This window comes from Pelmatolapia mariae, linkage group LG5 (genome assembly GCF_036321145.2).
Source record: "Pelmatolapia mariae isolate MD_Pm_ZW linkage group LG5, Pm_UMD_F_2, whole genome shotgun sequence".
NCBI lineage: Eukaryota > Metazoa > Chordata > Actinopteri > Cichliformes > Cichlidae > Pelmatolapia > Pelmatolapia mariae.
Window position 1 is genome coordinate 10678951 of NC_086231.1, and position 111520 is coordinate 10790470.

General features: G+C 38.8%; 8 protein-coding genes and 2 pseudogenes across 9 annotated transcripts; 1 reads left to right on the plus strand and 9 right to left on the minus strand.

Moving 5' to 3' along the window:
* Window positions 1–5333: 5333 nt before the first annotated feature.
* LOC134626981 (transcription factor HES-5-like) lies at window positions 5334–5982 on the minus strand. Its single transcript, XM_063472889.1, has 2 exons — window positions 5860–5982; window positions 5334–5753 (listed from the first exon to the last, which is right to left on the minus strand). The coding sequence occupies exons 1-2, from the start codon at window positions 5980–5982 to the stop codon at window positions 5334–5336; spliced, it is 543 nt and encodes a 180-aa protein (XP_063328959.1).
* A 3349-nt stretch (window positions 5983–9331) lies between these two features.
* LOC134626983 (transcription factor HES-5-like) lies at window positions 9332–9987 on the minus strand. The gene is made up of 2 exons (XM_063472890.1): window positions 9865–9987; window positions 9332–9751 (listed from the first exon to the last, which is right to left on the minus strand). The coding sequence occupies exons 1-2, from the start codon at window positions 9985–9987 to the stop codon at window positions 9332–9334; spliced, it is 543 nt and encodes a 180-aa protein (XP_063328960.1).
* Window positions 9988–14674: 4687 nt separating this feature from the next.
* Window positions 14675–15330, minus strand: LOC134626984 (transcription factor HES-5-like). The gene is made up of 2 exons (XM_063472891.1): window positions 15208–15330; window positions 14675–15094 (listed from the first exon to the last, which is right to left on the minus strand). The coding sequence occupies exons 1-2, from the start codon at window positions 15328–15330 to the stop codon at window positions 14675–14677; spliced, it is 543 nt and encodes a 180-aa protein (XP_063328961.1).
* A 3015-nt stretch (window positions 15331–18345) lies between these two features.
* On the minus strand, window positions 18346–19001 carry LOC134626985 (transcription factor HES-5-like). Its single transcript, XM_063472892.1, has 2 exons — window positions 18879–19001; window positions 18346–18765 (listed from the first exon to the last, which is right to left on the minus strand). Exons 1-2 carry the CDS (start codon window positions 18999–19001, stop codon window positions 18346–18348), a joined length of 543 nt encoding a protein of 180 aa, XP_063328962.1.
* A 3970-nt stretch (window positions 19002–22971) lies between these two features.
* Window positions 22972–23621, minus strand: LOC134626986 (transcription factor HES-5-like). The gene is made up of 2 exons (XM_063472894.1): window positions 23499–23621; window positions 22972–23391 (listed from the first exon to the last, which is right to left on the minus strand). Exons 1-2 carry the CDS (start codon window positions 23619–23621, stop codon window positions 22972–22974), a joined length of 543 nt encoding a protein of 180 aa, XP_063328964.1.
* Window positions 23622–28621: 5000 nt separating this feature from the next.
* On the minus strand, window positions 28622–29466 carry LOC134626987 (transcription factor HES-5-like; annotated as a pseudogene).
* A 7654-nt stretch (window positions 29467–37120) lies between these two features.
* Window positions 37121–37761, minus strand: LOC134626988 (transcription factor HES-5-like; annotated as a pseudogene).
* Window positions 37762–46042: 8281 nt separating this feature from the next.
* On the minus strand, window positions 46043–61225 carry LOC134627495 (uncharacterized). The gene is made up of 6 exons (XM_063473631.1): window positions 60866–61225; window positions 58335–58558; window positions 56424–56526; window positions 55852–55947; window positions 52894–53408; window positions 46043–52550 (listed from the first exon to the last, which is right to left on the minus strand). The coding sequence occupies exons 1-6, from the start codon at window positions 60905–60907 to the stop codon at window positions 51089–51091; spliced, it is 2442 nt and encodes an 813-aa protein (XP_063329701.1). The 5' UTR covers window positions 60908–61225; the 3' UTR covers window positions 46043–51088.
* Window positions 61226–66451: 5226 nt separating this feature from the next.
* atrip (ATR interacting protein) lies at window positions 66452–81637 on the plus strand. 2 transcript variants are annotated; one of them, XM_063473633.1, is made up of 18 exons: window positions 66452–66742; window positions 67128–67465; window positions 69853–69935; window positions 70348–70518; window positions 70607–70719; window positions 71769–71905; window positions 72038–72124; window positions 72916–73021; window positions 73504–73665; window positions 74777–75044; window positions 75852–75905; window positions 76031–76197; window positions 77386–77522; window positions 77841–77932; window positions 78978–79064; window positions 79148–79226; window positions 79814–80035; window positions 81242–81637. In XM_063473633.1, the coding sequence occupies exons 2-18, from the start codon at window positions 67129–67131 to the stop codon at window positions 81313–81315; spliced, it is 2376 nt and encodes a 791-aa protein (XP_063329703.1). In that variant the 5' UTR covers window positions 66452–66742; window position 67128; the 3' UTR covers window positions 81316–81637. The 2 variants fall into 2 exon arrangements, with proteins under 2 accessions (XP_063329703.1, XP_063329702.1); XM_063473632.1 differs by having other exon boundaries at window positions 72035–72124; window positions 81242–81635.
* Window positions 81638–82240: 603 nt separating this feature from the next.
* trib3 (tribbles pseudokinase 3) lies at window positions 82241–88509 on the minus strand. The gene is made up of 4 exons (XM_063473634.1): window positions 87958–88509; window positions 85200–85478; window positions 84714–85006; window positions 82241–84273 (listed from the first exon to the last, which is right to left on the minus strand). Exons 2-4 carry the CDS (start codon window positions 85476–85478, stop codon window positions 83784–83786), a joined length of 1062 nt encoding a protein of 353 aa, XP_063329704.1. The 5' UTR covers window positions 87958–88509; the 3' UTR covers window positions 82241–83783.
* Window positions 88510–111520: the final 23011 nt, after the last annotated feature.

Sequence of the window (111520 nt, forward strand, 5' to 3'; positions counted from 1 at the left end):
AAGGTCTGTATCTGATGGTCCAGAAGGGCTCTGCAGACAAGTTTATTCTGGTTGTTGACTATTCGCTGCTTTTTTTTATTGACCGCCAGAGGGCGCTGTTGTTTGAACATTAGTTTTTGGTGATGCTGGTCTGGACGGTGGAGCTCAGAGGAGAGAGTCAGCCTCTCTCAGGTTCTTGTCAGAGCACCAGAGCAGCTTGTTGAAGTGGGTCAGCAGGCTTCTCTGCTATCAGCTCTGCTATTTGCTCCACTGCTGTAGCTTTGTCAGGAAGCAAACAGTCATCTCCAGGATTTCTGCTTTCTCCAGTTTGGAGTCCAGCTGCTGTTTGAAGAACTCTGGACCCAGGATAAACTTCAGCTGCTCAACGCAGGACTTAATTCTGTCTTTGCACAACTTCTCCACAAGAGGCTTTCCCAGCTGCAGAAAGTAGAAAATAAATTTTAAAAAAAATTCAAGACTTTTGTTTTAGTAAAAAAGTATCTAATTTATTACAAGTTTTTGACAATTGTGTCAATTTTTGATTTACCTTATGAGTTGGAGTCACTTTCTCCTGATAACTGATCATTGCAGCAGGGACTGTAGGTGGATTTCTGTGCTGTAAAGGTCTCAGTGGACAGAACCTGATATCTGGTGTCATCCCTCCCATTTATACTTCACCATCTCTATATGAATGTTTGGGTCTTTCCCTGCTTGAGTTTTCCCAGTCTGAGCCAATCAGTGGCATCATGCTCCCGTTATTGCCCAGGAAACAGTGGATAGAGATCAGGGGAACAGGCGATGGACTCTGGGAGAGAGGTACTCTCAGAGCTCTAATTGAATCTCAGAAAATGGTAACTCTGTAAAGAACGTTAATGAGTACACACTCATCATCCCATCTTAATGATCTATTAACGATCTAATTAATGAACCACATATAAAGTAAAACTTATTCAGATTTTTTGGTCTCAATTTGTTTGATAATTTCTAAACCCAAACCTTTAATGCATCTTTTTTAAAATAGTCAACTGAACATCATTCAGTTTTAATGAAATGCTTAATTTTTATGCAGGATAACAATTTGTTTACTAACATGTTGACAGTTTATCAGATTGGTATTGTGGGCTGTTTTAGTTTGCTGATTGGTTTGCTGTAGTTTATTGCTTTACTCAAGTACTCAAGGCAATAATTGTGCTGTTGCTCTCGTGTCAGTGACATGTGCCTTTTAGTCAATGGGAGTAACACGTTGATCTGGGTTTCCCACACTGACTCCCTGTGCTGTTGTCAGTGAGCCACAAAGAGACTTTAGTGGCAGATGCTGCCCGTGTGTTGCTGTAGAAAGAAAGCATTGCATCACCAACCATCTGGAGGGAAAGGATCCCATTGGCTGGCTCTGAGTGGTAGTAAAATTTGAAATTGTGGTGAAAATTTGCCATAATCAGAGTAGTTTCACATCATGTTTTCAGGTTGCAACCACTGTCACACATTAATCATGACTGATTAATGACCATCAACCACATCAGAATTTTAATATTCAAGATTCCTGGTGGATAGCAGCAATATCATAGAACTGCAATGACATAAAAACCAATTCATTTGCAGCTGTTTGAGTGATTTGTATTTCCACAATTATTTAACTAATAGAAATAAGCACAAACTAATATGTAAGTTGTACATCCACAGCCTGTCCGTTATTGGCTCCACTCTGTAGGTGTCTACCACGGCCTCCAGAGGCCACTGTTGAAGACATTCTTGTCTTTGGTGATGCTGGTTTGGACTCTGAACCTCACAGGAGCCACTTTTTCCAGTTTGGAGTCTGGATGCTGTTTAAGGACTTAAGCTGCTCAGTGGAAGTGTTGATTCCCTCTCTATGTAACTTCTCCACGAAAGGATTTCTGATCTGCATAAAGAATACCAAGATCATCAAATATCCAGTTGGTGACTGTCATTTCATCAAACAAAACAAATCATGTTCTGATTGTTCTACTGAATCCTAAATTTACCTTGTGGGTAAGAGGGTTTCTTAGCATAGATCATTGCTGCAGTGATTACAGGTGCCACCTGTGGTTCTTTATGCTGTACTCTGTACTCAGAATCTGACCTGGGTCAGCAGCATTCACAGGGGACAGTAGTTTAGTATCAGGGAAACAGCTGGAGGATTTTGTGCTGTGCAGCCAGTGGGAGTTGCAAGCTAAACTTAGTTTTCCACACTGGTTTTCTGTGCCAGATGCAGGCTGTGTGCTATAGAACAGACCCTTGGAGGGAAAGAGTCTGGTTGGGTCATTCTGACATACCATGAAAAGACGTGGACGTGATGCTTTCTGCTTTTAATTATGTTTATTCTTTTTCACCTCAAAAAGTTTCAATGTTGTACATTAATCACTGAAAGGGGTGTGTGGGTGGGTGGGTGATGGGGTGTTCATGGGGATTGCTGAAGTGTGCCAAATCCCTTTGCAGCAATAAAAAGCTGCTGGTGCTTTTGCCACAGTCCTCCAAAATTAGCAGGTGCCTGCCTACAAACAGACTTTCATTAATGGACTGCACACGTGCAGGTGCTACACAGTGGATGGGCTTCTCAGCAAATAATTGCCCATTAAGCCTTGAATGCATTTCTTGAACCCCAGGATATACATCTATAACACATTTTGATCAAGCATTGTTTTTTTTAAACTATTGTTTGTAATGATAAAGGAATTGTTTCCTTTTGGAAAGCCAACAGATATCATAAGCAATATACTGTAAATTGGACTTCAGCTGTTATTCTCTTAGTTAGAAAAAGAAAAAGTATGATGGACCATGTGATTGTGTAATTTGAGGGGGTTTAGACTCCTGATTCCTTGTTAATCTGTCAGGGCAAAGGTCTGGATCTATTGTCCCACAGCAGCTATGTGAGTGAGTTTTGCCTGGTTTCCCACACACTTCCCTTTCACTGCTTTCACTGGAAGAACAACAATAGAAGTGTGCCTCATTATACAACACATTAGATACATTGTCTGACGTCCTTAAAAGGGACATGTTTAAAGTTACATTTTTTTAAAAAATGAAAACATGCACGAATGCACAAAAACATGAATTGTTTTGATGGCTTAATGTTGTTTAATTAAATACAATGACACAAAACGAATAATTCAGCTTCATTAAATGAGTTTCGATTATATTGCTCCAGACTTTGATAATTTAGTTAAATAAAACACGTGTAGTTTGATTGTCTGTTAAATTTCTTGAAAATTGATAGCTTGGTTTAAAGATCAATTTATATAAATTTATACATTTATACAAATTGGCATGCTTTTTTTTTTATATTTATGTTAAACGTCAAAAAAAAGTCTACTCACTGTACTGAACAGAGAAACAGCTGTCTTTATAAAAGACACAAAGAGATTGTTTCACATAAAGCAACGTAGATGTTTACAAAGTTATGAGCACCAATTCACGACTTTGTATCTACAAGTTCACATCGTATATATTCTGCCAAACTATGATAATACTATGTGATCATGAAATGTTTCTTGTAATTGGACTTCTCTGTATGTTATTTTTAAACTTTTTCTCTCTTTGAATTGACTGTAAGTGCTGAAAATTGCTAGTAGGAAAAATACACAGTTTTTGTGCTGGACAAAGTCATCTTGTCCATGTCACATGTGTGTCCTCTGTCTCTGGTTTGTAGCTGCTCTGTTTCCCACACTCAGTATTGAATAATGTGGTCAGTGCACGACAAAAGGACCCTGAAAAGAGCTTATGTAAGGTTTGGCTGTGCATTGACTGAAACAGTGTGACGTCACTAACCATCTGGAGGGAAAGTACATGATTGGTTGGCATGACCAGGTCTGATAAAAATCCCAAACTACTGTCAAAACCAAATCAGTTGTTTATAACTAAAATAATCTGCCCCTAACTATTACACTTAATGGAGAAAATTTGGATTGCACATAACCAACTAGTGATCGATAGTTAAGGACTCACAGCCTAATTTGGTTCTAAAGTGTGCCAACAATCCACCGCTGAAAGGATGTTAGTGACATATTTTATGTACATTCATTTTGGACACTGATTAATAAGAATAAATATTTGCCATGTTAAGTATCTTAACACCTGTATGTTTAACATGATCAGTTTTCAGCATTATGCCACCATATTCCATTTCACTCTGTCTACCGAGGACAAAGATCAACATTCATTGTCCCCACTGGGGCTCTGTGAGTGAGTTTCTTCTGGTTTCCCACACTGCATCCTTTCACTGCTTTCACAGGAAGAACAATGGAAGCGTGTCTCCTTACCCATAACATTAAAAGACAATAGTTATCGTTGAAGTTTTGGCCCTCCCATGGCCTGGGGACTGCTCCAAAGTGGTGGCCAATAATTTGTTGATATTTGAAGATCAAGGAAAAAAACACAAAAAATATTTATATTTGAATTTTTATATTTAAATGAAGTCCTCTTCAAGTTGTGAATTTCCACTTTTTGATTGAATTATGGATTGACAAATGAACAAAACCTTGTATGATCACAATATTTCTTTATTGAGACACACTCAGTATTAACTTTTTATAAAGTCTCCAACTGGAGGTAGATAGAGGTGATGATACATCACAACAGCCTGGCAACAACAGACACTGTACTCAAAATGAGTGGAGGATCAGTCATCTTTACAAAAGACACCAACAGTATGACATGAATCTTCATATCAGACTTACATAAAACATGCTCCAAAAGGCATTATCTTAAAACAATCACAAAGTGATCCAAATGAGTCAATCCACTGTCTAAACAGTGTATTTATCAACTTAATTGCATTTAATTGATACACCAATGATTCTAAAAATGAAAAATAATCTGACATTGTGTCATTCCAATAGGAATTATTTTTTGTTTTTTTGTTTTTTGTTTTTTTACATGAAAAAGCAGAATAATAGGTTAAGAAAACATCTGTACATACAGAAGAAAGTTTTCTGAAGCAGAATTCTGTAATCTTTAACCAACACGGTCTTTCATGTTGACATGATGCTTTGTCTTTAGTTAAAAGTTATTGTTTCGGTCAATAACAAACTAAAGATAACAAATGTTAATATAACATCATCAGTACCTGAAGAGTAGGTAATATTAATAATTGCAGATGCAATCAGATTTCATTCATGCAATGTGCATGACAAAATATGTTGTTTCAAAAAACAAAATATATTGTTTCTTTGATTTCCTGAGGAAAAAAAATCTTCCACTAAAACAAAACAAAGTAAACTGTTCTGTATGAACAAGAGGAAAAATCTTAAAAATCTCTGAATTACAGAAGAATTCGGCTCTGAATTATTTGACCAATATGATCATTGAAGTTAGTAAGGCTGACTGAAGTCTGTAGGTTTCTACCACGGCCTCCAGAGGGAGCTGGTGACTGTCTTGTCTTTGGCGATGCTGGTCCGGACTGTGTAGCTCAGAGGAGAGAAGTCAGCCTCACTCAGGGTTTTATCAGAGGAAGTGTGCAGCTGGTTGATGTGGTTCAGCAGGTTTCTCTGGGACTGAGTCTTCAGCTCCACCTTTGACAGGAAGTTCACCATCTCTTGGGCACACCTGGAATAGCCCTGTTCAAGAACTCCTGATTCTGTGGTTTGACGCTGCTGCTGCAGTCTTCTCAGGAAGCAAACGGTCATCTCCAGGATGTCTGCCTTCTCCAGTTTGGAGTCTGGCTGCTGTTTGAGGAACTCAGGAGCCAGGAGAGACTTGAGCTGTTCAATACTGCTGTTGATTCTCTCTCTGTGGATCTTCTCCACCAGAGGCTTTCTGAGCTGCAAGAAGAAGAACAAAGTCATTAATGAAACAGTTCTGGTGCATAGTTTTAGTGTTATCAACAAAATCTTTCATGAATAATGAATGATCTGATCTCCAATTTACCTTATGATTCAGAGTCACATGGTCCTGAGAATTAGTCATTACTGGAGTGAGTGTAGGTGCCATGGCTGGATCTCTGTGCTGCAGAGGTCTCTGTAGAGAGACTCTGATCTCTTCTGCCTTCATCCCTCCTATTTATACTCCCACATCTCCATATGAATGTGTGGGTCTTGGTCTAACTGGAGTTTCTCACAGTTTTGGCCAATCAGAGAGCTGTCCATTAGAGAAAAGAAATCTTGCCCGCCACATGCTCAGTGGTCATATTAGTAGGGGACAATTGATACATCCCAAGGGAACAGATGGAGCACTTTTGGATGGGTGTGTCAGCGTAAAAGACTCAGAAAGCTATGTGTGAATCTAAGAAATTGGTGACCCTGTAGAGCAGCGGTCCCCAACCCCTGGGCCTCGGACCGGTACCGGTCCGTGAGTCGTTTGGTACCGGGCCGCGAGAGTTGAAGCTCAGGTGTGAAATGTATGGTTTTCAGGGTTTTTAATCGGTTTTCAGCGTTATTTTGTTATCGTTTTTATCGTTAACTCAGTTTTCCTGGGTCTTTTCACGTGTGTTATGAATAAATCTTTTTTTCGGTACGGGTACTAGTTTTATTTTGTTGTATTTATCCGCGACACCTTAAAGGCCGGTCCGTGAAAATATTGTCGGACATAAACGGGTCCGTGGCGCAGAAAAGGGTGGGGACCGCTGCTGTAGAGGATACATCTGCTGCCTGATGCTGAGATCAGTTACTTTGACTCGGCACACGCTTTTCAAATCAAACTGTTTCTCTGATTAAGATACGTTTCATTTCTCACCTGACACCCACTTAGTGTCATTGATTATCCTGAAAGTAACATTATTGGTTCTCACATAAACCCAATCAGACATCAGATGGTCTGTGGGTTTTTCTATAGAAAAATCATTTAATGTCAGATCTGATCTCTTCCTTCTGACATAAAGTTCAACTCATGTGGCAAAGTGACCAAATTCATTTCCCAAGTGCTGAAGTAAATGTTTAAAGGTTAAATTTAAAAATAATTACTGAGATAGATCTGCAAGGAAACTAGTAAAACAATATTACTGACAATAATAAAAAATGTGGTTCATTATAACATGAAATTGATTTCTTTTTTTTTTTTCTGATGTCCAGATGTAGCAGGTGTGTTCTTTGCTTTTCAGTTTGTGGCTGGTGTGAGCAGATAGTTGTCCTCACTTTCCCACACTCAGTGCTGAATGATGTGGTCAGTGCACTACAAAGGACTTTGAAAGGAGCTTTTGTGATGGTCGGTGGTCGTGTGCTCCAACAGAGACAGAGCCTGACGTCAACAACCATCTGGAGGGAAACGACATGATTGGTTGAATCAAAATTTACTCAAATTTCAAAAGTTGAATATTTTTGCTTTCTGTAATAATATTCAATCCATGATCCACTATTTCAGTTTACAGTTGGACAAAGTTTGAAAATTGCCCATCATGAAACTTTCATGTTTTCACATGCTCCAAATCTCATGTTCTGAAATGCAGGAGAAGGTCAAGGCAGCTGTTTCCTGAAGTGTGCCAAATCCCTCTGGACAATAGTGAGAAACCCGTGTGGTGAAGAATGCAAATCAACTTGAACTGTGACCCTCCTTCTCTTTGGTCCTGGAGAAGAAAAAGGCTCCTCAAGATGTAATTTTATTCTACATGTACAATATGTATGGATCTGTGTGAATTCTGGTAAATATATGTATTATAGATTAAAACAGCAGGTCACAGTTACCATCATGAAAATGCTTATAGATATTGTAATTTCATATGTGCTTCCACTAAATTATAAATAAGATGTTTCTTAAGTGAAGCAGACCATTGGAAATCAGCAAATATTTTTCATGTTATTTTAATTCTTGGTATGCTTAAAAGTAAGTCATCTCATGCAAATGTGTTGTTGTTCTCCATCATCAGTTTTCATTCCATCATATTACCTTTCAACATGTTTCTCCTCAGGACAGAGGTCAGCATCTGTTGTCCCACTGGGGCTCTGTGAGTGAGTTTCTTCTGGTTTCCCACACTCTGTCCTTTCACTGTTTCACTGGAACAACAATAGGAGTGTGTCCCCTTACCCATCATGTGAAGAGACAATAGTTATCATGAAAGTTTTAGCCTACAAGTAAGGACTGCTCCAAAATGATGACTGCTTAAGCAGAACATAACAGAAATATTTTTACTTCATTGGATCACTTCAGTCAAGCTGTTGCATATAGAAAAACTTACATAAAATGATAACTCATCAGATGTCATAAAAAGATTGGAATATTATTGTATTTTAATTTCTATGACGTTTGGATTAGAATAAAGCTCCAGATATGATCATGAAACCCTCAGCTGTCATCCTACCACACCATAGTCCTGGTGTGAGCTTTGCTATTTTTAAAATATATAGTGATATTACCCAAAAATGTATAGGATGCCTAGATGAGTGATCCACTATAACTACAAGACATATATGCGTAACATAGAATGAAACGATAACAGAAACACTTTGATGTAATTTCAGTGGTTGTTTATTAAGATAAACAGAGTGTCAAGTTTATATATGAGAGTAAGATAAATGATGATGCATCACAACAATAACTTGGTAACATCACCAAGACACTGCACTCAAAATGAGTGGGGGACCAATCATCTTTACAAAAGACACAAACATTATGACATGAATCTTCATGTCACATTTTCATAAAATACACTTTGGAATAAGCACAAACTGCACTTTATCACAAAGGCAAAGAACAAAGGGATTCTACAACGAATCACATTAAAACAATCACAAAGTGATAAGAATAGCAGAACCAAATCCACTGACTTTACAGTGTCAGGTATATAATCCTCTTAAAGAAAGGACAAAAATAAATCTGGCTCTGATAACAGAACAATGCAGAATAATCACAAAGATTAAAATTAACTTAGAAGACACATCTCAGCAAAATTTGAGCAATCCTGTATTATCAACATGATAAAATTCAAGAAGTAATAAACTTAATTTCAACATAAATCACCACAATGTGATGCACATTTTTAAAAACACTGATAATATTTACTAGCAGTGCATGTAAAAATACAAATTGGAACAAGAATGTCAAATGTTCTTTCTTAATATGAAAGAGGAGCTTGTTTCACTCTTTCCATAGGAAATATTTGTTACATGAACATATGAATTATGCCTGGTTTTACAAACACCTTCTGTACATACAGAAGAAAAAGTTCCTTTAATCTTTGACCAACGTGGTCTCTAAACATCTCTGTGGTATGACAAGAGGTTTTCTCTCTTGACATGAAAGATGTTGTTGGTGTCATTTCCTCAGGAAATATCATCTTGCATGAAGAACAAAACAAAGAAAAACCTTCTGTACATACAGAAGAACAAGTTCTGGGAATTTTCTTTTCCTGCAATCGTTGACCAATATGATCAGTGTAGATGATTTAGTAGTGATTCCAGTCTGTAGGTTTCTACCACGGCCTCCAGAGGGAGCTGGTGACTGTCTTGTCTTTGGTGATGCTGGTCTGGACTGTGTAGCTCAGAGGAGAGAAGTCAGCCTCACTCAGGGTTTTATCAGAGGAAGTGTGCAGCTGGTTGATGTGGTTCAGCAGGTTTCTCTGGGACTGAGTCTTCACCTCCACCTTTGACAGGAAGTTCACCATCTCTTGGGCACACCTGGAATAGCCCTGTTCAAGAACTCCTGATTCTGCGGTTTGACGCTGCTGCTGCAGTCTTCTCAGGAAGCAAACGGTCATCTCCAGGATGTCTGCCTTCTCCAGTTTGGAGTCTGGCTGCTGGTTGAGGAGCTCAGGACCCAGGAGAGACTTGAGCTGTTCAGTACTGCTGTTGATTCCCTCTCTGCGGATCTTCTCCACCAGAGGCTTTCTGAGCTGCAAGAAGAAGAACAAAGTCATTAATAAAATAATTCAGGTGCACGGAATTAGCATGATCAAACACAATCTTTAAAGAATAATGAATGACATTCTGATAATATCCAATTTACCTTATGATTCAGAGTCACATGATCCTGAGAATTAGTCATTACTGGAGAGACTGTAGGTGCCATGGCTGGATCTCTGTGCTGCAGAGGTCTCTGTAGAGAGACTCTGATCTCTTCTGCCTTCATCCCTCCTATTTATACTCCCACATCTCCATATGAATGTGTGGGTCTTGGTCTGACTGGAGTTGCTCACAGTTTTGACCAGTCAGAGAGCTGTCCATTAGAGAAAAGAAATCTTGCCCGCCACATGCTCAGTGGTCATATTAGTAGGGGACAATTGATACATCCCAAGGGAATGGGTGGAGTACTTTTGGGTGGGTGGGTGTGTCAGCGTAAAAGACTCAGAAAGCTCTGTGTGAATCTGGGAAAGTGGTGACCCTGTAGAGGATACATCTGCTGCCTGATGCTGAGATCAGTTACTTTGACTCGGCACACACTTTTCAAATCAAACTGTTTCTCTGATTAAGATACGTTTCATTTCTCACCTGACACCCACTTAGTGTCATTGATTATCCTGAAAGTAACATTTTTGGTTCTCACACAAAGTCAATCAGACATCAGCTGGTCTGTGGGTGTTTCTATGGAAAAAAATCATTTAATGTCAGATCTGATCTCTTCCTTCTGACATAAAGTTCAACTCATGTGGCAAAGTGACCAAATTCATTTCCCAAGTGCTGAAGGACACTAGAAAACAATATCAGTGATAATAATGAACAGTACTGTTTCATTATAGTATATAGAATTGATTTATCTTTTTTTTTCTGATGTCCAGATGTAGCAGGTGTGTTTTTTGCTTTTCAGTTTGTGGCTGGTGTGAGCAGATAGTTGTCCTCACTTTCCCACACTCAGTGCTGAATGATGTGGTCAGTGCACTACAAAGGACTTTGAAAGGAGCTTTTGTGATGGTCGGTGGTCGTGTGCTCCAACAGAGACAGAGCCTGACGTCAACAACCATCTGGAGGGAAACGACATGATTAGTTGACTCAAAATTTACTCAAATTTCAAAAGTTGAATATTTTTGCTTTCTGTAATAATATACAATCCATGATCCACTATTTCAGTTTACATTTGGACAAAGTTTGAAAATTGCCCATCATGAAACTTTCATGTTTTTACATGCTCCAAATCTCATGTTCTGAAATGCAGGAGAAGGTCAAGGCAGCTGTTTCCTGAAGTGTGCCAAATCCCTCTGGACAATAGTGAGAAACCCGTGTGGTGAAGAATGCAAATCAGTTTGAACTGTGACCCTCCTTCTCTTTGGTCCTGGAGAAGAAAAAGGCTCCTCAAGATGTAATTTTATTCTACACGTACAATATGTATGGATCTGTGTGAATTCTGGTAAATATATGTATTATAGATTAAAACAGCAGGTCACAGTTTGGGGGTGAAAAAAATCCACAAATATTCAAATTTACCATCATGAAAATGCTTATAGATATTGTAATTTCATAAATTCTTCCATTAAATTACAACTACATTATTTCTTAAGCGCAATAAAACTTTGGAGATCAGCAAATATTTTTCATGTTATTTTAACTCTTGGTGTGCTTAAAAGTAACTAATCCCATGCAAATGTGTTGTTGTTCTCCATCATCAGTTTTCATTCCATCATATTACCTTTCAACATGTTTCTCCTCAGGACAGAGGTCAGCATCTGTTGTCCCACTGGGGCTCTGTGAGTGAGTTTCTTCTGGTTTCCCACACTCTGTCCTTTCACTGTTTCACTGGAACAACAATAGGAGTGTGTCCCCTTACCCATCATGTGAAGAGACAATAGTTATCATGAAAGTGTTAGCCTACAAGTAAGGACTGCTCCAAAATGATGACTGCTTAAGCAGAACATAACAGAAATATTTTTACTTCATTGGATCACTTCAGTCAAGCTGTTGCATATAGAAAAACTTACATAAAATGATAACTCATCAGATGTCATAAAAAGATTGGAATATTATTGTATTTTAATTTCTATGACGTTTGGATTAGAATAAAGCTCCAGATATGATCATGAAACCCTCAGCTGTCATCCTACCACACCATAGTCCTGGTGTGAGCTTTGCTATTTTTAGAAATATATAGTGATATTGCACAAAAACAAAATGTACTGAATGCCCGGATGAGTGATCCAAAATATCTGCAAGACATATATACTGAACATGGAATATGACTTTAACAGAAACACTTTGATGTAATTTCAGTGGTTGTTTATTAAGATAAACAGAGTGTCAAGTTTATATATGAGAGTAAGATAAATGATGATGCATCACAACAATAACTTGGTAACATCACCAAGACACTGCACTCAAAATGAGTGGGGGACCAATCATTCAAATTCATTTCCCAAGTGCTGAAGTAAATGTTTAAAGGTTAAATTTAAAAAAAAATCACTGAGATAGATCTGCAAGGAAACTAGTAAAACAATATTACTGACAATAATAAAAAATGTGGTTCATTATAACATGAAATTGATTTATCTTTTTTTTTCTGATGTCCAGATGTAGCAGGTGTGTTCTTTGCTTTTCAGTTTGTGGCTGGTGTGAGCAGATAGTTGTCCTCACTTTCCCACACTCAGTGCTGAATGATGTGGTCAGTGCACTACAAAGGACTTTGAAAGGAGCTTTTGTGATGGTCGGTGGTCGTGTGCTCCAACAGAGACAGAGCCTGACGTCAACAACCATCTGGAGGGAAACAACATGATTGGTTGAATCAAAATTTACTCAAATTTCAAAAGTTGAATATTTTTGCTTTCTGTAATAATATACAATCCATGATCCACTATTTCAGTTTACAGTTGGACAAAGTTTGAAAATTGCCCATCATGAAACTTTCATGTTTTCACATGCTCCAAATCTCATGTTCTGAAATGCAGGAGAAGGTCAAGGCAGCTGTTTCCTGAAGTGTGCCAAATCCCTCTGGACAATAGTGAGAAACCCGTGTGGTGAAGAATGCAAATCAACTTGAACTGTGACCCTCCTTCTCTTTGGTCCTGGAGAAGAAAAAGGCTCCTCAAGATGTAATTTTATTCTACATGTACAATATGTATGGATCTGTGTGAATTCTGGTAAATATATGTATTACAGATTAAAACAGCAGGTCACAGTTACCATCATGAAAATGCTTATAGATATTGTAATTTCATATGTGCTTCCACTAAATTATAAATAAGATGTTTCTTAAGTGAAGCAGACCATTGGAAATCAGCAAATATTTTTCATGTTATTTTAATTCTTGGTATGCTTAAAAGTAAGTCATCTCATGCAAATGTGTTGTTGTTCTCCATCATCAGTTTTCATTCCATCATATTACCTTTCAACATGTTTCTCCTCAGGACAGAGGTCAGCATCTGTTGTCCCACTGGGGCTCTGTGAGTGAGTTTCTTCTGGTTTCCCACACTCTGTCCTTTCACTGTTTCACTGGAACAACAATAGGAGTGTGTCCCCTTACCCATCATGTGAAGAGACAATAGTTATCATGAAAGTGTTAGCCTACAAGTAAGGACTGCTCCAAAATGATGACTGCTTAAGCAGAACATAACAGAAATATTTTTACTTCATTGGATCACTTCAGTCAAGCTGTTGCATATAGAAAAACTTACATAAAATGATAACTCATCAGATGTCATAAAAAGATTGGAATATTATTGTATTTTAATTTCTATGACGTTTGGATTAGAATAAAGCTCCAGATATGATCATGAAACCCTCAGCTGTCATCCTACCACACCATAGTCCTGGTGTGAGCTTTGCTATTTTTAGAAATATATAGTGATATTGCACAAAAATGTATAGGATGCCTAGATGAGTGATCCACTATAACCACAAGACATATATGCATAACATAGAATGAAACGATAACAGAAACACTTTGATGTAATTTCAGTGGTTGTTTATTAAGATAAACAGAGTGTCAAGTTTATATATGAGAGTAAGATAAATGATGATGCATCACAACAATAACTTGGTAACATCACCAAGACACTGCACTCAAAATGAGTGGGGGACCAATCATCTTTACAAAAGACACAAACATTATGACATGAATCTTCATATCACATTTTCATAAAATACACTTTGGAATAAGCACAAACTGCACTTTATCACAAAGGCAAAGAACAAAGGGATTCTACAACGAATTACATTAAAACAATCACAAAGTGATAAGAATAGCAGAACCAAATCCACTGACTTTACAGTGTCAGGTATATAATCCTCTTAAAGAAAGGACAAAAATAAATCTGGCTCTGATAACAGAACAATGCAGAATAATCACAAAGATTAAAATTAGTTTAGAAGAAACATCTCAGCAAAATTTGAGTAATTGTGTGTTATCAACATGATAAAATTCAAGAAGTAATAAACTTCATTTCAACATAAATCACCACAATGTGATGCACAGTTTTACATACACTGCTAGTAAATATTAGCAGTAAATGCAAATTGGAACAAGAATGTCAAATGTTCTTTCTTAATATGAAAGAGGAGCTTGTTTCACTCTTTCCATAGGAAATATTTGTTACATGAACATATGAATTATGCCTGGTTTTACAAACACCTTCTGTACATACAGAAGAAAAAGTTCCTTTAATCTTTGACCAACGTGGTCTCTAAACATCTCTGTGGTATGACAAGAGGTTTTCTCTCTTGACTTGAAAGATGTTGTTGGTGTCATTTCCTCAGGAAATATCATCTTGCATGAAGAACAAAGAAAAACCTTCTGTACATACAGAAGAACAAGTTCTGTGAATTTTCTTTTCCTGCAATCGTTGACCAATATGATCAGTGTAGATGATTTAGTAGTGATTCCAGTCTGTAGGTTTCTACCACGGCCTCCAGAGGGAGCTGGTGACTGTCTTGTCTTTGGTGATGCTGGTCTGGACTGTGTAGCTCAGAGGAGAGAAGTCAGCCTCACTCAGGCTTTTATCAGAGGAAGTGTGCAGCTGGTTGATGTGGTTCAGCAGGTTTCTCTGGGACTGAGTCTTCACCTCCACCTTTGACAGGAAGTTCACCATCTCTTGGGCACACCTGGAATAGCCCTGTTCAAGAACTCCTGATTCTGCGGTTTGACGCTGCTGCTGCAGTCTTCTCAGGAAGCAAATGGTCATCTCCAGGATGTCTGCCTTCTCCAGTTTGGAGTCTGGCTGCTGTTTGAGGAGCTCAGGACCCAGGAGAGACTTGAGCTGTTCAGTACTGCTGTTGATTCCCTCTCTGCGGATCTTCTCCACCAGAGGCTTTCTGAGCTGCAAGAAGAAGAACAAAGTCATTAATAAAATAATTCAGGTGCACGGAATTAGCATGATCAAACACAATCTTTAAAGAATAATGAATGACATTCTGATAATATCCAATTTACCTTATGATTCAGAGTCACATGATCCTGAGAATTAGTCTTTACTGGAGTGAGTGTAGGTGCCATGGCTGGATCTCTGTGCTGCAGAGGTCTCTGTAGAGAGACTCTGATCTCTTCTGCCTTCATCCCTCCTATTTATACTCCCACATCTCCATATGAATGTGTGGGTCTTGGTCTGACTGGAGTTTCTCACAGTTTTGACCAGTCAGAGAGCTGTCCATTAGAGAAAAGAAATCTTGCCCGCCACATGCTCAGTGGTCATATTAGTAGGGGACAATTGATACATCCCAAGGGAACAGGTGGAGTACTTTTGGGTGGGTGGGTGTGTCAGCGTAAAAGACTCAGAAAGCTCTGTGTGAATCTGGGAAAGTGGTGACCCTGTAGAGGATACATCTGCTGCCTGATGCTGAGATCAGTGACTTTGACTCGGCACACGCTTTTCAAATCAAACTGTTTCTCTGATTAAGATACGTTTCATTTCTCACCTGACACCCACTTAGTGTCATTGATTATCCTGAAAGTAACATTTTTGGTTCTCACACAAAGTCAATCAGACATCAGCTGGTCTGTGGGTGTTTCTATGGAAAAAAATCATTTAATGTCAGATCTGATCTCTTCCTTCTGACATAAAGTTCAACTCATGTGGCAAAGTGACCAAATTCATTTCCCAAGTGCTGAAGGACACTAGAAAACAATATCAGTGATAATAATGAACAGTACTGTTTCATTATAGTATATAGAATTGATTTATCTTTTTTTTTTCTGATGTCCAGATGTAGCAGGTGTGTTTTTTGCTTTTCAGTTTGTGGCTGGTGTGAGCAGATAGTTGTCCTCACTTTCCCACACTCAGTGCTGAATGATGTGGTCAGTGCACTACAAAGGACTTTGAAAGGAGCTTTTGTGATGGTCGGTGGTCGTGTGCTCCAACAGAGACAGAGCCTGACGTCAACAACCATCTGGAGGGAAACAACATGATTGGTTGACTCAAAATTTACTCAAATTTCAAAAGTTGAATATTTTTGCTTTCTGTAATAATATACAATCCATGATCCACTATTTCAGTTTACAGTTGGACAAAGTTTGAAAATTGCCCATCATGAAACTTTCATGTTTTCACATGCTCCAAATCTCATGTTCTGAAATGCAGGAGAAGGTCAAGGCAGCTGTTTCCTGAAGTGTGCCAAATCCCTCTGGACAACAGTGAGAAACCCGTGTGGTGAAGAATGCAAATCAACTTGAACTGTGACCCTCCTTCTCTTTGGTCCTGGAGAAGAAAAAGGCTCCTCAAGATGTAATTTTATTCTACATGTACAATATGTATGGATCTGTGTGAATTCTGGTAAATATATGTATTATAGATTAAAACAGCAGGTCACAGTTTGGGGGTGAAAAAAATCCACAAATATTCAACAGTTACCATCATGAAAATGCTTATAGATATTGTAATTTCATATGTTCTTCCACTAAATTATAAATAAGTTGTTTCTTAAGTGAAGCAGACCATTGGAAATCAGCAAATATTTTTCATGTTATTTTAATTCTTGGTGTGCTTAAAAGTAACTAATCGCATACAAATGTGTTGTTGTTCTCCATCATCAGTTTTCATTCCATCATATTACCTTTCAACATGTTTCTCCTCAGGACAGAGGTCAGCATCTGTTGTCCCACTGGGGCTCTGTGAGTGAGTTTCTTCTGGTTTCCCACACTCTGTCCTTTCACTGTTTCACTGGAACAACAATAGGAGTGTGTCCCCTTACCCATCATGTGAAGAGACAATAGTTATCATGAAAGTGTTAGCCTACAAGTAAGGACTGCTCCAAAATGATGACTGCTTAAGCAGAACATAACAGAAATATTTTTACTTCATTGGATCATTTCAGTCAAGCTGTTGCATATAGAAAAACTTACATAAAATGATAACTCATCAGATGTCATAAAAAGATTTGAATATTATTGTATTTTAATTTCTATGACGTTTGGATTAGAATAAAGCTCCAGATATGATCATGAAACCCTCAGCTGTCATCCTACCACACCATAGTCCTGGTGTGAGCTTTGCTATTTTTAAAATATATAGTGATATTACCCAAAAATGTATAGGATGCCTAGATGAGTGATCCACTATAACCACAAGACATATATGCGTAACATAGAATGAAACGATAACAGAAACACTTTGATGTAATTTCAGTGGTTGTTTATTAAGATAAACAGAGTGTCAAGTTTATATATGAGAGTAAGATAAATGATGATGCATCACAACAATAACTTGGTAACATCACCAAGACACTGCACTCAAAATGAGTGGGGGACCAATCATCTTTACAAAAGACACAAACATTATGACATGAATCTTCATGTCACATTTTCATAAAATACACTTTGGAATAAGCACAAACTGCACTTTATCACAAAGGCAAAGAACAAAGGGATTCTACAACGAATCACATTAAAACAATCACAAAGTGATAAGAATAGCAGAACCAAATCCACTGACTTTACAGTGTCAGGTATATAATCCTCTGAAAGAAAGGACAAAAATAAATCTGGCTCTGATAACAGAACAATGCAGAATAATCACAAAGATTAAAATTAACTTAGAAGACACATCTCAGCAATATTTGAGCAATCGTGTGTTATCAACATGATAAAATTCAAGAAGTAATAAACTTAATTTCAACATATATCACCACAATGTGATGCACATTTTTAAAAACACTGATAATATTTACTAGCAGTGCATGTAAAAATGCAAATTGGAACAAGAATGTCAAATGTTCTTTCTTAATATGAAAGAGGAGCTTGTTTCACTCTTTCCATAGGAAATATTTGTTACATGAACATATGAATTATGCCTGGTTTTACAAACACCTTCTGTACATACAGAAGAAAAAGTTCCTTTAATCTTTGACCAACGTGGTCTCTAAACATCTCTGTGGTATGACAAGAGGTTTTCTCTCTTGACTTGAAAGATGTTGTTGGTGTCATTTCCTCAGGAAATATCATCTTGCATGAAGAACAAAACAAAGAAAAACCTTCTGTACATACAGAAGAACAAGTTCTGGGAATTTTCTTTTCCTGCAATCGTTGACCAATATGATCAGTGTAGATGATTTAGTAGTGATTCCAGTCTGTAGGTTTCTACCACGGCCTCCAGAGGGAGCTGGTAACTGTCTTGTCTTTGGTGATGCTGGTCTGGACTGTGTAGCTCAGAGGAGAGAAGTCAGCCTCACTCAGGCTTTTATCAGAGGAAGTGTGCAGCTGGTTGATGTGGTTCAGCAGGTTTCTCTGGGACTGAGTCTTCACCTCCACCTTTGACAGGAAGTTCACCATCTCTTGGGCACACCTGGAATAGCCCTGTTCAAGAACTCCTGATTCTGCGGTTTGACGCTGCTGCTGCAGTCTTCTCAGGAAGCAAATGGTCATCTCCAGGATGTCTGCCTTCTCCAGTTTGGAGTCTGGCTGCTGGTTGAGGAGCTCAGGACCCAGGAGAGACTTGAGCTGTTCAATACTGCTGTTGATTCCCTCTCTGCGGATCTTCTCCACCAGAGGCTTTCTGAGCTGCAAGAAGAAGAACAAAGTCATTAATAAAATAATTCAGGTGCACGGAATTAGCATGATCAAACACAATCTTTAAAGAATAATGAATGACATTCTGATAATATCCAATTTACCTTATGATTCAGAGTCACATGATCCTGAGAATTAGTCTTTACTGGAGTGAGTGTAGGTGCCATGGCTGGATCTCTGTGCTGCAGAGGTCTCTGTAGAGAGACTCTGATCTCTTCTGCCTTCATCCCTCCTATTTATACTCCCACATCTCCATATGAATGTGTGGGTCTTGGTCTGACTGGAGTTTCTCACAGTTTTGACCAGTCAGAGAGCTGTCCATTAGAGAAAAGAAATCTTGCCCGCCACATGCTCAGTGGTCATATTAGTAGGGGACAATCAGTGTTGGGGAGTAACGGAATACATGTACCGCCGTTACGTATTCAGAATACAAAATATGAGTAACTGTATTCCGTTACAGTTACCGTTTAAAAAGGTGGTATTCAGAATACAGTTACTTTGGTGAAATAAATGGATTACACGGCGGTACTTTCCTGTTTCATATTGTCGCGGGTCAGGACTGTTTGGGTTTGTTTGACAGCTACGCTCTGTTGTTCCAGGCGGCAGCGTTACGGTTGCCATGGTTACAGGGTGACGCTCTCTCTCTGCCTGTTTCCTGGGTGAGAGAGCGCTTTTTTGTTGTTGTTGTTGTGCTAAGCTAAAAGGCAGAATGCTACAGGCATAGCTCTAAAGAATGTAGCCTGATGGGCAGTGTAGTCCGTGCTGCAGGGAGAATGGACTGCCATACACGTTATGTGTCTGTGAGCGAGGGAGGGAGAGAAAGGAAAAGTCCGAGCTGTCACGGAGCAAAAACGGGAGCTGGAAGCATGTAAATATAATAATAACCACTGCAGCCAAGAAGAGTGCCTGACGAGCCCATTTGTAAGTAAGCTATTAAGACTCGACTGTACACTGTGTTCGTGTTTTCCTCCGGAAACAATAAGTTCCGTTGGAGCAGCCTTTCAACGCCTCTCTCTGTCTCCCGCAAGCAAAGTTGACCCAGACAACAAAGTAAAGCTAGTTTTCGGCTACCAGCCCGACACTAACCCGACGTATTAGCCAGAGGTCCCTTTACTACGTTTCGGACCTTCAGTAACAGTAATAAATCACAGCAATAGTACATTCACGTAGTTGTAAACAGCATGATAATATATTAAGTATTCCATAGTATTCAGAATACGTTACTCTCATTGAGTAACGTAACGGAATACGTTACAGAATACATTTTGGGGCATGTATTCAGTATTCTGTAGTGGAATACATTTTAAAAGTAACCTTCCCAACACTGGGGACAATTGATACATCCCAAGGGAACAGGTGGAGTACTTTTGGGTGGGTGGGTGTGTCAGCGTAAAAGACTCAGAAAGCTATGTGTGAATCTGGGAAAGTGGTGACCCTGTAGAGGATACATCTGCTGCCTGATGCTGAGATCAGTGACTTTGATTCGGCACACGCTTTTCAAATCAAACTGTTTCTCTGATTAAGATACGTTTCATTTCTCACCTGACACCCACTTAGTGTCATTGATTATCCTGAAAGTAACATTTTTGGTTCTCACACAAAGTCAATCAGACATCAGCTGGTCTGTGGGTGTTTCTATGGAAAAAAATCATTTAATGTCAGATCTGATCTCTTCCTTCTGACATAAAGTTCAACTCATGTGGCAAAGTGACCAAATTCATTTCCCAAGTGCTGAAGGACACTAGAAAACAATATCAGTGATAATAATGAACAGTACTGTTTCATTATAGTATATAGAATTGATTTATCTTTTTTTTTTCTGATGTCCAGATGTAGCAGGTGTGTTTTTTGCTTTTCAGTTTGTGGCTGGTGTGAGCAGATAGTTGTCCTCACTTTCCCACACTCAGTGCTGAATGATGTGGTCAGTGCACTACAAAGGACTTTGAAAGGAGCTTTTGTGATGGTCGGTGGTCGTGTGCTCCAACAGAGACAGAGCCTGACGTCAACAACCATCTGGAGGGAAACGACATGATTGGTTGACTCAAAATTTACTCAAATTTCAAAAGTTGAATATTTTTGCTTTCTGTAATAATATTCAATCCATGATCCACTATTTCAGTTTACAGTTGGACAAAGTTTGAAAATTGCCCATCATGAAACTTTCATGTTTTCACATGCTCCAAATCTCATGTTCTGAAATGCAGGAGAAGGTCAAGGCAGCTGTTTCCTGAAGTGTGCCAAATCCCTCTGGACAATAGTGAGAAACCCGTGTGGTGAAGAATGCAAATCAGTTTGAACTGTGACCCTCCTTCTCTTTGGTCCTGGAGAAGAAAAAGGCTCCTCAAGATGTAATTTTATTCTACATGTACAATATGTATGGATCTGTGTGAATTCTGGTAAATATATGTATTATAGATTAAAACAGCAGGTCACAGTTTGGGGGTGAAAAAATTCCACAAATATTCAACAGTTACCATCATGAAAATGCTTATAGATATTGTAATTTCATATGTTCTTCCACTAAATTATAAATAAGTTGTTTCTTAAGTGAAGCAGACCATTGGAAATCAGCAAATATTTTTCATGTTATTTTAATTCTTGGTGTGCTTAAAAGTAACTAATCCCATGCAAATGTGTTGTTGTTCTCCATCATCAGTTTTCATTCCATCATATTACCTTTCAACATGTTTCTCCTCAGGACAGAGGTCAGCATCTGTTGTCCCACTGGGGCTCTGTGAGTGAGTTTCTTCTGGTTTCCCACACTCTGTCCTTTCTCTGTTTCACTGGAACAACAATAGGAGTGTGTCCCCTTACCCATCATGTGAAGAGACAATAGTTATCATGAAAGTTTTAGCCTACAAGTAAGGACTGCTCCAAAATGATGACTGCTTAAGCAGAACATAACAGAAATATTTTTACTTCATTGGATCATTTCAGTCAAGCTGTTGCATATAGAAAAACTTACATAAAATGATAACTCATCAGATGTCATAAAAAGATTTGAATATTATTGTATTTTAATTTCTATGACGTTTGGATTAGAATAAAGCTCCAGATATGATCATGAAACCCTCAGCTGTCATCCTACCACACCATAGTCCTGGTGTGAGCTTTGCTATTTTTAAAATATATAGTGATATTACCCAAAAATGTATAGGATGCCTAGATGAGTGATCCACTATAACCACAAGACATATATGCGTAACATAGAATGAAACGATAACAGAAACACTTTGATGTAATTTCAGTGGTTGTTTATTAAGATAAACAGAGTGTCAAGTTTATATATGAGAGTAAGATAAATGATGATGCATCACAACAATAACTTGGTAACATCACCAAGACACTGCACTCAAAATGAGTGGGGGACCAATCATCTTTACAAAAGACACAAACATTATGACATGAATCTTCATGTCACATTTTCATAAAATACACTTTGGAATAAGCACAAACTGCACTTTATCACAAAGGCAAAGAACAAAGGGATTCTACAACGAATCACATTAAAACAATCACAAAGTGATAAGAATAGCAGAACCAAATCCACTGACTTTACAGTGTCAGGTATATAATCCTCTGAAAGAAAGGACAAAAATAAATCTGGCTCTGATAACAGAACAATGCAGAATAATCACAAAGATTAAAATTAACTTAGAAGACACATCTCAGCAAAATTTGAGCAATCGTGTGTTATCAACATGATAAAATTCAAGAAGTAATAAACTTAATTTCAACATATATCACCACAATGTGATGCACATTTTTAAAAACACTGATAATATTTACTAGCAGTGCATGTAAAAGTGCAAATTGGAACCAGAATGTCAAATGTTCTTTCTTAATATGAAAGAGGAGCTTGTTTCACTCTTTCCATAGGAAATATTTGTTACATGAACATGTGAATTATGCCTGGTTTTACAAACACCTTCTGTACATACAGAAGAAAAAGTTCCTTTAATCTTTGACCAACGTGGTCTCTAAACATCTCTGTGGTATGACAAGAGGTTTTCTCTCTTGACTTGAAAGATGTTGTTGGTGTCATTTCCTCAGGAAATATCATCTTGCATGAAGAACAAAACAAAGAAAAACCTTCTGTACATACAGAAGAACAAGTCTTTAAACTTTATTTTCCCGCAATCGTTGACCAATATGATCAGTGTAGATGATTTAGTAGTGATTCCAGTCTGTAGGTTTCTACCACGGCCTCCAGAGGGAGCTGGTGACTGTCTTGTCTTTGGTGATGCTGGTCTGGACTGTGTAGCTCAGAGGAGAGAAGTCAGCCTCACTCAGGGTTTTATCAGAGGAAGTGTGCAGCTGGTTGATGTGGTTCAGCAGGTTTCTCTGGGACTGAGTCTTCACCTCCACCTTTGACAGGAAGTTCACCATCTCTTGGGCACACCTGGAATAGCCCTGTTCAAGAACTCCTGATTCTGCGGTTTGACGCTGCTGCTGCAGTCGTCTCAGGAAGCAAACGGTCATCTCCAGGATGTCTGCCTTCTCCAGTTTGGAGTCTGGCTGCTGGTTGAGGAGCTCAGGACCCAGGAGAGACTTGAGCTGTTCAATACTGCTGTTGATTCTCTCTCTGTGGATCTTCTCCACCAGAGGCTTTCTGAGCTGCAAGAAGAAGAACAAAGTCATTAATAAAACAGTTCAGGTGCATAGTTTTAGTGTTATCAAACACAATCTTTCATGAATAATGAATGATCTGATCTCCAATTTACCTTATGATTCAGAGTCACATGGTCCTGAGAATTAGTCATTACTGGAGAGACTGTAGGTGCCATGGCTGGATCTCTGTGCTGTAGAGGTCTCTGTAGAGAGACTCTGATCTCTGCTGCCTTCATCCCTCCTATTTATACTCCCACATCTCCATATGAATGTGTGGGTCTTGGTCTAACTGGAGTTTCTCACAGTTTTGACCAATCAGAGAGCTGTCCATTAGAGAAAAGAAATCTTGCCCGCCACATGCTCAGTGGTCATATTAGTAGAGGACAATTGATACATCCCAAGGGAATGGGTGGAGTACTTTTGGGTGGGTGTGTCAGCGTAAAAGAAAAGCTCTGTGTGAATCTGGGAAAGTGGTGACCCTGTAGAGGATACATCTGCTGCCTGATGCTGAGATCAGTGACTTTGACTCGGCACACGCTTTTCAAATCAAACTGTCAAGTCTGTCAAAGAACTAAATATCAATTATTTGTGTTGAAGGTTGTACAAATATACATATTACTGAACAAGAACATAGTTGAAGATTGTGTCTCGCTCTAAACAGCACCAATCTAAAATTTTATTGGTCTAAGTTTAAATGCCTTCTCAACAGAGTATGCTCACATATGAACTCCAGACAGTGTGGATATAATCAGATCCTCATATGCAAATTTTCCTTTTGTCGGATGTACCACACAACTGGAGTTTCTCTGATTAAGATACTTTTCATTTCTCACCTGACACCCACTTAGTGTTATTGATTATCCTGAAAGTAACATTTTTGGTTCTCACACAAACCCAATGAGACATCAGCTGGTCTGTGGGTATTTCTATGGAAAAAAATAATTTAATGTCAGATCTGATCTCTTCCTTCTCACAAGTTCAACTCATGTGACAGAGTGACCAAATTCATTTCCCAAGTGCTGAAGGACGCTAGAAAACAATATTCAGTGATATTAATGAACAGTACTGTTTCATTATAACATATAGTATGCATTTTTCCTCTTTTTTTCTGATGTCCAGATGTAGCAGGTGTGTATTTTGCTTTTCAGTTTGTGGTTGGTGTGAGCAGATAGCTGCGCTCACTTTCCCACACTCAGCACTGAATGATGTGGTCAGTGCACTACAAAGGAGTTTTGTGATGGTCGGTGGTCGTGTGCTCAACCAGAGACAGAGCCTGACATCAACAACCATCTGGAGGGACACAACATGATCGGTTTCCTCCAGATATGCTAAAATTTGAATATATGATGCAAATACATTTAGATTCTCTGATAATGCAAAACTTGGTTTTCTTTTTTTCAGTTTGAAGTTTGGTTAAATTCACTTAACTCAAATTTTATCACAAACAGATGCTTCAGATTATAAACGAGGCGGTCGACACAGCTGTTTCCTGAAGTGTGCCAAATTCCTCTGGCAATAGTCCGGCACTTGTGCATGGTTAGGATGCAAATCAACTTGAACTGTGACCATCTCTGTCTGAGGTTTCCCACCCTTTCTTCATTAGTTAAAGTTTTTCCCACTGGGTCTCTGAGAGTGAGTCTTGTCTATTTTACCTCTGTTTTCTATCTTTTTACTGCTTTTTCTCGTGGATCAATACAGTTTTGTCTGAATGCTTCCTTTAGAAGGCATGTCGCTTAAAGTTTTCAAATTCCAACAGATCAAACTGGCCACATTTTCCCACCTAAATAACTACACAAAGGAAACTTCCTCGTGGAGTTTAACTTAACTTATGACCCATTGCATTTAAACAAAAAAAAGTGACAACTCAGTCTGCCATAAATGTTTTTAATCAGGAATATTCTCATTGTTCCACCAGACGTGTTAAACCATAGGCAACACAGTAAATCAAAACACTCATTCAAGGTGTATATGGTGAAAACTATATGGAAACTGAGATCATATACAAAGTTTGTATCATTTCGAAAACTTGCAACATTGCATTTAACAATCAAATTAGTTAAAAGGAAAATGCTAATGTTTTTTTTATGAAGTCATCCTATCCAGCTGTAACAGATGTACCATCTGTCTTGTGGATTGTAGTTGGTGTGAGCAGACAGTTGCTCCACATTCCCACACTCAGTGTTGAATGAGGTGGTAAGTGCACCACAAAGGTCTTTGAAAACAGCTTTTGTCATGGTTTGTGGTTGTGTGCTCAGACAGAGAAAGAGTCTGATGTCACCAACCTTTCTGGAGGGAAACAACATGATTGGTGTTTTCAACCATGTGATAAAATCCCAAACTAAAGTCGAAACCACATCAGCTGTTTCTCATAATAATATGCACTTGCCTATTTAAGTTATATCTGTTGAAAAATGATACGTTTTTACACAAATTCATCTTGGTGTTAATGGTACAGAAACTGAATAAATGTTATTTAAAGTGTGTGTGTGTGTGTGTGTGTGTGTGTGTGTGTGTGTGTGTGTGTGTGTGTGTGTGTGTGTGTGTGTGTGTGTGTGTGTGTGGAGAGATAAACTATATACATCTCTTTAAAAATATTAATATAAATACACACAATAGGAAAATATACTAGCTACCTACAGATATTAGAATACAAATTAAGAAATAAGTTCTGGTTTTTGGGGGTAGGGATGCAAAATATTGGTAGAAAATGATGTGCAAAGTCCTCAAGCTGTTAAACATTACAGTTTCAGAAACAGGGCTGAGAGACTGAGAAGCTGTTTCTGATGTGTGCCAAATAGACAACAGTTCACAAATGCTGAAATGGTTTAGAATACTATTTTAAAAAAGATTACTTTGGAAACACAGAGATCAGTATTTTCATTTCATTTTTTGTGTGTATGTGTTTATGCCCTTTAAATATTTTAATTTGCATCCACCCTCACTCACCGTGATTTTAAAACGCGCAGTTTTATAACACTATAGTTCTAAGACCTTTGCAGTTTTTGTTTTATTGGTGTTGTCATGTACTATGACTAGCTATTCAGTATTTTAAACCTGTCTGTTATGTATGATCAGGTTCCACTTTTCATTCAACCATATCACCTTTCCTGCTTTGTCTCCTCAGAACAAAGGTTAGCATGCATTGCCCCTCTGAGACACAGTGAGTGAGTTTTCTCTGAGTTCCCATACTCTGTCTTTTCACTGCAAGTTTTATCATCTGGAACTGAGGACTGCTCCAAAGTGGTCACTTGATAATTTACCTTGATCACATACACAGAGCTCCTGCGAGACATGTATTATATAACTTTGATATTTTGAAAGCTCTAAAACATTTACAATTGTAATACATTAATGTAATACAGAACTTCTTCAAATATCATACTTTATACTCAGTGTTGGGAAGGTTACTTTTAAAATGTATTCCACTACAGAATACTGAATACATGCCCCAAAATGTATTCTGTAACGTATTCCGTTACGTTACTCAATGAGAGTAACGTATTCTGAATACTATGGAATACTTAATATATTATCATGCTGTTTACAACTACGTGAATGTACTATTGCTGTGATTTATTACTGTTACTGAAGGTCCGAAACGTAGTAAAGGGACCTCTGGCTAATACGTCGGGTTAGTGTCGGGCTGGTAGCCGAAAACTAGCTTTACTTTGTTGTCTGGGTCAACTTTGCTTGCGGGAGACAGAGAGAGGCGTTGAAAGGCTGCTCCAACGGAACTTATTGTTTCCGGAGGAAAACACGAACACAGTGTACAGTCGAGTCTTAATAGCTTACTTACAGCTGGGCTCGTCAGGCACTCTTCTTGGCTGCAGTGGTTATTATTATATTTACATGCTTCCAGCTCCCGTTTTTGCTCCGTGACAGCTCGGACTTTTCCTTTCTCTCCCTCCCTCGCTCACAGACACATAACGTGTATGGTAGTCCATTCTCCCTGCAGCACGGACTACACTGCCCATCAGGCTACATTCTTTAGAGCCATGCCTGTAGCATTCTGCCTTTTAGCTTAGCACAACAACAACAACAACAAAAAAGCGCTCTCTCACCCAGGAAACAGGCAGAGAGAGAGCGCGTCACCCTGTAACCATGGCAACCGTAACACTGCCGCCTGGAACAACAAAACGTAGCTGTCAAACAAACCCAAACAATCCTGACCCGCGACAATATGAAACAAGGAAGTACCGCCGTGTATTCCATTTATTTCACCAAAGTAACTGTATTCTGAATACCACCTTTTTAAACGGTAACTGTAACGGAATACAGTTACTCATATTTTGTATTCTGAATACGTAACGGCGGTACATGTATTCCGTTACTCCCCAACACTGTTTATACTACTGTATAACATTACCATATTACAATATTATATTACAATATTATCCTATATAAAATACTGTATGGGATTTTTAAAGGAATGATGCATACTCACTGCAAAGTAAGTATATATATAACATAATGACACAGGAACAGAAAAAATATTTTGATTTCAGTGTTTATTAAGATAAACTCAGTATTATCTGTTTTATATATAAAAGCTCCTATTGGAGGACGATAGAGGTGATGATACATCACAAGAACAGCTTTATCAGCAGGACACTGAACCCAAAATGAGTTTAGGATCAGTCGTCTTTACAAAAGACATAAACATCATGACACAAATTTTCATATAATGTGCTCCAAAATGAGCATAAACCACACTTTATAACAAGGGTGAAGAGAAAAATGACACTAAAGCGCATCATATTACAATGATCACACTTTGACATTAGTACTTAATACAAAATAAAGTCGATATACATACATATATATAAAGTTCACTGGCTTTACAGTCCAGACACACTTCTATCTACCCTTTTATACAAAAGGATAAAAATAATTTCACAAGTCCATCCCGAGTAATTAAAACATATATACTTACATACAATGCATTTAGTTAGAAGAAAAAGACTGAATGCAATCTTGCAATCATTGACCAACATGGTCTTTAAGCTTGTCTATTGCATGACAAAATGTTTTCTCTCTCTATTAGAAAGATGGTTGGTGTCATTTCCTCAGGAAATGTCATCTGTGACCAAGAACAAACACAAACAAAGTAAAACCTTCTGAGCATACAGAAGAACAAGTCTTTTTTTAAAAGAAAGAAAGAAAGAAAGAAAAATCCTGTAATTTTTGACCAATATGATCATTGCACTTAGTGAGAGTGATTCCAGTCTGTAGGTTTCTACCACGGCCTCCAGAGGGAGCTGGTGACTGTCTTGTCCTTGGTGATGCTGGTCTGGACTGTGTAGCTCAGAGGAGAGAAGTCAGCCTCACTCAGGCTTTTATCAGAGGAAGTGTGCAGCTGGTTGATGTGGTTCAGCAGGTTTCTCTGGGACTGAGTCTTCACCTCCACCTTTGACAGGAAGTTCACCATCTCTTGGGCACACCTGGAATAGCTCTTATCAACAGCTGCTGAGTCCACAGAATGACACTATTGCTGCGGTCTTGTCAAGTAGCAAACGGTCATCTCCAGGACGTCTGCCTTCTCCAGTTTGGAGTCTGGCTGCTATTTGAGGAACTCAGGACCCAGGAGAGACTTGAGCTGTTCAGTACTGCTGTTGATTCTCACTCTGTGGATCTTCTCCACCAGAGGTTTTCTGAGCTGCAAGAAGAAGAACAAAGTCATTAATAAAATAATTCAGGTGCACGGAATTAGCATGATCAAACACAATCTTTAAAGAATAATGAATGACATTCTGATAATATCCAATTTACCTTATGATTCAGAGTCACATGATCCTGAGAATTAGTCATTACTGGAGTGAGTGTAGGTGCCATGGCTGGATCTCTGCAAGAAGAAGAAGAAGAAAGTCATTACTAAAACAGTTCAGGTGCATTGGTTTAGCCTTATCAAATGCAATCTTTCATGAAAAATGAATGACATTCTAATAATCTTTAATTTACCTTATGATTCAGAGTCACATGATCCTGAGAATTAGTCATTACTGGAGAGACTGTAGGTGCCATGGCTGGATCTCTGTGCTGTAGAGGTCTCTGTAGAGAGACTCTGATCTCTGCTGCCTTCATCCCTCCTATTTATACTCCTACATCTCCATATGAATGTGTGGGTCTTGGTCTAACTGGAGTTTCTCACGGTGTTGACCAATCAGAGGGCCTGACATAAGAGAAAAGAAATCTGGCCTGCCAGATGCTCTGTGGTCATATTAGTAGGGCACAATTGTTACATCCCAGGGGAACAGGTGGTGGACTGAAGTGGAGATGGAGTAAAAGACTGAGAAAGCTCTGTGTGGATCTGGGAAAGTGGTGACCCTATAGAGAATATTGATCTGATGCCTGATGCCAGTGACTTTGGCTGGGCACACGCTTATCAACCAGTTACAGCTGTACAAGTGCATATACAGAGCATATATCAATGAAAAATTCAATTTCACTCCAACTGTTCCTCTGCTTCTGATGTCTTCACTCTTATCACACAGTTGCCCCCATTTGCTGTGAGCTAAACTGTGCTCGGGACACTGTGTAATGGGTCAGTCAGAAATCGCATGTTCTTTGTACTAAGAAGCTGATCCAACTGATGAAGACTTTTCCATTATCACCTACAACTCTACCAGGAAAGGTCTAGATAAGTATGCAGTTTTTCTCTGACTCAGGTGTCAGATATCCATATCTAGTAAGTGTGTCCCCTGTCTTGTGGTCTGTAGTTAGTGTGAGCAGGAAGATTTCTCACTTTCCCACACTCAGTATTGAATGATGTGGTCGGTGCACTACAAAGGTCTTTGAAAGGAGCTTTTGTGACGGTTGCTGGCCGTGTGTTCTAACGGAGACAGAGGCCGACGTCACCAACCATCTGGAGGGAAACAACACGATTGGTTGCCTCAAATATTTAATTACATTTGAAAATATACTCTACAGTAACTGAAGTTATTTTCAACAAAAATACAGAATGTTAGTTCCACTTTTTAATTTTTGAGTTACATTACCATTTACCATTTTACCATTTACATTAATTTTTAACATCTAGTGAACTCGATGGTCAGACTTTGCATGAAAAGGGTTTTTCCGGCAGCTTTTTCCCGAAGTGTGCCAATTCCCTCTGGACAATAGGCGCATGCTGGTGCGGTTTAGGATGCAAATTATCTCGAAGTGTGACTCTTTGCCTCAGAGGTTTCCCACACTCTCTCCATTCATCAAAGTTTGCCATTTCATCTAAGAAGCTGGCACACATAGTCATCTTACTTTAACTAATTTCTTTTCCATTCTTTTTTAGATATAGATAAAAGATATAGATATGTAATGTTGCACTCCCAAAGAGCAATAACACATTTTTGGAATGCTTTTCACAGCAAAATCCTTTTTATTTTTATAGCTGTACAGAAAATTATTACAAATGTTCACTCATTTTAATGTTTTAGTTTTCATAACCTTAATTTTAAACCTTTTAGTTCATATATCTATAAGTTAGAATTTAACCCATCTACTAATTCCTCATCATCACCATTTGCTATATTGTTACAGTACTGATCACTCACTGTAAATTCTTTCAGGTAACCATTAAATTTAAAAGATATGACACAGGTAGTTTTTAAATTCTAACATGTCAACCTGAGCACACTGGCAGCAGAGGTATTATGATTGTATATTTTTTAATTACTTTTAAGTTTGTTTCTTTAATCTCTTTTTTCAGCTTGGTTGAGTTTCAGTTACTTTACAGAGCTGAGTTGCTTGTTTCGCTTCAGTTTTAATTACCATGTTAACCTTGTCAATCAGACACTAAAAGATAATGTCCCTAGTTGTGACAATACCTGCTAGCTCTTCGTTAAGCCGTATAGAAATCAACTCATTGTAAGTTACGCTGTAACTTATCATGTAAATGTTCATGGATGATATATAATTATTCCACTGATTTGAATCACAGAGTGATGATAAAACATTATATCAAATCAGTAAAAGACATGAATTCACACTTAAGGAGTCAGCAGTACATTAAACTTCCCGTTTAAACAATAAATGCACGTAGCTGATTAGTTTTTTCTTTTATTTCAACGTGTCTATATTTGTAGGTACATGTGAAGACACATCTCAATGCTAACTTGGTTATATCTACAACACTTTACTCATATATGGAAGTTAAGATAATCACAGAGTCAAGATTAGATTAATAATCAGTTAAGCTGAATTTCATAAACTAAGAAGTTAAAACAGTTGAGCTATCCATTGCTTTTCCACAGTAACAGATTAACAGCTAAAACTTTCAGGTTAAAGAATCTGAAAATTTTGGTGATCCTCTAACAGATAAATGTTGAGTAATAAGAGAGATTATAAATATATATAAATATATATTCTATCTCTTCAGGGCAAAGGTCTGGCTGTAGTGTCCCACTGGAGCTCGTCAGTGAGTTTCCCTGGTTTCCCACACTCTGTCCTTTCACTGCTATGACTGTAACAACAATAGGAGTGTCCCTCATTATACATCGCATTAAATGCATTGTGTGACATCACTAATGGGTAAACTGTTAACGCTTCTTGATTGATAACACCCACAACTGACAGCTGCATCATTTTAAATGTTTTTTCCAATGGGTTTGGTGGCTTTATCTATTCAGGTATGAACTGAAACAGTTCATCAAACAACCTTGCTAAATGGCTTCAAAGTTTTATGGTAATTATAGATAATGATGTCATTTGTAAGGAAGTCATTTGTATGTAGTAAAAATACACAGACTCATGTGAGAACGCAAAATTGTCAGTTGGCAGTGTTTGTTTATTTAACAAGGCACACGGTGCCACATGAAGTATAACAGCTACAAGAGGAGGTGATGAGACATCACATCTGGAGCTTGTGTCTGCGAGTTACACTGTACTCAGATAGTGTAAAGGAACAGATGTCTTTATGAACCAAAAACAGTGCACAGTACAGGGTTCTGTAACATTATTTAGCAAATGGACAAAAGGTTTCATGAACAAAACAAATAGAGTAAGTCTGACCTTTAAACAGATCAAATGATATTAAACCTTATTAATGGTTAGCAATCACATTGTCACTAGAACAGTGATATTGTTACACAAAAAAAGCTTTTACAGTTAAAGGATATATGTACTGATCCTAAAGCGGATCATTTTTCTATAATCACACAAAATAATATTTTTTTTTAAAAAAGCATTAATATAAAGGTGATTTGTTGGATCTTACAACAAATCTGTTTGAGTAAACACAGTTTCAGTATCAGAATTTGTCCATAAAAAAGGACACTGAAGGTTTTGACCAAAGTGATCAAAAAATAATGTTACTATAACATTATCAGATTTTTAAGTACAATATAGTACAATATAAAAGCAATAATTGCCAATGCAATCAGACTTCATTCATGCAACATGCATGACATTTCTTTTTCTTCTTAACCAGAAAGATATTGTTGCTTGCATTTCTTCAGGAAATGTCTTTTTAAAAATACAAAACACACACAGTGTATGGAGATATAAACACTTCTGTTAATCCAGAATAACAAGGTATTCAAATTTCAGGAATTCAGTCAAGTGATCTTTGACCAGTATGGTCAACTCATGAAGTTGCAACTCCAGTCTGTAGGAGTCTACCATGACCTCCAGAGGGCAGTGTTGACCCAGCTCATGTCCTTAGTCCTCCTTAGTGGAGGTAGTGAGGATTGTGCAGCTCAGAGGAGAGAAGTCAGCCTCTCTCATTTAAAGAACGTCTGTCTGCAAGGTGTTTGTATAGTTCTGCAAATTTTTCTGGGACTGAATCTTCAAGTCCTCCTTCAACAGGAGGTACAGATGGACACATCCGAAGTAGCTCTAATCAATAGCTGCTGAGTCCACAACTTGGTGCTGCTGCTGAAGTCTTCTCAAGTTCCAGCCATAATGTCGTCGCTAGGATGTCTGCTGTCTCCAGTTTGGAGTCTGGCTGCTGTTTAATGATCTCTGGATCCAGGAGAGACATGAGTTGCTCAGGTCACCGGTCGATCTGCTGTCTGCATTATTTCTCCACCAGAGGCTTTCTGATCTGCAAGAAGAGGAACAAAATCATTAAGAAACTAGTTCATGTGCATAGGTCTATCAGTATGAAGCAGTAATTCATAAATTGGCATTCTAAGAATCTCCAATTTACCTTATGATTTCTGAGATCTGATCCTGAGAATATCAAATCATTGCTGGAGTGACTGTAGGTGCCATGGGCCTCTGCAGCATGGCACATTGCAAGGGTCTCTGTAGAGAGACTGATCTCTGGTGGCTTCATCCCACCTATTTATAGTCTTGCATTTCCATATGAATGTGTGGGTCTCGGTCTTACTCAAATTTCTCACAGTCTTGACCAGTCAGAGTGCCTGACATAAGAGAAAGGAAATGCCAGATGCTCAGTGGTTGGGAACAATAGTTACATCTCAAGAGAACAGGTGGTGGACTGACGTGGAGATGGCGTAAGAGAGTCAGAAAGCTCTGTGTGAATCTGGGAAAGTTGTTGTTAGAGAAAGTAGATCTGCTGCCTGATGCTGAGATCAATTGACCACTACATCCAATTACAGCCTACAAACCGATAGTATATATCTGCCAGTGATTCTGTTTGTTATGGGTATTGTTCAGGAAATCAATATGGATAAAGCACTAATTCAATGCGCTGTGGGTGCAAAAGTAGAACTTTAAATTTTCATAGCTTGTTTAAAACTTTTTTGAAGCTATTTAGAAAAAAGGCATGTCCAGATGGGGCAGGTGTGACCTCTGTCTTGTGGTTTGTAGATGGTGTGAGCAGAAAGTTTCTCTCAGTTTCCCACACTCAGTATTGAGGGATGTGGTCAGTTCACTACAAAAGACTTTCAAAGGAGCTTTTGTGATCCTTGGTGGTCGTGTGCTCAAACAGAGACCGAGCCTGACGTCACCAACCATCTGGAGGGAAATGATCTGATTGGTTCTGTCTATGAGCTGGATCATTATTTTTTGTCATTTGTTAAAATGTAGAAAAGTGAACATCATCATCTGTTCAAGCCTTAACATTTTGCAAATGAGGGTGAGGGATTGAGACAGCTACTTCTGAAGTGTCTCAAATCCCACTGGACAATAGTCTATGTTGGTTTCGAACTCAATTTAAACAAAGTTTTCACACATTCTGCCTACTGAAAGAATAAAACTGAAAAAAGATTATCTTTGGGAAATTTATCAGTAGCAAATATAGTGTCTGTTAAGAAATACGGTTTCTTCCCAAAGAAATCCACAATGCCACTGTACACTCAGGTGCGTTACCAGTTCTTGAAGTATAAGGCATTCGTGCAACATCGATGAAATATCAACATCAACATACACTGAGATTAACAATATATACATTGCTTAACAAATTTATTAGACCACCTGTCGTAAAAAACAAGAAAACACAAGTATTTTAGAAATCCATCAAAACTAAAAATTCAATTATTTATTGTTCTAACAGTAACAAATCCACCAATTGCCTTTTTACACCCAAATTTTAGTCATCTCACTTCTCCAAGACAGCACGTTCATTCTCACTCCAACACGCAACATACCGTGTTGGTATGTTGCGTCTCATAAGGAAGCAGAAGGGTACCTTTAGCGTAGCTATGAGACACCTCAGGACGTGACAAATCTTCAGTATGTTACATGTTGGCAATGAGAATACACCGTCTAAGAAGTCAGAAATTAATCAAGCACAACATTCAACCACTAAAACTTTTTTTTTGTTCAATAATGCAAGTAAATGAAAAATAATGTTGTGCTTTACTATTTATTTTCAGCTTTTGTTTTCAAAAGTAAATTTATAATTTAATGGATAACAAAAAAATTACATGTTAGTATTGAAAATTTTCAAATAAAACACTTCTGCATAATAATGGGTTAACCATTAACAAAACAAAAAAAAGATTTTGGTAATTAACAATGCTGTTCATTAAGGGCAGCTGTAACATAAACCTTGGTGGTGTCCTAATAAATTTGTTAAGAACTGTATGTTTACTCTTTAGAATCACCTTCTGATATTTACAGTAAACTAATCTCCTTTGGTATTTGGTATTGATATTTTATGGAGTTTCAGCATCATACTGTAGTTGTCTGTAAAACCTGCACCTTTTTGTCCTGTTGATAACGATACATAACACTGAAATCTTTATCTTTATTAAGTACCTGGACACCTCTCTGTTATACATGGTTAATTTTTTCATAGCTTTGTAACTTGGTTGATATTTGCCAATAATATATACATATATATATATATATATATATAATTAAAAGAGTTCTAACTTGAAAGAGTAGGCTTTCATGTATACCCTCTTAACCTTAGGGTTAGGTCAGCATCTGTTGGGGGTCTGTGAGCGAGGTTCGTCTTTTTTTCCCACACTGTGTCCTTTTGGTGCTTTCACAAGAAGAAAAATAGAAGTGTGACTCATAACCAACACATCAGGAGACACTAGTTATCTTTAAAGTTTTACCATTTTTCCACCTGGGAAGGAGAACGGCACCAAAGTGATGAATCACTCATTCGTTTTTTCACTTAAGTAGAGACATTATGAAAATATTTGTCATTTTTTGATCACTTACGTTTGGCATGAATCACTTACCTTCATTTATAAACTGCAACACAGATAAAAGATTTTGTCAGATTAAAGATTTTGTCAGATTAATTTGAAAATGCCCTTTTCCTTGATTTGATCTTGAATAACTGTGCAGGCGATTGCCTTCCACATGTGAATGCTAATGTTATTGCATTTTTGAGAAAACTTGGAGCAAAACTCTTTATTTCAGCATAGATGTTCTTTAGGTTTGTATGGACAACTCATGACATGTTGTCCATACAAAAGAAGAACACAAAAAATATGGGATGATTTGTAAAATAAAAATAACATGTCACACAAAATCATTTGATTTCAATTATACATTTATTAGCATAAACTCAGGCTGCAGTTGAAGACAGATAATGGTGATGATGCATCGCAGCTGTAACTTGGTAACATCAGCAGGACATGAAGAGTGAAAGATAAACTGTCTTTACAAAAGACAAAAACATTATGACATAAATCCTCATATCAGTGTCAGAACATATGCCGTAAAACATGTATGAACTGCACTTTAAAACAAGAGCAAAGAAAAATTTGACACTAAATGACAAAGTTATGTAAATAGGTTAATCCGCTGTCTTTGCAGTCTAGATGGTGTCATTTATGTAATCCTTTTCTTTAAAAAGGAACCATGCTTTTAGATCTGATAACACATCAATGCTTAGTAATCAAAATGATTAAAATTATGTCAATTTAGAAAAAAAATGTCAATGACAAGCAATAGTTTCAACAGATATCGCCACAATGTAATGTACAGTGTTACTTTAAATACTATTGAGCAGTAGCTGGATATGCTTGTTTGGTCAGGTTATGATTTGATTGGAACACCAAGAATGTCAAACAAAAGGTATGCTTGATTTAATTACTTCCATGGGAAATATTTTGGACAAGGAAGTGTGAAGTACACTTAGTTTAAAATTTAAACATCAAACTACCTAAAAAGAATTCTATTTTTCAAATATTTAACCAACCAGCTGACCAAGCCTTAGTCCTTCAGCTTATCTGTGTTTTCTCTCTTTACTTGAAAGATAGCGAAATCACTGTTTCTTCAGGAAATGTTAAGTACAAAACAAAAAAATTAAAGCCTTCCGTACATACAGAAGAAGGAGTCTTTGAAATTCCATAGAATTCAGTCAATATCATCAGATCTAGTAGTGACTCCAGTCTGTGAGCTTCTACCACGGCCAGCAGAGGGAGCTGTAGACTGGACTCTTGTCTTTGGCTGTGACGCTCAGAGGAGAGAAGTCTTCCTCACTCAGGTTTCCTTCAGAGGAAATGTGCAGTTGCTTGATGTGGTTCAGAGTGAGTCTTCACCTCCTGTTTTAACAGGACATGCACCAGCTCTTGAATACACCTTGAGTAGCCCTTAACAGCTGCTGAGTCCACAGGCTGACACTGCTGCTGCAGTCTTTGCAGGAAGCCAGGATGTCTGCCTTCTCCAGTTTGGAGTCTGGCTGCTATTTGAGGAGCTCAGGACCCAGGAGAGACTTGAGCTGTTCAATACTGCTGTTGATTCTCTCTCTGTGGATCTTCTCCACCAGAGGCTTTCTGAGCTGCAAGAAGAAGAACAAAGTCATTAATAAACTAGTTCAGGTGCATAGGTTTAGTGTTATCAAACATAATCTTTAATGAATAATGAATGACATTCATAGAATCTCCAATTTACCTTATAAGTCAGAGTCACATGGCCCTGAGAATTAATCATTACTGGAGTGAGTGTAGGTGCCATGGCTGGATCTCTCTGCTGCAGAATTCTCTGTAGAGAGAATCTGATCCCTGCTGCCTTCATCCCTCCTATTTATACTCCCACATCACCATATGAATGTGTGGGTCTTGGTCTGACTGGAGTTTCCCACAGTCTTGACCAAGTAGAGTGCCGGACATAAGAGGAAAGAAATCTGGTCTCCCACATGTGCACTGCACTGTAAAATCTAATTAGTTCCCAGAACTCAAAAAAATTATGGAAACTCGTTGCCTCAAAAAAATTGAGTAAAGCTTAGCTAAAAATGACTAAGTTAGGACAACGTATTTATTTTGAGTATTCTGTACAAGCTCATTTGTTCCCAGAACTCAAAAAAATTGGATCAAGTTTACGTAAGATGACCAAGTTAGGGCAACTTACTCATTTTGAGTACACCCTACTCAAAATGTACACAGCCGTGTTAGTTCCCAGAACTCAAAAAAATTATGGAAACTCGTTGCCTCAAAAAAACTAAGTAAAGCTTACTTAGGATGACTGTTAGGACAACTTATACATTGCAAGTCTGCAGTATTAAGAATAACTTGATATTTCTGACTTTCTGACAATACTAATTGTTTACCTACTGACAAACATTTCAAGTTCAACTAAATGAAAAAACAATTTGTGGTACCATGAATATCATTAAAAATAATTAACAACACTTTTGTAATGATGTTAAAATGAGCACAACTTTTATTTTCAAACACAACAAAGTACAACAGCCAACATACTGGACACTGTTCTGCTGAATAAAAATGATATTGCCATCACTGTTATAATCTTACAACGAAACAAAGTCTTAGATGTAATTATTCTGAAAATAAGTTTAGGCCTACCACAAGTTTGTTTTGTACTTACATTATTTATATAATCAACATAAAATATTTATTGTTCTGTCACAAGTGCAGTCTCTAATTTAAACAACACATTCGTTTTTCATTCCAACACAGGAGCTGGAATGTTGTAATATTTTAAGGATGGCTTGTTTCCAGTCCAGGCATTACTGCCTGAATGACTATCATGGATCGAGGTGATCCAAATGTAAGTGCAGAAGAAAGTCTTTAACTTCCCTTAAGTACAGTCGCAGTGGATGTGGGTTGGAGATGCAATGAGCTTGAACCTGCAGGCGACCATCTTCACTGACCACACCATCTGTGACGGGGGACTCATCTCTCCTGGTGTCCTGCAAGCAAACAATCATATTTTTTGGAACATGAACTTAATTGCTTTCTTAAAACATTTTTTCTGCATTTGGTATAAAACAGACTCCAATTTAGACAATCTCAGGCTCCCTCCCCGCCGGAGAGGTGACATTCAATGTCCCAAATTGTCAGTCTGGATAGCCGTGACCACCACGCAACACACAATATTGTCATGAAAGAATAATTTTAAAAAGGGCTATGCAAACATGGGCAATAACTTTCATTCTAATGATGTGCAAAATGATTTTGGGCACAAAACAAATTTTGCTGTTAGAAAACTTGCAGACTTCACTATATACAGTGTAGACCCTCTAAACTAAGTTTGGGGGATGTGATCTTTCAAGAAATGCAGACCAAACTGTTGTTGTTTGTTTACTTACACAGCATGTCTTGTACAATTAACTGGAGTCACAGCAACAGCATAGTGCAGTCATATCTCAAGTCTAATAACAGAAGACAGGAAAAGATCAGTAAAGAAACAACTTCCCCAAACCAAAGCACAAATAAAACAATAAGTAAGACAGGCTGATCTAAAGTATGATTAAAGTTCAGCCTGATTAATATAAATGTCACTGACAGTTGCTAATATATTGGAAAACCAAAAATACTTACCACTGAGTTGATGTCTTTCTGTCCAACAACAGGAGTGCTGGTCCCGAGCCTCAAAGACAGTAAGAAGCAAGCAGAGGGAGAAAAAAACAGAACATTGATTTGATCCTTAATGGCTGTGCAATCACTGTAACATAGAGTTCGCTTATGTTGTTAAATAAAGGCTAGATTTGACATTAATAGATGCCACAGATGTTCTAAAGCTGCCACAAAGCATGAAAAAATAGACGTCTCCGAAAACGTCGGAGCATTTTTGCAAATATGTGATGTCTTGATAAATCGAGCAGATATTTGAAATTTACACAGCTACATTCTTGCCTGAAAATATCTTAAAAGTTTATTTTGTGACCCAGAAAAAGTAATACGTTTTTCAGCAGTGCTCCTCCGCCATTGCCGCGCTTACAAGTGCGCACAGGCTCCGACAACCGTGGCCGACAAATGCGATCCTCTTTTTCACCAGACTACCCTTTCTGGATCACAAAATAACCTTTTAAGATATTTTCAGGCGAGAATGTAGCTGAGTAATGCTCAAATATCTACTTAATTTATCAAAATATCACATATTTGCAAAAGTGCTTCCACGTTTTCGGAGAGCTCCGTTATCCACCCCCCACACCACACCCACCCCACCCCTAACGGCTGCACCTCCCAAAGAATTTTGTCTGGGCTCTTATCTCACTTATTTATTTCAAACAATCAACAAAAAAATTCACCGACGTAGTTTTATGTAAGGTTTTTAAGGCTGTGGTGTTAATTTTTAAGTAACATGAGCACAGCGGCAGCAGCAACGCTAGGCTAACACTAACTAGCTAGCAAGATTAGAAACCTGGTGCTAAACTAAGAGAAGCCACAAAATCAGTTTGAATAAGAGTAAACATTTACTCACCAAGTCAGTAAAGATCCACAGCAATGACAACAATAATATCTCCAGGTTTGCTCAATATATTCCATAACAAATGCTGGTGCCATGAACATGCGGACTGATCCGGGAGGGAGGAGAACGGCAGTCACGTGGCATTTTCAAAACACATCTTTCATCCTTCCGCCCTGAGAAGCAAAACTTCCAGCTTACTTAGTTTTTCTAAGTTAGGACAACTCAAATTAATCGAGTTTATCAGCATTTTTGCATAAAAAGTACTGGTAACTTATTTAAATTGAGTTCTAATAACAAATTGATAAAAATTGAGTTCAGCCTATTTAATATTTTTAATTAAACACAATATTACATTTTACAGTGTGGTCATATTAGTAGGGGACGATAGTTAGATTTCAGGTGACAGGTGGTGGACTGAAGTGGAGATGGAGTAAAAGACTCAGAAAGCTGTGTGCGGATAATAGAAAACTGTGACCTTGTAGAGAATACTGATACACTGCCTTGATGCTGAGATCAATGACTTTGACTGGGCACACACTCGTCATCTTGATACACTTTCTGTATGAATTTGTGAGCAGGAAGTTGCTGTCAGATTCCCACAGTATTGAATGATGATGTCAGTGCACTACAAAGGTCTTTAAAATGAGCTTTTGCGATGGTTACTGGCTGTGAGCTCTAACAGAGGCAGAAACTGACATCACCACCATTCTGGGATCCATCGTTTCAATTTGCATTTTGCAACTGGGTGAAGTTAGAACATCTAATTATCATGAAACCTTTATGCTGTCTGATGCTGATGAACGTCATATGTTTTCATGAAGGGGGAGGTTGAGGCAGCTGTTTTCGAAAGTGTGCCAAATCCCCTAGGACAATAGTCAGGCACTGGAGCGGTTAAGAATGCAAATCAACTTGAATTTTGTCCTTAGAGCTTTCTATGCTCACTACATTGAGTTTAGCATGTTACATTGTTACATAACTGACATATTATGACTCAACTCATCTTAAATTTGCAAATAAATATTTTTCTTGTTTAGCAGTGTTGATTTACACCAGATTTTCTACTGAGCTCACTGATTTGACAAATATAGCTTTCCTTCAGTGTGATCATATTCATTTTAATCTTTCTATTTAGGTCAAAGGTCTCATGTACTGTCCCTCTGGGGATCTGACCGGGACTCTTCTGTGCTTTCTCACAGTCTGTCCCTTTACCACTTTTACTGGTGGATCAATACCTTGTGTCTCATTATGTGTCACATTAATCTGGGAACGCCTTTTGTTTCCTTAAAACTTCCATAACTTTCTACCCAATACTTTAACAATAGAGCAAGAAGAACTGTGTCATTTCATCAGATCTCTTTATGTGCACACAACAGTCAATCTTCATCCTCTAATAAGTCTTTTCTAAAAAAACAAAAACAAATTAAAAGAGGACATGTGAGCCTGAATGCAAAGGATTAGATGTGTTTTTGTGTATTCAAAGCAAATGCACAAACAGGAAAGGTAGTATGTGTTGGTACATCACATCAGTACGTTTTCTCACTTCACTCAAAAATATCAGAGGAACTGTCATCTCTATACAAAGATTACGAGCGTCATCATCAGCGTTACTTAAACCGTTAAAACTGACATTATCTGCACTTTCTACCAAAGCTGCCTAATCATCGGCATAACTTTGTGCTGAACATTTTTGGGGGGGGGGGGGGGGGGGGTTCAAGATCTCTGTCTAAATAAATAAATAAACCTGGGTAAATTCCCAGATGATTAAACATGCAACTATTTTGCTGGTAATACCTGAAATGAGTAAAGAAAATCAACAGCCTATTTATGCAAGATAATTCATAATTTTATTGGGGGGGAGTTATATTGGTCGGTTCTGATTATTTGGGGGGGGGGGGTCGTGGGGGGGATATCTTGGCTAGCATTTGTTCTCCATTCCTGGATGAATGACTGCCTGTGAGAAACTTATTGCCTGACACAACCTCAAACCTCTACACCAGGGGTCTCAAACTAGGGGCCCGGGGATCACTTGTGGCCCACGGCCCCCACTACTTCTTCACGTATATTGACGTGAAGAAATATAATGCAATTTGGCCCTTTAAGTTACTTTTTTTGTTAGGGAGGCTTTGTTTGCTGTTGAGTGCAATGTTAAAATAAGTTCTTTAAAAAGCAAAAAATTATTTAATATGAAGGCAATATGAGCAGAGAGTACAAACGTGAGGGACTGGCTGTTGTAGCTCAGTGAGAGAGTTATTTGTAAAGAAAACAGTTTTCACTAATGTGTACACTTATGTCTGCTTTTCTTTTTGTTAAATACAAACAAAATTGCAATGTCACGTGTCTGGCCAGAAAGGGAGTACCAGTTTATCTATTTGGTAGTTCAGTTAAAAGCTTCAGTTAGTTAAAAGTGAGAAAAAAAAAGTGTTCACGTTTGCAGTTTCAGAAATATTTGTGGGTAGTTTTCTTGTTTGTTTGTAGTACTTGAAGACTAAAGTGGCTCTCGCATGAGATGACATTGCCGGCAGTGGCCCACAGCTCATTTGAGTTTGAGACCCCTGCTCTACACCAGTGTCTCCCACCCACTGTGCCGCGCCGCATAGGTGTGCCGTGAGAAATGATCAGGTGTGCCGTGGAAGATTATCTGGTTCCACCTGATTAGTACTAAGTGACCGTGTACAACTACCTGCTCTAATTAAATGGGTTGCCAACTGCCAGTAAAACAGAAGAAGATGAAGAAGAAATTACATAATCATGCTTTAAGTGAGACAACACAGCAAATAATAGCAATAGATAAATATTTGAAAAGAAAAAGTAATCAATATGACCTGGGTCCTGGAGAAAGTTCCGACCCAGATGAAAAGAAAGCAAAAACAGCAAACGGAAAAATTATCAACATTCATTTTGTAACATTTTTGTTTGGTGGTGCGCCATGTGATTTTCTAATGTAAAATATGTGCTGTGGCTCCAAAAGGTTGGGGAACACTGCTCTACACTATGTGCCAATTTGGGTGATGTTGTTTCTTAAGAAACTATTTTGAACACTAATTCCAAAAAAACATCCAAAAACAATGCTTATCTATACATACAGAAGAAGAAAAAGTCAAAGGATTTGATTTTAGTGATATCCAAAAACAACTTCTCATTTTGTCCGATATTAAAATCAGCCTGTAGCAGTTGCCCACGGCCTCCAGAGGGAGCTGTTGATTGGATTCTTGTCTTTGGAGATGCTGGCCTGAACTGTGGAGCATACAGGAGAGAGAAGTCAGCCTAAGCACTGGTCCCAAAGAGACTATTTCATTTTATCTGGTTATGATATTTTACATGTTTCATTTAGCAAAGTACATGATGGTAAAAACTGAATTAATGTACATCACAAAAAAGAAACTCATTTACATGATGTTATAGTAAGTGTAGCAATACAGTAATAAATTACTACATGCCTATAGTCTTTTTTTAAAGTGGACAGTTATCAACAATAGCGAGCATCATCAGTTTTTAACATCAAGTTTAAGTCAGTGTCGTTATAATATAAACAAGCACCAATGCAAGAATATTCTAAAAAAGATGGGCAGGATTTCCTTTTTACACCCAATTCTAACTTAACCTCGGTTAAGAAATTTTAGATGTCTTAATCTTTTGTCTCAGCTGGACTCTTACTTTTTATTGTTTTTACTTAAGGATTAATACAGCATGAACTAATGGTGATCTGACTGGCTGCAGTGTGGGACCTCTTGAGTTATCCTTTAGAACAGTGGTTCCCAAACCCTTTGTTTTACAAGAAAAATGTTCGCGACCCCCCTCCTCCCGCGCGCGCACGCACGCACGCACACGCATAAACACATCCTCCAACCACACACACCCATATTTTGCTCCATTGTGGTTTGTTTCACACCTCAAACATTTAGTAAACAATTAAGCAAATACAAGTAATCTGCAATAAATTACAGGTAGTAATAAAATAAACTACCAACTCTTTTACGCTACGTCCACACCTACACAGGTATTTTTGAAAACGCAGCTGTTTCGTCAACACGTAAACGGTGTTTCGAATCACCGAAAACGGAAATTTTTTAAAACTCCTTTTTTGCGTTTACGTGTGGACGAGGAATACAGAGTTCCTCACGCAAGGTCAAAGGTATGTGCCTTTTTTCACGTCACGCTGTGCGCCACGTTATTGTTTACATGAGATGAATTACAGAATGGCAGATAGAGACAAAATACTGTTACTGTTAATCTGACTATCTTCAGTTTTTAAAGGCTTACATATATACATGCAGTTACTGTCCCTCCATTTAGAAAGGCAGAGGCGTCACGGTGTGATTATTTTACGTGCAGTTGTTTTTTTCCTGTGTAATAATATTCAACATTGCTATCAATACATTTTTCAAAAAAATGCCTCTCTGTGCAAAATGGGTTTAAAAACATAAACAACTATGAGATACTGTTTGTCCGTGATTTGAACCGGGGAACAAATCGTGGCAGGATCAGCCTGATATTATTTGTATCCCACTGTAACTTTACTGTATAAAGAGCTAACATCTCCAAAATGTCAGGAGTAGTTAGTTATTACAACAAGTGTTTGTGAACTAAGAATCAAGAATGTGGGACAGTTTGTCCGTGATTTGAACAGCCCAGCCCGTGCTCCCGACAAAGGGAAAACCAATTATGCAGGGGAGACCTACCTCGGCACTTGTGCAGGTGAAACCAAAGGGAAGAGATGCGTCACCATATTTTCTAGTCTTTGGCTTGGAATGAAGTTGGTTTGGAAACATATTCCAGCTATGCTTCATCTCCTGCTTTGTGTTTGTGTGGGAGCCCTGTGCTAGCAGTGTCCAAGCATTTTTTTCCCTTTTCATACCGACCCCCCCCCCCCCCCCCCCCCCCCCGCAATGGCTCTGCACCCCCCCCCCCCCCCCCAGGGGGCGGGCCCCACACTTTGGGAAGCTCTGACTTAGAACACCTGAAGCTGAAAATTGTGATAAAATGGTTTTATTTATTTTAATTCAAATATTGTCGAAGACACATTGAAAGCCGAGTTTTCTAGAGTAGCAGTGATAAAGGTGATATAGGACTGAATTGCAGCAATCTGTTGAAAATGGCTAGGCTCTAATGAATAACTGTATTTGAATTCAAGCTTTTTTGATTAAACAAATGCTGTTATTATCAACATTACTTTTTTATATATATATTTTTTTCATTTTTACATAAGCTCTGCTTGACTGTCTTATTCAATAACATATTCTGGTCTTTCTCAGTGGATTTTTAAACGCTATCTCCATTAAGTAAGGCCTTAAATACTTCCATTATTTAAAGTTTGCTCTGGTTTTTGGAAAGGAGGTTATATTGTGGATTATTAAAACAACTGATACTTTTCCTACCAAGCCATGATCACAGTTGGTTAACTACGGCCACTGACTTATTTATGTAATGTGTTTACTAATGAAAGACTATTCATAAATTAATGTGCATGTTAATGTGTGATGCATGATCATCTCATATGGGTCCAGGCAACCAACTGTAGAAGAAAAAAACCTCACCTGTTCAAAGCAGCTGTGAAACAGACAGAAGTTTACTGCTTGTATCTGACCGCCAACATAAGTTAAGTCTTGAATAAAAGCACAAAACAACAATTTCATAGCTAATTAAAATCTCTTTATTACAATCACATGTACATCATTATATTCCAAAAAGCTTGCCGTAGTGAAAAGTACCCTTGCACAGACAGATGGATGCGGTGTTGCAAGCTGGATGGAAGGATTGTCAGATGGAGTAAAACAAGTATTGAGATCCCCCAGCAGCAAGTATCTCCGCTCCAGTGTGCTTTTAATTTCACATCACATGAGGACAGCAGCGCTATTTTCAGCCCTCTGTGTCCTTGTGTAACGTAAGCAAAGAGAATGAGGGGGGTGGGTGAGAAGGAAAATTTCTCTCTTCGTCATCCATTATTCAGAGTGTTTGAGTCACAGCTGAAAGAGGTAAAACGGGGAAATAAACAGGGTGCAAGGTTGATTTCATGTCCTTCCACACTGAATGCTTAACAGGTTTCAAACTGTTTGCATTTTCTGTAAAAAAAAAAAAAAAAATTGTCTGTCTTCTTGAGTGAGATTAATTAATTAAAAAGCAGCTATTTCTGTGAAGTGTAGGATCCTCTTAGCTTAGCACAAAAACTGGAACCTTCAGCTGACATCTTTTAATACAACTTATAGCTATTACAGTGTCTTAGCATAAGGTTGAATGCTATTTTTAATATTTTAAATGCCAAAAAATCATTTAATTTTAAAATTCTTTTTTACAGCACTTTGATAATGAATTAAGATAATCTTGTTGTGGGTTTTCTTTGTGTTAGTTTCTGGAAATGTGAAAAAAAAATAATAATAATTTAATGAAGCAGATTTTACAGCAAAAGAAACAAAGTACAATGATTTAAACCTATACACTGAAACTCTGCAAAACATGGGGGATTTAGCAGAAGTTTACACTGTACTCACATTATGCAGATTTCTATTAAATTTGGGATAAATGAAATTAAGCAGACCCAAATAATACAGAGTAAACCTGGTTGTTGTGGACCCTGGCTATCTGAATTCCCTGGGCATTTGCTAGACTTGCCCAATTGCTAATCCAGCCATGACTGAACTGTGTGCAAATGCACCACAGTACATCACATCACGAAAGAGGAGAAGCTTGTTTCAAAATTCACAAGATAAAGGATATCAATCAGCTGTTATGTCTCCATTTTACTTTTTCACAGGGCTATTTTTTCCGTGTTACCGTCTATCTAGTTTTGCTTCATGAGGAATTTAATAACAAATTCTAAAATAAGTAGTCTATGAGTTTCCTGCCTTTAAGTCTTTTGCTTTTAAAACACAGCAAAACTGTGATTTCTCCTTTTTTCATTTCATATTCACAGATTGATAACATTGAGATTTAAGTCTTACAACTTTTGTTTCAAGCTTCATGGAGCTTCACAGTAAAAGGGTCTGGAGTTGACTATCAAATAAAACTGATATATATCTGAAACATCTCACTCTGAAGAAGACAGAAAACATTTGTCTGTATTGTCTGTGTCACTTTTAAGCATTACAGTGCTCGTTATCTTACTTGTAATTCATGGAAGTCACATTTAACATTCAGACCAAAATGAGCCACTATCCATGAATGCTGATAATGTGGATGTGAGTTTTAAGCATACTAATACTACAGTGTTCATCTCTGTGCTGTATATACAGCCTCCGTAACACAGCTATAAACCTACAGAATCACATCATAAACCACTGGAGGCATCTGATGGCATTTTCATGTCCTGTTACCGACTCCGTCCTCAAACGCACCATCTGACAAAATCAATATCTACATGTCATAATGACACAAAACAACAGTAAAATTCAGTTGATCCATTTAAAGAGACAATAATATTCACATTTTGTGTTCACTTCTTGAAAACAGTAAATCAAGGTTTAACCAGCTTTTTAACTAAAGTAGCTCGGAAAGATTTTAAAGATCATAAAAACTGTTCACATTGGTTTTGAAACCATCACAAGAAAATATTGAAATATGTCCAACACAATCACAATAAACGATTTTTTCCTCCATAAATCACTATGTTAGTTTATAAAGAAAACATTAACACACACTGTCATTCTATCTACAGTCGTTCCACTGGCCTCGGTCCCTGGTACAGAAAAGTAGGGAAAACTTTTTGTATAAAAACGATGTGCAAAAAGTTGTTTTCTTAGGTCCCTCTCATGGAAAACTATGTAAAGAAATAACGTAAATATATACATAACCTTTGCTGTTGCTGTTGTAAATTCTACGACTGCTGTACACTTGTGGTGACTTGTCACTTTGTGCATCTGTTGAATCGAAAACAAGTTACTGCATTCGATGGAACCCTGACAGGTAGCGTACACAACACCGTCATTGTCATATTAAAACTAGCTTGAGGTATTATTGCACATTTTCCTGAACCGCGGACCTGGAATCAGTAAGTTTTCAGATTTACTCACGCTTCATACCAGCTTTTAGTGGAATGTCGACGCTGACTTTAGCTCTGTCTGTTCTGGGCAGACATACAGTTGTGTTCACAAATTTACATACAGTCATCATGGGCCTTAATGTCATGGTAATTCTGGGGATTGCAATGGTTTCCGTGAACTGTACCTCTTCCAGAGGGAAAGATTGTACAGTATAGATCATTAAAAAGCAAGAATTGGGTGCACAAGTTTAAATTAAACTTCTGACCTTTAAATTTGTTGGCCCTGATCTAAACGCTAATTAAGATCTGTGAACTATGCTTAAAAGCAGGGTCCGTGCCAGGACACCAACCAATTTTAATGAACTCTACCAATTCTTTCAAGGAGAGTGGTTAAATAATCAGCCAGAATTTTGCCTGAAGCTTGTTGATGGCTACCAAAAGGGTCTGGTGGAGATGTAACTTGCTAAGGAACATTTAACCAAACATTAGTGTGGGAGCATGTACACTTCTGACTAAGTATGTTTATTTTTGATCCTGTGTGGATTTAAGAAATCCTAAATAAATTTAAACTTGTGCACCGAGTTCTTGTTTCTAGAGGTCAATAAAGATATATGCTTTACAATCATGCCAGTCTGGAAAAAATAGCAGTTCAAGGCAATCATTACAAGCCCAAAATTGCTATAACATTTATGATGAGTGTAAGCAACCTTCTGACTGCAACCGTATGCAGCAGCAGTCTGCAAACCTAATCTAAAGCTGTCTTGAGATGTAACTTTTTTCTTGAAAATTCTCTCACCAAAGTCAACGCATGACTGTAGATTTCAGTAAACATGCATAAACATTTAGTGCACAGATAGATTTGTAAACATCCAGCCAACAGTAAAGACACCAAGAACAGAGACCCATGAGCCAGGAAGGGCCAGAAATCTAATGCTGCATTCACATCACGTCAGTGAGAAAGGAATAAAATGTTGTTATAACATCTTTGCAATATGAATGTGCCACTCAGCAGTAGTGGTGTATTTTAGCTAAACACTAGCTACAGGACACGGCTTTTCCAACTAGTAATGTCCATTGCCATCATTTGGTCTCATCACAGAAGTGACCTATAGTTAAACAATCAAAAATAAAATACAAGGTTTGGCTTACCAGAAGGTAACAAATATGTAGGAACGTGCAGCTCCTTCTTGGCTCCTTTTTAATTATCTGAATCAATTGTATCCATCTTATTAAATTACATTAAGATGTAACTGCCAGTGGCAATGGCTTTTATTTTTATTTTATGGCTTTCCATTAGTTTTATCGTTTTTTTATATTGGCACTTTCTTGGTTCTCTTTTCACCAAGTGGGACAAATTTTCCAATCAGCTGCATGTAATTCATGGCATTAAAATGTGACGTGAATGTAGCATAAAACTGACTCTCAAAGACTATTACAACTGATTTCACAGACTAAAGCTGTGGTCACCTGTGAAAAACCTCCATGGCAAACTCTTTACTCCCTTGATCAGCATGTTTTTACTCATGTTGCCCAAGCCAGTCATTCAGGTCACACTATTTAGCATTTCAGTTAGAAAAGCTCCCACTGACCTTTGAATTGTAAACAGTTTCTGTTAAAAAACAAAAAAGAAACATTTAGGATTTGGCATTAAATCTCAGTTGTCATTGTCTGAATTGCTACAGTTGGTGGTTTCTGTAGTGCTGATAAAAAAGCATGTAATTCATCATTAGTGCGCAGCCAGGTGCATCACGTAGAACAGTATTGCTCCCCGAACGTCTTGGTCTGAGGATCTAAGTGAGAACCTAAATGTCTGTAAATCTATCAGAGCTTCGGTGAAATAAATGGGGCATAAGATGGAGCATGAAAGACATGATGCAAACAAACACACTCATCTGACCTTGTTCATTTGTGTGTTACAACAAGCGTCATGCACTGACACAGACGTTTTGTCCAGAGTGCTATACAGTGGTCAAACACCCACACATAAAGCTATCAGTTGAGGTGATGTACAGCAATGACAGTGAGGTTCCCTCCCATTCACACATTCTTTAAAGGAACAATTCAACTTTCTGTCAGTCTTCTTGTTCTGTCTTCCCCAGAGACTTGAGAAAATGAGTATTAGGTTCATCATTATGCTTCAAATACAGAGATGGTGAGGACCTTGTTCATCCAAAGTCACTACACATTACTGCTGCAACAAAGGTGTGAACAGCAGAGTGTGGTAAACATTGTACGCTCCATTGTATGTGCACAGGGGACAAATGCCAGTCATATGGACCCTTAAAATTCACAGCTCATAATTTGGGTTTGGTTTGACATGAAATTTATGACCATCCGTTTATCAATCATAAATTAACTCAAATATCAAAATCCTGGACTGATCAAAAACCAGCTGAACTGGGTGAGACACAAAAACATTATTTAGGTGTAAATACCTCATGTTGCCCTGGATTATTTTTAAAAAATACATGAATGGCTTTGCAATGTTTAACCTGGCTTAACGCAAGGACTGGAAGCAAGCTGCAGCTAGTCTGTGCTTAGCAAGGCTAAATATGTCCTGGACCTCTCTGTAAGTGACACATGTAGTTAAAACTAATATCATCGTCTCATCTGGCCTCGGAGAGACAGCACAAGAACAATTGCTAAAATGTTGTATTGTTAGCTTAATGTCACACACATTCACACACAGAGTTACAGTTAGACACTGTGTCCATGCAGTTAGACAGTGGTGACCGTCAGCAGGGAGCTGGGACACAGCATGTCATCCTGGTTGTCCAGCCTGGTCCCATGAGTCAGGAGCTCCTCTACTGTCGTCCAGTCATCCAACAGCTTTCTGTTCCTCATACGACTCAGCTTCCTCTGACTCAACTCCAGGACCGTGTTGCACCTGCCTTCTGCAAAAGCTCTGACTCCATTGCTGTCCAGAAGACCTCCATCATCAGCGGAGGCTCCTCCTCCTCCTCCTCCTCCTACCACGTGTCCTCCCCTGCTAACGACATCTCGTATAGTCCCTCTACTGGCCTGCAGCTGTTGTAGCTGCTGTTGCTGCCTCTGCTCACGGGCCAAAAGAAATTGTTCCCTCCTCTCCGTTCGACTCCAGTATCGACCCAGCAGCATGTCAGTGCTGGTCTCCTCGTCGGTGCTCATCCCGCTGCGCTCATCCGCTAGCTGAGAGGCTCGATCTCTAAGCAGCTGGCTCCTAGAGACTCGTGTGGTTGTGTTGGGTTTACAGTTTGGATTAAATTTTGACTGCAGACCAGAGCTGTGGTTAGAACTTGAACCTGCATTAATTGGTCCTTTGTTTACATCCTGTCCAATTGTAGCACAAGCTCCTGTGTGACCTTCCAGAGTGCTGTAGAGGCCTCTGCCACCTCCACTTCCATGAGACTGACGGCTGGCGGGTTTTGGCCATGTGTCATTGACGTCACCGGCCTGAGGAGGCAAGACAAGACTCTGGAGGTGCTGCTGCTCTCTGACTCGGCTCCTCTCAATCTCCTTCTGCCTTTCCCTTTCCATCTCCTCCTGAATCTGTGTCTCCCTCTCCCTTTCAAGCTCTTTCTCTTTTTGAATTTGCCTTTTTTGCTCCAGTTCCCTCTCTATCTCTCTGTTCCTTTCTACCAACATTGGCTCAGGCATCAAACTTCTTTCTTGTGAGTGCCACCAGTCATGGTGCGCGAGCTGGCTGTTGGAGTTGTTGTCATAGCAACGCTCATGGTTGTTGGCACCTCTGATGTGCCCCAGAGTGGTGGCATGTTGTTGGGGTGAGAGGGCCATGCCTCCAGGGTGGGAAGCCATCACACCTGTCACTAGCTCGCCTTCCTCTGGCAAGCCTGGTGGCAAGACGTTACGTGGTGCGACGCCTCCACAGTGGTGCAGAGTTGCAGCGCAGTAGGATGGGGAAGCTGGGTGGCTGGCTCGTCGACGGTACTCTTGTGGAGGTGGCCGATGGTGCAATGTTCTGCTTCTCCTCAGCATCCCAACTGAGCTTGACCCCTGGTGGTGCTGCACTGGAACTAGTGGTCTCCGGTGGCTAGACGGAGTGCTGCAGGTTGAGAGGACTGGGCCTGTCATTCGTGACACTGCAGTGTGTGTATGGGAGGGATTGAAGAGGGCGCCACTGCTGGAGCTGTGACGGTTCAGACAGGGCCGATCAGCTTTGTGGAACTGGACTGATGAAACCCTGGAAATACAAAGAGTTTAATGAAAAAAAGGCACCAGAAGAAAAGGTTTTAGGTCATGTGTAGTCCCTGTAATCCATGGGTTGTATTTTACAAAGATATGGTTTTTGCTCCTAGCTCTGTTTATTCTGAAAAAAAAGTGTTTTAAATTAGTTTTAACAAGTTTCAAATCACATTGCAATCAATGGTTGTTTTGTGTTTTGGCTTTTGGTTAGATTGGTATCATTTGTAACTGGTATTATATAAGTGAGTAATATTAAAAATAAGACTGGTTTAACTATGTACACCAATCTGACAGACCTTAGAGAAACCAGCACCACGATAAAAATTTGATATTCTAATTACCTGACTAGGCCACGTGATGGCAGGTCCAAGACAGGCCCAGCACCATCCTCCATCCCAATCTGCAGATGCTGACATTGAGGCTGCATTGTCAGCGCCTCAGGTATGGCCTCCAGCAGCTCACGGTGGCTCTTGGGGCAGCTGTCACGCCTTTCCTGCCTTTCACATGGTTCACCCTGATGTTGCAGCCTGGCATTGTAGAGACGCATTCGCTTCTCCAGCAGCCTCTGGAAGTGCCTGAACTCCCCAGTGCTTACACTATAGAAGCCTGAGTCGCTGAGCTCTGAGGAAATGAAGGACTCTGAGGAAGGAGAGCCACCACCTCCGAAACCCCCACACCCTCCTGGGGCGAGGGCCCCATGTGAATGACAGTCCTCCAGACCTCCCTCCTCGGTCTCCAGACCTGAGAGGTCACCCTGGTGAAGGGAGCCATCTGTCCAGCCCAGACCACTGTCCAACTCATGGTGCAGGGGCAGGAAACCCATTGGCTTCTCTAGCATAAAATCCTCATCATCTGTCTATAAAAACAGGCAGGGTCAGTCCAGTGGATCATGACACCAAACACTAAAAATGATCACATGTTTTATGTTTTAAATGTGTGAAGAATCTCAGTAAAAAGTGAAACCTGGCTGATTGTGTCTGTAGAGTGAAAAACTGTTAAATACTAAAGGTAAGCATTGAGATCTGGTCAAATTCTCAGTTTATTCACTTGCCTTTTGTTCAGTTGTTTCCTGCTTTTAAAAGTTCCTGAGTGACTGTTAAATCAACATCAATGGCTAAAGAGTAAGGGTGCCAGTATTCTTTTTTGATTTTAACAAATCTAAACAAATTTAATCATGTATGCCTGTAAATAGCGTTGCCAGTCTGTCTAACATTGAAACACAAGCTCATATTGCCTAATATGAAAGATGTGGATCTTTCAAGTTTCATTAAAAAAATAAAAATAGAAATTAAAAAATTATTAAAAAACTAGCTAGTCACTGAAAATGAACACTACTAAAACAGAAAATATTTCTAGATAGTAGAAGTTGAACTGAGAATAAATAATAGTGTGTGCATTTATGTTAATGAAGGAACGTGTCAGCCGGTGCAGCTGTGAGGCTCAATGAAGCTCCATGACTGAAATGAGTAAGCTTTATTACTACTTGCACAGAGAGTACTAGCAAGTATAAGCAATTCATAATTGATTTAATGAACAGGGTTTGCGTACTTGCCAGATATATGTTTAAAACAACAACAGGGCTCTAGAGTGCGACCAATTTTTTCAGTGGTGCGACTAAAAAAAAATATTTGGTCGCACTGGTACGACCAACTGTTCGGGTAACAAAAAAAAAAATCTCTGCAACTCTCCGTGTGGTCAACAACAGACACACATTATGCCCCTATCGTGGACTAAACCAATGAGAGATAGTCAGGGGCGGGACCTCTCTGATTGGCCGTGGTCCAGTTGAAAGTGCAGGTGGAAGAGGGAGGTGAGTAGCTTGAATCAAGCGATATCGATTCATTAAATCCTGAATCGACTTTTAAATATAACTGTGTTTTGCCAGAAACGCCAGATTCTCAGATTAAAGCTCACAAAACTATTTCAACAACCACCAAACAGCAAATGAGAGCAGGTACACGGACTCCACACAAAGACGTAAACACAGACCCGACGCATCAGAATCAGCTTTGTCTTTCTCGACTTTCTCACCCGACAGCCCGTACACGGACACGCTGTCGGAGCTCAACGATTCTGATGCGTCGGGTCCACGCTGTGTTTACGTCTTTTTGCGCTGATTCTGACCTGCAGGTTTTGTCTCTCTCCAACCAAAATTCGACGAGCCAGCAGCAAAAGAAGCAGCGAACTACGCTTCACATTTGATCAATGTCGTCATGAATTCGCTCTGAGTTTTGCTGTTTTTTCTTCCATCACGATAAAAATCACACTTCATGCACAGCTCTCTCTCTCTCTCTGTACTTCAAGAACAGTTTCCCGTCTCAAATCTGTTTTCTGCATTATTCATTCTCTTATTACCCACCAGTCTACCGTGGTTTACAGCGCTGTCTTTTTCTTTTTTCACTTAAATGACCTCGGACAAGAAAGCCTATTTTCTGCTGTTCAATACTGAAGAAATTTAAACTTTGTAAAATTGTGCAAAATTACAGAATATTACAGAATATTTTTAAGGTTATCTGCTATAAAAAGCCAGGCCAGGAAAATCTCCTTCATGTTTTTCTGTGTTTTATTCTCAGTTACTTTGACACAAAGGCATCTGCTGTGATGTTCACAATTCTGATGAAGTCTCACATGTATCAGTACTGATAAATGATCAGAATTATAATATTTCTGACTGTCTGAGGCTAAATTGAATCGAATGGATTATAGAAATCAGTGATGATACCCAGCCCTAGTGAGCAGCCTAGGCCCGACAGAAGTGGATGTAGCTGTGGGTAATAAGAAAAGATGAAAGAACTATTGATAACTTTTTTGTTAAGTTAAGGCCTGATCCGTCTGAAATTCATAGCCAGTGCTCTGACACAGTGCCATCAATCTTTGAATGCTGAAAAAGCACAGTGTATCCAGAAAACACATTATATGCTGCAATAAATGCACTGCCCAAGTGTCCCCTCTCCCCACTGCCTTTCAGCAGCATCCAACAGCAAACAGGTCGTCAGGCCAAGATGATGATTAAGTTTAACATTTTCTACAATATTGACAAAGCACTTTAAGCACAAGATTGTTAGTTAATAATTTAGAAATGAATATTGTCTGTATGGACTGCAACTTCCCCCCAAAGAAAGCGCACATGTAAAACTGCGGTGTTAAGCGATGCGGTTGAAAAGTTTGAGTGCGCCTAACTTTTGTGCCGGTGCGCCTAAATTTTTAAAGTTAGGCGTACCGGTGCGCCCATGTCAAAAAGTTAGTCTAGAGCCCTGAACAACGTTAACAATTTTATGGAAAAGCAGATTTTTACATACCTGACTGTGGCAGGCGTTTTGCTCTTCTAAGTTAGTACTGCAGCATCCCATCAGGCAGTTCTGTCCCTTTGATCGACGGCCAGCTAGTTCTAGATCCTGAGTAATGTAGGAAGTGACAAAAGAACATGAGAATGTGTAATACAATTTGTTACTGATTAAACTCATTCTTGGACAAATCAGAAACTATAGTGTGAAGGTATCCATTTATTGCAAATGAACTTTTACAAATTCATCCGCAGTGCAACTCTAGAATCACAGATGAGTGTGTATGAGGGGTTTTTGGGGTTGTTTTGGAAACCAAACTGTGATTAGAAATTAGGGGTGTAATTGGTAGACCATCTAATATTCCTTTCATGAGCTTTGTCAGCCATGTCAGCCAGAACAAAACAAAAAACCATGTGAGAGGAGCTACTGAGCTGTGTTTTATGAAATTATGAAAATAGTAATTGGCTGTGCTATATGGCCTCATCGACAGTCTGGATGTAAGTGCACTTCTGTGTGTGTGTGTGTGTGTGTGTGTGTGTGTGTGTGTGTGTGTGTTGTCCGTCTGTCTGTCTGTCTCTTAATATCACCTGGCGACCAATGTCCACAGTGTCCCGTGGGGAACTAGACAGGTAGCTATACCGTCCGCCATCACAGCGATCTTGAGGCAGAGACAGATGGTTGTAATAATGTCTGAAAGAGATGGCAAGGACACAGAATTCAGACATTTTTAAGGCAAAAATCTTGGAATTATACAAGTCCGAAGACACTAACGTTCTTCAAAACAAACATGGATAACGTTTCATTGGACAAGTGGGTATCCCCTTGGAAGAAGTAAGTAACATTCCTTAACATCGTTATACATTTGTGTCTGTTTCACTGTATAGTCTGTTAAGTTGAACTTTGTCACAATTACTTTAATTTTTATTTTATTTATTTTTATTTCACACATTTAAAAAAATTAACAACTGACTCTTACAATCAACAATTCACAGACAAACTAAAGATTAGAGCAAAAAATGCCGACTGTATGAAAGACGAGTGTAGTCAACATCAACTGGTCATGAAGTCTATTGTGACACCTCATCCTGAGTGTGTTTACATCACTATCTTGGTGTTTTGGAACCACATGTGATGGCATCTCAGGAACACCGCACGCTCATAGGATAGCGGCTTTGAAAATCCTTTGACTGTACTGTTGTCGATTAACAGCCAAAGACACAACAGCTAAGTAGTCATTCATGTTATACTTGATTCTGATAGGCTTCTAGTTGAAGCCTGCCACCTGGGGCGCATGCATAAACATTGTAATCATTACATTGTACTCAACATGTGATGATGAAATTTATGTCACTCAGACACATGCGCACACACACAAACACACGTATATGTATACATTACAATGTAATCCCATTACATTTTTCAGTAATGCAGTAATTTAACACACATAGTTACTTGCATTACAAAGGTTCCTCAGTTATCTGCAAGCCGTCAGACATCAAACAAACACACTTAGCTGATTTCAGTTTCTGTGCAGGAGGAGTGAAATACACAGTTTCAGATACACTTTTATTTTATTGCAAAAAAGGACAAGAATTTGATGGTAAAGTGCAAACTGCTTTCAGTACAGAAACAGCTGCATTATACTGCTGTGTTATTTGCATGCTAGCCAAGAATCTAGAGTAATGAACTGATAAAGCTGAGTGTATGCTGACCCCAACCCAGCAGCCAGAGCCTGAGCTTCAACAGGTAAATGATGGGAAGTCATGTTTACAGCCTCAGTTTCTACCTATTCATGTTTTTACAAGAGAATCACACTGACGATCGCTTTTAAGTCTCTTTGGGCTGGTTTTAAACTGCTTTGTGTTGTCAGCTTTGTGTTTATGTTTAAATACTAAAGAAAGATCCCATGTGTATCCTCTTTAGGATAGGAGTTTGTGTTGGTGTGTGAAGCTGCAGCCTCAGGTTTATATTGTTAATGGATAATTATGAGACAGTGTATTTTAGATCATTTTACAGAGTAATGAGAAAGTAATGAAATGAGTAGTGAAACAAATTACTTTCTCTAGCATAATTAAGTAATGTACTGCATTACTTTTAAGGAAAGTCATTTTCTGTGGTCTTTAAAAGTGGAATGATTGAATATTTACTGCTTTCGCTTTTAAAAAAAACCTAAGAAGCATCCTCTTACTAAAACTGTTTTTACATTTTTACAAATATCAGTAAAGCATTTAGTTTTCTCGTTCAATTAAACAGTTTCCAATCATCACTCCACAGGGATGCAGCAAACACTATAATTTATTTATGATACTGGCTCCTTTTAACTTTTCAGGGCATACAAGGATGTTTGCACAGTATAATGACATTGTTATTTAGTTGTTTAGTACAGTGTGGTCATAAGAAATCTGATGTAACTGCATACCGGCATTTCTTAAAATCACTGTGAGACAAAGTGGTTTTACAGCTCTTAACATTACATAACAAATCATATGTTTTATTACCTGTGTTGGTAAGAGGGACTAGAAGTGTTAAGGCCCGCCCCCATCAGAGGGAGGGGCAGATTGAGGTGCTTCAGGTCAAGGGGAAGGGGCTCCCAGGATCCCCTATCTGCCTCTGTGCCACGCCTCCTCTGGCCCTTGATCTGCATGGTGATTGGACGCTGATTGGCTGCCAGGATTCGCAGAGCATCCCTTTGGCTCAGGTGTGCTAGACTCCGCCCATTCATCTGAGGCAAACAGAAAGGTTGTGATGTTAGCAAAGTTGCCTGCTGCTGAATTCATGTGACACAAAGCTCATTGAAGGACACATTAATCGCCACCAATGGACACATTAACATTAGCTCGATACTCACCCTAATAATCCTGCCTTCATTAACTAATATAACCTTTGTATATGCTTAAGACTTAACAGAGTAAGTGTCTCATTTTTATCACGTCAAACTGTCTGATTGTAAATGTGAAATCTTGTGATAACAAAGGGTCTCCATCTCAATTATATATTTTCTAAACTTTAGAGCTCACAGGTGGGCTTGAGCCTATTTCAGGTGACACTTTGAGAGTGGAGGAATACACCCTGGGTCATCAGAGGGCTGACTCGGGAAAAGAAAAACAACCATTTCCACTCACATTCACAGGAACAACATGCAAACTGCATAGTGAAGTCCTGCCATCCAGTGGGTTAGAACAGCGGTCCCCAACCCCCGGGCCTCGGACCGGTACCGGTCCGTGAGTCGTTTGGTACCAGGCCGCGAGAGTTGAGGCTCAGGTGTGAAATGTATGGTTTTCAGGGTTTTTATCGGTTTTCAGCGTTATTTTGTTATCGTTTTTATCGTTAACTTGGTTTTCCTGGGTCTTTTCACGTGTGTTATGAATAAATCTTCTTTTTTTCGGTACCGGTACTAGTTTTATTTTGTTGTATTTATCCGCGACACCTTAAAGGCCGGTCCGTGAAAATATTGTCAGGCATAAACCAGTCCGTGGCGCAAAAACGGTTGGGGACCGCTGGGTTAGAACAAAGCACTCCAAAAGAACTATAGTGCTCAGCTACAGGTAAAAAATAATAACCAGAGTACTGGCTGGTTTTGATTATAAATACCAGCCTCGAGGAAAAAAAAGTGCCTACAGCTTGAAGGATAACTAGCATTACTCTTAGCTAGGGGTTGGTCAAAATAAAATATTTGTGTAATTCATGCGTCATCTTTTTGGATTGGTTCTGACTCCTAGATTTTCTCCAGCAACAGAATTTTTTTAGTCCCTATGGCAGTGAGGTAGAACAAAACAGAACTCCACACTGCAGACAGTTGGTACTGTTAGTACGTGTCTTAATGTGGATTTATTTTTTCCTGATTAAATATAATACATGTAACAGCTGCTACATAGAACAGTAGCTATGGTTAATCCTTCACAGCCTGTGAAAACGGCAGGCCTTATGTGGCTCTGGAAGAACTTTGTCAAGTCTGAAAAATAAACCCTTGTGATTTTATTGCAGATACATGGCCTTAAGCATAGAAACCACTAATGTGTAAATTGGACACCTGAGTTACAAACTGAGTGGGTGGTGTGGACTAAAGATGTGGCTTCTTGCCCTAATGACATGATAGAATTAATTAAATAATGAGGTTCTGCAAACAAACATAATCTGGTAATGTGTTGTGGGAAAACTGCATTCATCAACACCACAATCAAATTTATGCTTGCCTGCTGCCATTTTAATGGCACTTCATGTAGGGGTTTTTTTGGTTTTGGGGGGGTTTTTTTGCAGTGTGAACACACTACAGACCACAAACTGACTCAATTTTTCAATATTACGCAACTAGGTCAGAAGACCCTCCGCCTGCAGAAAGATGGTAGTTTTTTTCCGGTATGCAACACCCAAACAGCTGAATTATGGCAGTTTAAAGGAAATATGAAAAATAGTGACATGATATCCATGGCTGCTTTAAAGGGTTAATACCTTCAAGCAACATCCTGCTTCATGCACACACACATACACTGTCACACACATGCAGCTCAGTGGCTATCGAATTAGACGCATGGACAGTATTGTTAACTCCAGCACATCACAACCATGAGTCACCCTCCTCTACATTCAACTGCACACACACACACACACACACACACACACACACACTAGCAAACAGGCGCACGCACACACACCATGAGCTGAGAAGCACAAAATGGCACCTGTGTGTGTAGCCAGAGGACGGCAGTCTTCAGGAGATAATGAAGATGAACCACATTCTTATACACACAACATTAAAAATTCGACATGCCTACAAAAAGTATTTAGATTTAATGCTGAAGAATTAGGTTTATCATCCATTTATAAACATGCGCACTCACACAAAAATGTAGTCTTGCAGAAATGATGATGCCTTTTTGCATCTGCATATACAGACACTCAGACATGCACACGTACGCACGCACTCAAACCTGGATGTGAATGAAGCTTAATTCCATCTACTTTAATGAGACATCATAAAACACTGTTACAGCATTATCTGTAACAGTGAGGCAGGTATTTGGCGGCTCACCGTTTGGTCGCCCATCCATGGTCCAGAAAGCCAGCAGCCCATCGTCACGGTGACAGAGGACAGCTGCCTTGACTCCTATGAAAATCAACGACACTGCTGTTTCCTTCAGCAGATCGTCTCCTCCTCCTCCTCCTCCTCACGCTTTCTGTCTCTCCTCAGTGTGCCTTTCACTCTTGGTCTCTCGGCATCTGTCCCCTCTCCACTGTCCTCTTTTCTCTTCTGTGTATCCCTCTATCTATTTCTTCAGCGTTTCTATCCTTGCCCCTCCCCTTCCTTTACGGCTCCTGATTTTGGCATCCTGCACACACACAGACACGTTTGCATGCAACGCTGCAAACATAAAAATATGCGCAGGCTGACACAGTACATTTAGAGACGGAGAGGGAAACACGCAGTCACACTATGAGGATGGTGTCTGATTGGTAGTCTTTAAAGGATCATCAGCCAATCGGAGGCAGCATTTTCCCTGTGGACGTCTTCCTCTGTGACTGAAACTCCTCAGCAAAGCCTCATGCAGAAGGCAGCCTCTACTGCAGCAATATACACACAGTGGCAGAGGAGACACACCATCCAGACATCCATCTTCTTGCTGTTCATCCAGGATCCCCCAGTTGATGCATGCTGGGAGATGTAGTGAATACAGAGTATACCGAGGTGGTATACGCTGTACAAGAGAGTTTACTTGATTGCTTACAACAAGGGAGTATAGTTTACAGTACCCTGCGGTACTATAAATCGCATCCTACTCTATAGGATACATTAGCTTTATGAGTTTATACATCTTACAATTAAAAAAGCACACCAGAGTCATAGATGGCAAAAAAAGTCATAGTTAGTGGTAGTTTGTAAATGTCTCAGCTAAAAAGAAATGGGTGAAGCTGAAATTAAATGTAAACTGTTAAAAAATAATAGCAGTTCATTGTATCAATATAAATGGCTAGATTTATTAGAATTATAACATTAAAAAGAACCAGCTTTAATAGCAGTAGGTGATAAATTTGAAAAGTTGGCAGAAAAAAAATGTTGAATAAGTTATCTAATAAATGAAAAATGGTTAAATATTGAGGCTGAAATATGGCTGAAACGTCTAGATTCTGCATTTAAAGGGAATAAATAAAAGGTTTGCCAAATAGCTCTATTGACTGATTTCATTGTGAAATGAATTGGAAAATGATTCAAAGCAATAAAAAAATAGTATCAAATTAATACATTTGGAATAGGACAGCAGGTGTGATGAAGTGGCGCTGGAGCTCATTTGCAGATTTTCATTTTAAAATGAATAAATAATTTATTTTTAATAATTATTTTTAAAAGAGAGGGACCTGAGCACAATCAGAACCAGTCTGTGAGGCCTGGCATCTATCCTGTACCAAATGTCTGCAATTTTAAGTTATTGTGTAAGTGCAGCTAATAATACAGTGCATTTTCTCTGATTAAAAACACCCATAGTGCTACACTCAGTTGTACTCACGAAAAGCACGACAAGTTGTTGCGTAACGAATTGAAAAAAATAGCGAGAGATTCACACCCAGCGTACAGTCACCACCTCCACACAATAGCCAATCATGTCGTGAAGTGGGTGTGAGTGTTAATTGTAATTTTTAGGAAGTTACAGAAATGGTCAGACAGAGTGTTGGAAGTGTCTCGAACAGATCCTGATCCAAGTGTATTCTAACAAAGGAAGATATTTTCTAAAACAAAACTGACAAAAAGTTCTAGGCCTTTTTTGTTATGTCCTTTGCCTCAGCCTTCTTGTTATGCATTGCCCTGCTATTATTTGCTACAATTTATCTGTTCAATCCAAGCATCTTTCTACAAGTGAAAATCAGTGTGTAGGCAGCACATTGGTGTGGTGGTTAGCACTGTTGCCTCACAGCAAGGCACTCCTGGGGTCTAATCTACCCAAGGCCAGTCTGTGTGGAGTTTGCATGTTCTCCCTGCGTCTGTGTGGGTTTTCTGCAGGTACTCAGGCTTCCTTCCACACTTAAAAGATATCTAGTCAGTGTGGTTAAATTCGTTGGTGAGTGTGAATGGTCTCTGTGTGTTAGCCCTGCAACAGGCTGGCGATCTTGGTGTCAAACAAAATTCCATTGCGGATACAAATTGTGGTGACTGTGAAATTACGAGCAATGTACATTGAATGTGACACATGAAACAAACTTTATTCATTCAATTTAATCAATTTTATTTATAAAACACCAAATATCGACAACAGTTGCCTCAAGGCGCTCCATATTTTAAGGTAAAGACCCTATGATAATACAAAGAAAACAGAGAAACAACAGCAATGATATGACCTCATATGAGCAACCACTTTGGTGACAGTGGGAAGGAAAAACTCCCTTTTAATAGGAAGACACCTCCAGCAGAACCAGGCTCAGAGAGGGGCGGCCATCTGCCATGACCGGTTCCAATGCATCATTGGAATACCCCAGTAGTCTAGACCTATTGCAGTGTAATTAACTATAGGCTTTATGCTTTATATGGAAAAACGAAAGTTTAAACCTAATCTTAAAAATAGCGAGGGTGTCTGTCTCCTGAATCCAAACTGGAAGCTGGTTCCACAGAAGAGGGGCCTAAAAGCTGAAGGCTCTGCGTCCCATTCTACTTTTAAATACGCTAGGAACCATAAGTAAGCCTGAAATCTGAGAGCGAAGTGCTCTGATGCAGTACCATAAGGTCATTAAGATAAGATGGGACCTAATTATTCAAGACCTTATACGTGAGGAGCAGGATTTTGAATTTGATCCTGGATTTCACAGGGAGCCATTGAAGAGAAGTCAATATAGGAGAAATATGCTCTTTATTTCTAGTCCCTGTTAGAACTCTTGCTGCAATGTTTTGGATTCTGAAGGTTGAAGGCCTGAGGTACATGGCCAATTATTAGATATAGGTTGATCATAATTAACATTGAAGCAATAACTAGTGGCAGCACTTCTTTGTTTGTGTACTTGTGTACTTCTCTTACTTGTAAAGATCAATGAACAAAATATTCAACAGATCTATAACCATCTGAATTTACAGACCACAGAAAGAATTTACATTCACAAATTGAATATATCTGAAAATGCTCTTTATAAAAAAATGTGGTGAGTTGACTTTAAAAAATATAAAACAAGAGTACAGTGCACTGTTGCTTTGCTTTTAGGCATGCATCTTTGCTTAAACATGAACTGTAAATATTAGTATGCCATCCAAAATATTCAGGAATTGATTTATTATGGTGCCATTACTGTATGATCATACTGGAACAAGCTATCTCTGCATTGCAGCACGGAAACAGTCCAGTGCTTTTTTTTCTGTCTTCTAACTGGATCATTAGGTGGTGAGGTTGCTGACTTCTAAAAAAGTCAGCAACCTCACCACCTAATGATCCATGCACCTCAGACATCTGTCTTTTACCTTAATATGATCTCGGCAGCCATTAGAAAACCCTTTTCAGCTCTTGTTTTAACACAAATTATCAAAACATGGTTACACAGTGACAACTGAGAAATAGATTTTCTCTGTGTTTACTGTCTTTTGTGTAATAGTGCCTTTCACACATGAACCCCTTTAATCTGATAGCAACTTAACATGTCAGTCTTCAGTCACTTTTACTGCAATCACAGCAGCAGCTTTATTACAGTAAATGTACACACCTTAAAAATCTTAATTAAAATAAATATCAGAATAATGTGTTGCTTATGTGTTGTTCTCCTTTCTACAGAGTATTAGTTTATTATCTCAGGCTTCATCTCTGATGTACAATGAAAATAAAATAATTTTAACAAACCGTGAAACTGGTGAGAACAACCTAAAGGAACTAGTCATACAGTTGCATACAGACAAATGAATATTTAGCAAAGCACATTGTATGCAGAAAGTGACAAGAAGGAATAAAACAGAACCCAAATTGACTGTCATGTCACTCAAAGTGTGTGCTATAATAAAGTTAAATGATGCAGTGAGAAGTCAACAGAGTGTCCCTCACACTCACGAGGATCGTCATCAATTATGTCTTAAGTGGCAAAGTTGTAAAATCCATTAGTGATGCAGATGAGTGAGAACGAAAACATGCACTGTTGGTCTCTCCTTCTATGTTCTCTACCTTCCCTTTCATCAGAGTGCCCAATTTTACACGCACCTTCAGCTCTTTCTTTAAATGTCACCCACGTCTGAATGTCACAAAGCAAACAGTGAATCGCACGTGTGCAGTGCAGAACAGAAAACCTGACGGGCATGACAGTGAATAAGGTGGGTTTACCTTACTTAATGCTTAATTAAATGTATTGCATTGTCTCACTCTTGGAAGATGGTACTCATACCTTAGATGTGGTGGGTGCATTACAAGGAATGTACAGACACACCACCATAAGGTGAGCAGAACAAACACCTGGATTTTGAGAGGGTGTTGTAAAAGAGGAAAGAAAACACACAGGGTTACTCTTCTGCTCTGCAGTCACATGTACATGTACTGTATGTGGGCTTCATTTCATCTGATTCACTCTCAGCTTTGACTGTTTGGTTGTTATGGTAACCAGCTTCCCTGCCAAATATATGTGTTTGTGTGTGAGAGAGTGTATTTATGTTGCTTTCTTAATTTACTCAATTGTCTTTTTAAAACGTGAAGAGAATAATCTGTGCAGATGAGACCTGCAGTGGTGCTGAATGCTGGTGTTACTGGCATCACTGTGCTAGTGCAGATGTTGGTGATGATTGCGCGTGTGTGCGCGCGTGTGTGTGTGCGTGTCATGGTGCTGCTGCTCATAAGGCTGAAGGGTGCATCTTGATGCCTGTCGTTGAGCTCTGCCATTTCTGTACTGAAGTACGGAGGCGGAAAAAGAAAGAGAGGAAGCGGTAGAGTGAGCATGTGTCAGTGTTAGACATACACGCACACACAGTAGAGCCTCAGCTGCGACACGCAGACCTGTCTGTGTCTAAAAATGGAAAGCACACTTGCTGTTGCTGAGAAGCCACAAGAAGCTTCTATATGAAGAGAGCGTACATGTAGGGATTCATAGGATGTGGATACAAAACTGGCAGGTGATGTCAGATTATACACGCCAACGTGGTGGGTGTTACAAGGGCACCGTTTAATGAATTAAATTTCATTTTTCTTACTACACCCATGTTAATTTCAACTGGGGATGAAGAATATTGGTTTAATGTTATGTAGAGAAGGGTGAATAAGGCAGTGATATTGGACACAGGATTTTTTTTAATCACTATGTGGTTGCCATGCAACCACCAGACACTTCAAGAAGGTACTACACGTAAGAAATAGCCCAAATAGTCTCTGCCCCCGCCCCAATTCAGACGCGCGCGTGCACACACACACACACACGTGGGCGAAGAAAAAACATTCTGGGCTATATAATAAAGGTATTCCCCTTATTTCCAACCAGTGTTCTAAGGAAAGCTTCAGTCATGAGTTCACCCTTAACAAGATCAGTAACTATTATGCGTAGCTACTCCTTTAAGGATACCAATTTGCGCGTTTAGTATAGTTTGTCTCAAACGGGTACCTGTAAAAGACCCAGTTTAGGAATTCGGTGTCAATGATTGGCCGAACAGCGAAAGCAGTACTATGATTGGTCACGTTATCAGGCACACCGGAGCGGGATGAACGATATACTTCTGTCTTGTCAACTTTAGTTTGGTGTTGTTTATGTGCTGTTGTACCATATTATGCAGCATTTCACAGTTTAATTCATGGGCGTCGTGTAAAGGAGTTCTATTTAAGACACTCTCTATGTCTTTTTAATCAATAAATTCAAATATTGTTTTGACTGAATGAGGTTTTGTAGCTTAGCAGGCTAACTTCCCATTGGAAATCACGGCTAGTTTTTGCTAGCTTAGCTGACAGCAGCGACAGCCAGAGAAGCCAGAGGCAAGGTAACGCAGTAAAGTCAGAAGAAACTTGTACGTGTTCATGCATGTAGTTAAGCTAGGTTTGTTAAAATACGAAACATGCGTTTTTGGGTTGTTTTTATTTTTTTGCTTCAGTCATATTAGCCTGGGTTTTTTTTCAATTCCTGAACGTGACTTTGCTTAATAAGTTATTAGCTGATGCTGTACCTAACTAAGTTATTTCAGGGGTAGTCTTGAAGCGATTAAATGAATCAGTTTTTATTGCAAAGTACGGCTTTGATTAAAATAGTTATCTTCAGTTATACTAGTTATTCCTAAGAGACCCACACAGTCGCCTAGTCTTAGTGTTTGTGAATATGCATACATGAGAATTACTCACAAATGCTAATGATATGTTCCCCCCATGCAGCATGAACTGTCCCCCAACAAAGCGTCTCCGTGGCCTGAACAAGGATGTAGTGACAGCAGTGGCTTTTGATGACCCTTTTGGAGATGATGAATTCACCCAGGAAGTCTTAGATGAAATCGATGATATCGCCTCGCAAGCCATCACGTCGGCTTCGGAAGGTGTGGAGCCAGGGACAGGATCCAAAACGACTGAGCCAGCCCGCGGGTCATCCTGGTCATCCTCCTTTGGGCAGAACAAACCTGTGAACAAAACCACATCTAATCATAGCAGAGAAAATGCATTTTCTTTGAACAGTAGCCACAGAGAGAATGCGGGGATATCAAGTAGAGAACCATTGGGTGAGTATTTATTTTGTATTTTTTTTTAATCTACACTATTATTAACATTATTTATGTAAAAATATGCCCTTAATTAAACATCAGAGCATTATGTGTGTAAATTAAAGGAAGACAGGTGGAAAGGTGAAGGTGGGTGATTTTAAATAACTCGTGTCAGTCATTCAAAACAATGAAGGTGCACAAGAGAGGTGAAGTAGAGAGTGCAGGAAGGGTGGAGTGAGCGGACATGAGTTTCAGATGTGATATGTAACAGAAGGATCAGAACGGGAGTGAAATAGAAAGTTTACAAGATGGCAGGGTTTGGAAACTGATAAATAGACAGGAGATGCTAGAGGTGTCAGTGAAAGATGTTGAGGTTTTCATTGGGAGTGACAAAAATAGACAAGGTTGGAAATGAGTAAATCAGAGGTGCAGCTCAGGTGGAGTTGTTTGGAGACAAAGTTAGAGAGGCAAGGTTAACTAGGTTTGGATGTGTGCAGAGGAGGAAGTGTGGATATATTGGACAAAGAATGTTGAAGATGGGTCTTCCAGGCAGGGGAAATGAGAGAGACCACAGAGAAGTTTTGTGGATATAGTGAAGGAGGACGGGCATAGGGCTGGTGTAAAAGACGAGGATGCTAAGGATTGTTTGAGATGGAAGCAAATTATCTGTTAGGGTAAACTCTAAAGGAAGCAGCAAAGAGGACAAGAAGAATTATTAAACATTTAAATATGCTGTGGAATGTTAATTCCACCGGCAATTACATTCCAGTATGCTTAATTCCTTTTCATTATGTGCATTAATCATTGAATAGATTGGTTTTCGTCTTTCTAGTCTACCATTGATTTAAATGAATATTGCAAGCAAGAAAAACTATTTATGTAGCTCTCTGAAAAAAAAAATATGTAGCACTTTCATTGTAGAAGCAAAATGTGCTGCATAAAAAAAAGTCCATATTACAGTTTTGCAGCCACAAAACTATATGGAAAATGTAATTTGATACAATTTTGGTTAGTTCATAGATGGGCTTGAGCAAGTGAATAAATAAAATCTTTACAAATTGCACTCACCAACAAGGCAATAAAAACAGCAATAGATGAAAAAATAATAAGTTAAGCCTTTAAAACAAGTAGAAATAATAAATATGAATCATGGTAGCCTTGGGAATCTGATAAAACTCCCAAAGTAAAAGTAGAGCAAAAAGAAATTAATTGATAAGTAACTGGATTTCTGAAAGGCACTGCTAAACACATACTGATAATGGTGGCACACCATTATTAGGATTTTGTAGGTTATTGCAGTAGCATAAAGGTTATTATGTCTTCAGTAGTAGTAGTAGAAGACACCTGGAAAATAACCCAAGTGGTGGAGCTGGTTCATAGTTCATGAAGATGAAGATGTGCAGGATCTTTAAGAGCAAGCATTCAGATTTTAAAATCTGTTCTAAAATTACGTGGAAACCAGTGTAATAACTGTCCTACATGTGTTAAATGTCATATTTCATTCTTTTATCTAAAACTCAGGGAGCTGCCTTCAGGAGTAGCTGAAGCAAATTCAATTATTTTTTGATATTCATGCAAGCAGCACATTAAAGTACCTTTTCAGTGTCTTCCTTCTATAAAAAAAAAACCCTAACCTGTTGTAGTATTTCTTGAAATATCATAAAAACTAATTTCATATACGAGATGGAGAATGAATATATCACTGTCAGTGTTCAGAAAGCATTATGCTTATGTCTACACAGTTCCTGTGAGGGTAGTATTCTTTTTAAAGACAGTTATTTAACACGGTAAACCACATGCAATTTTATCTTCCCAGTCCAGAATTGAAAAGGTGTGAATTCCATCTCATCTGTTCCTGTTATTTTTTCTTTATCACGTTAAGAAAAGTGTTTTGGACCTTCATCTGGCACAGAATCTGCTCCTCTATGTAACCAAAAGCCAGTGGGCATTTGAAACGTGGGCACAGTTTATGGTGTTTTGTCCTTTCAGAGACAGCATTCACAAGTACAGTCGTGTGTATAGATAGACAAGATGATATAACAATAGATGACAAAATGTAATGTTTGCGAAGGAGTCAGGAGAACCATCAAAAACAGATGAATGGCTAAAAGTTGTAAATAAAACATTTGATATGGAGCTGCTAATTAATCCAATCAAGAGCTCAAATTGAGTAAAATCATCGATCTTTGCTTGTAAACAGGAAGATAAGAAAACAAAATATCTTCTCATGTGTTTCCTTACATTTTGAAAAAGACCTTTGAAAAAATTAGTGTAGCTAATCGGTTTGTATTTGAACGTTTTTGTAAAGTCCTTTAACATGCAAATGCAAAAATCATTATCAAAGTGTTAATACAGTTGATTTTTGTACTGAACACATTGATAAAGCTGTTGCTGTTGCTGTTCAGGTAACAGGCAGCAGCAGTTTGGGTCAGACAGAGAGGACTCCTATGGTCTCCTGGAGGCTCAGCATGCAGAGCTGAAGAGGAAGGTGAGGCTCTTTTAAAATGGAGACGTCCAAAAGTACAACATCCAAAAGTTCCTAATTTTTTTAAGAAAGTGGAGGCTGCAAATTTTCCTTCCTTCTTTTTTTTCCTCTCACGTAGCTTTAATATTTTGTGAAAATTATTATAGTATTTTGGCTTTATAATGTCTATACTCCTTAACAAACCTGAGACTCTATGTCATTTCTAGTTTCTCTCCATAACATGGAAGTATACAATAAAGCCTTGGTTCAAATTTGGATATCTGTACTAGAACGTTAGATGTATGTATCTATTTTCATCAGTACCTGAGCAAAGGAATAAATAAGAATTAAAGGTCTTTGTGACCAAATGTCTTACAAAGCAGGATTTCTACGTTTTTTGTTTATTTAGATAAGTGTGTTTTGTGTATGTTATTAGCTGAAGGAGGTGGAAGAGGAGATTGTGTTGAAGAGCGGGGAGATCCGGGTCCTGAGGGACTCTCTAAAAGCAGCTCAACAGGAGAAGGAGGCTCAGAGACAGAATCAGATCCTACTGGATACCCAGAGACAGAAAGAGTATAGTGAAAGGGAAAAGGAGCTTAACAGGAAGGTGAGGCTCTAAAAACACATAAGCATAGAGCATATGGTGCTTATGATCCTTTGGAATAATGTGACACTGGCATGTTTTCTGTGCGCAGGTTCAGTCTCTGCAGTCTGAACTGCAGTTTAAAGAAGCAGAGATCAATGAGATGAAGACCAAACTGCACACTTCAGACAAAAACAAAACAGCCTCTCCGCTGCCTAGGAACAGGTCAGCCATCCTCAACATTATCAGCAGAGCTGATAATCAAATACTTTGTTACTTAGGGGTTTAGATTGTCTTAACATTTTTAATCTTTTACTGTTTTATTTTTGTAAACATTTTGCAAAATTCTGTTTATTGCTGTCAGCTTTCTGCTTTTACTATTTTACTTTAAAGGGAGAGTTTAACATGAATAAATATGCCTTAGAATAATCCTTTACTTGTCCCACAAGGGGAAATCTGGTTGTAACAGCGGCAGAATAAAAGCACATATACAAACAGAACAGGACAGAACAGAAACATACACACACACACACACATATATATATATATATATATATGTATATATATATATATATATGTAGTATATATACACAGTAGTAGTTCTGTTGATTAGTGCAAATTACAGCGCTGATGTAAACATCTATGTTTGTTGGGAGCAGTTTTGGTTGTACAGTCTGACAGCTGCAGGGAGAAAGGACCTGCGGAAACGCTCCTTCATGCATCTAGGATGCAGCAGTCTGTCACTGAAGGAGCTCTACAGTTCAGCAACATTTACATGCATGGGGTGGGAGACTCTGTCCATCAGAGATGTTATTTTGGCCAGAGTCGTTCTGTCTACCACCACCTGCACTGGGTCCAGGGTGCTTCCTAGAACAGATTTAAGCCTTGCTGAACCAGGAATGTCAGCCTCAGCTTTTAACTCATAGGGATTACTTATACATACTCAGACTTCATTATTTACAACTTTGACTACAAAAAATGGGAAGCTGCCATTGTAAGAATGTATACCGTATATGACAGGAAAATGTGATAGGTAATAGCTTTGAATGTTTTAATGCCACATTTTATCATGTAGAGTCCAGATAACTGAGTCAATTCCACTTCAGTCAAGTTCTAATACAGCCAACAGAGTTAGAGGTCACAATTATTACTGTTTTAGATGGAAAAGTTTGCTGCGTTGACCCCTCAATTAACATGAATGACTCTAAATGTGGAAATGCCTATTATTTGCTCACCTCTAACTTGTTTTTTTCTCTTTTTCTTTCTCCCCACAGTCCTAAAATCCTGAATCATGGAAGCAGCAGCTCATCCTCTCCAATAGGAAATGGTTTCATCACCAAGGAGATGTTTGGAGCCCAGGTATCATCCAGAGTGACACCAGTGAAAACCCCGGTGAAGGCACGGAGAGATGGTGGGTTGTATGACAACGCTGATGTCATGAAAAATATAGGGGCAGTAGTAGGAGTAATATATTTACAAAGACAAAAATGATCTGCTCGTGGTTAAACTCTGCCTGTCTATATCTATGTATATGTTGCAGCAGAGAGAGGAGCATCCAGCAGCAAATCTAGTGATGTGTCTCGACCAGACCCCTTCCTGTCTGTCAGACCGTCTCATCTGCAGCACAGAGGTCAGTCCCCCTGCAGTGTGCCTTCAAAGGGTTCCTGAAAGATTTCATATTTTAAAGCTACCAGGAAATTTTAGGATTTTTAGAGATTTTACTGAACAGCTGAAAGAAATCTTAAACCTTCCTGACCTTACACAGTTGAGTTGTTTGTAGCTAGTTCTGTTTCCCACACACAGTCTGTCAGAAAATAGCCTGTACACCCTTATGCTACAGTCAGACTACACAATGTCTGCCTGATTGTGATCCAGCTCAGACAATGTATGTATCAGAATTTGAAATAGGTTACATGTAGGTTGTTTTATTTCATAAAGCATGACATAATACACAAAAGTGACCCTGCATCTGGGACATCTCATTACCATGTGATTTTTCTTGTACTGTGGAAGGTATAAATTTCTGTACCCTCCTAACAGTTCCTTCATTTCTGTGAGGTTCACCACCATCTATGCAGCATTCTGCCAGCTATTTGTTTTCTGATGCTCACTTGATGTAGGGTCATCAGAATATACACAGAATGGGTCAGAAACAGTAACAGCACACAGCTTCAATAAATGTTCCACCACATATGCAGACTGTTATCAGCTGCCGTCAACTATCAGAATCTGTAAAGGAACTGATGTAAACGTTTATTGGAATATGTTCAATTCTATTTTCTTTTATCTATATAGCGCCAAATCACAACAAGGGTTGCCTCAAGGCGCTTTACCTTACAATAATACAAAGATAAGAGAAAACCCCAACAATCACATGAGTGAGTATTAATCTGATTAAAATCTGTGTCATCCTCCAACCAGGTGGCATCCTTCTGGGGTTATTGCTGCAGCAGCCTCTTTCCCCCAGCAGCCTCGGGCTCTCTCATTTGCTGTCTATGAGTCTGACTGACATTCACCTGACATCCAGGTAAACACCTTGCACTTTAACCTTGACAGCCTGAGCAGTAACATGTAGTGTAATATGTATAAAGCAGTGCTGCAATAGTTGCTGGCAAAGTAGAAAGAAAGGTTTAACATTTGTGATGATAGAATAAATTTTAGGTAATAACAGCTTAAATGAAGTATCAATAAATTAATTTATCCAACTTTAGGAATAAACATATTGTGGGTTTCTTTTGTTGTTGATGTTGTTGTTTGTTGAAACTGAAACTGACTTCAACAAGCTACCAGACTTCAAATTTGGATGATCAGTCACCACATGCTGTTGCCAAGTCCTCAAAAACAGAACTTTTTCATACAATATACAAAACTTTATAGCATTGACTTTACTCTAATAGTGTTTCAAAAACAGCCGTAGCATTGGTTGTATCACTAGTCATACTTCTCAAAACTTAATGAAGTTGTAAGACTAACTGATGTGCTGATGTTGTGTGTTGTTTATGTGTTCAGTCGGCTGTCAGCAGGTTTTCTGCTCAACTCTGATGCTGCAGCTGGTGTCAGTGGAGGTGGAGCTCCCAGAGCTGCTCTTAATCCTGTCCAAAGTCTGGCTGTAACTGGACTCAACATGCTGAGTCAGAGCCAACCGGCATCTGCAGCCAGCAGCAAAAACAGGTAGGATGACTGACCCCGATGCCGTTCAGTTGAAACAATAAAAAGTCTCTCTTTGCAAAGTGCAGAAGAACAGCATACACTTTCTGATCTATAGACAGCAGAGTCCTCTTGTGGATAAACGGTGTAAAAGCAGATTAAATGGTCTAATGTAATATGCTGAATATTCTCCCAATACCATACATGAATTCTGTCCTTGGATCTGAAGGATCTCTGTATACAGATTACTTTGATATTTTTTGAGCACATCAAGACAGTGTTTCATTTTTTGAATTAAATTTGATCGGTGTTTTTCAAGATATGTGGTGAAATACCTGATACTTTTATTCATTATTGCTTTAAAATATTTTATGGAATCTATATAAAAATGCAGACAAAGATATAAACAGGAAATGGCAGTTTCCAAAGTCGGTGAGTTGAGGCAGATCACTTCTGCAGTGTAATTGTCCATTTACATTGCTAACATTTTAACTTCTCGGTGTAAAAATGCATTTTTATTAACTACTAACAATTTTTTAAAAAGCAATAAAAGCTACATATAGTTATAGGCCAGCTAAATATTTAGCATTTTAGTCCTGGTGGTTATGTTAACTTATTTTGTCATTGGTGAGAAACTTTGTGGGCATTGCTACAAGGGCCATACATGAGTGTTATATTGTTTTTATAATTGGTTTTAAAGCACCAGTATAATTAAAAAAAAATTATTTTCACAGAAGTGGAGTTTGCATGTTTTCCCCGTGTTTGCGTGGTTTCTCCCTGGGTACTCCGGCTTCCTTCCACAGTCCGAAGACTTGCAGTTAGTGTGGTTGGGTTAATTGGTGATTCTAAATTGCCCATAGGTGTAAATGTGGGTGTGAATGGTTGTCTGTCTCTATGTGTTAGCCCTGCAATAGACAGGTGACCTGTCCAGGGTGTACCCCGCCACTCGCCCTGTGACAGCTGAGATAGACTCCAGCCCCCCGCTTCCCTCATAAAGGGCAGATTCATTTTTGAGGATGAATGGTTTAAGTCAGAACGAGAAAAATATCTTCATGGAAAATAATCCACTGGTTGTAGGTTAAAAGATTTGGATAGAAAAATCTAAAAAAAAAAAAAAAATTGTGTCTGTAAATAGGTCGTGTCCTGGAGGTGTCCTCCTCCTCTCTCTGTTGGACCTTCACCTGTCTCAGCTATGCCAGTCTTTGGACTCGCTCCGCTCCTCCTCCGCTAGCAGCAGTGGTTTAGACTCTTCAGCTGCCAATACACTTCCAGCAGGCCGCACTGCTGCAGATTCTGCTGGGCAGGGAAAACTGGAGGAGGCTCGTTTATGTGGGTTTAATGTGGAGGACGTTGGCCTAGCTGCTCTGAGGCTCCTTTGTCTCCTGCTGGTCCACAGTGATGAGGTGATGACACAAGAACAACACTATAGTAACAATGTGTAATGGTGGCTCAAATATACAAATTGCAAACCGCATGGTGAAGCTCGGGAGTTTTTTCCTGATCTTCTTCACAGCTCCATATTGTTTTTCACAGCAGTAGCTTTGCATAATTCAGATTTCTAAATACTATTTATTAGTCTAAAACAGCATCATGCCTTGGCTTCATTGGATATTTTTTTGGTTGAAAGATTAATCAGATTTTAGCACTCACTAATTAACGGCTTATTAATTAATTACCATTAGGTACCCTGCCTTTTGCCCTATGGCAATGGCATGGATAATTAGTGATCTTGTTATTGACCTTATTGACATCATACTCAAATCAGTTCAGTTTTATTTATATAGCGCCAAATCGCAACAACAGCACCTCAAGGCACTTTATATATTGTAAGGTAAATACCCTACAATAATATAAAGAAAACATCTGCATTATTTTACATGAATCCAACAATATGAGAAAACAGAAGAGTGGAAAAAACCTCCAGAACCTGAGTATTTAGAGCTGTCTGAAGCCTGAACTTTGGGGTCACAGGAGTTACATCTACATATGTTGACATTTTAATTTGAAACTTTGTCCTTGTTTAATATGAGCATGAACTATATGCATTACTGTGACATTATGTGCATAACAGAACAATACCAGAAAAATACTTAAGTTTCAGACGACTGCTGCAAAAAAAAAACATAGCACACCTTTATCAGTAAAGTGTTATCCAAATGAATTGTAATGCTGTTCAGTTGTGCAGTACTGACATTTTGCGTGGTCCTCAGGTGGTGGAGGCTGTGTTGTCAAAGGAGAGTCAGAGCAGAGCCATCGACCATAAGGTACTGAGGGAATTACTATTCACTTTGTTGTGCTATATTAAACATTATTAACTTTCCCTCGTTGTCTTAACCAGAACAGAGAATAAGATTTATATGATGTAATTTCATCCTCGCTCTTGTTTTAGGCGGATGGAGTGGACCTCTGCTCTCAGAACACTTTGTTACAGTCACTGCTGCGGTTGTGTGATCCGTGGCCCGGTGGAAGCAGCCCACAGAGGGAGGCGATTTCCCTCAATGCCATGAAGACTCTGTGTGTCTTAATTGAGAGAACACCAGACAAACATGTTGACAGGTACACAAAATGTTAAATGAAATCTGATGGAGATCTTATTCTGTGGCAACACATTTGTTTAGTATAGTTTAGCAATATGGAAACCAAAAGACTTGGCGAATAAGAATGTAAGCAATTCATTAAATAATATAATATTAAAAAGTAATGTGGAAGTGGAACTTCGCCTGTTACTTACTTGGTATAGACATGCGCAGATCCCACGGCGGGTGCTTTTGTCTTTTGGAGGACCTCTTCGTGATTTTGAGGAAAACATAAAGAGAAAAAGAAACAAAGAAAAAATTATGTTTGCTTATGTTTCTCAAGTTTGTCAGTACTGCAAAGAAGAGAGAAAGTGACCAGAAACTCAATTTTAATGCTTGATATTAATGGGTTCTTCTAATTATTGTGCAAAATCTGCAGGATCATACATACACATGAATATAATACAACTGCAGTTGCGTGGAATACTGCTGCAGGCAGAGGAGTGATGAGCGATAGGGTTGTTTGAATTTCCACTAACTCACAGTACTTGCGTAACATCTTAGTGTAAACTACCTGCAGTGATTCATGGTCAGTGTGGTCATCTTACTAAAAGTAGAAATGTGATGAAATGTAAATATAAACTTCATTACCATCAGTTGTAGACGTTTCTGGAAAATGGTGAAACTCATACCACAGTTATTCTGCACAGGGGCCAGCTTTTAAACTGGAAAACTCCAGATGGTGTCAGGAATTTCATTTTCCTTTTATCATTTCATACCAAGTCGGAAATCACAACAACTCATTCAAGACCTGGATGAAGGTGCTGGAAAGTAATGATGATAATTATTCAGCATAAAAAAATCATTAAATGCGTTTCTTGACAACATGACTCCTGACAGTTTCAACAATGTGAATTTTACTGGTAATATCAGTTTTTCATTGTGATATTAACCTAAAAAATCCTGTCTGTGAAACATCCTAACGAACAGGGGTCCAAGAGTCCAAAATTATAGTTTAATCAAAAAGAGATTCAGAGCTGCAATTTTTAGATTATGTTTGTTTTCTATAGTTTATTAATTTTATGTGAAAGATGCTTATGATGAATTTCTTCATTTTTAGATGTGCGTAACCATGTTCAAGATTTTTATATAGGCCTCAATATATGTGTAAACCTAGATATGTATGAATCTCTGTTAGTCATGTGTGCATCATTCCTCCCTGTCACAGGTTAGAGTGTGTGATGCCGGTGGTGTGTACGTGTGTGTCAGTGGACAGCAGGTTCCAGACAGTTTCACAGTGTGTGTCCATCCTCACATCGATGTCTGACCACGAAGCACTGGCGAAGCAGCTATGCTCTCAGCATGGTGAGGCTCCACCCTCTGCAATACTTTACCTTGTCTGAAGTTTAATATAATTTATATGCTCGACCAAAGTCCTACAAGAAGCAAGTCTCAGAACTATTTATTTATATCTACAAATGCAGGCCATTTACCATATCTAAGTGAATCCTTCCATAGATTTCAGTGCCATGTTTCCACCTCTTATGTTTCTGATGATGACATTTTATTGTGTGCTGTTATGCTTTTATGTATCTTTATTTCAGCTCAAAAAATCACAAAGTTATTGAAGTTTCTGTATGAAGCAGAATTAATCAATTGCAGTTTTTATTCTTTTTCTTTTAGATCCCTGTGTTTTCTTGAAGTTGTTTCATTTCATCAGGACAAGACCAGACAACCACACAGCACACACAAACTGGATTCAGCTAGACCTTCAGGTAGTGCACACACACTGTAAAGGTGTACTGACTTGTACAGTATTCTGTTTAATGTGTGTCAGCTGCATCTGAAGCCAGGATTTCTGTGTGCTCTGAATATCCAAACTGGGAAGAAGAAAAATCCTTTTTGTCTTAGTCTGGGCTCCTCTATCTCTCTCCAACAAGTCTGTGTCTTTGTAGTCTAAACTCTCTGAATCAGATATAATATACATATATATATATATATATATATATATATTTAAACTATAAGTGGTAGCCATGCTTTGATCCACATGTTCAGACAGGCTCTTGTCTAAGAATGCTAATGTTATGAAAGGTTACACAAGTAGTTGTGTTAAGGATCTTAACCTTCACATGTTTTCTTTACTTTTTTATAACAGTCCTAGAAAATGTAACAAATGTGAGTCTCCTGTTCAGAGAAATGTGGAAAATATTTTAGATATTCAGTTGCTTCCTTCAGCTAAGAACAAACTGTAAGATGTCTGTAGTTGTTGGCAGCTGAAATGATGATCAGGCCAGATGAAGTTAGAATGGGAGGATGAGAATATACAGGCCACGCAAAGCCCCGGAGTTTAAAATACACCCTGAATCATACTTCTTAAAAAAGTCATCAAAATGTATATGACAAAATATTGGTCACTAATTATTTCATGGTTTATTTGAAATTTAGTGTTTAAACCCTAAAGATGCATTCATTTTAAACCCCCACCCCCAAAAAAAAAACGCCAATGTGCTCATCCTCTTTGTTCTCTGTAAGTGTTTATCCTCTTTGCATCGTGTTTCTTTCTTTTGCACTTTACATTTGCACAATACATTTCTCCCAAAGTGCTTCGTTGATTTTTTTATTTAATTGATATTACTAATTATCAATTGCATTGATTTAAACAATCGTTTCCATCTACTAGTTTTTAACTCTAAGCACTGCATTTAATAAACTGTTTAATCGTTCTGGAAATGCTGTTATTGTGAACAGATGAACTGCTTTTATTTGAAAATTTACGATATGTCTGCGTTAATAATCAGTGGGGTTTTTTGTGTGTGTCAGGTGGTTCGTTTGTTGAGCAGACTGATGACTCAGAGATCAGAGAGCTGGGCTACCAACCAGCGGAGCAGCTGTCAGTGCTATACTGAGGTAACTGTCTGAAACGATGTTATGTCCCCGTGCAGAGTGACAAGTGTTGCATCTTTATGCATTTGTGTTTGATTCCTTCACAGCTGGTTCAGACAGCAGTGATTGTTTTCCATCGTCAGTGGTTAGATCTGCGTGGTTCTCAGGAGCAAACAGACCCAACAGGTTGGTCATATTTCAGGTTGAAAGCATGAAATGTCAGTAACACAATGGTCTGCAAGGTTATTATAGTTAAAAAATATTATAAAATAATATGTAAAAAAATATATATTTTAATTAACTGAAGTAAACGAGACCTTGGAAAAATTTAAAGCTAAGGATAGCAGGTTTGGAACTTGGAAAACTAAATGAAATAAAATAAAAATATAAAGGAAATATCCTTAGTTTTAGTATTTGTTTGATAAAATTTGAAACTCTGGATGTCTATAAGAATCGAGTCAACTGCTTTGGAAAGGTTTTTATTGTAATACTTGCATTTATTTTGAAATCTTGCCTCTGATCTATGCCCTACTTACCAAATTAATAAAAAAGACTAAAACGAACACTGAAACTAATAAAAAACTAAGCATTTCAAACAATAAAAATAAAACTGAAATAAGAAAATCCACTCTTTAAATGAACTAAAACTAAACTGAATCAACTGAAAATCAAAATGACAATAAAAATAATACCCAATAATAAATACAAAACTATAATAATTCTGACAGTCTGTCTCTAAAAACACGGTTTCTTTGCATTGCTTCTTGTTCCAGGGCTTGCCTCAGCTCTGCAGCCATGCTGTAGCTCCTCTTTGCCATGGTGGCACAGCTCAGCGGCATCTCTGCTCAGAGAGTGTGTGCTGCTGTTGCATTGGTTGCTTCTGCATCATGGCAGCTTCTCCGAGAGCTGCAGGCCGCTGCTGCACATGTACGACCAGGTGATCCCTGCTGTACGAGACACACTGAGGAAGATCCCAGATCTGACCGAGAGCGAGGGTACGGACCCACAGAAACACGCACACTGAATCTAAGCCTTGAATTAATCTTTTAAACTATTTAGGAAGGTTTAATGTGATGTTAAAGTTCCACTATAACTGTTTACACCTGAATACACCAACTCAAACATAGCTGAATTTTGTATGAAGAGCTTTGGCTCTCCTTTCTCTTAACCTCTAAGAGCATGATGAGTTTTTCCTCACACACCCCCTCCTGGGTATGACTAATTACCACCTCGGCTGAATCTTACATGTATCACACAGATAATTTTAGCTGTTAGATAACAAGATGTCTGTCTTCAGTTGTGTGATGAGGCATCTCTGGTAGTACGTGTTGTCAAACCATTTTTATACTAGAATTCCACCTGATGATCTGTGATTATTCTGGTATTAAACTTGAGGTTTGGGGTGCTTCTGGATTTCACCTGGTAGAGCATGTGCTCCATAAATTTAACTCTGAAATCCTTAGTGCAGCACTCCTATATTCAACTGCCCCCACGCTATTCACTGCATGTCATTCCGCCTCTCTCTCCCACCTTCCGTTATTCCTGTATTATATCAAAAAAGCCAGAAATAAAACTTAAGGAAAGAAACAGTACCTTCTGTCCAGCAACATTTTTCACCTCCTGTTGATGCAGCTGCTGGGTGCTCACAGGTCACATCATATATTTAATATCTCCCGCAAGTTGTGGGTCTTCCCTGGGGTCTCCTCATAGCTAAACATGCCCAGATAACATCCAAAGGCAGGTTCTGGGGGGGCATCCTGATGAGATCTCCGAACCTAAACGGCTTTTTATTTCTTCAACAGTATTTAAATCCAGCTGTATGTACCAGGATCACTGGATATTTAAATGTAACATTAGTATTGCTGTAGTGCAAAACGAAAAGAAAGAAAAGAAAAGAAAAGAAATACTCATCAGCCCAACATGACAGGATGGCTTTCTGTTTTTTTTTTTCTCCATATTTAATGCATGATGCAGCTTTATGGGTCTGCTTCTCTTTGTTGTCTGACTTCCACGTCAGAGCTACTTAATGTGCATTGCTCATAATAAAACATAATCATGTCTGAATGTCATTAATATTATCAATTTGACCATTTTAGTATGACTGCTAGCTACATCATCCAGTATTTACACCTTACCCGATTGCTCTTGTGTTCTCATACGTTAAAACTGTCACATTTTTTGCCATCTTTCACATCTTGTAGAGTTGGCATTGGACGAGATCTGCCGCTCAGAGGGGGATGAAGCTGATGACATGGACACTGACACCGGCTCCTAATTGGCTGCTCCCACTGACCTCTTGATTTAGTGACGCATGCCGACATGAGGGACAGTTTACTGACTGCTGATGCAATATGTTTTAGACTGGAACAAGAAGAGAGCTGTCTGTGTTTCTTATCAGACTTCTAAGTGAAGTGAAGGTTTCACAGAAATGGAATAGAGGTGAGTCAGAGGTCTGACTGAAGTAATGAACACAGAGTGATTACTCTGCTTTCAGATGGGATTTCATAATAAAACATGAAGGTGAGGGGGGAAAAATCTCCTGTCAGTATTTATGTTTACTTGTAATCTTTCTTTTCTTTCTCTTCTCCTACTTTCTTTGTTAAAGTCAAGGCTACTCTTTTATTTGTCTGTGCTTTCAACTTTTGTTTTTTGTGAGGTACACTGACTAATATGTAGTTGGGTATTGCCCCACAACTATCAAATATCAGTACAACTACTGATATTTTTTAAAAAGGGTGGAATTTCTTAACTGCTTTATAATTTATAATACTATGAAACCGTTCCAGTTATACTCAGACTACTCTTACTGCAACTCTCCAGTTCTTTATTACTCTGCACCACTTTTGGAAATTTCATCAGTTTTTCCCAAGACCATCTCTGAATATGGAGCTACCCTAAACTTTGCACTTGCACAGACAGATCAACAGACCTTGTCTCTCTTTCTAGCACCTCTAAGGGCCATTCACTTGTTTGCACAGTTATATACAAACATGTATTATTTTTATTATTATGTTTAAAAATTAAGGGTGTAAAACTGAAAGCCAGTGATACCAAAATGCTGGTACAGGTACACTGCAGCTCAAACTTGAAAAAATGTTGTCTTAAGATAATACTGGGATTGCATGTACGTGTAAAAGAGACCATATGCATGCAGGCTCAGAAGTTTATTTAATTAAAATTCAACAAAAAAACCTTTGACACCAAAACATTTTTCAAAACCTTTATTTTTTTTTCTTTTCATCTGTAATTTGGACCAGAATCATACAGCATACCAGGAAGCAGCTTATTGTCTGAATTGAGGTTTGTTTGTAATTATTATCCTCCTCAATGGACACACAAGACCAGTAAGTGAGGATTAATCGTATTCCATTATCTCAAGATCATCACTTCATTATTTTCTTAATAAGTTAACAAATGTTGCTTCTCCTTTATCCTCAGTTATTCCCAAATTAAACTGCTCAGTGACATTGTGAGAGGATAAGATGTGTCCCAGAATAAACACAGTTGTTATTCATTCACAAATAAATGTCAAGGATGAGAAAACAGTTTATAAGTTTGTATCAAAATATAAATAATTTGTGGAGATTATTATGAGATAGGTTTTTTTTATAAGTCCACAAAAAACAGATTATATTAAATTACCCAATGAAGTTTTGATCTTAAGGTCTGCTAAGGTCTGAAAAATATTTTATCAACCATGGCTGCTCTCTGCTTATGTAAAAATGGATGAGAACACTGATAGCTGAAGCTGTATTCCTTTTCAATGCCATTTTTATATTTAAAAAAATTATAATCTGGTTCCTAATGTTTTTCAGAAAGATGTGTTTGATCTTTCTCACAATCACAGAAGGAAATCAGCATTGTAAACACTGAAAGAAAAAAGCTATGTCCCATTTTAAGCTCCACCTCCTTTTGAGTCCAGTTTTAAATATAAAGGTGCGTTCAGGGCAATTCTCAACACACTCAAGTACATTTTTTTTTGCCCTTAAAGGGGACCTATTATGCCTTATTGTTATATATATAAATATAATGCTAAACCTTTAACATTTTTAAATAACAAGGTTAACATATGTATACGTAACCTTCCTTTAAACACTATTTTAACAATTTATTGCAGTACTTGGCTCTATGTGATGTCAGTGAGGCCAAGTATGCCTAATATACAGCTTTGATAGCACTGAGCACAGAAGCCACACCCATCTGCTGTTCAAACCTTCAGTTTATGAGGGGCAGTCTAGTAGATGAAAGTTGCTTAATCATATTGCTCAAGTACATGTTAGTTGGGCAGACTGGGATGTAGGATATTCTCCACTGCACTTGTTGAGGATGTGCACCTGAACACACCATTAGTTCTCATTTGTGTCCGTTATTGCTGGAACAAGTGACTGCTGGGAGTCCACTGTAAGGAAAATTTGAGAAAGAAAACCACCTTTGGAGGCCCTGCCACCTAAAAGAAGCGGGGCTTGAACTGAGACACAGGTAGAGAAAGAAGGCACATAAGGGTCAAGTAATCCAGGATTAGACTGTCTCTGTAGTGCGGCTGTGCTTTTAATGTGTCTATATCTGTGAAGACCTCTTTGGAGTTTTGACTGTGAGGTGTGATGACGGAGCCACACATCTCGAAGACGCTGTTTTTAGAGTCCAGATTAGGTTTTACACCTGAAGTGTGAATCAGGTTTAGGCTGCAGGCTGCAGGGATTCATTATAGCAGTGCAGGTCCTCACAAGGAGATAGAGATGTCTTTTAATTGGTCTCAGTCCATATTGGCACCACTTGGTCACTGTCCTCTTGTTTATTCTGTAGTGTTGTGTGGGAGCTGTGATGCATCTTGTGCATGTTGCTGTGTGGCATGCGAGGTTTGGTAAGCCACGGGTGCATCGGCAGCTCAGATGCCGTCAGTCTCTCAGTGGGAGATTTCCTTAGCATGCAGCCAATCAGACACTTGGCCTCTGGCGACATCCAATCGGGCAGGCTAAATGCTCCACGGCGTATCTTAGCAAACAGCGCAGCAGGCTGCGTGTCCTGAAAAGGGTATCGGCCAATCAGCATTGTGTACAGAGACACGCCCAGGCTCCAGATGTCTGCGGCACGGCCTGAGTACGACCCATTCCCATTGGTCAGGAGCTCAGGGCCAACGTAGGCAGGACAGCCATGTCTGTCTGTTAGAGAGTCATCGTCGTTGTTACCATGCAGGAGCACGCAGTCATCGAGTCCGAGTAGTGCCAGACGAGTCCTGGGAAAAGAAAAAGAAAATACTAGTCAGACAGAAGTTTATCAGCAGCAGTATTTGTAGTATTTATACAGTCTTGGCCAAGACTGTAAGATACAGTAAAAGTACTAATAGAGGTACTTTTTTTCTCCCCATATGCCTCCTTCATGCTAGTAAGATCAATATAGCGATATTTATACTTGTCCATTTGTTGGGAGTAGTATGCATTCTTTTAGACTCCCTCAAAATGGACCTTTGTGACTACAAATGTAAGCGTGAATGGACTGCATCCATTTATGATATGCCTCGTGAATGTATTTCGTAACCACAAGAGTCTCCCCCTGCAGGCCATTAAAGTTAATATTTCACAGCACTTCCACCTGGGCCCTACATCTGTCTTTTACAGTCTCAGGTATTACTGCTGTAATAGTGCTATTACCAAAGCACCAGTCTCGGAGTCTCACCTGTATTTGTCGATGAAGACGAATCTGCGGAGCTTCAGGTCTCTCAGAACGACTCCGTGGTTATGACAGTGCATGACAGCATTCAGCATCTGGGCAAACAAAAGCCCCGCCTCCTCCTCGTTCAGGCGTTTCCTGTTGCGCACATACGCATGCATGTCACCGTGGTGACCAGGCAGGAAGACATACACCTTCTGTTGGCCAATTACAACGTCCTGCAGAGCGCAGATGTTTTCATGTTTACCAATCCGGTCATAGGCCGCCAGCCGCTCCTGGTATCCACGCAGTGGGAGCACCTGTGGGAAAAAAGGAGTGACTGTCATGGGTAACGTAGTATGATGTACAATACAGTCACTACTTTCACAAGTGTTTTACAGTAATCTCTTCCTAATATTATCATTAGCACTATTTCTGAAGTATCGACAGTACAGTTTTTAACATGTATTCAATTCTTATTAAAAGTAACAGTGACATTTTTCTGAGTGTTACCTGACAGGTGTACTGCTGCTGTGTGTGCACATGCACAGCCCTGTAGGTCTCTTCCCTCTCACACCGTTCAAAGAGGAAATATGACCCAACTCTTGATGAGGACTGGCTCGAGTTGGATGTGGGGGCGGGGCTTGTGGGTCTCAGGCAGGGTGATATCCCAGTAGAGGTAGGGGGTGGAGCAAGACGGGCTCGTTTACATTTCAGTGAATCGCCTTGAGGCTCATCCAGAAGCCTCTTAAGACACAGCTGAGATCTGGTTGTAGACATGCTGGCGCTCATCTGTGATTGGAGACATCATCAGGTTAATGTACACTTCCATGTAATATGCTGCAGCAAGTACAGTCCCAAACTATCCCAATTGAACACAGCCAATATTTCAATGAATAAAGCCGACACATCTAGAAGTAATACCTGTGAGCCAGAAAGCCAGGATTCAGAGTGCTCCAAACCCTCGCTTTCTGACAGTGGGATTTTCTGAGATTCTAGTAATTTATTAGTCTCTTACTTAGCACTAATAGCGGGCGTGTGTATCTGTGCATTGCACCTTTATAAATGCATTTTGTGATTATATGGTCAGTATGATTGTTTAAAAGGTAAAGGTAAAAAGGAGTCTCAATTTATGCAGCATTAAAAAGATCTTAAAAAATGCAGAAATCCTTAATCCTAAACAGTTAGTACAAAGAGGATCACCCTATCGTTAATGATTAATGTTTCATTCAATGTTTGGTAATTTGCTGGCTGTTTAATTTTAGAGGCCGTGACCGCACTGCAGCGCCCTCTGCAGGTGACACTCTGACTTGGCCCCTTCTGTCCGCTGAACACTTGTCAGTAACACTTTCACATACAGTAAGAGAAGTTATATTTGTATCATATCTCTCCGTGTTCTGCGTCTCCGCTGCTCACATGTTACACAGTCGGTGTGTCTATAGGCTTCATGATGCAACTTCCTGTAAGCTGATGGGTGCTTCAGCTTTCAGATAGTTGCATCAGAGCACAACAGTTTATAGTTTAAACAGGCTTTAAATACAGTCAACAATTACACACACACATGCAAGAGAGAGTGTGTGTGTGTGAGTGAGACTTATGTAAAGTTTTTTTAGAGCCTGTGGTCGCTGTGGTAACGCTATGTTGCCTGCTGTGGGGCAATGCTGCTTTCACTCTGCTGAAACACCCTGAGTCACAGCAGCAACGTCATCCACCCCCAAATACACAAACACTGAATCTATGATGAATGATTTCTCCATGACGTTCTGTTCAGCTCATAATCAGAAATCCGGTTCTTAAAAATAATCTAAAAGAAAACGTTTGTGGGGTGTGTAACAGTGTGTGCTGAAATGTAGTGGCACTCGGCATTTTGTTAATGATGCCCGTTTCTTTTGTTTATTCTTCATATTCAAATACAAGTGAACATTTGCTGGAAGAGTTTAGATATCTCAGCAAAATTACAGCAGTTATTAAATAGACTAACAGAATAAACTTTTGACTTTTATTTTAATTTTCAAACTGAGAGGGGCTAGAGCTCGTAGGAAACTGGAGTTTACACAACATTTATTTTATTTTTTTAATCTTAATTACAATCCAACTTTATCATCTAAAAATGTAAGGCAGATCTGTGGCAAGGCTGAGTTTAAGTAAATGCAGTTATCAAAAATCCCACTGGTATTTGTTACAGGTTCCTTACTTCTGTAGTTTAATCTCGGCTTTTCATGTGTATTCCTGTTTCTGAGTTTGTTTAAGTCTTTAACGTAGCCTCACTTATGATTTTTACTCTTATCTCTATCTGAATGATGAGTCAGAACTGCTGTTTTGACCATCCACAAATGTACTTTAAAGGTAAAAGGGGATGAAGCAGTTTTCACCACTGAACCTTTTGAACCGCACGGGAACAGTGTGGCACTGTAGTGTTTGTTTGGTTTTTTAACTTGGTCAGAAACTCAGCTATGCAGCAGATATACTCAACAGTCACTCCAATAAAATCCCAATTTTGGGGCATTTTTGCTTAAATAACTTGATCAAATGAAAATCTGATTTGTAGAATTTACTTTTACTTTTTACAGAGCTTTTCAGCTATTCTCTTCTTCCTATTCTCATAATTTATTTGATGCCGTATTTTGCTGTTGAGTCTACTGTGTCATTCTGGGAGGTTTTTAATGCATCTGTCTGTTTATGATTGATGTTCACACTGCACACTCAGACTGCTACAATCCAGTCAGTTTGTAACATGCATTTAAACGTAAATCATTCAAGGTCCTAACTTTTCATAAAACGTACAGCTTCAGTTTTCATCAGCTCAGATCTGCAGGCCTGAAAATATGGGTGAAGCTGTCTAAAAGTTCAATTTCAGGTTTTACTCCGTCGTGGAAACGAGAGCGCAAAACCCAAATGATGATGAGCACGTCATACCTGGAAACAAAGCGAAACTCCAGCTCGATTTTCTCAAGCAACTACTTTAAAGTTTAGGAATGATCTTTGCTGTTTTTATTGTTCATATTTCATAGGAAAGCGCTTTTTCTCTGCCTCATACACCTGCATTATCGTTTTATAAACTGACAATGCACGAAGCTTAGTGAAATACACGTGAATATGACGTAATATATATGTTTAAGCCATTCTGCATAATGAGTACTTCAAGTGCACTTCACAGATAATACTTTTGCATTTTATAAGTAACAGTTTGAATGTTATTTACATGTGTCTGTACAGGTGCATTCATTTATGGTTTGATTAGTTTTATTAAGTAGCCAGGTTGGTTTTTTACCTTGAGGCAGACTGGTCCGGACTGCAGGTCAACAGGAAGCCAGTAGATTTAGTAGAAATCCAGTAGAGTCGGTGTTGAGGTGCTGGCTTCTGTCTGTCTGTGCAGCAGAAATCGGTGTAGACATAAAAACAACTGGGACCAGCAGCCGCGACACTGGGAGAACTGGTGGTGACGTCTTTGTTTGCTTCTTATTGTCTCGGTTGCGCAACCTGTCGTCCGTCAGCTGGCGGTTTCTGAGCGACTTCTTTGGTTTCAATGAAAAAGCAGCAGAAAGAAAGAAAATCGGCAAAACTTATGCGTGAAAAAGAAATAGAGAAGAGAAACTTCTGAGTTCTCCTCTGTGTGAATATCCGGAGATAAAGTGAACAAAGCGAGATCAGAGCGAGTCCTCGGGTCCTCCTGTCTGTCCGTTTATCCGTCTATCTGCGGGTCTCATTAAAATGGCCCCGGTCCGGATAAGAGTCCCTGCGGTCTCCACGGATCCTGCTGCCGTTCAGAACTTTCAGCCGGACTGCTGAGCGGACTCAGAGTGACTTCGGCTCTGTTTGGTTTCGATATTTCCTCCCCCAGTGTCGTCATCTAGCGGGGGCGGGGTTTCGATGTTGCAATCCTGTGTCGAGCAGTCGTCAGAAAATAGAGGGTTGGAATAGCAGAGCGGTGACTAATTAAAGGAAAGACCTCGACAAAGTTTGACCCATTAGAGCAGCTAAATCAGATCCCAACAAACTAAAGGTGGGGAAATGTTTTTGAGTAGTACAATATGGAAGGCGCAGTGTGAAATTTGGGTATACGTAACTTTAATAAACCGGTTTGAAAGGGATCGTATGAAGAGCAAATAGTTTATTTTATTTATAATAAGTGTGCACTCGTGCATTCAGTTCTTCTGTTGCATGAAATGTTTAATCTGCTTCATATCAGCAGCTGGTAAGCATTTTGGGGTTCAGTGATGCCTCTTTATGAACCACACATTCCTTGTGAGGCTCACATGAGTTCACTAAAGTAAGTCAACATGTGGGGCACCGTCTCCATACGAGATTATATGGAACAGGACAAACGCAGTGAGGGGATAATCTAAACTGCTGCTTGATAAAATTATAAAAATCTGAAACTAAAGAGGAGTTTTCAGCTTAAAGAGTCCAAAAAATCCCCCAAATGCTTCTAACAAATCTTCATTTTCAACCAATTGTTGTATTTGTTTGACTTTTTGGGGTAAGGTGGTTAACACCTCTGTCACACCACTCATTGTGAGGTTTGTATGTTCACCCTGTGTGGGTTTCTTCAGAATGATTCGGCTTCCTCCCACTGCCTGAATGATTGTCTGTCTCTCTGTGTTTGCCCTGTGATGAACTGGTACTCTGCTTCACACCCTATAGCAGCTGGGATAGGCTCCAGCACTCCCTGGAAACCCTTAAGTTGGATAACTATTGCTTATAAATGGCCAACTGATCAATAATTAAAACTTTATTAGTTTACATAAAACAATGTTTAAAAATCTTCATACAAATCAAATAATTACTTTATGAGTAAGATATTAGTGTGTGTAGTATTTTACAGCAGATAAAGCATACTATAGTGAGGGTTATTAGTGATCAGTGAACCTGTTCTTATCCCAAGGGCATCAGATACTGCCATTTACTTAACCCTGCTGTCATTTCAGAGACACCCACGGGGTTTCCTTTAGCATTTTTCCTGTGACTCATTTGTGGTGGCAATAGTGATACAGGTTTCACTACTAACTCATCAGGTTTTAACCCACGCCATAGTCTTTCCCTAAACCTATTCAGACAGGGAGAGAAACTTGAGGTCACCAAAAAAGTGAAACCAAAACTAAAGAGTGAATAAAAGAGGACTCCAGGCTCACAGGCTTGTTTTGCGACGCTATCATTGCAATATCCATTCTTTAAATCAAGTACTATAAATATCATTTTCCATTCAAGCAATGCTTATAAATGAGCTACAAAGTGTTAACCATTTACAGAGGTAAATATCAATTACAACTTTACAGTGACCCCTGCAAACAGATGTAAACCAATCACTAAACATTGTTATCAGTTCATTGTTTGTTAACATTAAATTATTAATAACCAGAATTTAATTAAGTATCAGTTTTCCATTATTACACTCACTGGAAAATTTATTAGGTACATCTTGCGAGTACAGCTTTGAACTCCCTTGTGCTCTCAGCACTCTCTTAATTCTTCATGGCAAAGATTCAACAAGGTGCTGGAACCATTCCTTCAACATTTTGGTATGTCCGTATTGATAGCATCACACGGTTGCATAACATTAGTCAGGTGTATTTCCATGTGTACAATGAACACATTATCATGTTCAAGAAATCAGTCTGACAAGTTTTGAGATTTGTGACATGACACGTCATCCTGCTGGATGCAGCCATCAGAGGATGAATACCCTATAGGCATAAAGGGATGGACATGATCAGCAACAGTACTCAGGTAGGCCATGGTGTTAAATGATGCTCGGGTCATAATAAGGGGCACCAAGAAAATGTCCTTTACACCACCAGCAGCAGATTCGTGCTTTCGTATTACTGCCAAATATTTGAACCTACTATCTGCATGTTGCAGCAGAAAGACTCATCAGGCCAGAAATCATTTTTTTAATCTTTTACTTCTTCTACTTCTGTGTGTGTGTGTTTTTTGTTGTGTTTTTTAACTTACTCTTATCTTCCTGTCAGTTCAAAGCATGGTCATTCACCCCTGAAACCCTAGAAATGGCTGTGTAGGGGAATCCCAGACCAGCTCATCTGGCACCACCACCAAACATGCCTTGTTCAAAGTCACTAAATTCACATTTCTTCCCAATTCTGATGCTCAGTTTGAACTTCATCAGGTCCTCTGGATCATGTCTAAATGCCTTAATGCGTTGAGCTGCTGCCTTGTGTCTGATTTGTGTTAACAGGTACTCGAAGAGGTGTAGCTAAAAAGTCACAGGGGAGTATATTACATGTTACCTTTATTGTTCCTAAACTATTATGTTGTACTGTGGCTTGCTTGTTATTTGTGGCACCCACCTGGCCATCTTCTGTATTGCTGTATTGGTCTCTGCTAATCAAAACAAAGTTTTTCTGATTATAACTTTTAATCCTGAGACATTTCAGTCCTAATGAAAGTGACTTCTTCCAGCAGGAAGGATCACAAGATGTCCTTGAATGGCTTTAATGAAAAAGAAAACAGCAACACACATGACAGTCAGTCATTTCAGAGCTTCCTTTTTATAACGCAAGTTACATCATTAGTGTCTACTTTCATTGTTTGAGTCACAGTTTCTAAATGCCTTTTACCAAAAGTTCCTTTTTTATGCCAAAGAAGAAAGTATCTGGGGGCGTGATATTTGCAGATCATTTTGTGTCAAACCTCTTTGGTCTTATCCTGAAGACAACAAGACATTTTCCAACTAATGTGAAAGGGAGGCAGCTCTCTGGAAAAGCAGGTGTTAACAAACAATTTTGAAAATATTGTAACAGGACTGATGTGACGTCAGAAGCTGCAATAGTCAGATTTCACAAACGAGCCGCTTGTGTCATAAACACTGAAGATAACTTGTGAAATGTATGATTCAACAAAAAATTTATCACGTTGTTGAATAAAGTTGCACAAAGCTAGTTACGAAAGGAAAGAATGCAATTTTATACAGATAAACCCCTGAAAAAAGTAAAAATGTTTTAAACTTTTATTAAACGGGGGAGTGAAGCTGCTTTATATTATGACTGTTTACCAATAAAAGAGCAGCTACTTCATATTTCATTATTTTGTTTCCTTAAATAAATGCTCATTGTCTATGAATTAACAGGAAGTGGCTACTCTTATTATGTAAGACTATAAAAGAATTTCACTGCTTGTGAAATCTGTGGCTTAAAGTCTTTGTTCGGATTAAATGTGAAATAGAGTATTATCGTTAGGTGCAAAATTTGACTCATCACAAAAACAGTGAAAGGCTTTGTAGGAATTCTTTAAGTTTGTGTCTGTTCTTAAGTCACCTGGAAGTTTCTTCCACAGGCGAGAAGCAGTTACCAAAACTGAGACAAAAAGAGGACAAAAACATGAATAAAATGAACATTTTTTAGTAAAGCAGAAATGCAACATGTATGTCAGACTGAGTGAACACAGTCTTTTCACTTGTGATGTGCAGTTGTGGTCAGAAGTTTACACACAATCACCATAGGCTTGAATATCATAGTAATTTGGGGCTTTTAATGGTTGAAATGTTCTTTTTCCAGAGTAGAATTACTGTAGAACTGTAAAGATAAGAATTCCATGTATAAGTTAGAGTTTATTTTGTATTTTCTCTAGTCTACACATGGTTAAAAACACGTTGGTTCAAATATGACATGAGTGATGAGAACTGGTAGTTTCTCTTTGGCAGCATAAAAAGTTTTTGTTTGATAGCATTCATGAAATTGGGCAATACTCAGAGCAATGGGGAAATTCAAAGAACTCAGTGAAGATCCACCAAGGAGAAATTTCCAACTTGTTGTTTACAAAGGAAGAGCGGTCAAATATTAGCCAATTTAAATCCTGTCCGGAACCAACAGAACAGCTAAAAAACATTTCCATGAGATTTATGCCCATAAGTGTATGTAAACTTCTGATGAAGACCAAAGAAAGGAAGGTTATTAATGATTTCCAGGGTTTTGACAGGCCTCCTTTGTCCATAAAAATGCACCTGTGTATCCCAAGTTAATATGGCAGCTGCACTGAACACACAGTTTCACAGAAAAAGGGCACCTGAACACGCCCCACCCCTCCTGGTTCCGCAAAGCTAAAAGAATGAATCCAACTTACTATTCATGTAAGTTTTATTTTCTTCTTGTGAAATGTTTTTGAAAATTTACATTAAGGCTTGAGAGTAAAAAAGAATCAGTAAATTTGTCAGGATGGAAAAATCATTACCATTTGCTGCTAGAAGAAAGTTATTAAACTTTCTATATTGCTGCTAAATTATAGACAATCCAACATTCATGTACAATGTTTAGATTGTTACAAACACAATCCCATTGTTTACATATGAAAACAATTCATTCTGATTCTGATTAACACCATCAACTAGGTAGGAGGTTTTCCTCTGGCACTCACAGACCAATCACAACATTGTCTGTAATCTGGAGTCATTCAGACAGACTGCTGACCTGCACAGCTTCAGACACCTGTTGACCCCTCACCTTAATCTCCTTTCAGCCTGCAGCAATCAGACACTCAGCAGTTGCACTTGTTTGTGTCGGTTTGTCTGAGTCTGATTGTTTTTTCAGGCATTAAAACCTCTGAAACACACCTCTCGCCAACATTGCACTGCACATGTGTGTATCATTGCAGCTCTCTGACATTTTTGGGTATATTTAGATTCATAAACAACCTGTTTGAGATGACAAATTATCATTCAGTGTTCTAACAATCCAACACAGTTTAAACACGTGAATTCAGCTTTGTTTACGTATCATTTGGCTTTAATTAAATTTTTGTTTTGTTTCCAGTGACGTTCTCCTGTTTGATTTCAGCTGACATGCCTCAGCCCCTCCCCGCCTCGCCCAGATCTGCACACAGGTTAGTGCAGCATATGTATTTTTTAAATGACATTTTTCTTTATTAGTAACAGAATCCATTGAATTACAAAAATGTAATGTGAATCTCTTCACTTTTACAGATTAAACAACGATTGCACCCTATACATAAATGTACTCAAGCTCATATTTTCTTTGTATTCTTTTTTTCTTCATTTACTGCAGATTTGTCAGCCCCAGCCATGACCTAAATCTCTGATTCACAACACACACGGAGGCAGTGGTGTTTCATCATGTTTACGCCGAATTTTGACTCTGCCATGCAAATGCTGTAGCAGAAATCCAGATTTCTCACACTGCGCAACATTTTCCCAACCTTCTGTTGTCCAATTTTAGTGAGCCTATGCAAATTATAGTCTCAGCTTCCCATTCTTAGCAGACAGGAGTTGCATCTGTGGCATTTGTCACATGCTGCTAAAGCTCATCTGCTTTAGAAGATCAGCAGTTTCTAAAACACTGGCATCATCAACCATGCTACGTTCAGTGTGACTAAAAATCACCTTTCTTCCTAATTCAGATGCTTGGTTGTATTGACCATGTCCACATGCCTAAATAAGCAGCTGAATGGGTGTACCTAATAAAGGGACAACGGTGAGCATGGACAAACAAACTATCACTCCAGCAAACAAAACTAAAGTTAAATGGAAAAAGTCAAAAAGAAGTTTATGATTTTAAATATTTTTATTTAAAAAAAATCATATTTATGTGTAAAATCTTTTCTTTTTTGTTTACAAATATATACATTTTTATTTCACTTTAGGAGAAAAATAAAACAGCATCTATGAATGAATGTTGTGACTCAGCACAGAATAGAAATGTGGAAACTCTGCCTCTGATTTGTTTGACTTAGAGTGCCTGAGCTTCATATTATGTTCAGTTGAACTTTAGGAGTCATTTTTACACATAATGAGGGCTGTGGGTATTATACAGCATCTCAGACAGGAAGAACAGAGAGCAGCATGTGCGTACGGACCTGTGGGCAAACTTGTCCTTTAATCCCCGCAGTAATCACAGACAGACACCAGCTGCTCCACAGGAAATGAGGTCCCATCCTTGTTAAGTAGATTTCCCGTGTGTGGTGACCTGTCACCTCTGAGTATATGCAGTTCTGCTCTGATTGGACAGATTTCAAGTGACAGGTAAAGAGAATGAGTGACCTGGTTATACACACACGCACACACACAGACATAGCAGGTTATCTCCACATGGTTAGCGTGTTTTTATGCCACATGATGAAATATTGAAGAAACAGAGGAATGTGTGTGTCTGATGTGTGTATGATGTGTGTGTGTTAAACTTTACTGTCTCTTTCATAACCGACGTGATGAAATCAGAGGCCAAGTGTCTGACTCAACTACGGCCTGCCACAAGAACACACACAGACCGAGAACAACACTCCACAGCATGCACAAACTCACACACACTCATTTAAAACACACACATTGGCTCTCTTTTCTGACACACACCGTCCTTATTCTCTGGATTACCACCTGTCTAACACCTGTGCTGCTGTGACACTGATATTTTGATCTCCATCTGACTGAAGCTGCAGTCTGTGACTGTGTGTCTGTCTGTCTGTGTGTGTGCATGTGTCTTTGTATTATAGCTTTCAATCGACTTCCTGTATTTGGACCCGCTGCTGGTCTCTGCTCTGTTCTGGTGGTCTCTCTCTCTCTCAGTGTCTGTCTCTCCCTCTCTGTGTTTCGCTTCAGGGCATCCTGATCTGTTGAGCCTCAGGGAAACACACTGAGTTTAAAATTTGGCTAACAGTGGGAGCTTTTAAAGACCGTTAAAGCCCTGAGGTGGTTAGACAATAAAACACCCTTGAGCGTATTCTTTGCCTGGGACCTGTTCACTCTGTGGTCTGTGCTAAGTGCTGCATAAATCAATTGATAGCTGATTTTTTTCCTCAGTAGTGTTTCCTATTGGCTATATTTAAGAGCTACATGAATATTATAGGTGTACTTTCATGTATTACAACTAGGCCACTTGGTGCCACCACATCTAAATGTAATATAACAGGTTTTGTTCATTACATAATCAACTGTTTACGCGCATTTATTGTCACTCACTTTTAAAACTCACAGCAATAAACAGTATATAACTTTTCTTTTTAGGGACTGGGAGTGTATTTCACAGTCAGGCCTGATGGGGGTTTTTTTTCCAATTAATCTTGCTATTGTGTCTGTATTATGCTCTCCACCTACATTTAGGCAAATGTCTATGAGATCTATAGACTGTATTTGAAAGATGGATGTAGCCACCATGACATCATCAGGGTTTGTAATGCCTCCAGTTGAGTGCTTTGAATGTTGCTGTTGACAACTGATGACCATAAAGTAACAACTTGTTAAAACATAAAACATACACTGCTTTATGCACTTTTTTTTTAATCTAACAGCATCAAGTTACCAGCAAATTAACCTCATCCTACATTCAAGGTTTGAAACTACTATCTGAAACAAAAAAGTGTTTAGCAAGCTCACAAGTCTGGGGGGTTTTTGCAACCAGAGGAGTCCCTTGCCATGGCCATCATTTATATACAGTCTATGGAAGACAAAACTGCAGTCCCCTGCAGTTCACAAATAAACAAACAAATAAAAACTGATTTTTGTATAAATAATTTTGATTTGTCTCAAAGTAAAAGCAGAATCCATTTTAGTGAGTGGAGTAAGGTCTAGGATATCCTTCTATACAGAGTGGTTTTTTAAATGTGTTCTCCATTTAGTGCAGATAGTAGATGGTTTTCCATTTAGTGCATGCTGGTGCTGGAGAGGAGGCAGCAAATCAGATGTTCAAGCACATGAAAGCGTTTTTGTCCCCTTTTAACAATTTTTACCGGCTTTGTGGAAAGTTGAGCCTTTGGTCACCCAAGCTATGCTTTTTCTTCCAGTTAATTTTGCAGAGGCACAGATTCATAGTTGTGGTTACACAGTTGCTACTCTCATCTAAGCACACGTCTTACAAGTCCCATTCTTTTTAGCAAAAACTTTTCTCTTACACTGTTCACCACAGGATGGTCCTGCCTTTTTTCTTCTAGTGTTACGTTATAGAAATGGCCAAACATTTATTAAAAATTTATATATGTGTGTGTGTGTGTGTGTGTATATATATATATATATTTATTTATTTATTTATTTATTTATTTATTTTAAAGCTGCAGGGAGCTAGTTTCTGGACTCCCCTGACTCTACAACACAGCTGGAGAGTGCAAAGTTAGCACTCCATGAACGCAATAAGTAATTTTTAGACTTTGCAATAAAGAAAATGATTCATCCAGAAATGAACAGCACTGTGACCGTGACTCAGAGTTGTGAAGTCCGGGCACTTCACTATAAAATGTACTGTAAACAACAGTATGGCACGAACAACTTTGTCTATTTAAAGGACTGAAGAAGTATTTTAATGAGCAGATGAGCATACAAATTCAGTTTCATGGATTTCTAGATGATGGAGAAACAATTCCAAAAGTTCCTAAACAGCTGAATTACATTTGCAGACTGATCTGTTTTGGGTTGTCCTGCTTTATGAAATATTGTTTAGGCGCTAATAGGCTACATAAACTTTAATAGACTTGTTTTTAAAATTAATCTGTGTGTGATTTCATATTAGAATACATTAACAGGAATTCTTTTTATTTTAAAATGAATGGAATTTGCATGGATGGCAGGAGAAAAAAAAAGAAAAGTTAAAAAAGAAAAAATAAGAAGAAATGAAAGATTTAATAGGCGTGAGCTGAACTTTCATTATGAAATGCTGATCTGATAGCAAATCAGCAATTATAAAAGTTTACAAAGTTTACAAAACACATGAAAGCCTACCTATTTATTCAGTAGTGAACACAGTGAATAAATATTAAAGACATTTCCATATATTGAAAATTACTTACAGTAGGATTTTAGATTTTTCTTATGCTATCATATGCCATTGTTAAGCCCTCGTTAAAATATGTTACTTCTTTAAGAGTTCATATCCAAGCACAAGACCCCTGTGCTTCTTCTGTTATTTAGAAACTGATTTTGGCACCTCTAAATGAAAGACAACCATTGTTGCTGCACAAGAAGGGACGATCACTTCAAAGAACTGCAACTCTTCGCTATGAAAAGCAACTAAAGCCTTCAAAGTATGATCCCTCAGATTATTAAAATCACCATAGCCTCATTACAGTACATATTATTCCTATCAGTTATAATTGTTGTGCTTTTCCTTTGATTCTTTTTGTAGAGTGAAACCTGATCTTGTCTCAGCCTCCTTTGTAATCCCCCCCACACACATACACACACAGAGGTCACCAGGGATGATGCAAAACTGAGATACACTTAAATACTGTATGGATGCATGTGTGTGTGTTGGGGGTGTAGTTCTCTATAAACAGTCTCACACACACACAGAGGCCAGCCTGGGATTGTCTCTGTGATGAAACCAGCGGTAATGTCTGCTGCTGGCATGACGACTCCATCCTCTGTGACATGACTGTGTATGCACATGTGAAGTTGTGTTTTAAAAAGGTATCTGAACTTTGACCTCCACACTAGTAGATCTCACTAAAGAACTAAGATATCAAATGATATTAGTTGTTATAACAATAACATTTTTACATGATGGTTTTTATCTTCCATTTCTGATTCAGTAACACTTTATATGTATGTGTGTGTTAGACTGAAGCAATCTTCACTGTATGTAGCCGTTTGACTACAACAGGTAATCAGTGGATTTACTTTTGGCTGGACAAGTTAAACTTTTTTTTTAACTCATCGTGAAATTATTTTGATTGGCTTGGGTTGTCTGTCCCTGTTTGTTTGCTTGCTATCTTAAAAATTATGGACAATTTGCACTGAAAACATTTCAAAGAGCTGAGACTTGTAGACTTGATTAACTTTTGAATCAGAAGTCAGAATCCAAGTTCAAGGATCTTTTTATGGTATTGGGGTTTTTTAGGGGGGGGGGGGGTTACCAATATGACACAGAGTAAAACTGGAAATGTAGCATCACATTGTCAACAAATATATATTACACTGACACAGGAAAAAATATCAGGAGAAATTGTCTTTCCATTGTCCAAAATAATGTGATCTAAATATGCTTCTGGATGCAGGGACTCAGTTCTTGTTCGCGTTGTGCTTCAAGATTGAGTCTTATAATGTTCTAGTTTTAAATGTTAGAAGGTGTGTTGGAGATCTGTACGACAGATGTTGCGATGTCTTTTTATTATTATTTGTTTGTTTGTTTTCTTTTCTTTATATTTGTAGGTCACCGTGCACTTTAGCCATAAAGTTACAGGCTGTCCACCCCTGCCTGTAACTAACGTATTAACAAACTCTCTGAGTACTTTTCAGGAAGACCTATGAAATGCAAATCGACAGCTTAGCTGAACAATTTGATTTGTGCTGCTTGAAGTTGGGTTTGTGCTTTTTACCTTAAAAGCTGATTTCATTTTTGGGCTTTTCTCTAATTCTGCTGTCGCTCTGTAAACCATTCAATCGTTACCTTATCTGTTAGTTAAGCTAACACAACATCAATTTTCACCTTGCTGAATTTCATAGAAACTGAAATGTGACAAAAAGCTTTAACCAAACACAACTTTGTTTTATTATTATAATTTTTAATCAGGAACTTTAGCCAAAAAATGTAAATCAGGGGTTTACCTGTAATTTTTGTACAAAGACATAGTCATAAAAAAAGAAAAAGTACAATATTCCTTTTAAAATATACAGAGTACAATTTAAACTTAAGAAATGTGGCAGTTTTTTTTTCTTGCTAGAAGATGATCTCTCTCGGGTGTGGTTGCACCTTTATGATTTACGTTATTGTTGCATGAAGTCAGAAAAGCTCCACCTAACATCAACCTAAGCGGGACTCAATGTGAAACCACCAACTCGGCCTTTCATCCAGTCCAATCAAAAAACTCAGCTCCTCTCAGCACGCGCCTCCCCAGGTGTGTTACATCAGCAGCTAATTAACAGTCAGACTCTTCCTCTCATGGGACCCTCAGATCTTTGCCTCATTTACCCAAATATAACACTGTTACAGTATAAACAGCAGCAGAGAAGGAGACGTGAGGGTTATTTTAATGATTCAGGTTCTGATGTTTTTAGCTGAAAGCTGATGGAGCTCGGCTGTTTTATTTGTTGCTTCTTTAGAGAGTTTGTTTGGTGAATGTCAGATTTTTTTTAAATAAATAAAAGGATTTATTATTTATTAATTATGAATCGTCTTACATAGACAGAATTTGTGGGCATTAAAAACAGCGATTTACATTTCAGAAGCAACCATGTGTCCTTGAACAGTGTAGCACTTGTTAGCACTGTGGCCTCACAGCAAGAAGGTCCTGGGTTCAGATCCAGTCTGGAGTTTTTGTGGAGTTTGCATGTTTTCCCTGTGTCCTGCTGGATTCTCTCCAGGTACCAAAGACATGCATGGGCTTTGGTTAACTGGTGACTCTAAAATGACTGTAGGTAAGAATGGCAACCTGTTCCGTCTGTACTTTGTGTCTTGCTCTATGACCGCTGCTGGGATCTAGGATTGTATATGACAGACACTATGTGTTTTTGTCATGAAATTTATGAATTGAAAGCACCATTAAAAGGCCATTTAAATGTTAACTGTCTGCAATCTGTTGTAATTGTGCAGTCACATTAGTTCACAGAAGCCAGAAAGTGAAATTATGTTGCAACCCTGCCAAATCAGCTGATTTCTGTGCTAGCCCAAATCAGCTGCAGCCTTTCTACACACCCTACTGGCAAATATCATATAATCTACATCTGCAAGCCACTTGGCAACCACCCCAGTTCCTCCTTTCATGCTCAGTCTTGGAGATTGAATATTTAACAGTGACAGTTTCCCTCATATGGTGAAAAAAAAAAGATGAATATAGTCCATTTAGCTTGCAGTGTTCTATTTAAAAGTGAGGTTCAGAACTTTGGGCAACTATCCCAATAAGAAAAAGGCATAAATGCTCAGTGATTACTCCTCAGTCACAATAAGGGATCTTTTTCTTATCCTGTCTTCCATCATTCTGTGTGAATGTTGTTTCGGCTGCTCCCTTTAGGGGTTACCACATCTCCGTGATCTTCTTCTTTTCCTTCTACCTGGAAACTGCATCTTCAGCATTTTCCTCTGCACATGTCCAGACCATCTCAAGCTTGCCTCTGTATTTGCATCATTGGACAGTTTAGAATCAGCCTAATGGTGATTCTGGACAGTGTAAGTGCAAAAGTTTGGCTAACAGGATACCTGAGAAACTGTACCACAAAATAAACCAAAACAGAACTGATGTAGCAGACACACTGAAAATTGTGCAGGTACTTTATGTTAATAAGCATTGCATACCTACAATAAATACTGCACAAATCTACACATACCCAATATGAGCAGGAAAAAGCTGGTCCTGAAACTCTGAATGGAATAGTCAGGTGTAAAGTGGGAGTGGGAGGGTTTGTGACAAAGTCAAATTTCCTGCTCGGTGAAAAAAACAAAAACAAAACTGCAACATGACATAAATGATTCACAGGAGAAGCTGTGACTGCTCAGTTAGACTGATGAGCAGTTTGTCCTCACTGACTCGTATTAAAGCTGCATGCAGCTGAACAGATCCTCTGACTTTCTGATGTTTCATTTTAATTAAGAAAATAAATGAAAGTTTCTTAAATGTATGAAAAAAAAACAAAAAGAAAGAATGTTTGAATTTTCAGAGTCAAAGAGAAAAGTTTTTGACATCAGTTTATATAAACCTAAACAATGTAAATACAGAAGAAACATTAAATATTAACGCCTATGTTAAATCTCAGGTGTGTGTGTGTGTGTGTGTGTGTGTGTGTGTGTGTGTGTGTGTGTGTGTGTGTGTGTGTGTGTGTGTGTCTACGTGGTTTCATTGCTCTCCAGTGCAACCATCAAATGCAACTTGAGGCAATACCCTATAAACACACACACACAAACACACTCACTCACCCATCTGCCTCCGACTGAAACAAACAAAACAAACAAACACACACACACTCCCACCATCACCATCCGGCTGCTTTCTGCCGTAACGAGGTGCAATCAACACGCAACGCTGACCAACACATACATACACACACAAACACACACACACACACACACAGAGGCTGGTTGAAGGATGAAGTCAGCCTCTGATTGCAGAAGAGTTACAGAGTGTTGACTTGTTCCTGTGTGTGTGTGTTGACCTCATACTGCCATGATGTCACATCTATAACAGTTGCACTAACAGCAGTGGCAGCAGTCCTCACTTCCAAACACTTTAGAGCTTTTAACATTTATGCAAAAAAGTGCCAATAAACACTAAGTGATGCAGATTCACGGAGTTGTGGATAAGGAACCAACTTATGCACACATGGCTGAGGACACTGAGGTGCTAATTTGTCAGCTCTGATATCCAGTTAAAAGTTAGATTTATTAACTATCCATCCATTTTCTTCTCCTTATCTGATTTAGGGTTCCAGAGAGGGCTGAATGATTATAATAGTCGCTATAAATGCGACATAATGTTTTTATGTTTGTTTTTTGTACAGATTGTACATGAAACTCAATCTGTTTGAAATAGGAGGGGGTTTCCCCCTTCAACAGATTATTCTACAAGTCTATAAGTTGTTGGGGGGGGTTTGGGTTTTTTTTTTTTACTTGTAGTTTACTTTTTAAGTCATCAGTTAATAATCCAGCAGCAGGTTGAAGTCTAATAATAGTCTGCAAACAGTCATCAAAGTCATTTCTGTTGCTCTGTATTATTTGGCTAATGATTGGCAAAATCTTTGCATGTCCATCCATCTATTCTTTGACTATCCCAGTGAAGGTTCATCTGATCCATTTCAAACTTGGGAGGTGTATTGGTGGAGATCTGAGTGCAATGTTGCTCACAGTAATCACATTTTTGACCTAGGGTTAGGGTTACCTGGCTCTTGTGTTTCCCAAAGAGTGACTGCATCGTGCTCGACTCCATTTGAGTTGAGAAAAATATTCACACACCAAAAGTCAGTGGCATATCATAATCCTAACCAAAAGCTATTTCTAGCTTTAACTCTCAGTCTTTACCTTGAAGCAGACTTTTGAAGGGGTGTGAAAACATATGAGAGCTGAACAAAAAGTACTTAACATTTCTTTTCAAAAAATGTCATTATTCACTGGTTTCAAAAGTAACTGGACAGGTACACGATGCATTTTTTAATGGTTTATTTAATTTATTATAATCTGCCTGTTTTGCAGAGACACGGTCACACACTGCACTCACATGCTGTTTTTGTTAACTCTTTTCCTCTGGAAAGCCTAGGAGTAACCCTACAAGTTCCTTTTTGAACTGAATGGTTTGTGTCATAGTTTAGGCCTGCTTACAAAACAAAATTACTGGGTTTGCATCAGAAGTTAGTGAGGGGGAGCTCTGCCTATGCAGCCACCCTTGGAAAAACCTGGAAACTTATCAAATGGCTGTCAAACCGCATCTTTATCTATATAAACTGAGGTATGAAAAAACTCATCATTAATAGTACAGGGAGGTCTTCAAATGTCATCTTTATGGGGGAAAGAGTTAAAACAGTCACCTTATGATTGTAAAGTATTTAAGGGAAATCTGAAAAATAGCACGGGTTACACTTTCCCCAAATGGGCACTGCTCTAGTCTAGTCTACAAACTACTGATATAACAATCACAGTGAACAATAAAAGGCATGACCAGTGGAGGGCATGAGAAAGCAGTGGTTTGATTGGCTGTTGCAATAAATATGGATCGTCTGATCATTGATGCAAACACTTTGAACAACAATAAAAGCAGCCCTGTTATCTCACACCTGCTTGATCGTGTGTGCGTGAACATGTGTGTGTTTGCACCACTGGGATCTGCAAAGAATGTAGGCATGATGCAACACACACACAATCACCAAAGCGGTGATGGATCAGTGGAGAATTCCTGATTCTGACACTCAGACAGTGAACTTCAGTGAGATCTCAGAGACTGTTAACTGACTCAAAACTCTGTTTCTCAGCTTCCACTGTGATGTAAAGACCAAGCTGGTCTATTTTTCATCAACTCTGATAATAAGGAGGCAGCTGTTTGATTAGTGTTCACAGTCAGGATTTGTTTCTGTCACTAGACGCTGAGAAGTGTGCCTTCCAGCCACCAGAGGGAGACAAACCCCTACTCTGGTCTGTTCCCTGTTAGTTTACTCTTATTCTCTCCACCTTCGCTTCATGTGTAAGCTTACATCCTCATTTACTCACTTCTGCCCTCATATCTCATGCCTTCATTCAAACAGAGAATATGAGGCAATAGGAAATTAACAAAATGAGACATCCTTGCTCACAGGTCTCATTTTAAAGGGAAGGATTTAAATATGATGCATTTTTCTCTATTTTCTCTTTTTCTTTTATCACACAAATGGTAAAGGTCATGAATACAAAAGCATCACTTATTTATGCAGTCTTCTCCTAGCATGGGTTTTCCAGCTGTGTGTCATGCCTCTTTGATACATCACGAGTGAAGAGCTCTTCCAGCGAGCCTCCTCTTTTCTCATTGCTCTTCTTCGTTTTAGGAACCGAGACATCTATCAAGATGTCACCTTAAGGTAAATTTCAGGCTCACAGGAAGGAGGACAGAGCAGACGAGGTTCACAACAGAGAAGTGAGAAAAGCCTTCTCTGTTTTTCTCCTTGATTACTTAGTATGTTTGTTGATAACAGCAAATATAATTTCATGACTCCCACACAAATTTTACAAACACTCGTAATAAACTATTTTACACACATAGACAGTTTGATTTAATGTAACAGGAGTCCTTAGGTTGTATTTCTGCGTTAAGTGACCAACATCAGAGTTAATAGATGGACATGATCATAGTAAAATTCAACAATGTAATAATAAAAACCTGAAAGCAATTTCTTGATTAACTACATGAAATAAATGTTTGTTAAAAGTCCTTCCTTACTCTCTTCAAATGTTGCTTTTGTAAAACTTTATGCATACAAATATTCTCGCTTTGGAAGAATTCTGTACTTAACAAAAGTGTTTTTATTTTAAAAGAATGCCTATGGTTAAAAAAAAGCAATATATTTACTCTCTGATATATCCATATTCATAACATTTTATCAAGAAAAGAATTTCAGAACATGTTTTCGTTGTAAAACAATGCCCACTCTTCCTCTTTGACTCGTCAAATAAACTCATTTTCAAGCACTTGCGTTATTGGATTCAATGACTGTAAAAAAGAAAAATCTCATGCACAGGCAAATACAAACTAAAAATCTTGTGCTTTTTACGTTAGTGAAGTCACACACAAGCTGGCATCCAAACTTGTGACTCGGAACTGATGGTCACAAGTCATCTGCAGCTACAATTTGCTATGTGAGTTTAGTAAGAAGCTGCAGGCATCTGCAAGCATGAGGAGTGCAGGGGGTTTAATTTTAGTGAGCACGAGAGGTGGGGTTTTTCTTGGGGGGGGGGGATCTTCGAAGTTCGAAGGAAGTCAAAAATGAAAAAGCTTCATGCAACTGATACAGAATTGATCAAAAACCTAAATCAAGATGCTAAAGTAGTGCATACAGGAATTAGGGAATAACAGGTAAGTAGCAAGAGGTGCCTTTAATCAAATGCACTTGATCCGTAGGAGCAGACATTTTGACAGTTTGCTGGTTTAGAACATTCAGGTGTATGTTAACACAATGCCAATCAGGAAATGAGCAATAATCTTAGAAACACATCAATCTGGGAAGGGTTATTAGGGCATTTCCAAACAATCAAAACCTCATCATTCTACATTGAGAACGATTATTAACAAATAGAAAACATTTAAGCCAGCTACCAATACCCACATAGCAAAATTGGTATGGCCCGGATCTGGCCCACACAATGTGATTACACATGGCCCACATACCGCAAAGAATGATGGTGGCCCAGATCTGATTTGCCAGAGGTGGCCCACACATGGGCCAGCACAAGGCCAGTTGCAGACACACTGCTGGTCCTGTGCTGGCCCAGAACAGTTTCAGCTCTGGCCCCAGATCTCAGTCTAATGTGTACCTTAATCAAGCCATGTAATAACAACATGTGCCGGAACATAATAGTGCAAAAGTAACATGACAAAACTCTGTTCAGAGAGTGAATGGACTGATTCTTTCTTTTTTACTCTCCCAGATTACTCAAAGTGCTCTATACAACATGCTAAATTCACACACTTTCTCTAAACTGAGTGCTTCCTAACTACATTCATACACATTGTGCCCAAAAAGGCAGTGTGGACGGAAGGCCAAAATGGAGAGAAAAAGATGCGTTTTCAAATAAAAACGTATTAGTGGCACAGCTTAAGTTTGCAAAGCTGCATCTGGAAGAATCACAAGTATTCTGGACCAACGTCCTTTGGACAGATAAAAACAAAATGGAGATGTCTTGATGCATGCTCAATCATCCAGGTAAGCAAATCCCAAAAAGTTGATTCTGTTCATCTGGACGTAGCGTTTTCAGTGGGAGAAACATTTCTTCACTCATTCAGGTGACTTCTTCAGTCTCATCTGACTGCAGGTTTCCCCAACCTTATAAACAGTTCATTGCATAATGACTGAAACTAGCACTACTGAATGAACAATGGGCTGGGAGGTCAGTTCCTTGATCATTAATATACAAATTCTCATGAACATTGATCAATGGCCATGCGTACCATTCACAGAGAGTTGGGGAATGGATGCAATCACAGCCAGTGTTGGGAAGGTTACTTTTAAAATGTATTCCATTACAGAATACTGAATACATGCCCCAAAATGTATTCTGTAACGTATTCCGTTACGTTACTCAGTGAGAGTAACGTATTCTGAATACTTTGGATTACTTAATATATTATCATGCTGTTTACAACTACGTGAATGTACTATTGCTGTGATTTATTACTGTTACTGAAGGTCCGCGGCTCCGAACCGTAGTAAAGGGACATCTGGCTAATACGGTGGGTTCCGTGTCGGGCTGGTAGCCGAAAAATAGCTTTACTTTGTTGTCTGGGTCAACTTTGCTTGCCAGAGACAGAGAGAGGCGCTGAAAGGCTGCTCCAACGGAACTTATTTTTTCCGGAGGAAAACACGAACACAGTGTACAGTTGAGTCTTAATAGCTTACTTACAAATGGGCTCGTCAGGCACTCTTCTTGGCTGCGGTGGTTATTATTATATTTACATGCTTCCAGCTCCCGTTTTTGCTCCGTGACAGCTCGGACTTTTCCTTTCTCTCCCTCCCTCGCTCACAGACATAACGTGTATGGTAGTCCATTCTCCCTGCAGCACGGACTACACTGCCCATGAGGCTACATTCTTTAGAGCCATGCCTGTAGCATTCTGCCTTTTAGCTTAGCACAACAACAATAACAACAACAAAAAAGCGCTCTCTCACCCAGGAAACACGCAGCGAGAGAGCGCGTCACCCTGTAACCATGGCAACCGTAACGCTGCCGCCTGGAACAACAGAGCGTAGTTGTCAAACAAACCCAAACAGTCCTGACCCGCCACAATATGAAACAGGAAAGTACCGCCGTGTAATCCATTTATTTCACCAAAGTAACTGTATTCTGAATACCACCTTTTTAAACGGTAACTGTAACGGAATACAGTTACTCATATTTTGTATTCTAAATACGTAACGGCGGTACATGTATTCCGTTACTCCCCAACACTGATCACAGCATTATAAGATGGTGAAACATGTACCCTTAGGCCCCCTCCTCAATTCAGAGATGGTCTTTCCCTTTTCACGTAAATGGCCTCCTTGACTCCGCGCTCAGACCAACATTCCTCACTGTCCAAGATGTGTACATCCTCATCCTTGAAAGAGTGTCCACTGGCCTGTAGGTGTAAATATACTGCAGAGTCCTGGCCGGACGAGGTAGCTCTTCTGTGTTGTGTCATCCGCTTCGCCAGAGGTTGTTTGGTTTCCTCGATGTATAAATCCTGGCAATCCTCCTGGCACTTAACAGCGTACACTACATTACTCTGTTTGTGTCAGGGGACCCGATCCTTGGGGTGGACCAATTTTTGGCGCAGCGTTTTTTTGAGGTTTAAAAGCCACCGAGACTCTGTGTTTAGACAAAATGCGTCTCAAGTGTTCCGATACTCCTGACATATACGGGATCACTACGGGTTTTTGCTTAGGCAGCAGTTATCCATCTGTCCGGCTGGAGCTTTCTTTAGGTGCCTTCCCAGCTTTGACAAATGTCCAGCTGGGATAATCACATTTACTCAGAGCCTTCTTGATGTGATGTTCTGAAAATGCTACGCCCAGGTGAACAGAATCAACCTTTTGGGAAAATGGAGATGCATGTCTTCACCTCTCTTGCTCCCTCTGCTTTCCTGTCACTCTTCACTGTACCCTTTCAAATAAAGCTGTAAAATGGGCAAAAAAAATAAATAAATTTATAGAGTCAATTAGAGTCAAATGTGAGAGAGCTAAAGCTTGGCCAAAACTGGATCATACAACAGGATTATAATGTCTGTCCAGACCTCAACTAAATTAAATAGTGAGACCTCAACAAACTGAGGCAGCAGTGTGAAGAATGGGCCAAAAATTCCTCCATAACATAAGAGAGACTGATAAAGTCTACAAGCAACTGAATTTTGACTTTTTCACATACTGCTTCTGCATTCTGTCATTAGGTCATGTGTTGTTCTTGAGCTCAGGTGATATTTACCTAGTTACGAGACCTTAATATAACCATAATATATAAAACCAGATACGGAGTTGATAAAGAGGGAATATTCTTTCTTAGCATGACTGTAGTCACATGGTATATGTTTATAAAAGCAGTAACCTGCCACCTAATTGCTTTGACATAGTGTTTACATAAAACATAACTGACATAATTCATACACAATAATGCCAGTACACTTATAAAATACCCAGTGATAGCAGCCTCACCTCCTCCACAGCACCATCCCTCTGATTATCGTGACTGTCCACATGACACACACACACACTCTGATCTATCCATTTTATCAAGCTCGGCCTACATCTTTCACCCCTGCACGGACACACACATGATCCCAGTTGTGTAATTTGAATTTATTTTTTATGTCACGAGCAGAACATTTTTTCTGTTTATTTCTGAGATCTTCAAAATCAAATCGCAGGCAATGCAGCTGCATTAAGAAAAGTCATGTGAGGAATGAAAACAATCATAAAGAGAAACCAAAAGCTCAAGTTAAACAACACAGGCCATGTGCCTTTGCTCCTGCTGAAGGATTAATCTCTGCAATGAAAGAAAAAAGAAGATTCTTATTTATTTTTGACAATAGGAATAAGGCCCTCTTATTTTGGGCATTTACATCTCAACTCTCTCAGTTCCTCCTGCTTCACTCAGACATCACACTGACAGAAAAAGCACTCAGCTTAAGACACTTAGCAGAGACACGAGCAAATTTCATCTTCACTGAGAGTCGGAAACAAAATAAGACGTTCTTCCATCAGGAGATGATCTGAGTCAGCTCCCGGAGAATCCGAGATATTCTCTGACGTGTTTAGGATTTTACACACACACATTTGTTTTTAGAGAAACCTGTCAGTCTGCGAGGAATTCGACAGCTTGTCCTACTTACCAAGAGACAGAAAACAATAACATACAGCTTTAAATGGGTAAAATAAATTAAATTACTAACCCAGTTTAAACCAGGATAAAATATGAAGTCTAAAAAAAACCCTATATCAGTTATACTGGTATGAATGAATGAGCTATTGTTCATGCTCAAGTGATTTATATATTTGTCTAAAGGGAAATCTAGATATGGCCTTACAGCAGAAAGTCTGGCCATAAAAGTAATAAGATAAAAATGCAGGTTTGAAAGTAAAATCCTTTATTTTACTGTTGAGATTGTGAGATCCGTGTTGGGGAGCAGAAGTGGCCCAAGAGATTTTATTTATGAGGCTTTCTAATATGAAACAGTCTCCAGATCAATCAATATTTTTAAAACAGTTACCACCTCAGTGTTATGTGTTAGCATGATAGTAATAAATACACTGTACTTGAAGTGGGCATATCATGGACACTTTCATCACAGTATTTTTATTTTTGCACTTCACCATGATACCTTTGCATAATATACCTTTAAGATAATCTTGATTGATCTTATATTTAGCCTTGGTGCAGCCCTTCAGGTTTTCATCTGTCTGAATCAAGCCAGTTTAGTGCCTTTTCCTATTAACCGAACTTTTCTCTGAGTGGATACCCCTTGCAAACAGAAGGCTTGAACAGCAGGTGTGTGGGAAGATCATATCGGCGATATTCTCTCTCTAAGACATCAGACAGGGCCATGGCTAAAAAAAACTAATTGAAACTGATGCATAAGAATTACATGAATATATTAGACTCATCCATTAAAACCATAACCCTGATATTAGCATGCATAAGGGACTGAGAACAGATTTTGGACACAGACACATTTTTTTTAATCAATTGCTGTGTGAAGTATTACTGATTATGTCCTTGTATAAACACACAGGGTTGCTAAGGCAAGTGTTTCACAACTATTGTGTGACCCATCAACTAAAACAAGTTTGCCACACTGTTGTACACCATAATATTTAACACAATGTTCAATTTCACCTAATGATGGTGATGATGGTACTAAATATTAATCATAAATATCTGTTTACAAATTTCATGGTAATCAATCCAGTAGCCATCGACAGAGTTCACTTGAAATCACCGCCCTACTCAGCTATAATCCAGATGCTGATTTTTATGGCATTACATGAGACAAAGAAATGATTTCAGGTTTTAGGATCTAAGCTTGACATTTCTCCAGATTAAATTGTGTCTATTAACAAGCTAAAATGAGAAAATTGCATTGTAAAACTGTTAAATAACTTCAGGACGCTGGTATATTAATAATGCAACTTGTTTAACAGCAGGATGACCCAGATAATGGCTGCAAGTGACACACATTGGGCTAACGATAACATTGTTCTCTGTACCTTAAGTGTTACTAAAATTGTGACTTGTTCAGACTTCCTGTTTTACTACATGTACTGTGGGAAGCCTCTACTCTGCTTCAGCGTGTGTGAAAAGTCAGTTTTGAGCTGATGCATTTTGATCTTACATGAGATGTTGAGATGGTCCTTAGTGCCAGCTTAGAAATCTAAAGACATTAGACGTTATTAGTGCTTAGAGACATTGTGTCCTGTTCTCATCCAGTCCAGTCACGAAAAAGCAATTTATTTCCTGTGTGTGGTTTCACAATTGTCACGTTTTTGTCTCGTCTGTGCACATGAACACAATTAACCTTTTAGACATTTCCAGGCCTCAGGGCTGAAGCAGCAGGAATAAAATGAGCAGGTTCGGCTGCTTGTACGTACAAGAATCCCAGATATCTGATTGACATTTAAATGGACGCAGTCACATTTTTCACATTTTGCCGGTTGTGAAGGAATGCAGTAATGCTGAACGTTCAGCTGAGCATTAAACGTACAAATGCAGCAGAGTCAGAACAGAGAGCAGCGTAGGAAAACAAAAACACAGGAGTGAATTCAATGTGAAAGTTACATTTAAAGTCACAGGATGCTAAAACGAATGCCTTTATTTCTGGAGACCTTAACAGAAACAAAAGCATTCATTTTTTGTGTTGAACTTGATTTCTTACCTAAATCCTGAATTTTACTTGTATATGTGATTGTGAATTATCCACCACCGTAATAAAGACCTTACAGATACACATGTGCCTCAGTCTTTTGCTAAAAGGCAACATATTTGAAGGTCATTCATAAATGACACCCACTTACTCCATGCAGAAATAATAACAGGCTGTGGTTTGCCCCGGAGCTAACGGCAGCATTTAAACAATGCATGATTTTATTTTGACCTACTCTTAATAAAACAACAATGATAACAACAACTGTCTTGTATTAATTGATTCACAGTGGATTTAGAAAGTTTGAATGATTGTTTTTTCTCAGTATCCAGGGCAGGATAATGTCATTGCAGACATTTCAAGCTAGGAGTGCAGGGAGCAAATACATTATA

Bases quoted from the DNA above. Each gene is read 5' to 3' on its own strand.
- LOC134626981 (XM_063472889.1), bottom strand. From the start codon at position 5,982: ATGAAGGCAGAAGAGATCAGAGTCTCTCTACAGAGACCTCTGCAGCAC. The intron at 5,754-5,859 runs GTAAATTGGAGA...TTCTTCTTGCAG, and splicing joins ATGTGACTCTGAATCATAAG to CTCAGAAAGCCTCTGGTGGA.
- LOC134626983 (XM_063472890.1), bottom strand. From the start codon at position 9,987: ATGAAGGCAGAAGAGATCAGAGTCTCTCTACAGAGACCTCTGCAGCAC. The intron at 9,752-9,864 runs GTAAATTGGATA...TTCTTCTTGCAG, and splicing joins ATGTGACTCTGAATCATAAG to CTCAGAAAGCCTCTGGTGGA.
- LOC134626984 (XM_063472891.1), bottom strand. From the start codon at position 15,330: ATGAAGGCAGAAGAGATCAGAGTCTCTCTACAGAGACCTCTGCAGCAC. The intron at 15,095-15,207 runs GTAAATTGGATA...TTCTTCTTGCAG, and splicing joins ATGTGACTCTGAATCATAAG to CTCAGAAAGCCTCTGGTGGA.
- LOC134626985 (XM_063472892.1), bottom strand. From the start codon at position 19,001: ATGAAGGCAGAAGAGATCAGAGTCTCTCTACAGAGACCTCTGCAGCAC. The intron at 18,766-18,878 runs GTAAATTGGATA...TTCTTCTTGCAG, and splicing joins ATGTGACTCTGAATCATAAG to CTCAGAAAGCCTCTGGTGGA.
- LOC134626986 (XM_063472894.1), bottom strand. From the start codon at position 23,621: ATGAAGGCAGCAGAGATCAGAGTCTCTCTACAGAGACCTCTACAGCAC. The intron at 23,392-23,498 runs GTAAATTGGAGA...TTCTTCTTGCAG, and splicing joins ATGTGACTCTGAATCATAAG to CTCAGAAAGCCTCTGGTGGA.
- LOC134627495 (XM_063473631.1), bottom strand. From the start codon at position 60,907: ATGGGCTGCTGGCTTTCTGGACCATGGATGGGCGACCAAACG. The intron at 56,527-58,334 runs GTAATAAAACAT...CATCTCTTTCAG, and splicing joins AGTCCCTCTTACCAACACAG to ACATTATTACAACCATCTGT. The intron at 53,409-55,851 runs GTATGTAAAAAT...CTGTTTTTATAG, and splicing joins AAAACGCCTGCCACAGTCAG to ACAGATGATGAGGATTTTAT.
- atrip (XM_063473632.1), top strand. From the start codon at position 67,129: ATGAACTGTCCCCCAACAAAGCGTCTCCGTGGCCTGAACAAGGATGTA. The intron at 71,906-72,034 runs GTGGGTTGTATG...TATATGTTGCAG, and splicing joins GGTGAAGGCACGGAGAGATG to CAGAGAGAGGAGCATCCAGC. The intron at 73,022-73,503 runs GTAAACACCTTG...TTATGTGTTCAG, and splicing joins GACATTCACCTGACATCCAG to TCGGCTGTCAGCAGGTTTTC.
- trib3 (XM_063473634.1), bottom strand. From the start codon at position 85,478: ATGAGCGCCAGCATGTCTACAACCAGATCTCAGCTGTGTCTTAAGAGG. The intron at 85,007-85,199 runs GTAACACTCAGA...TTTTTCCCACAG, and splicing joins AGCAGCAGTACACCTGTCAG to GTGCTCCCACTGCGTGGATA. The intron at 84,274-84,713 runs GTGAGACTCCGA...TTCTTTTCCCAG, and splicing joins GTCTTCATCGACAAATACAG to GACTCGTCTGGCACTACTCG.